Here is a 144179-nt window from a genome sequence, read left to right on the forward strand (position 1 = left end):
GAATTCATACATACGGCACACTCTCGATTTTGGAGAAAATTAAAGGATTTTTTGTGTGGAAATACGTTATACAGAGGAAAAGAATATATATCGTGATATATATCGTTACTGCACATGCTTCAAATTATATCGCGATATGGATTTTAGGCCATATCGCCCAGCCCTACTCAAAAGGTCTCATCAAGTTCCGATTTAATTCGATTTACGCTATGTTATCAGTGTTTGCATTGATAGCATGGCTGTGGTGTCATATCAGTGTATGCTCTCGGTGTTTGCTGATATCAAACTGTGGTATGAGGACCACTGTGGGTTAATCTTTGTAGTGATACTCACTCCTTTTTTTTTTCTTTAGACCTAGTTTAATTCTGGTATAGTTGAATATTTGTATATAATCCCTGCAGCTGTCAGACTCTATAACAGGGGTCACCAGCCTTTCTTAAATAGTTTTAATGGTTTGCCCGTGACACTCACTATTCCCCCCCATCTTTTTGGGCAGCCAAAAGTTGTCAGTTTTCTCCAAGCATGACATCCCAGTGAATTTCAGACCCAGCAACACACTCAGACAGAAACTGGTTCACCCGAAAGACAAAACGTCAAAACACAAACTTAACAACGTGGTTTATGCTGTACAGTGCAGCGAGGAATGCTCAGACCTCTACATTGGAGAGACCAAACAGCCACTTCACAAGCGCATGGCACAACACAGAAGAGCCACTTCCGACTTCACCGAAAAGGTTCAGAAAATTACCCTGGATCCAGATGAAACCATGGTGTCCTTTGATGTAGTCTCTCTCTTCACTTGCATACCCACCACGGAGGCCGTGGAGACCGTCAGAAAACGATTACAAGAAGACAGCTCCTTGGAGGACAGGACCAACTTCACACCCGATCAGATCTGCACACTGTTAGACCTCTGCCTCACCACTACATATTTCAAGTACAACGAAGGCTTTTACAGACAAAAACATGGCTGTGCCATGGGCTCCCCCGTGTCACCTATTGTAGCCAACCTTTACATGGAGGAAGTGGAAAGGAAGGCTCTTGGCTCTTTCAAAGGAAGAGTACCCAGCCACTGGTACAGATATGTGGACGACACCTGGGTCAAAATCAAGACACAAGAAGTGGAATCCTTCACTGCGCACATTAACGCTGTGGATAAAAACATCAAGTTCACCAGGGAAGACACAAAGGACAACTGTTTGCCTTTCCTGGACTGCGCCGTGCACATTGAAGAGAACGGCAAACTCAACATCGAAATTTACCGGAAGCCCACACACACGGACCAGTACCTCCTCTTTGACTCCCATCACCCTCTGGAACACAAACTTGGAGTAATTAGGACCCTACACCACCGGGCAGAACATGTTCCCTCTCAACCTGAAGGAAAAAAGAAGGAACACACACATGTAAAGGAAGCACTCAAAACGTGCGGCTATCCTAAATGGGCGTTTTTAAAGTCAGCAAAGAGGCACAGAAAAGAAGACCAGACACCAGCGAAGGAGGATAAGAAGGACAGACGCAACAACATTGTCATCCCCTATGTAGCCGGTGTATCAGAAAAACTCAGGAGAGTTTTCTCCAAGCATGACATCCCAGTGAATTTCAGACCCAGCAACACACTCAGACAGAAACTGGTTCACCCGAAAGACAAAACGCCAAAACACAAACTTAACAACGTGGTGTATGCTGTACAGTGCAGCGAGGAATGCCCAGACCTCTACATTGGAGAGACCAAACAGTCACTTCACAAGCGCATGGCACAACACAGAAGAGCCACCTCCACAGGACAAGACTCAGCAGTCCATCTGCATCTTAAGGATAAAGGACACTCTTTCGAGGATGCCAATGTTCACATTTTGGACAGAGAGGACAGATGGTTTGAAAGAGGAGTGAAAGAAGCCATCTATGTCCACTGTGAGCGACCATCTTTGAACAGAGGCGGGGGTTTACGACACCAACTCTCTGCCATCTATAATCCAGTTTTGAGATCCCTTCCCAGACGCCTTAACGCCCACTCACATCCTGGGCCATCTGACCTCAGGAATTCGCATGACAAGGTGGGGCCAGGTTTCACAATGAACACACCCGAAACTCTGGCTGATTGGGTCCCACACCCAATTTCACACCTTGGCTCAGGTGATTAGAGGATCATCAGGGGGTCCTTTTGTCCCTCTGTGGGGGATCACTCCCACTAGGTTTATATCTGGGACTCTCCACCATTTGACCTTAGAACTGAAGAAGCTTCTCGGATGAGAGGTGAAACGTCTTCAAGCAACTTAAAGAAGTCCAGACGCTTTTCTTTGCAAGCTCCTTTGACCAAAAGTTGTCAACATCACCACCTTGGAAATGTCACCCAAGGAAATGAGTAAAAGCATCAGTAAGGTGCACTAAGATGAGGTGTGATTCCACAATTCAAAGGTTTAAGCTTATTTTTAGGAAAGGGGAAAAAAACATTTTGAAAACTACACATCCAGCCACAAAGGAAGAGTTTAGAAGGTTAACCACTCCTCAAACAGGTACACACACACACACACACACACACACACACACACACACACACACACACACTAAAATTATTAAGGCCCCATTTAAGCCTGGATAGTGTCCAAATAAAAGCTGCATGCAGCTGAACCAAATAATATCACTGAACCAAACACAAAAACTGAAGCAACACAAAAAAAATCCCACTAAAAATTGGGGGTTGGATACAGGTGCCGATCATGTCTATACTGGGTCCATCAGTCCATGACCATTTCTGGACATCTATATGACGTCCAAACTAGGTCCACAATTTGAATATCCAGCCATGACAACATTTGGACTGGGTAATTTTTTATGGACGGCAATGGGGGCGTCTATGACAGCTGCAGGAAATTTACATGATTAGTAAGTATAATATTTTTTTTACAAATACCAACATTGTTTATGAATATCAATGTTGTTATCAGCATAATACATATGAATACAGATTATTTTAAAAACAATTCCTTTTTAGCCTGTTGAGTTATTCTCAAAATGATTCTGTCAAGGCTCGGCTGTGTGGCAGGCAGGAGGAGGACCCAAAATGCAAAACTCACACACACGGGGATGAACTCAAAAAGCAGCTTTATTGCTGACCAAAGATAATAGGAGATACAAAACTAAACTGGGAAAAACTAACATAAAGCTCACCAGGAAACACGGGGGAATCACACACAGCATGAGGGACGACGTCACGCTGAACAGAGGGAGACGCAGACAGAAATACACAGAGGGTTAACGAGGAAAGTGGGAACACACGGGGAACACAGGTGACACTGATAATCATAACGAGACAGGGCGGGGTGAACTGAACATGACATGTACGGGCGTGAGAGTCACAAGGTAAACAGGAAGTGCACAGAGGTTCAGACAGGAGGAGAGAGAGCACGGGGAAAACACAGACATAACGGGCTGGGGAAACATGAAACAACCACAAAGGGAGACGAGGGCTCATAAATACATAGAGGGCACACAGGGGGAAGAGAGAGCACGGGGAGAACTTAGACATAATGGGCAGGGGAAGCATGGAATAAAACATAAGGAGAGACGAGGGCTCACAGATACACAGAGGGGCACACAGGGGGTAAAAGCCATGAAGGGAAAACACTTAGGGAACAACACAACAGGGCAACTCAGAAAACATGGCCTAAGCAAGGAACAAAATACAAACATACAAGGAAACTAAGAACACTGGGCCAACATGGCCCAGGACCATGACAGATTCTCAGTATTTTTTTTCTAATTTTACATTTTCCTGTTTTTCTTTCACTGGTTTATTCATTTCAATGAATCAATTTATTTGTTTGTAAACAGCTTAAACCTGTCATTTGTTAAATTTTGTTAAAATAATAAAGACACTGAAACCCAGCATTTCTGCCCCAGCCTGCAGCTGCTCACTTTTGTTTTAGCTCAAGAGTCCGCACCATCTTGGAAATGCCTGCTGATCACTCTGCATTCCTTCACACATAGTTTTTACTACCTAGTCTCATTTAAGAAGGTGCCATGCTGTTCATGATCATTTTCCAGTAACTTCATTTGACTGTCTCAGCCGTGCATGATAAATGGAGATGCAGACAAAACTGTAAATAAAGCTCCAGAAAAAATTAACTCAAGGCCTGTAGAAAACATGTTTTCAAACCTCTGGAAACTGGGATTACACAACCTATAGAAGCAGTATAAACACTAGTAGTAGATTGCGTTGTTAAGTAGTACTAATTTCACAACGCAACACAAACAGGAGACGCCACAAGAAAGAGGCTTCTATGTACACAAACAAGTTGGATTAGGCAGACAGATATCCACAGTTCCTATGCAATGGGCAGAACATATATACCACATTAGGGGGCCTGTACATGTCCAGCCTAACAGGCAGCGAGCAGCAAAAGATGTCAGGAAATGCGACCATCAGTGAACATAGAAAGGCAGGTGACCGAGCCTCCTTATATACAGCAACAGTACATTGAAGTAAACCTGTTATCATATTGTAGAGTCTTTTTAAAGATATATTTATGTTATCTGCATATTGAACAGTCATTAAGATATTTAGAAGGTTACTCCATCAAACAAGGAAACATGTCAAAGTTGATCTTCATGGTATTTCCTGTTATCAGTGTCGACCTCATAGTGAGGTCGACCTCATACCAAGCAAAGAAAAACAGTTTGTTGTCAAACAATTTTTCAAGTAACTCACAATTTATGTAGAAAAAGATCAAGTTAAAATGGGCTGTTTTTTTTTCTTGTGTGTTGATTTGTTTTGACCACTTGCAGCACATTTGCTTTCTGTAACCTGAAAGCAGTTTGAATGTGTAACCACATCTGTTTTGACAACTGCCGACAAATGCTTTCAGCAAATGTTTCTGTAGCAAGACTGTGCAGCTGTGAAACTGTGGTCAGCTCAGAGCTAAACTATAACGCCTTCATTTTCCAACTTTATGTAGCATTTATGTAACACAACCACCAGAAAATGGGACATAGACATATGAGAATTATTGTGGCTAACACTGGAAATTTAGCGAGCTACATATGTAAGTTCAAGTGCTTAAATCCAAAAGTAACCAAATTTAATAAAATACATTAACATTTTTAACATGACAGATTTTAAGTTGTGAAACATTGCTTTGAAAGGAAATTGGACTTGAAAAGTTTATGTGTTTACTTTTACACTGCTGTGAAAAGGGGCTGCCCGTGTAGGTCTGTCATAGGTATAAACCACTTCCCTGGTGTTGCATGTGTTTAGAAGGCTCAAGAGTCTGCAATGATTTTCTTTGTGATACTTGCACTGCTGTCCTGCACCGAGACAAGAGGTAAGAGAATAATAGCCAGTTAAGTGTAATTGAAAATACCAAGGTCAACTGCTTTATTTTCATCAAACAGATCAGAACAGGCCAAAGGTACAAAACGCTAGTTTTTGATATTACTTTTTATTCTTTATTCTTTAAATAGACACAATCTTAATATATGTGTTATTTTGTTAGAACAAAATGCAGCGCGTCTACTTGCATGAATTTCCACTGATGTTTGTGTTAGTTGTAAAGCAGGAAAACTAATGAAAATACTGCCCATCCTGTTTGATTACATATTAAAGTAGCACTTTAAAATAATGTCACATTAGTAACCATTAGTAAGGTGTTAGCAATTAGGTAATCATATATCATTACTAAGCCATTTATAAATACAGATATTATTATGACTGTGATTATAACTATGGTTATGATTGTTACTGGCAGTGATGTAGTAGCAGTCATAGCTGAGTATACATTGTCTGTATTTCTGTATCTATATTTGTATGGAATAATGATATACAATATAAAGGATGAATTAAGCACTTACTAATAACTTACTAGTACCTCACTAATGCTTAATGCAGTGGCATTATTATAAAGTGTTACAAAACACGTATAATAAACTAAAGTTTGCAGACGTTGGCAGCTATCAGCTATTTTGAAACAAAAAAAAAGACACTTTTTATCCATAACAGCAAATGAACTATACAACAGAAATGCACATGCTATTTATGGTCTCCTCACAACAATGATAAGAAAAATAAACTGAGCCAATATGCCATGTTTGTTAATACAGGGGTAGGGGAGACCGGGGATAGTTGTAACATTTTGACATTTTTGTCTGTAATTTGGAGCTCGTTTAAGGTAGTGGATTCAAAATGTAATCCAAAGTATTTACATGTCTCGGCTATTAAATAGTGCAGCTATTTTCTTTGCAGCACAATTACCCATTGCATGGTATGGCCTCAAACACAAAGAGTGAAATGTTACAATTAACCCCATAGTCTGGGTTAGTTGTAACATATCCTGGGGTAAAATGTAACACAATGAAATAAGGGTACTAACAAAATATTAACATGTAATCTTTGTTTATTCAACACATGAATGCACTTAGAGCCATTTATGTAGCTGTGTGTGTGTGTGACAGAATGCAGAAATCTAGCTTTTGAACATATTCCAACCCCCCAAAAAAGACAAATTATGGAATTTTCTGCAACTGAATATTTCATTAATTTTCATTGGTCTTCCTTGAGTTTGGCCTCATTGGCTCAGTGGGCATTATAACCTACAGCTCTTGCACCAATTTTGAACATAACAATGAAGCTGAAAAAATGTAGTTGTTCACCAGCATCGCAATTCCATTACTTTTTATCATGGCTTACCTTGGTGTGGTTTGCAAAGTGCTTCAGAAAGATGAGGAAATCTGTTTCTTGCACCCATCCTGATTTATTTCCACCAGTACTTCCTACTGGTCCATCTCTGACACAGTGGTCTGCATAATGTATGTGTGGGAACACAAACAGTGAAGTAATTGTGTTGCCAATGGCATTAACCGCATATACAAAAGCGACTAGTGAACCTCTCTCTGCTGATGTCGCTGCCCCAACTTGTTTAATATAAGTTAAAGTAAAAGTGTGGCAAGTTGTAACATCTGCATTATTGTTACAACTAACTCAGACTGTTGCTGTTACAACTGACCCAGACTCCTATAGCCATGAACTAGCTAACATTACAGCCAACGGCTAAAACATTAGCGCTAAAGACCTACACAGAATATATCCCCATAGACATACAAATAACATAATTTAAGTTTGATGACTTTAACTGCAAAGCAGATAATGCTATTAAACATTGAAATAAAGTAGAAAAACTTACTTTTTGGCATACAAATTACTTTTTTTCATGTTAAATTGTCTGTGTTTGACAAAATGTGCTGATTTTTCACATGTGATAGCAGAACTGAGTTGGGCATGCACAGGATGAGTCACATCATTTGAAACTTAGCCCTGATTGGAGAAATTGGAAGCGTTACAACTGACCCACGTTACAACTATCCCCGGTCTCCCCTACACATGTTAATGTGATCTCTGGTCTCTCAGAGACACAGGTCTCCGAGTGTCCAGCATTCAGACAGCTACCCGAGGACACTCTTCGTGTGAGAGAAAATCTGCTCACACAGATATGTAGAGCCAAGTACTGTCAATAAGGCCTCTGCAATGTTCTGAAGACAGTTAAACTTGTCAGGTATGTCCAGCAGGTGAACATGCAAGCTCCATGAACACGCACAGCTGTGGATTCCAGCTGCTTCGATGTTGCATTAACTGGCATTAACTCAGCCAGTTAATGCGAGACAAATCTAGCTGCTCATTAAAGCTTTCTGGTTTGTTCAGAAAATAAAACATTGGTCCATACGCCTGAAAGTCCCAAAAACGCATTGTGTCTCGAGTCTACGGCTGTATCCATGTATTTCCGTGGTGCTGATGCTGTGCTGAGTGGAAAGCTCCTGAAGCTTTTGAAGTGTCGAAATGTGGAAAGCTAACAACATCACTCTCACCGGTAGGATAAGTTATTTTTAGCCAATTACAAGTTGAATCTGATAGTTGGGGTTGTTAGTTAAAATACCGTCATTAAGAAGCGGCACAACCAATGTGTCTATGCGAGCTACTTTGCAATGTGCACCGCTGGCGCAGCCATTTATTTTTTAATGCACCTTCTCAGATTAATTCACTGCGTGTGGTGCCCAGGGCTGGACTGGGACAAAAAAATCGGCCCGGGCATTTTGACTAGAGACCGGCCCACCAGGTATTATATATGGCTTTTCCTATAGGAAAAAGCCATATAACTGACTGTAAAAAGTCAGCACAACAAAAATAAACTCCACCTAAACTTGGTTTATATCTGACCCAGATAGACTGCAGGTAATAACTTCTTACCTGAAGTTCAGTTCACCTGACACTCGGACCGGCGGCTGCCTCGGGTCTCTCCTCCTGCCTCCCCTTTCCCTCATCCACCTGCCAGCCTCCACCACTTGCTAATGTTACTGAATCTGTGGAAGCTCCGCCATAGCCAATCCACCACCTTTCATTGTTTATACCGTTACAAAAAAAAAAAAGAATTAAAAAAAAGCATGTGCCCGGTATGCCTGATGGCCAGTTCATCTATGGTCGTGCCATCAGTTAACCCTGAGCCCAGGGTTGCCGACCCCTGTTCTAGATATTTTAATAACAGAAGTACTTGGAGAAGAATTGTTCCAACATGTCTCCAAGCACAGTGTGGAAAATATGTTAAAGAAATCTTAAATAACAGTACAGGTCAGCTGAGAGTGAACTCTTTTTCTGACAGCTGAGGCTGTGACCCGCAGTATGGTGAACTTGAAGCAGTACTATTGGATCTTAGTTTAGCATTTGGCAATATTTTTATGTAAGCATGGGCACGTTTTTTTTTTTATTTGTTTGTTTATCAAAGACAAAGCAAATGGAAGATCGTGAAGGACCTCAGCCATCCCAACAACAGACTGTTCTCTCTGTTGAGGTCAGGAAAGCGATTCCGCTCCCTGAAGACCAACACAGAGAGACTGAGGAGGAGCTTCTTCCCGCAGGCGATACGGTCTCTCAATCACACCACCACACAGTACTGACCCACACATATAGTTCTTACACACACACTGGACTTTCTGGACTTTGGTTTTGCACAACACTGGTCACTATATTCTTCATTTCCGGTTAATACTTGTACAGCTGCTGTTATTGTGTATATATTTATTTATATTTAGATTTCTTCATACATTCTTATATAGTTCTATATTGTGTATTGTGTATTTTGTTGTACAGTTATTTTATTTTCAACTTTAATTTATATATTTTATCTTATTCTTCCCAGTTAAATTTACCCTTCATTCTAATTTGTGTTGTACAGTTATTTCATTTTTAACCTTAATTTATATTTTATTCCTTCCTAGTTAAATTTACCCTTTTTAATTTTTCATATTTATTTCCTATCTTATTCATAGCCTTTTCCTTTTTTTGTTTTCTTTAGGTCACGAGCAGTTGTCCAAGCATTTCACTACATATCGTACTGTGTATGACTGTGTATGTGACAAATAAAATTTGAATTTGATTTGAATTTGAATTTGGTATTAACTAAGTGATATTCCACCAAAGATGTCCAAAATGCTTTTAATTGGTTAGATGTTTCTGTCAAATTATAATTGATTCAATTCTGTAAATTTCTAGTTTGTTATAAAAACTGTTTGAATTAATAATTAACTTACTGTCTGTGAAGGTTCTTAGTCATCCAGGTCATGATAGTATAAGGAGCTCGGAAAGAAAAGTGTCCTGACTTCTTTAAGTTGCTTGAAGATGTTTCACGTCTCATCCGAGAAGTTTCTTAAGTTCACACGAGCCAAGGTGTGAAAACGGATGTAGGTCACAATCAGGCAAGGTTTCGGGTAAGCTCATTGTAAAACCTAGCCTCACCTATCATGCGATTTCCTGAGCTGAAATGACCCATGTACACTGTACAGCATACACTACATTGTTAAGTTTGTCTGAGGAATGCCCAGACCTCTCCACCATTTGACCCTAGAACTCAAGAAGATGAACTGATGTCCAGACACTTTTCTTTCCAAGCTCCTTAGACAATTAGCTTACTGCTAAAAAAAAAATTGTTGATCAATTCCCAACAAGCTGATTCTGTTCTTCTGCGTTTTGAGTGAAAGATGTTCAGAATTGACTTTCTGGGATGTTTTTAAAGGGTGATTGATTGATTGATTGATTGATTGATTGATTGATTGATTGATTGATTGATTGATTGATTGATTGATTGATCAAGACATTTTTTTTTCAATCAACTTGTGATCATAACAAAAACACATGCAACCAACAGAAACAATAAACATGGATGTACTTGATTATGATATTATTATAATTATTATTTGTCTTTATTTAGGGCCTGAACATGTGTTCGTGGAGCATGGAAAAGACTTACTTCTGGATATAAAAGGCTCTGTTGCACTCACCCAAGGGGCAGATTTTTTCTGGAGATTTAATATCATTCACATAGTAGCTAAAAGTAATTATCTTAATTCAGTAGTGTTTGGCACATATAAAGGCAGGGCTAAGATTTTTGTACAAAATAATTCTTTGCTGTTGAAGAATGTGCAACACAGTGACAGCGGAGATTATATTGCAATAGTAAGTGGGGAACAAAACCAGAGGGTAGCTGAATACAAGGTCATAGTCCAAGGTAGGTTTCTATTTTTATTATAACTGTTAAATACTCATGCAGCATAGACCAGCTGTAACTCTCTTTGTGCCTGTTGTTGCTCCTCAGATCCAGTTTCTCCAGTTAACCTGACAGTGGACTCTGTGGACAGCAGTTCAAACTCCTGTAACCTCACTGTGACCTGCAGCACAGTGGATTCTCACATCAGCAGCAGGTTTAGATGTGACACCCAAAACTGCTCTCATGTAGAAAATAGAAAAAAAGCCAAGCCCTGTTCTTCCACTCTCATTATTTATTTGCAGCAAGACTTCATCATCTGTAATCACAGCAACCAAGTGAGCTGGAAACACAAGACAGAAAAGATAACATCTTACTGCAAGACACTTTCAGGTAAGAATAAAAGACAATCTCACAAAGGGTAGCTGAATACAAGGTCATAGTCCAAGGTGCATGTTGAGTATTATATAAGCACAGAACCACAACAAGCAGTGCAAAATTAATCATATGAAATCATTTGTCTGCTTCTATTTATCTGAAATAGAATTTAATAGCAAACTGATGTTAAAGACCTGGGTAGATAATGTTGATAATTAATTACTGTTCATTCATAAATTTCTTCCCATTAGTAGTGCTGCTTTTTCAAATGGAATATACCCATTCATTTTTGGGAGAAGTATTTGCATAATATTTTTATCATGCATTGTATTTGATGTAGTGTTTTGTTTTATGTTCTCCACCACAGATATACCACCAAATTTGTCAGTAGCTTCCTAGTGATAAAAAAAAAAGAAAGAAACTGAGAGACTAAACCCACATTAGCAGCACTTTTGAATGTGACACTGAAACTCAGACCTGCTGAGAATCAGCCAAGAAAGTCACAGCCTTTGGTGCTTGATTTCAATTTATAGGTTGGAATTAAACTTAAAGAGTGGGAGCAATTCTTTTTTTAAAATAAAAATTTAGTGTTTCCAATTAAATATGTTCACAAACTTAGAAAAATACAAATAAGTACATGTGGAACATTGGCTCATAAAAATAATAACATAAATCTTGAACCTTTTTGTTAGGCTTACAAGTAGTTTGTTGTTATGTTTGACATGACAAAAAGCAGAAAGTGTTAGGTTTTGTATTGTTGATTGTCATTTATGCTTAGAAATATTTAACCATATATGCTTAGAAGTATATAATCATTTGTAGATTGAAAGAATGTCTCATCCTAGGAGGTCTGTAACAACTCTGTGTAGCATGAAGAGGGGAGTGCGTTCACTCCTCCACAGAGTGTCCTGGAATAGATCACATACCCCCTAGGAGAGGTTTTATCTTTTCTTATTGATATATGGTATAGCAAACACACGTATATCTGTTTGAGTGTAAGAGCCTTTTGTTTAGATGGACCCGTTAGACTCCTGGCACCAGCGGGTCACATCTTGACCTCACACACACACACACACACACACACACACACACACACACACACACACACACACACACACACACACACGCAGTATTCTTTGTTCACATGTATACCTATGTAAGATGTTATATGTTAATGACCCTATGCATATTCATGTAACCACAATAAAAGGAGTGCTGTGGGGAACCTGGCTGAGAGTCTGACGGAGGTCAAGTGGTGGAACGACACTTGACTCCAGGCAGGTCTCCCTCATGCATGAGTAACATGAAGAACTTTGCCTACCCGTGTCTTGCTTTGCTGTGTAATTATATTGTCTTCAACGTTCCAGCGGATAGGTTCAAGCTACAAACCTATCAGAAAGAGTGAAAAATAATTGATTAAATATTGAAAACTTAAAACGTGGTATTGCATAAGGTCTTTCTTTGGAGCCTTTTATGCATGTACTTGCATGTATTTTGAATTAGAGTTCACTAAGTTACAAAGTAAAAAAAAATTGCTATTAAATCTATTTAAATTCAAATTTAGACCTTAGTAGTTTTCTTTTGACCATCTTGTGCTTAATGTCACATTCTGGATCTGAGTTTGTGGTGAAGTCATGGTTTTCTGTGTTGCAGGTTCAGAGACTCCCTCTGATGGCATCTCCATCTGTCTGCTGAAGGCAGTCCTGCTCTCCGTCAGTCTGATCATCATGGTGTTGGCTGTAATCAGTGTCTACCTCATAGCAAAGCATAAGAAGAAAAGATAAAAATGGACCAGACTACAAACGTACATAAATACTTCACAAGAAAATTTCACAGGGCATGTATTAATAATTTTTTAAAAATCTTTTCACTTTGGAAAAATAATGCTTTACTCAATGTTGATTTTTTTTTTTTGAGGATTTGTTCTTTAAAAAAAACATCAGCAAAAACTGTATTTATGGGTCCGATTTCGCCTAACTGTGTGTGTTTCCAGAACACGACCAGAAGAGGGCAGTGGGTTACTGTTGTGTAACGTGGAGTAAGGAGAGATGCACCGTGCCATCACAGCTGATACCCAGCCTTCAGTTCAGTTCAATTTTATTTATATAGCGCCAAGCCCACCAAAACAACTCCCTGATAACGACTGTGTGATGACTATTCTTCCCGCCCCATGAAGGACACCTGGATTGGCTGGAGGACTGTTTACTTAGCCTGATAGGCCGAAGGACACTGTCTCAGCTAAACTATGGACACGCACACACACACACTTACACTGATAAGCACTCACTCATCCCCCTCCCTTTCCAACGCCTTCGATGCTTGTGCCCTACCGGGGATGATAGCAGTCAACTGGACCAGCACAGATGCTGCAGGACCGGATGCGCTGTCTACGCCGGCTCTCTCTTACCCTTTACCCGCCCCTGTTGCTTGTCTCGTGTTTCTATGGTGTATTGATAGTCATGTGCTTTTGTGCTGAGGTGTTTTTTCTTTTATCAAACTGTTCTCCCACTAGGAGCTCAGTCTGAGTGGAGTTTTTTTTTTCTCCTCCTCTTACCTCATGTAGTGTATTTTCGTTGTTTTTTTTCCTATCAGCCTACCTTCTGACATGTCTGCCCAATGTGATGTTTGTGTAAAGTTGGTCAGAAGGTTCCTTTGTGAGTGCGCATGCGCCATTAGCGTGCTGCCTGCTGTAACCCCTAATTTCCCTCGGGATGAATAAAGTATTCTGATTCTGATTCTGAAATCACAACAGCAGTCGCCTCAAGGCGCTTCATATTGTAAGGTACACCCAACAATAATACATACAGAAAACCCCCCAACAATTATGACCCCCTACGAGCAAGCACTTTGGCAACAGAGGGAAGGAAAAACTCCCTTTTAACAGGATGAAACCTCCAGCAGAACCAGGCTCAGGGAGGGGCAGCCATCTGCCACGACCGTTTGGGGTGAGAGAAGGAAGACAGGATGCTGTGGAAGAGAGCCATATGAGGCTTATGTGTTGAAATGGTCACAATGCTAGAAAGACCTTTTCCCATTCTGATAGTAAGTAGATCATCTATAAGGTTTAAGATCAAAGATTGAAGTTTGATCTAAATGTTAACAGAGAGATGCAGTCTGAGTAGTGAAAATGCAAATTCTAATGTTTGTGTGTGTAAACGCGAATCCATCATCGACCTGTTTATTCATGTCGGAGTTTAAGAGGATAAGAACTATGTCACCAACCCATCATTATACTTTTGAACAAGAAAAATAGAGTTAAATGTTGTAAAGGTTAAACACAGAATTATTATTCATATGTGATTTTGCTGATAGTTAATTATGTGCAATACTGGTCAGAACATAATCTGTAAATTTAAAGATGTTTGAGGCTAAAATGATGAATAAGGAAAAGTAAGAAAAGAGAATAATGATTTTAGAGACAGGCCTAACTCAGGCCTAGCTGTAGAAACAGCCTTGAGAGATATGAGTGTGAGTGTGTGAATGAGAGCATGCTAAGAACACTGAATGTCTGACTTTTAAAGTGTATGATTTAGTGAAAAGGGGGATTGCATTGAATATATTGTATTTAATGAATATGAATGACAAATGCAAAAGTTTTAAAGAAACAAGTATCTGTATTAAAAGGAATTATGTGAAGTGAATGTGCTAATGAAATCTCAACTGAATGAAGTCATGAAATGAAATGGCCTTCGCCTTAGTTAAAGTGGGTGAAAGGTCATAAATGGAAAGAATATTGAGGTCTGGCTGAAGATCAGTGAAACTTGTGTAAACATCTGATTGGTTGGCTAGATATTAGAGAGAGATAGGTGGGGCGACTGGGCACTTGATAAAGCATAAATTGCCTGGAGGTCCACTGGGTCAGTCTGCAGCAGTTCAACTCTTTGAACTGCTCATCTCGCAGTTCAAAGGGATTCCAGAAGTTCACCGCTGAAAATTCTAGCAGAGGTCCCAGGGGGAGATTGGCCAGTGGACTGAAATTGCAGACTTGGATTTGGCTCTATTTCTGCTCATCATCATCATCATCATTCACATGTTGAATTATAATTCTGAGAAGGTTTGGACTTCCATTATTTACCAGGTGGATCGCAGAGTCTCAAGACCAGGGTTTGCCCTGTGAATTATAACTTTGAGAAATCCTGCTTTCCTAAACATTTCCATTAACACAGAGCACTGAGGTGGAACACATCTATGGTGCTGGAACTGTCTCACCACCAACCTCTCTCACCCCAAAGATAAGAAAAAATCAACATTAGCTTAGAGTGGGTTAATTAAATGAGTAGAATTGATGTGATTTGATTATACTTCTCTTATTTATTTTGGCTTTTGCTTAGCTCCTGCCAAGCTGCTGTAATAAAATCTGCAATTCAAGTCTAAAATGTGGATATTCTGTTTTTAACCCCTTGTGAAACAATAAAGGCGTATATATGAGTATTAATCAATATTAGTCCAAATAGCATTCAGGACCTTTAGAGGCAAGTGCTGCAGAACAAATAAACGTTAATGGGTAAAGCAACCTTTATGTTTATGTTTTTCTTATCAAGTTGAAATCAGGGTAATTTATGCCTGAGGGACAGCTTCCTAAGTAAATAAGTGAGACCCCCCACATCTAGCTCATCTAAGGGAACACCTTGGTATTCCCAGGGCTACTAGACAGAGGGAATCTCTCTACTGCAACTAATGATTATTTTCATTTTCAACTAATCTGCCTGATTTTTCTTTAATTAGTCAATGATTATTTTAATAATTATTATCTCTGCTTCCTGTGGGCAAACCTCCTGTTCTAGGCTAAAGTACCTCACCTGCTCAAGTCTTCCCACCTGTGAATCACCCTGTTGTCTCATCCCACAGCAAGTTAAAATTATGACCCAGGAAACATGAATTTGAAAATAATCAAATGTAATTTTAACATTACCATCAGGCTAAAAAATGAAATTAATCAAAATATTAGGTAATATAAATTAAAATGCTAGTAGTATTTAAACAAAACAAAAAAAAGTGAAAATAGGAAACTAAAAATGTGTGTGAATGTGTGTGTGAATGGGTGGATGACTGGATATGTAAAGCGCTTTGGGGTCCTTAGGGACTAGTAAAGCGCTATATAAATACAGACCATTTACCATTTAAAAATGGCTAAAATAAATAAAAATAAAGTGCTTAATGCCAATTAAACTGACGTCAAAGCTCAAGGGTGTCGGTGCATTTTAGTTCTCGTGCACTGGAGTAATGCTCCGCTTTGCACAGTCTGCTTTTAATTTTGTGCGTTTTCTGTGAAATGCTTTTACATATTTTAAATTCCCCGCCTCCATTTTTTTCCCTCCTCCTGTTTTGCCGTTTGACTATGTTCTTCCTCGAGTGCAGTTTTGGCAGACGTTATTAGGCGGTACTGCTGCCCCCATAGCTTCCTGTAATGTATTGCAGTTAGAAAAGCGCATTTATTACGTGGTTTTACAATATGACGCATCTTTATAGTTGATGTCATTCATTATGGAGACGAATCGTTGCAGCCCTGCTCTCTTCCCCTGGGCCTGAGCATCCCCAGAACACATGGCACAGGAGTTGCACACAGGGCTTTCTAGTCAGATGATTGAACTACTCAGTTGGCTCCCTAGGTGTGGAGGAGTAGGAGCTATACACTGAGTACCTCCCAAACTATCAAACCCCTCACCCAGTCTCTAAGGAAGAAGCCAACCACCTCTGCTTCCTCAGCGGGATCCTCCTAGTAATCCTTCCACCGCTCAATGTTGGCAGCACACCATCCACACTATGCACCACCAAAGTGCCACTTTCCCCTCTGGCAGTTTCCAGAATCACTTTGACGCTGATGAAAATCCTTTTTTTTCCATTTCCTCGCCAACTCAACTACAACATCAGGTGTTTAAAATAGTAATTCTGGGTAGTCTACAGGTCAATAGTACATCTGCTGCAAAATATTAAGTACTCAGTACAGTTTTTTCTTTAACCTATTCTCAAGTTTATACAGTTCATACACTAAATTCTTCGATAGTATAGGATACACTTTACTACTACACTTCTTTTTAAATGTTTTTTTAAGACAATCTGTTTGAATTCTTATTCAAAGTAAGGCCAACACGTTAAAACTGACAACAGAAGATATCACTTCTGCATGAACTTTTCCTGCTCTTTTGTGTGTTAGCGAGGCGAGACTCAGCTTTTCCTGTGAAAAAACATGCCCTTTTAGATGCATATTGAAGTACTAGTACTTTTTTGTGCACTTACATTTAAAACTGTTTCCTTAACAATTATTTCAGTTCTTTCCAACAATTATTAACTGGTGACAAAGGGCTCTGAGAGGAAATTATAGAGGAGATGTTTTTGTGTTTGTTTTTGCGCTGACAGTCTGTGACAAGGAAACAAAGTTGTGAAAAGAGGTGGGCTTTGTTGGTTCCATCATTGCTGTAAACAGAAGTAACACACTGATGGCTTTGATGGTGTTGCATTAAGCTTAAGACTATACAATGTTTTTCTTGGTGGTACTGGCGCTGCTGTTCTGCACTGAGGCACAAGGTATGAAAAGAGCAATGAGACATGTTTTGTTGCTGGTGTGTTATTTCCTGTTACGTTTTGTTTTATTGTGATCAGCAAACTGAACACCAGGAACAACAGTGGCAAACAGGAAAAGAGCAAACCTTTTATTTTATAGTACCGGTAGTTGTTATTTTTTGATTAGTAATGAATATGTGTCATCTGTAATCATGTAAGATTCTATTAGAGCAGTATGGAAGAAGGGGTTAGTAGCACGAGTGGCTTTGTTTAATATTAAAGTCTTAAAGTACATCGTGATTGCATTCGATGTGCTTCTTTCGGAGTCTGAAGACGATTTGTCAAAGTAGTTAATGGAAGTAAAGGTTCTTACCTGTTACTGCCAACAATAATGCCAAAGTAGTGTGCTATATGAAGCAAGATTAATAGGTCAGTGAGGTGACCCAGAATTTTCAGTTTTAAAAGGTGGTTGTATTTGTTCCTGGATATGTTCACTATGGTCACCTGCTCTCGAGCTCCTTATGTTCTAAGTTTTAGTTTGAAATCCTGGTGAAATGCCGTGTTTTCACTCATTCTAAAAATGTAATTTTTCGTATTCTCTTGGTGTGACGCAATATAGATTACAGATTCTCTACTGGAGTATGTTTTATTCGTGAAACCTCGAGAAACGTATCCTGTTAACGCCACAAAAACAAGCCCTACTATAGTTACCATAGCACAAACAAAAATAATTTATATTAATTTGGTCATAATGAAAATATACTGTATGCCTCTGTCATTTTACACTGTTGGAGCTGGAACCAATATAGCACAGATTATACAAAAGTGATTTAAACACCTCTCATTAGGCTATTGGACAGCTCAATGGATCAAAGTTTCAGAACTCATTGAAGATAAATGGTGTGGTAGAATATATAATATTACTAATAATAACTAATGAATTCTCAAGACTCTCAAATCACAAAGCAGCACTTTTAACAGACAGAATGTAGAAAAAGATCTTTATATTCCGACACATCTCATTAAAAAGTCATTTTTGTTCATGGTTTCATGAACAAAAAGGATTTTTGTGTATTCTCAATTCATTGTGCATGTATTATTTCAAGCCTTTGTTTTCATTTTCATTATTGTATCTGATAAAAGTAAGGAATCACAGGTGAACATGACATGATTCTGACAACACATTTTTGTTTTTCTGTTCTTTTAGGCCTCCAAAACGTGTTTCTCCTTCATGGAAGTGATTTACACCTAGATGTAAAGAAATCTGTTGTACTTGACAAAAAGACTGACTTTTTCTGGAAGTATAATATTACTAATTATGTTGGCAAAATTAGTTATAATAAAGAAGCAATATTGTTTGACAGTTATGAAGGAAGAGCTGAGGTCTTTGGACGGAATTTCTCTTTGGTATTAAAGAATGTAAAACACAGCGACTGTGGAGATTATGCTGCAGTTGTGGTTGGAGGACAAGAGCAAAGTATAGCTGAATACAAGGTCATAGTCCAAGGTACGTTTCTCTTGCCAGTACAGTTTTTAAATGTTGATACATCAGAAACATCCATTCACAGTTTTTTTTATTCCCCAGATCCAGTATCTCGTGCTGAGCTGACAGTGGACCATCTTTCCAGCAGTTCAGACTCCTGTAACCTCACTGTGACCTGCAGCACAGTGGAGTTTAACATCAGCAGCATTTTTAGATGTGATGCCCAAAACTGCCTGCAAGTGGAAGAAAAGAGCTTAAACGTCTCAAAATATTTTTATTCTCTGATTGTTTACTTGCAGCAAGATACCATCTTTTGTAATCATAGCAACAAAGTGAGCTGGAAAGCAAACAAGAAGGTGATCAAGCCGTACTGTGAAAGAAAATCAGGTAAGACCATCAGTAAATTGTCCCCACCCGCAGATATGTCACCAAATGTGTTGGACTAACAACTTACTTTTGATGAACAAAAAGATATTTCTTCTGGTGAGATTATTATTGAAGTCAAAACAAAAATGTAACATCTCACAATAATTGTTGTTGGTCTGAGTAACTTATCTGTTTTCAAATCTGCTATTGCACAAGCTCAGTCACTGAAACTTTGCTATACATTTCCTTTATTTGGAAATAAAAAGTTTGGTCAGTTACAAAGTTCACAAACTGCTATTCACATTTTTTAGAGAAATTAGTGGTTTAGAACTTGGGCTCTGTTGTTGTTCAACGTTTGGATTAGCTGTTTGGATATGCTGTTTTCATTTTGTGAGAAATCTGTCTGTTTTCCTGTGTTGCAGGTTCAGATGGGATCTCCGTCTGTGTGGTGAAGACAGTCGTGTTCTCTGTCGGTCTGATTATCATGGTGATTGCTGTCATCAGTGTGCATCTCATGGAGAAGAAAAAGAAGCAAAAATAAACCTTTCTAATGTATATAAAGCTCAGTCTTATGTAGAAAACTTCTGTGCTTGTTTGTTTTTTCACTTGTAGCAGCTTTGGTTAAAAAATAAATCCCTGTTTCTTTATCTTATACAATGAAAACACAAAGTTGTGCATAAGAAATGTAACAATGCACTCAAGCCAACATCATACGGTACATTTAAAGACAAGAAAACATTCATGATTATTTATTAGTTAAACCCATCATGAAAATGTTTGAGGATTTGCTCCTGGGGCAAATGTGTTTCTTAAACCTCACCAGAAGAGGGCAGTGTGTTACTTTTGAGCTGGTCTGCCCACCTGTCCAACACGATTACCAAGTGATTGAATTCCTCTGTGCAATTTCACAATGCAAGAAATGAAGGCCATCACCTCCCCGTGCAAAGACCAAAACATTAACATATTACCAGCTGACGAAGGGAGGTGCACTGTTGTATTCAGCTCAGCTGATTATCTTCCCACGATTACTACACTCCTCAGTGACAATACCTATGAGACCCCACAAGCATTAACTTGCATAGGATAAAGCCATTGACTGCTCTAAGTATAACCATCTGTACCCAGGGGATGCTATAGCCTGTGTATACGGACTTATAAAGATCCAGAAAGAAGGAGTCCTACTCAGACTCATCATTAGCAGTATAAACTCAGCCACCAACAACATTTCCTAGCACCGCGCCACTATCGGAGCTAGAATGTTTTCCCTCCAATCAGATTTGCTGTTAGAACTCTGCCTTTACACCACTTATTTTAAATACAACAAGGGTTTTCACTGACAAAAGTGCCACTCATTGTAAGTAGCCTTGACACGGAGGAAGTGAAAGTAAATCTTTGGGCTCTTTCACAGTGACAGCACCTAGCCACCGGTACAGATGTGGAGGAAACCTGGGTTAAAACCAAAACCCAAGAAGTAGAAGCCTTCGCTGTTCACATCAACTCAGTGGATAGAAACATGAAATTCACCAGGGAAAATAGAAGGGACAACTGTTTGCCTTTTGATCAGTATGTTAAATGAGTAGTAAAAGAGACTGTTCTAATGTCTGAACTTTGTGTGTCTGTGTGTACATGATCAGGAAAGGACTGAGGCAGCAAACTGAACCACAACTTCTTTGGGGTATACTGTAGTTCTTAACAGCCACAAACTAAACCTTGCGTGAAATGTGATAAATGTGATATATGCATTTAATATTTACTTTCTGAACTATAGTAATAATCTTTTATTCATCTCCTTCAGTTGTAAGGAGTTAGCATGTAGATGTAACAACCAATGTTATGATATACTGCATATACTGTTTCATACAGCATGCAGGGTGTGTTGCATTTACGTTTTACAATCTGTCTTTAAAGGAAGTTCAGTCAAGCAGAGACTTCCTGTCTGCATAAAGTTGGGTTCAAATACACCTACACATCTCTCTGTTTGACGTTTCACTTTGTGCTTGCTGTTGTGCTTGTATGTAGAGTGCAGTACAAATACTTGTTACTCCCGTAACAGTCATTATTGCACATGATTCTGCTTGAAGTCACTACTATGATTTTACAACAATATATCTGTGATAATTTATTGGGTCAAGGTTGCCCTCTCTCACAACGAGTCGATAAATACCAGCCGCACTGCTAACTTTGTCAATTAATCAGAGAGTGCCAGAGGAGGGTTGCTGAGTAGAGTGCTTTTTGTTCTTGAGGAGGCGGAGGAAACAGACATAAAGAGAGTGAACGAAACTTAGTAGAAGGAATCAGCAACAGACTCTGTGTTTGCAGAAAACAACGGTTCCATTTTTAGATCTGATTCTTGAAAATCAAAAAGCCAATCAGGTAAAAAGACTTGAAATGTTTATGAAAATATGAAGTTCTAACTTTACAACAGACAATGACAGAAATCCTTTAAATAAGATGAGTTTTTCTTGTCTTTTTTTGGTACAAGTATATTCTTGTACAAGAGAAATAAAGAGAAACTCAGACTTCATGAAACAACTGACATCAGTATTGTAATTCATCTCAGTTTGGCTGTTAAAAGGCCAAACATGTAATTCCAATATATTTGACAATAAAAACATTATCTTTAAATGATGAACATGGTATTTTTCACCACTAATCAGTTTCAAAATATTTATTTTCAAAATGTTCTTCCGGATAAATTAATTGAAACATTTCTCATAATTTGTTCTTGTAAAACCTCTTCAAAAGCAAAACATGTTTTTTGTTAATGTCTACTTTACATTTGACTTTTACGAAAACAATTTAGTTCCCTGGTACAACAGCTAAATTAAAAAAAAAAAAAACATGAAGGCAATGAAAATCTTTTTTCTGTCTTATGTACTTTTAGCTTTGGGTGTATGTGTGTAATTCACTATGACCTTTGAGGACAAAGGCATTCAGTCTGAGTCGTAAAAAAGGAAGAGATCTGATCTTTTGGACATGTCATCTTTATCAAGAAACCAAATGTACTGATTGGCAGTAGCATGTACTCATGAGGGTAAATATGGGGAAACTCCATTAGACATGTGACATTTGGTCAGAACAACCAGACAGATTCTTATTATATACACTTATTTAGAATTTAATTTTGAAAATTCCAGTAGAAAAATGTTTAAGATTTTTCTGTATACCTCCAGACTTTATTCTTGTTTTGCTGACTTCCCATGCCTTTCTTTCTGTAATAAATATAAATTACAAAGAAAGTTTTTCTGTTGCAGCTGTTCCACAACAAACTTAAGGTGGCTGTTAACTAACAAAGTCTTCCTAATGAGGAATTGATTTAATACATTTCTCCATAAAGTTTAGATCGTGGATTTTGAACACATCTTACAGTGTTGGCCACATCCAGCCCACTTTGATAAGTGTGCCAAACCAATTCATTTTAGTTTATATAACGCCATGGCAAAACAACTGAAATATATTCGACAGTCCAAAATTTATGCCCTCCTTCACATTTTTAAAAGCTCCCAGTGGGCTGGATTGGAGTCTTATATTTCACACCCCTGGTCTAGATCTATAAAAAGAAAACTTGAAATGTATTAACTTTAAGTATTATTTATAGTCTGCAACACATATAAAAAATTACAATAATTATTGATAAAGATTATATGCACTACATTATTCAGGAAAACTTCAAAAAACAAGAAAAAGAAAAAGAGATTCAAGTATATAGCTCTAAAAACAAAATATTGTACTTCACAGTAAGCCATCACCATCTAAAACACAAAAATATTACTACAAAAAAGGATAATGTTTGAAAACATTAAGAAAATATTCAGTTCATTTGTGTTTTAAACAGGTGATAAATGTGATCCAACATGTCCTCTGTGCCAACATTTTAGAAAAAAGAAAAGCAGAGTTCAAGTGTTCATAGTTCATATGTGTTTAGCCTTGTGAATTTATACTACTGATGTTCTCCAGCTCTGTTTGTTGGGCAGTGACTCTGGGCCTGGTGGGTCTGGTAACCTGAGCATACACCGTCTCTGGCTGTGGAATCTTTTTGGACTTCGTGGATTCTGTTTTAGGGTGAAACTCCACGAGGGCATAAGTAGATGTTGGGGAAAGACTCGAGGCATCTCCTGGAACATTCTCATTTCGAGTTTGGCCTGGAGGATGCTCCTAGAAACAAATCCAAAGTGTTTTGTTAAAAAACAAACAAACTGGGTGGAGCAGTGAAGAAAGAAGATGGAGGTTGATTTTGGGCAGGCGCATAAAACTAGTGTGTTAGCTCATTAAACTATTCTGAATTTGAAGTGAATTTAAAATAAAGCTGAATCAGACATTTTCTTTCTTTTTTCTCTTAAGAAAAAGTGTTCACTTACTTGAGCAGCCTCATACAGTTGATTTTCCTGGTTCCTTCGTTTACCTGCAAGCCAGTCACAGTAAATACAGATTTACTTACAGCACATATCTTCCACCAGAACGTCTAAATTCCTCACTGGAAATAACATTGACTCCAGATCAGTTCATGTTAGCTACAGAGAACTAATGCACCCCTGTCCTGTTATCATACAGTGAACTGATCAGTCTGTAAATAAATAAATAAAATCATCGATCTTTATTGGTCAAAATGAATTTCCTTTTTTTTTAAAATAACTTTCACCCTTAGAAAATATATTTACTGTTAATGCTTGGTGCTATTCTAGATGCAGCAGTCTTAATGCCATGTATCTCTCCTATAATATTGGTGAAGAGATGAGGTTTAGTGGGTTTTCATGTATTATAATATTACTCATTACTGTAGTCACGAACAACAAACTGGTTAAGGGCCTGTAGTAACTGTGGTCCCTTCTTTTTCCACAGTTATGTCTCGGACATGTTAATAGAAGGCAGCAATTAACAACCAACAATTAATTATTTAAAAAAATATTTAAACTATTTAATGCTATTTAACCAGGTGGGATTAGCAGTATTATTTTTTTCTTGAGAGAACTGCAGACGCTGCATCGATAAACACAGATGCAAGACAGCAAAAAAAGGGAGCTGTCTGCAGGGGTGTTTTGTTGTTTGTTTTTTAAAAGAGTAGTTTTAATTAATTACTGGTCAAAACTTGTTTCATGCAGTACTTGTATCCAATCCAATGTTCTGATGATGTGGGTGGAGCTCAGACAGCTCCACAACACACAACAACTGGAAACCAGGTGAGATACAGATAATGTGATATTCAAAGCCAACACTTTGAACTGATCCCAGTTGGGTTTTAGGGCAAAAGGCACAAAATATTTTCTGTCACATATTTGTCCAAGCAGAGTTGGCTTGAATGCTGCACTTCACAGAGTAATGTGAATGTTTAAATAAACAGCAGCAACAAAAGTGGCAAAGTGGCTTCACATCTAGGAAAAAATACACTAAAAATCAGAGCTTTTAACTGCTCATTCTTTAGCCGGTACCAAATATTTAGGTAACAGGTCGCATTATTAGATTTCAGTTGTGTCTGTTTTTTTTGTTGTTTTATGTGTATACGTGTGTTTTTGTGGTGGTTTTTCTCTCAGCCAAATTCAAATTTCTTATCCCAGTGGGATTAAATTCAACCCTACAATTCAGTCCAATTACAGTTTTACCCTCCTGTGAACAGTGTTGGGGAGTAACAGAATACATGTAACGGCGTATCGTATTTAAAATATAAAATATGAGTAACTGCATTCCATTGCAGCTACCGCTTATTAGAATACAGTTACTTTGTTGAAATAAATGGATTACACAGCGGTCTTTTCCCGTTTCATATGTTAGGCTATCCCCTCTCTAATCTTGGTAAATCCACACATTGCAGGAAATCCAAACAAAACATGCAATAAGAGGCTCTAATATAAGCGTCCTGTTAATGTTGGTGGTGTCAGTTACATGGTGGACCTGAAGCCAGGAAAACAGAGCCAGCAGTGCACGGGCAGGAATGCATTTCTTACTTGGAAATTTCACTTCACATTTAAAGAAGAATGGGACTGACTCTGTTTGCTATCAGCCAAGCTACTCTCAGCATCAAAAGACTATTAATGAAGGCTGCATTACAACCTGCTAGCTGCAAATAACCATGTGCAGTTCTGAAAGCAGAAAGAAAGAAAACATATTACTGATACAGAAATAGTTTTCTATACAAGATCACTGCAAAAAGTGCAGCCTTACCTAATGTCCACCCTAGTGTTACTCATTTTATATTAAGGTTTAAAAATCTAGTTGGCATTGCTTTCAGAACTGCACATGGTTATTTGCTGCTAACAGGTTGTTAATGCTATCCATCAAATCTAACAGTCTGCGGTCTATGAACTAACCTCAGCTAACGCCAGTTAAAAATGTTAGCTCGGTGGTGATTAACCTTCAGCGATAGTAATAAATCACACAGCTATAGTACATTCATGTAGTTGTAAAAAGCATGATAATATATCAAGTAATCCAAAGTATTCCGAATACGTTACTCTCATTGAGTAACTTAACAGAATACGTTACAAAATACATTTTTGGCCATGTATTCTGTAATCTATAGTGGAATACATTTTAAAAGTAATCTCCCCAGCACTGCCTGTGAATGTGCATTACTTACCTAACATTTTAAAGCAGTTGTATGTTTTAGTTCAAATGTAGCAGCAACTCGGTGCTTTATTTCTAATTTTATCTCCTCCAGCCTATATTGCCTTACTGAGGGACACCATTTTTTTAGACTCATTTTTGCTGTGAGGATCCACGAAGCTTTGAAGACAATTCATTCATGAAAGTAATCTAGACAGGATAATTTGGATACATAGATTTTAAACCTTACAGCTGATTTGATTGCTAATCTTTGCTCATTTGTTCATAAGTGTGAAATTGGGGGAAATTTGAGAACCAATGTGTCACCTAATTGAACACTTTTTGAAGAGGTGAGGTTAACTTAAACAGACATTCTGAATGAAAATTACATTCACATTTAAAAATGCCTTACAAAGCAGATCCATACTATTGTACCAAATTTGGGCTTGACTTTCTTTGTTTTCATGGAGTATTTTTATGTATATTAAAATGGTAAATGGCCTGTACTTGCATAGCGCCCTAAGGACCCTAAAGCACTTTACACAGCCAGTCATCCACCCATTCACACACTGGTGATGGGAGGCTACATTGTAGCCACAGCCACCCTGGGGCACACTGGCAGAGGCAAGGCTGCCGAGCACTGGCGCTGGTGAAGTGTCTTGCCCAAGGACACAACGACCGAGACCGGGGCTCGAACCGGCAACCTTCCGATTACAAGGCGAACTCCCAACTCTTGAGCCACGATCGCCCCATTAAGTGCATACTTACATATTATATTAGATTTCAGTGTACTTAAAGTAGCAACAATTCTTATTTGACTGTTTTTGCTGAAAAAACAAATTGCGACTCACGTTTTGCGACAATGCAAATGATGACAATGATGAAAATGAAACCACAGAGGCCACCAGCAGCTGCGATAATTATGTTTGCACTTGAAACTGTAAAGAAAACAAAATATTACATCACAAACAATCTGACGAGAATCTGTCATTTTAAATTTGCAGTTATTTCAGTAATGGCAGAATCATCACACCAGAAGCACAAACACTTTGTGTTAAATCTCAAAAGGTTTTGGACTACCAATCAAAATTCACCAACCAAAGGTGATTAGATTTAGAAATTTTCATACACTTCTATGACTGTTAATGGAAAGCTGCAAATCCTTTTTAGATCGTCACCTTGGTTAACGGCATGTCTGTGGTGAGAATGACTGGACAGAAACCAGGAATTTACGAACTAGAATGGAACACAGGACACACGGTGAGTGAGAGAGACTGAAACAAGGAACAGAGGGACACTCAGCTGACATAATCACAGATGAATGAGACAAGGGGAGCAAAACTGAACATTTAGCACACAGGAAACAGGACACAGGCTATAAAACAGCAAATGACCAACACTGAGACATGGATTAAGATATACAATACAAAGAAAGGTAAACAAACACAGATTTGGCTGAACTAGACAAAAAAAATACATGGGAAGGAAGACAAATCAGGGATGAAGAAACCAGACTGGTGTTTTCTAGTTTTTGAGAGTTTAATACCTTCTATTTCAACAGAAAAACACGAATAGGCCAATATAAAGCGATGAAGTCTTTAAAGATTGAAAATTAGTTTTACTTCTTTGTTCTGCTGCATAAACTCTTTAAATTGGTATGATTTAAATCAGTCATTCATGTCTTTACGGCCTTTAAACTTACCTGTCCTTGTCTCACAGTAAGGTTTAGTCTTACTGTCTGTCCAGCTGACTTTATTGCTGTGATTACAGATGATGAAGTCTCCATGCAGGTAAACAATTAAAGACGAATAATAATCTGGGGTTTTCAAACTGTTTTCTTCCACCTGAGAGCAGTTTTGGGCATCACATGTGAAAATGCTGCTGATTTGAGAATCCACTGTGCTGCAGGTCACAGTGAGGTTACAGGACTCTGAACTGCCAGACACAGAGTCCACTGTCAGGTCAACTGGAGAAACTGCATCTGAAGAGTAACAGGCATAAAGAGATTTAAAACAGGTCTATGTTGTATCACCATTTCAAAAAGATAATGAAAACAGAAACCTACCTTGGACTATGATCTTGTATTCAGCTACCTCTTGGTCTTCATTGCCAACCATGAATGCAGTATAATCTCCACTGTCACTGTGTTGCACATTCTTTAATAACAACCCATAATTTTGCCTGAAGAGCTCAGCCCTTCCTTCATATTTGTCAAACACAACTGGATCATTATTAAAACCACATTTAGCTACATTGTTAGTTTTATTAAATTTCCAGATCAATTCAGTTTTTTTGTCTAGTACAACAGATCTCTCTACATCCAGGTGTAAGTCCTTTCCACGGAGGAGAAACACATGTCGGAGCCCTAAAAGAAAAACAACAAACCTGATGTCAGAATCATCTTATTAACATGCAACTGGAACTCCTTAAATTAAATACAGTAGATATTTTTTCAGAATTTTTTTCTTAACTATTTTTATTATTTATATTATATTTATATGTTTATAATTAAAATTTTATTCAGCTGTAATAAAACACCCTTACATCAAAGATCTCTCATATTAATATAGATTTGTGTGTAACTGCCAAAATGTTTGATTGTGGTTTTTCCTACTCCCTTCCCCAACCTGACTTGCGATCACATGCAGCACATGCTATGCCAAACATCGTCCTTCAGTCACTGGTTGTCTAGGTTTCAAAACATTTACAACAATAAAATGTGGGCTTTCTCGTGAAAATCCTATTGGAAATTATGGCTTCCACCCAACTTTATATGGTGCACCTCTAATATCTAGAGTTGTCAACATTTATGAAACTAACCAAACTAACCAGATACTTTTTTGTCTCAGGAAGCTTCTCTGCTTCCCTCCATGAGAGGAAGAGGGAAGCTGCAACCCTCAAACCTGTACAGAATATGTCCAGCCAAACCAAAAATCACCAATGAAGGAATCAACCATTAAAAATGAAATGAAGACTGAGATAAAGTTATAAAACATTTTAAATCCTTACTCTTAGCCTTTCAGACCCTAAGTGTCTGCTTGAACATCAAACAGTATTTCTTGAAACGCTCTTTTATCTTATCTTTTTAAAAAATTATTATTTATCATTTGCATTTACAAAAATGAACTAGCGAGCACCGGGGACTTTTTTTCATTAAACTGGAAGTTTACGTGACAGTGCTGTGACTAAATTTAAAGAGGTGATTCAACTGTTATTTCCTTCAACAGACAAAAGCCCCACAGCTACTGAGCTGCTGATTTTCTTACATTTATCATTTGCTTATTTTTGTTTCAGTTCTTGCTGACATCCACAAATGTGTGCATTTTGGGCTTTTTTTTGGTAAGATACAACAAATACCTTTAATAGATTAAATAAAGATTAATGAAACTGAAATATTAGTAGAATTGCAAAATCTATCAATCATGTTCCTTAAGAAAAACAAAAAAGGCTGTGTTCATTCAGTTCACACTTCTTTCACACTTTGATTCCAAACTTTGATCGTTTTGCTTTCTCTCCACATGTCAAAGTAACATTGGCCAGGAAGATCAAATTGTTCTCCCTTTTTTGTCATTTTGTCAACATGTGTACTCAAACTGATCTAAAGGAATAACAGATAATGATAACTAAACTAGTGATGACTTCACAACATGTTTGAAATGGAAACTGCTGTCAAACTTAAAACTGTTCCTGTAGGTATTCATCATTCTATGTTTACAGTTTTATACAGTTTTATACTGTATTACTGTAATATTGTTCACATTTTCTCATTTAGGATCTAAAATTGCAGACCATCCACTGCTTGCATATGTCTGCAGTGATATATATATATATATATATAGTGTCCATCAATTGTTTGTGTGTGTTCTTCTAACTCTGTTTTTTTAAGTTGAATGTTCATCTAAAACATACTTCACTCTCAAAGCATAAATGTTTGTACTCAGAAAGAGGAGGTAATAAAAATATTTTTCTCGGTAGAATAATTTTAGCATCCATGTAGTTCGTGACTGCTGACAGAATTAAATTAGAAAGTGAACACACTGGTGTTTATTTTTAGTTGGAGCTGAAGACATTGGAGTTTATCTCACAGCTATCAGAGTCTCATATGTGCTTCTTCATCTACTTGCAGTCTCACAGCTGTGACCACACACTTAACCACTTCTCAGTTGTAATATCAGCATTATATATTATTATGCAGCATTTCACATTTAACTTTGATCAGTAATCATGCTGTTTCTGTTGATTTTACTTTGTTGTAAGGAGTCATTCAGCATATGTGATCACCCATTTTATGACACACTGCTATATACTGTTGCTTCATACAGAAATAGTATTTTATCTGTTAGTTTTTGTCACAGTAAAACTAACTATAAGAGGAAGTTCAGTCAAGCTTGTACACAGATGACCAAAGAGAAACCCACAGTCTGTCTGCCTGATGTTTGCATTTGTGCTTGTAGCAGTTTGTAAAGCATTGTTGCAGGAGTGCAGTACAAAAACGTGGTACTCATGTAGCCGAGTTAATATTGTAGATGATTCTACTTGCTATGATTACCATAATTTCACAGCAATGAAGCTGCAGAAATGCATTGGTCTAATGTTTCCTTTTTTCAGAGGAAGTAAATAAATACAACTATCAATGTGAAGTTAAGTTCATCAGAGCATATCTGAGAGTACATGACCACTGGAAATTATAGAAACATTAAAGAGAAGACTTGCAAATGGTTTTAAAGCTCTGGGCCACCCCTGCTCCTGTCCTGCCTTTCTCCCCTGACTGCTCTTCCTGGGTCCCCTCTGCTGTCAGTTCTCACAGTTCTGGTGCTCCAGTTTCCTGCTAACTGTCCTCTTTTTGGCTTCCAGTTAAAAAAAGAAAAAGCTTTGTGCCATGATGTCAGATTGTGGTAATCATGACACAGAATTGTATTGTCTTTTAACTTCTGGCTTTGAAATATATATTAAAAATATATATGTTTAATGAAATGTATAATTTGAATCATTTAAAAATATATACATTTGGTAGATTACGACACAGAGGTCTCTACACTGGCCCCTTTCTCCCTGCTCTCAAGCCAAGTAATTTCTTCTGAACTCAGCTGGGTATGGAGACTACAGTAGTTCCAAAGAAGTGGAACAAGCAGGCATTAGCCAGTTATAATGGGGAAGTATAAACAGAAAAGAGTGACGTGACCCTGACCTGGCACTCATGGAAATTTCCCTCTTACAGTCTTTTGTTCTTCAAAATCGTAATGAAAACATTGCATTTAAAAATAAACCTGTTGATCAGGGGTTCTGCCAAATGATGTCCAAATTATTCTAAAATGATTATATAATAAGTGGCTTATTCTAGTTCTAGCTCACAATTGCATATGGATAACACAAAGTTACGGGTGGAAACACAGACAGAGGGAGAGAAGTGATACTGACAAGAGGAAAGAAGAGGAAACCAAATTAAATAGATAGATGTCAGCAACTGACATCTGTGTGTGTGTGTGTGTGTGTGTGTGTGTGTGTGTGTGTGCGTGCGTGCGTGCGTGCGTGCGTGCGTGCGTGCGTGCGTGCGTGCGTGTGTGTGTGTGTTTGTGTGTGTGCGCATTCCTCTGTGTGTGTGTGTGTATGCCTATGTGACAGAGAGACACATTATCTTTTTACAACATGTGAACATGGCTGCTTCAGTTTTCGGTTTAATATCAGACACTTTTTGTGAATTTGTGTTCTACTGGTTTTGAGTGGAGTACAGTACTTCAGCGTTTATCAAAAAAACCATTAAGGGAATTTTGTTTATTTGCACTACATGGTTTGTTGAGTTACTGAAGAAGAAGTGGACTGATCCCTACCAAGACTAGCCTGGGACATGGAACGTCACCTCTCTGGTGAAAAAGGGGCCGGATAAAACTACATTTTAATTCAACTTCAGCCAAATTGATTTGGGAAAAGAATGTAAAAATAACACAAAGAAATCGAGCAGATAGTCAGCACTTACCAGCCCCATGTTACCATTATTCATAGTTCAGAAACATCGATGTTGAAAATCAGTCTGATTTTTCATTTGTTAATATGTCAAAAGCATACTTATTGCAATGTAATTATTGTAATTTCAATACCGATTTTCTTGCCTGGTATTCATTTTTCACTGTATTTATTTGACTTTCTTCCTCCCTGACAATTATTTATTATATGTCATTTGTTGTTTGCCTTTTACAAACAATTTAGTGCTATAGTACAAAACCAGATTCCAAAAAGCAAAGGAGACGAATCACTTTGACATATTAGTGTACAAAATAATACTAATAAAAATATAATGTTAATCAGAGTGTAAAAATAAGTGTTTACCTTGTATTTCAAATGAAAGCAGCAAAAGAACTCCCCAAAATAAAATACGTGCCATCTTCACACCTTCTGTGAAAATCAGGAAGTGCAAACTTCCTCATTCAAGATTTTCAGCAGTGATGCACACAGCCTGTGTGGGTTGTCCCAAGACTAAAACCTCTATGTGACGACAGTGACATAAATACAAAGAATGACTCTCCTCTCTTCTGAGCTTTCTCTTTCATTGTCACTTTTTTGTTTTTTTACATTGTATTCCTACTGTATAAATCTTTTACAGTAAAAGATTATAAATAAATGAAATGTTTCTACGTACCAAAATGTTCAACCTAATATTGGAAATGTTGAGTTTGATTCGGATCAACAGTAGTCTGCTTCACTTACACAGTTTCATATTTGTTAAATTAAGATATAGACTAAGCTGAAATTTGCTCCAGAAAGACTCAATCCCCATAGGTATGGTAAGAAATTTTAACAGTATTAGGATCACTTAAAGCAAAAACTTGAAATTGTGTGGATTATGGGGGGGAAGGAAAAAACATGATAAATTTCCAAGACAAAAATGTGCCAGACAGGCTGGTCTGAGCACTTCATAAACTGATGATCTACTAAGATTTTTCTACACACTTTGAGAAGTTTGATTAGACTGGTTAGTTAAATAGCCATCCTTTACGACCAAGATATGCAAAAGCACATGTCTGAACACACAACACATCAAAACTTGAAGCAGATGGCTTACAGCTGCAGACCACACTGTTTGCCCTTCCTGTCAGCTAAGAACAGGAAACAGAGGCTATAGTTTGCATGTGTTCACCAAAAAAAGATTAAAAATCATTCTAAGAACTGAGACAAAAGGGTCCAACACAGAAATGTCCAAGGTGTATTTAATAAATCGTGTGGTAAACTTGTGGTGACAGGATAATTTCTTTAGCGCATGTAACCATGTAAGTTTTAAAATGTTTTTTTTTTTCACAGACTGTACATGAAATTCACCTTAGTCCACTGACATTACCTGATAAATGATACAAGAGTGTACTTACAGTACTTTTACTTTGAAGTTAAAATATACTGTTGTTGATTTGAGTATAAATAATAATACATTTGTTAGAACTGTAACCTTTTCAATAACAGTTGTTAGTGATAACGTAAAAAGTATTATTAGGTTTACACATGTCATTTCAATGCTACTACATAGGCTGCATTTTCCTGTCCTCCTCCTTTCTTGCTATCTAATGTGTATTCTTGTCCATCAACATCCCAGTGTTTATGACAAATCTATAAATATTTTATAGATATTGAACAAAGAATGTACAGTTTAAAAAAAACAAAGACCTCCCCCCCCAAAGAACAAAACAAGGCAAACAAAACCCAAATAAATAAAAAAACCCAATACATTTTGTTTTGTTTGAACTCATCCATCATCCTTCAGGGCACTCCTGAGAGAATCTGATTACAATATTTGTCCGGTGTGATTTTCTAGAAAAAAATCCAAAATATCATGTTAGATAAATATTATTGTCAAAATAATTTTATCATATATTGTACAATTATGCAAGAATTTTGTGGGCTCCTTTAGGTGGAATAGAATGAATACGAATTCTTGTAGTGGAAGTTACATAAAGTACAAATCAGCAGATGCTTCCGGGTAAGTGAGAAACTTAGTGAGTTACTGAGTGGCTGTATCTTATTATTAATATAGTTTACTTTATAAATAAAATCCATTGTGAACTACACATTACTGACTAAGAAGCCTACAGACACAACACTGTTGTGTCTGTAGGCTTCCGTCAATCTTATATTTTAATTCACAGTTCTTTTCTAGCTGAACACCCTTCTTATCTGTGAACTGTCATATGACTTACAAACACTTAGTTTGTCTGTCACTCCTCTAGCTTGCTCCTCTACAAATAGTTTTTTCAGAATTTCGTAGAACACAGTTCTCCTGTTTTGTGCATTGGTCCTGGAATAACCTTCAAAATGTAACAAAGATTTCTGCAATGGAATAATACAGTTACTTCTCTTAAAGTGGAGATGAAAAACTACATGTATAGAGTCTGTATAAAATGAATAAAGTGTTTAAAGTTTATAGAACATATTTAACGCCATCTTCTGTCAGTACAGAACATTACAGTACAGCATCAGGTTGGTTGGTTGGTTGCGGTCAATAGACTTACATTATTATATGTTACCTTACTAATAACACAACCAATAACTCAGGGCAACATAACGAGACTAAAAATAGAAATCAGTTTAAGGAGGACATTTCTGTACTGCCCCGTGCTGCAACTATGACTTCTGTGTTAACAAATCAAGGATATATTGCTTCTTGATGCATGCTCAATCATCCAGGTAAGGAAAGTCTGCAATAAGTGGGCAGTCTCGTGAGAAACTGAAGACATTACTTGGATGAATGACAAAACATTTCTCCCACATCCAGATGAACAGAATCACCTTTTTGGGAAGGATATACTGCCCATTTTCACTCTTTGTCTCTTTACCAGTAAATACACTGACACGGGAAAACTTGGTGTAAACTAGCATTTATACATGTAGTGTTTCATGCCCACTTAAAGATGATCTTTGCATTATTTTCCTTGTTATTTTAATTCTTTTTTGATTTTTTTTGCAGAATTTTTCTATTTGCTTGTGTTTACTGAAGTTGCACTGCATTTGACTTTCTGGGCCACCACTGTTTCAAGTGACAACTGAATCTGTAAAACCTTATACCAAACAAATTTATACTGCTTTACCAAAACATAATTTCAGCTGCACTATAATCATTCTTATGGCATTGCAGAATCATACAAGGAATGCTTTTGTGCATGAAGTGTATGCTTTAATACAATGCTAGATTTCTGTGTATTTAGTGTAGATTCACTGTTGTTGCTGCTTAAAAACAGACTGGGACTTACATTTTGTGACAATGCAAAGGGCAATGAAGACAGACAAGAGAAAGAGACCAACTGAAGTTGAAATCTGAATTAGGGTGGCTCTACTGTGAACTGTAAAGAAACCAAAACATTGGGTTAGAAACGGTTAGAAACATTGTAATAACTGTACAATTATGTGTTAGGGTAGACTTGCTCTAAAAGCCCAAGCACTCAACTTTTGCAAATGTTGGTTTAAAACCTTTTGAGCTCTGTTAGAGTTTTTCAGTGGCTATTTCAGTGATTGTGATTTTTTTCTAATAACAACTATTAAACAACATATCTACTGCTGTGCCAATTTACTACAACAAATTAGTGTCACAAACATTTGCATACACAAAATGGTATGTTTGCTTCTTCAGAGTGAGGGTAGACCATAATGGTAAATGCATGGTATTCAGGATCAGAACAGAATGTGAAAACTTTTTCAAATTCTTGAAAAATCGGTGGGTTATGGCTCGTGTAAAGGAAACACTATTTTAACTACACTACAGGGAGTGCAGAATTATTAGGCAAGTTGTATTTTTGAGGAATAATTTTATTATTGAACAACAACCATGTTCTCAATGAACCCAAAAAACTCATTAATATCAAAGCTGAATGTTTTTGGAAGTAGTTTTTAGTTTGTTTCTAGTTTTAGCTATTTTAGGGGGATATCTGTGTGTGCAGGTGACTATTACTGTGCATAATTATTAGGCGACTTAACAAAAAACAAATATACCCATTTCAATTATTTATTTTTACCAGTGAAACCAATATAACATCTCCACATTCACAAATATACATTTCTGACATTCAAAAACAAAACAAAAACAAATCAGCGACCAATATAGCCACCTTTCTTTGCAAGGACACTCAAAAGCCTGCCATCCATGGATTCTGTCAGTGTTTTGATCTGTTCACCATCAACATTGCGTGCAGCAGCAACCACAGCCTCCCAGACACTGTTCAGAGAGGTGTACTGTTTTCCCTCCTTGTAAATCTCACATTTGATGATGGACCACAGGTTCTCAATGGGGTTCAGATCAGGTGAACAAGGTGGCCATGTCATTAGTTTTTCTTCTTTTATACCCTTTCTTGCCAGCCACGCTGTGGAGTACTTGGACGCGTGTGATGGAGCATTGTCCTGCATGAAAATCATGTTTTTCTTGAAGGATGCAGACTTCTTCCTGTACCACTGCTTGAAGAAGGTGTCTTCCAGAAACTGGCAGTAGGACTGGGAGTTGAGCTTGACTCCATCCTCAACCCGAAAAGGCCCCACAAGCTCATCTTTGATGATACCAGCCCAAACCAGTACTCCACCTCCACCTTGCTGGCGTCTGAGTTGGACTGGAGCTCTCTGCCCTTTACCAATCCAGCCACGGGCCCATCCATCTGGCCCATCAAGACTCACTCTCATTTCATCAGTCCATAAAACCTTAGAAAAACCAGTCTCGAGATATTTCTTGGCCCAGTCTTGACGTTTCAGCTTGTGTGTCTTGTTCAGTGGTGGTCGTCTTTCAGCCTTTCTTACCTTGGCCATGTCTCTGAGTATTGCACACCTTGTGCTTTTGGGCACTCCAGTGATGTTGCAGCTCTGAAATATGGCCAAACTGGTGGCAAGTGGCATCTTGGCAGCTGCACGCTTGACTTTTCTCAGTTCCATCCATTCCATCCATTCGCTTCTGCTTATCCTTTTCAGGGTCACGGGGGGCACTGGAGCCTATCCCAGCTGTCATAGGGCGAGAGGCAGGGTACACCCTGGACAGGTCGCCAGTCTGTCGCAGGGCCAACACACAGGGACAGACAACCATTCGCACTCACATTCATTCGCACATTCACACCTAGTGACAATTTGGATTATCCAATTAACCTATCCCCACAAGCTGCATGTCTTTGGACGGTGGGAGGAAGCCGGAGTACCCGGAGGGAATCCACGCAAACACGGGGAGAACATGCAAACTCCACACAGAAAGACCCCGGCCTGATGTTGGAATTGAACTCAGGACCTTCTTGCTGTGCGGCAACAGTGCTAACCACCGTGCCACCGTGCTGCCCTTTTCTCAGTTCATGGGCAGTTATTTTGCGCCTTGGTTTTTCCACACGCTTCTTGCGACCCTGTTGACTATTTTGAATGAAACGCTTGATTGTTCGATGATCACGCTTCAGAAGCTTTGCAATTTTGAGACTGCTGCATCCCTCTGCAAGATATCTCACTATTTTTGACTTTTATGAGCCTGTCAAGTCCTTCTTTTGACCCATTTTGCCAAAGGAAAGGACGTTGCCTAATAATTATCCACACCTGATATAGGGTGTTGATGTCATTAGACCACACCCCTTCTCATTACAGAGATGCACATCACCTAATATGCTTAATTGGTAATAGGCTTTCGAGCCTATACAGCTTGGAGTAGGACAACATGCATGAAGAGGATGATGTGGACAAAATACTCATTTGCCTAATAATTCTGCACTCCCTGTAGAATTCTTCACCAAACCAAACATGGGAGGTTTTGAGAATTTAACAGAAACCTTTTGTTTCACCTGGAAACAGATAAAATCCTTAGGATAAAAAAAATGCTTTTAGGTTTACAATTCTTTTTTCACTGAGCTGAATAATATATTAAACTGGATTTATCATTCATATCATCATTGCTCTTATACTTACCTGTAATTGCCTTGCAGTCAAACTTGATCTTATTGTATTCCCAGCTAACTTGGTTGCTGTGATTACACAGGATAAAGTCTTGGTGGCGGTAGACAATGAAAGAGGATGAATAGTTTGTGGGTTTTTCTTTGACCTGAGAGCAGTTTTTGTCATCACATCTAAAAGAATGGTGGATGGATGAATCCACTGTGCTGCAGGTCATAGCAAGGACACAGGACTCTGAGCTGCCAGACACAGAGTCCACTGTCAGGTTAACTGGAGAAACTGCATCTGAAGAGGAACAGACATGAAGAGATTTAAAACAGGTCTATGCCTGACCAATATTTCAAAAAGATTAAAAAAGAAACCTACCTTGGACTATGACCTTGTATTCAGCTACCTTTTGGTCTACATTGCTAACCATGAGTGCAGTGTAATCTCCACTGTCACTGTGTTGTACATTCTTTAATAGCAAAGAGTAATTTTGCCTGAAGAGCTCAGCCCTTCCTTCATATTTGTCAAACACAACTGGATCATTATTAAAAGCACATTTAGCTACATTGTTAGTTTTATTAAATTTCCAGATCAAATCTGTTTTTTTGTCTAGTACAACAGATCTCCCTATATCCAGATGTAAGTCCTTTCCATGCCGCACAAACACATATTGGAACTCTAAAAGAACAGAAATATAAAAAAAAAACAGAATTAAAAAAAGAACAACAACACAAATATCAGAATTATGTGCATAAAGCTACATATGGTCAAATGTAATTTAATGACAGAAGGTGATGTCAACTTAATATCACTAAAATAATGTGAAATAGCATTTAATTCACCTAAAACTATATCAGATTCACTTCTCTATATTCTCCTGCCCAATCTGAGAAGTGAAACGTGGAAAATGCCTCCAGTCAGTTGAGGTGGTGCCAAGCAAATTATATGGGCTTCATAGTAAGAAAACCTGCTCCCACTAAAAGGGATGGTTTCACTTTCACACTATTATACAGAGATGTGCTTAAATGTATTAAACTTCACAAAACATGACTATCCAGAGTTCTGAGCAGCAGGGAAAGATTTAGTCTGTTTGCTATTAGTTATTTAATATTACTTCCACAACTGTTCTGTCACATTGTCTCTCCAAAACCTTCAGTTGTGTTTTTGGGGAACTTCCTCATTATTTTAAATCAAACTTGTCCTGACATTTGGGATAGAAACAAAATATTTAAAATATTCCCAATTTTTATCTGATCACTTTTAAATAGTATTTAAATGTATAATAATGAACTATACAACACTGTGAGGAAAACAAATCTGTACGCGTCCATCTAAAAATACTGAAACTAAATTTAAGGAAGTGATCCCTCTTCTTTTATTTTCGTCTGCGTCATGTACCAACATAATACAGAGCAACTACCTAAACGTCACTCTCTGTCATTTATCTCACTAACAGCACAACAACCTCACTGTATATGATGATGTGTACTGCAGATCCTCTGAAATTAGGATGAGACAAGGAAAATACAACTAAATTGAAGGCAAGCAAGTAACTTAATACTGGAACATCACAGGAACACTGACTTAACATACACACGGAACACAGAAAAGCAGGAAAACTGGGAATTAACTATAAGCAATAAGTGTTCTTGGGGAGACATGAACAAATTATGTCTTTTATGATTAAAACATTATGAAAGAAAAAAACACAACCTAAACAGAAATTAGCTTTATAATGCTGGGAAACAAAACATAAAATACATCTAGAAAACAAAACTCTTGACATATAATACAAAATTAAATTAAAATGTTGAACTTAAAACAAACGCACCCAGGACTGTGACAAAACCACTTTTGTAACGGTTAGCCCAAACTTCCTAGTAGCTTACAGCGCTCTGGACTTTTTTTTCAGAAATGCTCTCTCTCCATTTGATGTATTATGATGTGCCTGTCAGCTTATATAAAACATGTCAATACCTGTTTATTATTTATTTATATTACATTTACTTGACTTTCTTCCTCTCATTCCCTAATGGCTTTATTTGCTGTACAAATTTTACAATATTCATTAGTGCTGAGGTAACACCTAGGTTTAAAGATAAATTGAGTTCATCCAGTTAGTATAAAAGTTGGTTCTTACCATTTACTTCACATGAACACAGCCATAAAAAAGCGCCAAAAAACACAATCCGCTCCATCTTGACACAGTTTCACAGCTTTGGTTTGAGAAAGCAGAAACACTCCCTGCACACGTGACAGTTTGATTCCAGTCAACTGAGTCATTTGCCAGAATGTACTTGTTAAGTTCCTTTTCTAATACCCTATTCTCACATCCGTCACTCGCATCTCTGGTGAAAGGGACTGAGAGGAATCAAGTACGTGCAATTTCGGAAATTACAAAGCAGGTTTGTGTGTTGATGTGGAGAACGGTCGGATCGAGAGAGACTGAAGTTCGGTTCACTTCTCATTACATCTGAGAGAGGGTGAAAAGGCTTAAAGTGCTAAATCATTCTTTTTTTTACTGCCTTACTTTCAGTTAATGTATTTTGTTTTGCACTATGCATATTTTATATGCCATTAGGTCATTTATTGTGAAAATTCTCATGTAGGAACTATTGTACTGCATTTTGGTTCCACTGGTGCACCTGAGGGAGATGCACGCCCATGTTGATATGTGAGCATGGCAAGTTGAAGCAAGAGAAGCCAATTTAATTCAGAGAAAGTTGTTTCTTAAAAGTATCTGTAAAGTGCTCATTTCTGCCTCAAAGCATGGGTCAGCCAGCGAGGTATGTTTGTATGTTATATAGATCATTTTATGTCTTTAATTCACTCGTCTTACTATCTCATTGGATTTTATGTTATGTTTTAGTTCGACGGTGGCGTAGTTTGTGATCAAGGTGAAGCTGTAACAACCCCAAGATCTTACAACTAACATTAAAGCCAACTTCATGCCATCAGTAAAAGAACTCTTTATTGACTTTAAGAAGAGGTAGAAGTGATAGTCGAACTCGGACCTGCATGATTCCCGGCCCCCTGGTGGCAACATCGTGCCAGTGCACCAAGGACCAAGCTGCTGCAAATGTTAATGGACACACAGGTTCACAGTTGCTTCTTCATAAAGATGTCCAGAAGCCAGACATTAAAGTTTATGTTTGGAAAGATGACACAAGGAAGGAGAAACAATAAGGAACTGTGTTAAGCCTGACAACAACAGCATCACAAGTTAGCAAGAAGGGAATTAATGCACCCAAGTTCACAATTCATTACTCAAGTCAAGTTAAAGGGAGATTTTGCATCAACAAATAAATGCATTACAAGAAAAACAAAATGTCAGACACAAATGAGACAGAAATTGAAGCTCCCAGTGCAGAACAAGCTGCAAGGCAAGTGGATGAAACCTCTTTAGAGCAAACAGTGCAAATAGAGCAACGTAGAAGTGAAAGGTCTCGCATGCTCACAGAAAAGGGAAAAGAATTCCATAATCAAAGGTTACAAGGGTTGCAACGTCGCTTTGACAGTATTTATGACAGATGGAAAGCATTAATCAAGGTGGCAAAAAAATCTGTTATAAAAGGAGATCCACCTGACATTCTTGAAGGTCACATGAACGTTGTACAAAGAGAAGCAGCCGAGCTTAATGATATTTATGATGAATACAGAGCAATGGATGGACCACCTCATGATATGCGTTCCAAGCTAGACAAATGCACATCAGTGACTACAGTAGTTTTGCAAAAGATCAAATGTCACATTAAAGGAGAAACTCAAGAGGAGATTGTATGGCCTGATGCAGGCTCTATATTTACATCCTCTAGCTCTGTTAGTGTCTCAGTTCATAGTCCATTTAAAGCCAATACAGTTCTTTCTAATGGTTCCTCCTCCAAAAGACAAGAAGCTGCAGCAGAGTATGAAGCCACAAAGGCTGTGCTTCAGATAATGACAGAACAAGAGAAGTACAGAGAAAGAATGCAAATGCTTGAAGAAGAAGACAAACGCATATTCGCAGAGCAAGCAGCTGCTGCAATGTCACAACGTCTCCTAGAGGAAAAGGAGGAAACTGAGCGCAAGTTACAAAGAGAAAAGGAGAAAGCGGCCCTGATAAAGAGACAACAAGAGGAAAGTGCTGCGAGGAGAAGGTCAGTTGAGGACTTAAGAAGAGAAATTGAAAGATTGGAAAATCTGAAAGGACTCAAGGCAGCACAGGCAAAACTACAAGTTTATGAGGAAGACTACATTTCAGTAAAGCAAGAAAGAGTCACTCTAAACCCTGCAAACTTACAGGTAACAGAGTCCAAGAATACTGCTAATCAACCCTTACAACCACGAAGAGAGTTAAATGTCACTTATGAGAGCACAGGTGAGCTTGTAAAGGTTTTGGCAGAAGCTATGTCAGCTAATAGACTGCCTATTCCAGAGCCCTCGGTATTTAGTGGGGATCCACTTAAGTTTAAGCATTGGAAGGCGTCCTTTCAGACTCTAATAGAGAGAAAGAACATTCCCACTGCCGAAAAGATATTTTTTCTACAGAAGTATGTTGGTGGCTGTGTTAAGGAAGCCTTAGATGGCTATTTTCTGATTGGCTCTGAAGACTCATATGAGGCAGCATGGAATATGCTCAATGAACGTTATGGAGAGCCTTTTGTCATTGCTAAGGCCTTTAGAGACAAGTTACACACCTGGCCAAAGGTCACAGGAAAAGATAGTGCAGAGCTAAGAAAGTTTGTGGACTTTTTACAAAGCTGCCAATCTGCAATGACTAATAATGAGAATCTGAACATTCTCAATGATGGCATTGAGAATCAAAGACTTGCTGCTAAACTACCAGATTGGTTAAGTAACAGGTGGAACCGAAAGGCTACAGAGTACCAGCTGGAGCACAAAAGATTCCCACGTTTCAGTTACTTTGTAACATTCCTGTCAATGGAGGCAAGTATCGCATGTAATCCCATTACATCATACCAAGCCATAAGACAAAGTGACTTTGACCAACCAAAGACAAAACCTCAACCTACACCCATTCCTAAGAGACAAGATACAGTGAAAATCTTCACAACTAACTCTACTGAAAGAAGCATGGTCTCTTGTGTGTTTTGTAAAAGAGCAGGACACGGCTTACACAAGTGTCGTAAGTTCACTGAGAAACCTGTCGCTGAGAGAGTCAAATTCATTCAAGGTGAAAAATTATGTTTTGGCTGTTTAAATAGTGGCCATCTCTCCAAGAACTGCAGCAACAAGATGACATGCAACACATGCTCAAAACGGCATCCTACATGCCTGCATGAAGAAAGACAAAGACAAGAGGCAAAGAAAGAACCACCTAAAGAGCAACAAGTAAGTGAACTGAAGGAAACCCAGCATCAGGTAACACAGTCACAAGACATAGTCAATGAGACCACATCTAATAGAGTGACTCATGAAAGTAAAAACACACAGACATCCGCAATAGTCCCAGTCTACGTATCCACACAAAATGAGCCAAGTAAAGAAGTACTGATCTACGCTCTGCTGGACACACAGAGTGATTCTTCATTTATTCTTAATGAAGTAGCAAATAACTTGGACACAACCAAAACTCAAGTTAAGCTCAATCTATCTACAATGTCATCCAAGAAAACTACTGTACCATGCACAAAACTTGAAGCTCTGCAAATAAGAGGACTGTTTTCCAAGAAGAAACTCACTGTACCAGTTGTTTACACACGAGACTTTATACCCGCTAATCGTAGTCATATTCCTACTCCAGACACTGCAAGGGCATGGTCACATTTGGAGCATCTCACTGAACATATTGCACCCCCTTTGGACTGTGATATAGGACTCCTTTTAGGGTACAACTGCACACAAGCCTTAATGCCCAGAGAGGTCGTATGTGGTGAAGAAAACCAGCCATACGCTCAGAGAACAGATTTGGGTTGGAGCATCATCAGCTACTGTGATTCATGTGATACAGGTAATGATGTAATTGGAGTAAGTCACCGCATCATTGTAAAACAAGTTATACCAGAGACTGAGTCACCCACAAAACTAAAGAATAAGGTTCATTACATCTGCAAGACACAAGTAAAGGAAGTAACATTTCCAGATGTAATCAAAGCACTTGAATCAGACTTTACAGAGAGAGCAGTGGAAGAGACAAGCATTTCGCAAGAAGATGTCCGCTTTATTACAAAGCTACAAGAAGGAATAAAGCAAAAGCTAGATGGACACTATGAAATGCCACTGCCTTTCAAGGGCGACAGGCCAGATCTTCCCAATAACATGCCAAGTGCAATGCAACGTTTAAGTAGTCTCGAACGCAGATTCAAAAGGGACCAAAGGTACTACACAGACTATGCAAATTTTATGGCGAACATGATAGCATGTGGTGACGCAGAGAAAGTGCCGGAGAAAGAACTCTGTAATACACCTGTTTGGTATATCCCCCACCATGGGGTATACCACCCTCAGAAGCCCGGCAAGATACGTGTAGTCTTTGACTGCTCTGCACAATATCAAGACACTTCGCTGAACATGCACCTGCTTACAGGGCCTGACCTCACAAACACTTTGGTGGGAGTGCTCTGTAGGTTCAGGAAGGGCTCCGTTGCTGTAATGTGTGACGTGGAACGCATGTTTCACCAGTTTCATGTAACACCTCAAGACCAGGACTACTTACGCTTCCTGTGGTGGGAGCATGGTGACCTAAGCGTTCCACCCTCAGTCTTTCGAATGAAGGTTCATCTCTTTGGCGCTGCTTCTTCTCCTGGCTGTGCCAACTTTGGGTTAAAACATCTAGCCACGCAAGGTGAGGGAAAGTTCACTCCAAACACTGTAAGGTTCATTCAAAGGAACTTTTATGTAGATGATGGACTTGTTAGTGTTATGTCAGAGTCAGAAGCCATAAAACTAGTCCAAGAGGCAAGAGAACTGTGTAGCACAGGTAAACTAAGATTACACAAGTTCATATCAAACAGTGAAAATGTGATAAAGTCATTGCCGAGAGAAGAGTGTGCAGAAAGTATTAAGGATTTAGATTTGGCACTTGGAGAGCCATTAATGGAAAGGGCTCTTGGTGTTCAGTGGTGCGTTTCTGCTGATGAATTTCAGTTCAGAATAACTGTAAAAGAGCACCCAATGACAAGAAGAGGAATTCTGCGCACAATAGCATCAGTGTATGACCCACTGGGATTTGTGGCACCGTTCATCCTAAGAGGAAAGCAAATCCTGCAACAGTTATGTCAAGAGAAAGTTGGATGGGACGAGCCACTCTCAAATGATCTCAGCACACAGTGGGAATCCTGGCTCCTAGAGCTTCAAAACCTGTCAAAGGTGAAAGTTCAAAGACATGTCTTACCTGCAAACACAGACATTGCACAGTGTGAATTACACCATTTTTCAGACGCTAGTGTGACAGGCTACGGAGAGTGCAGTTATTTAAGAACAGTAACATCAAAGGGTGATGTTCATTGTGCCCTAGTCCTGGGAAAGGCACGTGTAGCCCCAACCAAGGTCACTACTGTCCCTAGACTTGAATTAACGGCTGCAGTAGTTGCCGCAAGAACAAGTGCAATGTTAAGAAATGAACTGGAGATAAGTGATCTTGAAGAACACTTCTGGACAGATTCCAAGGTAGTGTTGGGATACGTGAATAATGATGCAAAGCGATTTCACGTGTTTGTGGCAAATAGGATTCAAAGGATACGGTCACTCACAGACCCACGACAGTGGCATCATGTACCATCTGAAAGTAATCCTGCAGACCATGCATCAAGAGGACTCAGTGTCCAACAGCTACTCAACTCTAACTGGTTTAAAGGTCCAGAGTTTTTGTGGCAAAGCGAGCTACCTGTTGAAAATGGCAAGTTTACGGAAGTCAAGCCCAATGATCCAGAGCTAAAAACAGTACATGTGTTCAACACCAAAGTAGAAGAAAGGAGAACAATACTAGACCGTCTCACCAAATTCTCAGACTGGAGAAGAGCGGTTAAAGCTATTGCTCGTCTACAGAAATTTGTGAAGGATTTTAAAGGACTCACCCAAACAAAGGGTGAAAACACAAGTGTTGAGGACAGACAAAGGGCAGAACTGTTCATAATAAAACTTGCACAAGAAAACACATTCAGCAAAGAAATCAAGGACTTAACTAGAGGAAAGGACATTCAACTGAAGGATAAGACACACAAGCTGTACAGCCTAAGTCCATTTGTTGATGAGCAGGGAGTGCTCAGGGTGGGAGGACGTTTAACAAGAGCAACTCTGCACCCATATATCAAACATCCTGCCATTATTCCCAAATCAAGTCATGTGTCGTCTTTACTTATTAAACACTACCACGAAAAGGTGCAACATCAAGGAAGAGGAATAACTGTCAACGAGCTGCGCTCCAATGGACTATGGATCACAGGATGCAGCAATGCAGTTGCTTCTCACATCTACAAGTGCACAACCTGCAGAAAGTACAGGAGACATACTCAAGATCAACGGATGTCCGATCTGCCAGAGGATAGAATGGAAGCAACACCCCCATTCTCCTACTGTGGCATTGACTGTTTTGGACCTTTTTATGTAAAAGAGGGTAGAAAAGAACTTAAAAGGTATGGTCTTCTTTTTACATGTATGTGTTCTAGGGCAATACATATTGAAATGCTGGATGACCTTACCACTGATGCCTTTATGAATGCATTACGTTGTTTTATTTCTATTCGTGGACATGTAAGACAAATTAGGTGTGACCAAGGTACTAATTTTGTTGGTGCTAAGGGAGAGTTTTTGAATGCACTAAAGGATTTTGACAAAGAACAGTTGAAACAATATGGATGTGAGTTTGTTCTGAACACCCCCTCTTCAAGTCACATGGGAGGTGTTTGGGAGAGGCAAATTAGAACTATTAGAAGTGTTTTAACTTCTATTTTGGATCACACTTCTAAGAGACTTGACAATTCCTCACTCAGAACATTTCTTTATGAAGTCATGGCTATTGTGAATAGCAGGCCATTAACAGTAGAGAACCTAAATGATCCAAATTTAGAGCCTCTTACACCGAATCATATTCTCATGATGAAGTCCAGTGTTATTCTACCTCCTCCTGGTGAATTTGTGAGCCAGGACCTGTACCTAAGAAGGAGATGGCGCCAAGTTCAGTTTTTGGCCAATGAATTCTGGACTAGGTGGAAAAAGGAATACCTTCTCAATCTTCAACAGAGACAAATCTGGCAAAGAGATAAAAGGAATGCAAAGGTGAATGACATTGTTATTCTCCAAGAGGACAATTCTCCAAGGAACAAGTGGAAATTGGCAAGAGTAACAGAGATATATCCAAGTGCAGATGGAAGAATTAGAAAGGTTAAGCTTTTGCTCAGTGATTCAACCTTGGATAAGGATGGCAAAAGGACTGTCAAACCAGTGTACCTTGATAGGCCAGTACACAAAACTGTGTTATTGCTAGAAGCAGAATAAATGCTAAATTGTAAACATGTTCCTATTATAATGTTTAAGTAGAAATCACAATAGTTTTGTGATTTGGTGGGAGTTTTACTGCCTTACTTTCAGTTAATGTATTTTGTTTTGCACTATGCATATTTTATATGCCATTAGGTCATTTATTGTGAAAATTCTCATGTAGGAACTATTGTACTGCATTTTGGTTCCACTGGTGCACCTGAGGGAGATGCACGCCCATGTTGATATGTGAGCATGGCAAGTTGAAGCAAGAGAAGCCAATTTAATTCAGAGAAAGTTGTTTCTTAAAAGTATCTGTAAAGTGCTCATTTCTGCCTCAAAGCATGGGTCAGCCAGCGAGGTATGTTTGTATGTTATATAGATCATTTTATGTCTTTAATTCACTCGTCTTACTATCTCATTGGATTTTATGTTATGTTTTAGTTCGACGGTGGCGTAGTTTGTGATCAAGGTGAAGCTGTAACAACCCCAAGATCTTACAACTAACATTAAAGCCAACTTCATGCCATCAGTAAAAGAACTCTTTATTGACTTTAAGAAGAGGTAGAAGTGATACTTTTCTTTGTGTGTTTTTGCTAGTTGTAACTTTATTCTTTATAATATATAATTGGACATAAAATTGGAAATCAGCTCACAGTTGGAAATTCCAGCAGAGACACCAGACGGATTGATGGCTGCCCAGAAGGTGGACTTACAAAGTGGACTTGGATTCAGCTCCATCTCTGCTCATCATCAGCATTGCCATATTGTCTTATAATTCTGAGAAGGATTTGGACTTCCATGGTTTTCTTTAGTGGATTGCAGCTCACTTTGAGAAGATTTGGGGTCCCTTTGTATTTCAGGAGGACAAGAGTTGGCTACTAAACATAAAAGTGATGTTAAATCATCAACATACGCTCCTCTTCACAAAGCAGGAGTAAGCAGCCACAATGCACAGCTCACTAATTGCAGAGAAGAGTCAGCTACACAAAAAAAGGCCGCACCTACTGTAAGGCAGGAAGCAGACATACAGGGTCAAAATCACAGGAACACAGTCATATATGGGATAATGAAGACAGAATCATATTTACACCCAAAAAAATGTATCATTTTAACATCAACCTTGCACTATACTCGACTCAAAATCACCCACTTAGCCTCTGACATGTGTTTTTAGGTTTTACATATAGGTGTTGGCAGTAAAACTGGTATATTATTATAAATCATAAGCTCTCCCCAATGACAATAAACTTATTAGCTGAAATAGTGAAGCAGTGCTAACAGACTCTGTTCTTACCTGTTACCTGTAACAAAGTAGTTTGTTCTTACATTGGCAGTAATAACACGGTGTCAAGCATGGCTCCGCTTTCCTGATCTAATTAACTCAGAACATAAAATATGAAACAGAGTTTTCACAAAACAAATGTACTTTCCATGAATGCAACATTAGTCCGCTTATAGTCCCTCAGATTTATGTTCTGCAACTATATCATCAGACTGAGCTCTTGATTATAGAGGCAGGGGGGACTGCTAAGCATTCTGATTGGCTAGTGGTTAATCGGAACTATTGGTCCCAGTGTAAATAATGATCAACCCATGCAGGTAATACAAGAGATGATAAGATGGAGTTTTTAAGAACTATGAATGCATAAAGGCATAATAGACATGCTGGTCCAGTGCATCCATTTCACACTTTGTCTCTCCAAAGAATGACATGACATGGACACACATGCAGAACTTCCTGAGCGAACAGGAAAGGGAAATGGATTTTGAAATGAGGAGTGGAATCGCCATTTTAAAAAGCATTTAGAAAATCACTTTATTAAATTGAAATTCAAAAAACGTTTTTGAAATGAAGTTTTTAAAAAGCATTTTGAAAATCAGTTTATTAAACTGGAATTCAAAAAATGAATTTACAAATGCAGAATTCATTCTACAATTCAATATTTAAGCACAGAATTCTTTATTTCGATGCGTGTGACTCTTGTGGTTCTCCATAGAAACGTAAGGTCTGTAATCAGAAACACCCCACAATCTTATATATCCACTCCAAGCAGAGGGAAAGTGTTTCGGTGCAAACTAAAGGAGAAGAAGAACCACCAGATGAAGGTCCTTCGTGTGCTGTTCAAAGCAGTCTCACAAGCATCTCACTGATCACTGCTGCCGTATTGTAGATCAGCTTGTTAGTCTCGGTAAGCGTGGCTGTAGGTATCATCCATAGTGCTGCATTAACATCATCGAGTAGACCTTCTGAGGGTACTTCACGTAATCTTGGTAACCGGCTACGGGGGATCCAGGTTTCAAGCTTTCTGAAGAGATTTTAGGATCTGGGATGAATTTCTACCTGGGCATACAAGCTCTCGGGCAAAGCTTTGCTTCTGGCCTCAGTGGATCTGTTGGGTCCAGAGTGAGGTCTCACAAAGCTATAGGTGGATGTTGGAGAAGTATCACTGATTGGACTCTGTTCCATGGGTGGTGTTGTTCGGATAACCTGGAAAATAAATTATAGATAGCTTCAGACTTAATAGAAAGACTTTATTTGTAAATAGTGCCATTAACATAAGCAGGAATTTTACTGTGATTAACAAAAGATCACCTGTATCCATGACTGCAAAAGAAAATTACAATAATTTTTTTTATCCAAATACATTTTATTAAAATGTGTTCAACACATACTTTTAAGATATTCTTAATCAACAGTGCAATGACCTGCAAGTGCACTTCAGAGGCTAAGAATAATTTACAAGAATTAGGGAGAGTCTTCAACTCAGCACTAGACCTACACTAGCAATTTGTGGCTGAGGTAATTTGGCTCTAAAGCTAAACTCCACCACTGTGTCTTTTTCTCCCACTGTCTGTCTTCCACATAAAGGAATTACTATATCTTAGACCATGCACTATTAGCTGGGAAGATAGCTCTGGAGGACTGGAGGCACTGGATGAAGGGGGCAAGCATCAGACTGGCCACAGGAGTATATCATTCTTGCAAAATCTAATGATTAAACTCCAGGCAGGCTAGATAGTCACTGTTTTGGGGTCATTTTAATTTCGCTAACACTCTGGTTCATGAAACATTCAATCAGATGCTGTCTCAGCAGTTCTCCACCGAATCTAGTTAACCAGCTAAAGAGACCACTTTGTCACTATCTTGTGCGTTGGGAGGTATAAAGTTTGTTTAACCAGATGTTTAATCTATTGAGCCAGATTCCAGCTCAAGCCCATCCTAGCAAACTCTATAGGTCATTCTCAATACACTCATGGATTATCCATTGGGCCCACACTGCCAAGTTCACCTGCCACTTGGTGGACCACTCTAGATAAGGACACCCACAAATATTTTTGCTAGAAATAAAACTGTTTCCTAACCCACCTCAGGTTAGTTACAGTCCTTGCTGACTCACATAACTTCAGACCTTGTCTCCTGCTTACTTTGATCACAAGGCAACAGCGTTATCTTCACTGTAGATTTGTATTCTGAAAAAGATCATTTCAAATCAGGTCCAAACTGAAAGACTAAATTAAGGGTTTGAAGCTGTTTTATACATGGATAGAATATGCACACAATGCTCTAACTTCTGGTGTAGCTGGTCTCTCTTCCTTTCATTCTTTACTTCCATACCAACCTTCTGTTGAAGTAACAGTTGTCTCTGTTTTCAGAAGATTTTCGTCACTCATTTTTTGTGTCACTAAGAACTTTCACCCAGGTATACTGGACCCTTCGGAACGAAGAAAATCATCAATGCAAAAGCTTTTCTTTTAAAACTACCTGCTGCCAAAATTAATACTACATTTCATGTTCTTCCACTGAAAAACTGTCTACAGCTGCCTGGAGGCGAAGGGAAGATGTTGTAATGGTACTGCTGGGTTGGATTTGTGGCCTGTGGGGGGGGTTTTTTTGTTGTTGTTTTTTGTTTTTTTGGCTGTCCTCCCTGTTTAACTTTTAAGTTTCAGATGAAATTGTTAGTTTTGCTTTGTGCTGGTGATTCACCAGTGAGGGGAGTCTTTTTTATTTTTTCCATGTTTTTCCATGCTTCCGACAGCTGAATAGAACAATCAAGTGTGGGTTATTCTAAGGCTGGAGGGTGCCACAGCCTTTTTTTTGGCTGTTTGTTTCAGTTAATAGTTAATAGCCTTTCTGTCCTTCCTCTAGTTGTCCAGTTAGTAAACAAACTATGACATTTGCTTGTGTCACTTGTTCTTATAACTGGATATTTGTCAATGCAATTGGCACTCTATTCTCGACGAGAAGCCTGGGTTCGGGAGAGCCCAAGTGTCCTGGAGGGACGTTCCCTGCTGGATAATCGATGGACGAGTGGCAGAAGTGGCACGTTGTGTGCCTGGTTGGACTGTCTATTGAGGACATTGAAGACATCTACCTGTTCGGAACCGTGATAACGGGGTTCTTGCTGATCGGAGCTGGCTTGGCCCTGGCTTATCGGAAATTGAAGAAAGCGGTGAATGCCTTTCAAAACCCCACAAGGCTGGCCGCTATTATCGAAAATGCGGGAAGAGCTGTGAGTACTCAGACTGTTCTTACTGAACGCAATATGGGAAAGATCTTGGAGGAGCTCACGGTTCTAAAACAGATGATACAACAGGAGACCAGTGATGGACATTAAGAACAACTGTAAAATTGATACAGTTTGTTCATCCCAAAACAACATTTACAACACCCCCACCCCGACGGCGCCAGCTGGACAATGCTTGAAGGTTGATGCCGAGGAGAACAACAACAATTCTTCCCAGAGATACAATACCAAGAACGAACTGACTCTCTTGCCCTATTCCACAAGGCCACCTGCATAGGCTGCGGACTGTTGATTTTCACCTAATAGTCGAAAGGACACTCTCTCAGGCTGAACACAGGATACACATCCCCACACAGACGCACACACGTACACTGATACTGATACGCCCTCACCCAACGCCTCCCATGCTTTCCTCCCATCCGATGTGGACATCGGCTCAGCCGGAGGCGCAATCGCGAGATTGCAGCGTCCCAGATGCAACTGTTCACACTGGAACATCAAAAGATTCAGCAGAGCGACTGAGTTCAAAGCACCTGAGCAAAAACACGTAGTGTGACCAGTAACACAAATATGTGTCAGTTAGAGGCTGCTTGCTTCTACCTAAGTCAAATCTCATTTACCACACTTACCTCAGGAACTGCATACACTGTGTTTTCAATGGTTTCCCTGGTATCTGGTGGTCAGACATGAATAAATAAATATGTAGTGATTTTCTTTAACTTATATTTTTCTTTGCAGGCTTTAACTGACGATTTCTATTATTCTGCATTCCTAAGTCATTTCAGCTGATATTACATTAAATCCAAATTTTATCAAAATAATTGAATTCTCACACATAAACTAGACCTGGCATGGCACTCCAACCTGATATCACGGCAGAGCATGTAATAGACACACCAGTCCACTGCGTCCATTTCAAGCTTCGCCTTTCCAAAGTGTAAAAAAGACACACATGCAGAAGTTTCATTACTTTATGCGAACGCTGCAGTACCAGCAGAATAAGATAAAATATTTAAAGCAACAAAGTCAGTAGTGAGGAAAAAGGTATGATGAAGTACATTCCAGGGTTCTTAATATATGTATACACGTGTAAATGTATTAATAATGTCCATTTAAATGCTTTCAGATAATTATTTTCATGTTGGCTTGAAATAAAATATCTCCCTCTGCTGTTGTTGCAATTTCTACATGCATGTAGATTTCACATTTCAGCAAGGCAAAGCGTGGAATGGAAACAGTGGTCACTCATAGTTGGGATTAGTAAAGTACGTTGGCAAAAGTTTCAGTTTCAATTTTATTTCTATAGCACATTTAAAAGTCTCTGGTACATCAAAGTGCTTCACAGAAAAGCCACATTTGCGGGGTTAATAATAACAAGCAATGTATTTTGCAACAACAAGTATTTTGACGATTTTTTTATTTATTTACTTTTGCAATATCTTGATAAATACTTGCTTGGACTTACTTTTATGTTTCGTTCGATGATGAATATAACCTATAACGAGGATTATGATGATGGCAGCAACAACAACACACACAGTCACGGTGGTATTGTTGGCATCTATGTGGCCTGTAAAGGAAAAACAAAACTGATTACAAAGGCACTGTACAATTCTAAGTTGATATTATTAATACAAAAAATAATAATAATAGATATTTAAGGCAGTTTTTGTTTTTTTTGCTAGAGTAGAAAACTCAATCTTCAAATATTTTTATTTTTAGAGTTTGTATTTCACTAAAGTTCTGTTGCATGACATCTTTAAAAGGATATCTTTTAAATTTTCATTCATTATTTCTTTGGCATCTAATCTTACCTGACTTCGTGTCACATTGAGATTTTAGCACCATCATGCTATTTTTCCAGCTTACTTCATTGCTATGATTACAAAAGACAGTGTCTTGCTGCAGGTAAACAATCAGAGAGGAAAGCATGTCTGTGGTGCTGGGATTTTCTTCCAACAGAGAGCAGTTGTGAGCATCACATCTAAAAGTACGGCTGATGTTCAGGTCCACTATAGTGCAGGTTACAGTCAGGTTACAGGAGTCTGAGCTGCTGGAGGTCAATGTCAGATTAACTGGAGACACTGGATCTGGGAATTAAAAGCAGGTGTGAATAGAATTAACACAGATATATGCTGTGTCAATATTTGAAATGAAAATGACAAAAATAAACCTACCTTGGACTATGACCTTGATTTCACCTACCCTTTGCTCTTTTCCCCCAGTCACTACTGCAGTATAATCTCCACTGTCACTGTGTTTTACATTTTTCAATACCAAAGAGTAATTTTGGCCAAAAAAATCAGCTCTTACTTCATAGCTGCCAAACAATACTGACTCTTTATTATAACTGATTTTACCAACATAATTACTGGTATTAAACTTCCAGAAAAAGTCAGTCTTTTTCTCAAGTTTAACAGGTTTCTCTACATCCAAGTGTAAGTCCTTTCCGTGCAGTACAAACACATGTTGGAGCCCTAAAAGAAAAGAAACCAAAAAGTATCAGAATCATGAACATTCAGCTCCAATTCTGTTAAACCAAACACAACAGTAATACAAAAAAGACCTGACACAAATATTGTTGCAGTGTTGTGGATATTTATTTTGTAGTACTTTTTTCACCAGAGCTTTTCTGCTCTTTGCACACCTCACAAAGCACTTTGGTCAGGTCTTGGTAATCTACTCACACAGGGGCAGGCATGATTGAACGATGGAGACCAGCTGTGTTGGTCAACCTCTCCTGACACCACCCACTGCTCCACCCTATCATTTGATTATTTTCATTATTGTCTAGTCACATGGGCATAGAAAAAAAGTGCTGGTGTGAATGGGTAAATGAGGCAAGTTGTGTAAAGCACTTTGAGTTCTCAGAGTAGAAAAGGGCTATATAAGAACCAGTCCATTTACATCTAACTGCTTGCTGTCTGTGGCACCCACCAAACATTATGGGTTTCACACATCAGATAATCAGTATCAGAATCAGAATACTTTAATCATCCCTAAGGAAATTATGTTTGTGGAAAACCCAAACTTTTATGAGATACAGCTTCAATCTCACTTCAGACAGTGCAACTCTCATGTCTCGAGATATGACCAAATATATTAAACCAATCAAAACATGACCAGGGTTTGGACCAGTAAGCAGAGTCTCACACATCTCTCTGCAGCTTATCTCCTACTGTTATACACTTAAAATTCCCATCACCACAGAGACTCTGTGTGTTGGGATTTTAAGGGTATATTTTAGTGGTGGGTTTTGATAATCGATTTATCGATTAAAATCGATTCTGGCTTGGATAATGTGATATCGATTCATTAAAATCCTGAATGGATTTTTTTAATATTAATTTATTTTGCCCAAAACGCCAGAATCTCAGGTTAAACCTCACAAAATTTCAAGAACCACCAAACAGCTAAAACAGTAAATGAGAGCAGGTACACAGATTCTGCACAAAGATGTAAACACAAAGCTCGGACCTGCCGACGGAACAGAATCAGTGAGATGTCGCCTTTCTCACCCGACGGCACTGACACGGTCGGGGCTGAAAGCCGACAGCTTGCTGATTCCGATGTTTCGGCGGGTCCGAGCTTTGTGTTTATGCCCTTTTTGCGCTGATTCTAAAACTGTTAGTTTTATCTCTCTCCAAACATTATTGACCGAACCAGCAGCAAAAGAAGATCCAAACTACGCTTCACATAAACATCGTCATGGACTCCCTCTTACTTTGCTGTTTTGCTTCCACCACACTTCATGCACAGCTCTCTCTGTATACTTCAAGAACAGTTTCCCGTCTAAAAATCTGTTTTCTGCATTATTCGCTTGCTTGTTACGCACAAGTCTACCGTTGTTACCGCTGTTTTTTTCCCTTTTACTTCCGAAAAGAAAGCCTAATTTCTGCTGTTCAATAGGTTACTGAACAAATGTAAACTTTTTAAAATTATGTAAAATGCAAAACGCTTAGCTGTGTCTGTAATAAAACCACTGTAACTTCAGAGGTAATGTTCATATGTTGATTAATGGTTTTCTTTCGTTTTTGATGTACTGCAGAATATTTTTATAAAATCCCAGGCCAGGAAAACCTTCATGTTTTTCTGTGTTTTATCTTTAGCTACTTTGACACAAAGGCCTCTGCTGTGATGCTTACACCTTTGATAAAGCATTGCGAGTGTCAGCTTCCTTTTTATAGATACAAAAATATGTAAATGTACTGATCTGAATTATAATATTTCTGACTGTCTGAGGCAAAATTTCCCAGATTTAAATCGAATCGAATCTAATTGAATCGAATCGTGGATCGAATCGATTCGGGACCTTGTGAATCGGAATCGAATCGAATCGATTCTAGAAATCAGTGACGATACCCAGCCCTAGTATATTTCTCGGTGATTCCAGATCAGAAATAAGGCAAATAATAAAAAAGTTACCCTTAAAATTAAAAAAAATATATAGTTTATTTGTTTAAACTGCACCAAAAAATGGCCTGTGTTTGTATAGCGTTTTACTAGTCCCTAAGGACCCCAAAGCGCTTTACACAACCAGTCATCCACCCATTCACACACTGGTGATGCCAAGCTACATTGTAGCCACAGCTGCCCTGGGGCGCACTGACAGAGGTGAGGCTGCCGGACACTGGCGCCACCGGCCCTCTGACCACCACCAGTAGGCAACGGGTGAATGACAGAGACTGCTCGAACCCCCAACCTTCCGATTACAAGACGAACTCCCAACTCTTGAGCCACGATCGCCCCGTTATATATGGGCTAATGGGCTCTTCAATGTCTTCTTAGTAAATAACAGCAGCAAAGGAGTTCCAACAATCTTTCACTCTACTTTATATATCAACCAAAGACCAGGTCAGTTAGGGTTACTTTGAAAGTTGCACTCTTGGCCTCCCACGCACTAAAAAAAAAATTGTTATATATTTTTTTTTAGTGCAGGATACTGTGGCTCCTATGAAGATTAAATCAACATCCTAGGGAGGATTCACTCCTCAGCAGGGCTCTAGAGTGCGACGCAACCTAAATTCTCAATGGTGCAACTAAAAAAGTCTGACGTCGCATCGGTGCTACCAGCTGTTCAAGTAAAAAACTAAAGTCTTCATAACTCTGAAAGTCTCCATGTGGTCAACAACAGATACACAACATGCCCATATCATGGTCAAACCAATCAGAGATAGTCAAGGGCAGGACCTCTCTGATTGGCCATGGTACAGATATTCCTTTATTCCTTTAGGCCTACGTGTGTGTACTTTCAAAAGTGCTGACGGACAGAGTAGCCTAGTATCCAGAAAACACACTATATACCAGGATAAATACATTGCCCAAATGTCCCCAAGTCTGAAATAATTCTTCACAAGAAAAATGGCTTAAACGTAAACCCCACATACATTTATTGGTGTCATCACAGACACATTGGGAAAAAAAAGGTGTGTGTGTGGAGGGGGGGGTTGGCCATCTGAGGGGCATGTGACTGCAATGGAGGATCGTCCATAAAATATCCAACTGTTCAGATATTAAGATGTTCAGTTTTAAGCCTTTGAGACACTTTGAGGTCCTTTTAATTTAGATTTACTTTTTATTTAATATATCTTGAGATGTTTTAAGTTTAAATTTCAGCTCGGTGAAACACTTGAAGCACAAGCACTTTTTCAGTAACTTATCTTTCTTGTAGAACTGTGCTCCAAATAAAGAACTTTGTGTTGACAAGATTGATAGTTAACCATTTATAAATCAATATTGTCTGTATGGACAGCAATTTTCAAAAAAAAAAAAAAGGTGAACATGTAAAACTGTGGTGTTCTGCAATGCGTTTGAAATATTTGGGCGCACCTAAGAAAAAAAGTTAAGTGCACTAATGCAACCGAGGCAAAATGTTAGTCTAGAGCCCTGCTCAATGAAATTTACAAACGAGCACCTAAAAAGCAGACCTCTGAAATTACAAAGTACAAATACTTTGTTACATTGTTAGTTCGTACTAGAAAGAAAGTACAAATACTTTGTTACCGTGTTAAGTAGACTTCTTAGGTATCTTTACTTTATTTCAGTATTTACTTTCATGATAGCTTTTTGCTTTTGCTCCATACATTTTAAGAGAAATAGCTTATATTTTAAAAACAGGCTATTACTTTTTTTTACTTTAGGTTTAAAGCACCCGAGGGAGGTTTTTATTTACCAGCATACATGCCTTTAAAAATTAAACTGATTGGAGCATGAATGATGGGCACATAAATTGTAGGATACAAGTTTAAATATTAGTATAAAAACTAGCTATTTACCTTTTGTTTCAGATGAATACATCCACAAAATTGCGCCCCAAAATAAAATGCAACGCATCTTGATATGTGCCTTCAAAATTCTGGTAAAGCTTTCAAAGTTCTTGTAAAGCTTGACTCAGGAAGTTTGAACATCCTGTTTTGTTTTACACTTTCTGTCTGTGTAGGTTTTTTCTCTGACTCGTTCACGCTTCTCAACTGATCTATCGCCACTGATGGTCCCATTTACCCTCCATCTTCGAAAAAGACAGTTTTAAAGTTCCATAATTTATATAAATTTACTATAAATTTCTGAGCTTTGCTGAGAAATTGACAGTTTCTGTCAACAGAAATTAGAAAACTGAAAACACAAACATTACATTTTTAGTAAGAGCTTAATGCAGTGACTGAAACTGAAAACTTTATCATTAAATGTCTGTGAAGGTTCTCAGTCATCCAGGTCATCGTAGTCAAAGGAGCTTGCAAAGAAAAGCGTCTGGACTTCTTTAAGTTACTTGAAGACGTTTCACCTCTCATCCGAGAAGCTTCTTCATTAAACGTTAAATGTTTATCATTAAACATCATCACATCTAAAAGTACCAGAGTATTCAAATGTACAAATTTGCTCTGTATTGTAAATTGACTTGCGTGGTGGTGATGTGCATGCTTTAGTGTGTGTGTTATTTATGGGTTTGAGAAACACTGATGCGTGAGTTTGAGTGGGAGGTGTCTGTGTTCAGCAGTGATGCCTTGAGGAGAAAAAAACAGTTCCTGAGAGTGTTGGTGCTGATTTGGATAGACTGCAGTGCCTCCTAGAGGGCAGTAGGTCAAACAGGTGAGATGTAGAATGGCTGAAGTCTTTTGTAACAACAGTCAATGATCTGCTGCATTTTGTTGACCACTTTTTGGAGCCTCTTATGCAGTATGTAAGTATCCTCTCAATGGCTGAGCAGTGGAGGTTCACCAGTTGGGAACTGAAGAAAATGTAGTGATTTGGATTCCATTAATGATATCACTGAGTGATTGAATTCCTTATCAGTTCTCACTGGCTCTGCTTTGAGAGTCACCGCCATCGCTAAACAGCATATCAAAGACATTACAGTAGTGCTTATGAATTGCATCCTCCGTGGTAATATGGTTGTGCATGTTGGAGGTATGTCTCCTCTTTCCCGTGATCAGTTTGGGGTTGTTACTCAAGAAATGTCATTATTACACATATTACAAAGATGACTTTTCATAAAAGTAATATAGTACACTACTTATTTCTCTCAGGAGAAAATTTTCTACATAAAATGACCAGAAATTAAACATGTCCCATTTAACCATACACACTTCAGGCTACAGTCCCACTCGCCAATTTAAATCCCTATCCTGAGGTTCTCATCATCCTCTATGTGCACAGCCTAGATACAGCAAACTATGATCTCTTGTATCCTCCCTGCTGAACTTTATGTTTTTAGTCACTGAGTTGATGTGAACAGTAAAGGCTTCTAGATCTTGGGTTTTGATTTTGATCCATGTGTAATCCAAGTATCTGTACCTGTGGCTGGGTGCTTTCCCTTTGAAAGTGCCAAGAGCTTTACTTTCCACTTCCTCCATGTAGAGGTTGGCTGCAATGGGTGACACTGATGAGCCCATGACACATTCATGTTTTTGTCTATAGAAACCCGCGTTGTATAGAGTTGGTTCTGTTTTGCAAGTACCTAAAGGGACAAGCCCCACTAGGGTTTAACTACCTGGGACTTTTTATCTGGTTTTGAAGCTGAAGAAGATAAGAGGTGAAACACCTTCATGAAACTGAAAGAAATCCAGTTGGTTTCTTTCCTTAGTTTAAGTTAGGGCTGTGGCTACCTTTACTGTGTGATGTGCAAACCATGTATGTGCGGTCAGTGCCTTTTAAATCATTTTTCATTAAATTATCTGACAAATAATATGGTTTTATTTATACTCAGAGGTTGTGCTTTAGTTTTGGTGAGTGAAATTCTAGTATTTCTTAGTCTATTGACACTGATCTAAGCAGCTACTGAATGTATGTCAGCACTTTGCAACCACATAGATTGTGATTGCAGGTTTCTAGCCAAGCTTGTTTTTAGAGCAAAGGTGGGCAATTAATTTTCTCAGTTTCCCACATGAGAAACTGGGACTGCTGTGGAAACCTTTAGCAAAAAGCTGGACTCACTTTGGCTCTGTATTAATTTTCTCTTTTTCAGCTGCTACTGATGAGAGTAGATATGACAATTAGAAAATGAAAATGCAAAATGTGTATGTGGCGTGAATAAGACACGGCGGGACCACGGAGCAACGTTCAGAGTCATCTTTATTTACATCTCACCACACCACAACACCCCCAAACCCCTGAGTCCCCGTGTTTTTAACTAGGCGGGCGTGATTAAGGATGCCGTGCAGGTGCGTCCGCCCTCCCTGCACGGCACCGCAGACCACGCCCCACCACATACCCCCATCGCCCGATTGAGGCCGGGGAGCCATCCGGCCGAACCTACTCCCCCACCGCCAGTGGGAGAGGGAATCAGCCCGGACAGCTGGCACCCCCAGGCCCCGGCCAAGCGACGGGGAGGTGCGAGTTCAGGCGGCCGCCCGCGAATCCAGCGGCGCAGGCAAAGCTGGTTCGGAAGTCGGACACGTGACAGGTGCACCCGGCGCGGCCGGCACAAGCGTGAGCCCCAGCTCACAGGTGGCTGGGCAGAGGTGTGGCGTGTACAGGCCTCTGGTGGTGGTGAGGCCGGTCTGGCGAGCACGGCGATCTCAAGCGTGGCGCCCGCCTCGCTCGCCAGTTCCACTCGAGCAAGCTCCCCTGGCACTGGGACCTCCACCGCTGTCGCTCCCTGCTGGAGCAGCCCATAGCGCGACTCCTCCGTCACTACTGCTCCCTCCGCCGCCACTCCCGGCTCGAGCAGCCCCTCGTGCAGCTCCTCTTTCTCCAACCGGCGCAGACCCTCGCGCACCTCGTCTGCCGCCTCCGGTTAGAGCGGCTCATCCACCACTCCCGGCAGGAGCAGCCCTTCACCTGGCTGTTTCCCCCTCCTCCGGCAGGCGCAGATCCCCGCGCGCCTCGTCTGCCACCTCCGGCTGCTGAGGTGCCTCACGCGGCTCCTCCACCGCTTCACTGTCCTCGGGACACACCTGTGGGGGTGGCGCCCAGGCCCAGAGCAGCGCCGCCAGCTCCCCAATCCTTTCCAGGTGCCGCTCGGACTGGTCCTGTAGCTCTTCCTGCTGGCGACGCACCTCCGCCGCCTGCTCCCGCTGGGCGGCCGCCATTTCGGCCACTCTCTGGGCCAGCTCCTCCATTCCCTGGCTCCGATATGGACCCGCCGTGCTGCCTCCTGGGTTTCGGCACCAATGTGGCGTGAATAAGACACGGCGGGACCACGGAGCAACGTTCAGAGTCATCTTTATTTACATCTCACCACACCACAACACCCCCAAACCCCTGAGTCCCCGTGTTTTTAACTAGGCGGGCGTGATTAAGGATGCCGTGCAGGTGCGTCCGCCCTCCCTGCACGGCACCGCAGACCACGCCCCACCACAGTGTACAATGAAAACACCAATACTTTATCACTTAAGCGTGACGAAGTGGTCAAAGGGGTTATAAAAATAAATAAATGTAGCCCTGTCTGAAATTATTCAGGCTTACAGGGTAAAGGAAAAAAAGTCTACTGTTATAAAAAAATGGTTAAAATATAAATAGTTGATAAAAGGTTTAAAATCATATGCTTTGGTACAAATGTATTTCATTTACAGTTAAGAGTCCAATAAATAAAAGGGTTTCATGATTTAGAGTTCATTTTCTATGCAGAATCAATATGTTGGGGTGTAACCTAAGTTTATTTACCCATCTAATGTCAGTTATCTCAATGTTGTATTGTCATTGGTTGTTGTGCTGACGAGCCAGTCAATGTCATTCTTCTCTGCTATGGGGGCGGGACGAGTGGTAAGATTTGTGTGAATCTGTGGGAGCGGACACAGAAGCTAAGTCCGAAGAGAGAGATGTTGTAAGGCAAACGTGGTGTGGATTTTGCATCTAAGTGTATCATTGAGGTCGACTACCCGTGGTCCTGATATTACTTATTTGTGATCTGCAAGAGGTAAATGAGACTGTGTGCCTTGACATTTGTACTGTAACTATTCGTTATAGTGGTAAAATGGTGTGATATGTGATGCTAACTAGCGGCTTGCTAATTAGCGCAGCTTACCGCGTTATGTGCTGTGATGCCATGCTGTATGTTTAGCTCTGTTATTTTCAGTCAAAGCATGCTAATGCTAAATCGTTATGTGATAGCATTTGGTATTGTAGCTCAAGTGTTTTAATATGTTTAGAAGCCGATGGACGCTCTGAAAGGAGAGGGAGAGAGAGGTTTCTGCCCGGATGGACCCTGCTGTTTTCTCACCCCTGACTGTTTTCTTACCCCTGACTGTCTTCACTACTGGTGAACTAACTGCCCGTTTCTGATTGCCCCACTAACAAACTCATTGGACTCGTGAGTACTAACTGGAACTAAAGTGCACGTATTTTGTTTATTGCTCAGTTTGAGTGAAGCGGCCATCAGTTTTAGGCCTCACCGCACCCGAACTTCGAATCAGGCCTGCAACAAGCACCGTGCTACAGGTGTAGTGTGGACAGGTTAAAGTGTGTGTGTGTGTGGGCCCACTGTTACAAATTCGGTTTAAATTGAGTAAGTGTGTAGTTTTAATCAAAGTTATTATCAAAGGTTGAAATTCATCCATTTTAAAGGTGTGAGCTGTTGTAACTGAAATAACAGTTGGCACCTAAGAAAGAGGTATTTTGTTTTGATAATCTTTTATTGAAAACCTATGTAGTCACTTTTACAGTAATTTTGTTTGTTTATTTTAATTCAATTCATTTTATAAAAGTAACTGTTTATTTTATTTCTTTTTGTCTAAATAAATACCCGGTGAGGGATAAATTTGTGTAAAATACAGTTGTGGTGGTCCTTATTATAGCAATTAGAGGGTATCAGGTATCATTATTAGTAGCACTATGAACCCAGGCCCAGTCTCATTGTACTATATACTCTAGCTTTACCATAGCTACGTGGGACCTGGGTTACATAAATAAATAAATAAGACAACGACACCTAGGGGAAAATTCACCCCTAAAGAAATCCTAAAGTCTTTTTAGAAACCAGAAAAGCTCACACAGGTTCAAAGATGCACAACTGAGTAGGGCTGGGTATCGTCACTGATTTCCTTCAATTCCAATTCACAAGGTCCCGAATCGATTCGATCCACGATTCGATATGATTCGATTTGAATCTGTTTTGCCTAGGACAGTCAGAAATATTATAATTCTGATCACGTATCAGTTCATATCCATATTTATATATCTATAAAAAGAAAGCTGACAATTATGAGACTTTATCAGAGATGTAAGCATCACAGCAGATGCCTTTATGTCAAAGTAACTGAGGATAAAACACAGAAAAACATGAAGGCGATTTTCCTTGCCTGGGATTTTATAGCAGACGACCTTAAAAATATTCTGCAGTAGATCAAAAATGAAAGAAAACCATTAATCAACATATGAACATTACCTGATGCTGCTGAAGTGAAGCAGAGCAAAGTTACAGAGGTGAGTGGTGCAGCTACCTTTCTTCACAATGGCTGGAATCAAAATAAATCGGCCATTCTACAAACAGGATGAAAAACTTGTCTCTAATAATCAGCTATTTACTATAGGCCTTCAAGCTGGCAGTAGTTACACCATTACTTAAAAAATCATCACTTGAGGTATGTTTTCTCCAATCTTCAAACTTTCTTTTATCTCAAAAATCTTAAGAGTGTAGCTGTAAAAAAAAAAAAAAGAAAAGCTAGCAGATCATCTGCAGAGGAATGGCTTATTTGAAGAGTTTCAGTCAGGTTTCAGAGCTCATCACAGCACAGAAACAGCTTTAGTGAAGGTTACAAATGATCTTCTTATAGCCTCTGACAGTGGACTCACCTCTGTGCTTGTCCTGCTAGACCTCAGTGCAGCGTTCGATACTGGTGACCATAACATTTGATTACAGTGATTAGAGCATGCTTTAGATTTTAAGAAATGCAGTTTCTAGTCAGATGCTTACTATGGATGGCATTACATTGGCCTCCAGTAACACTGTGAAGAGCCTTGGACTCATTTTTGACCAGGATATGTCGTTCAATGTGCATATTAAACAAATATGTAGAACTGCTTTGTTCCATTTTTGCAATATCTCCAAAATTAGAAATGCCCGGTCTCAGAGTGATGATGAAAAACTATTTCATGCATTTATTACTTCAATGCTGGACTACTGTAATTCATTATTACCAGGATGCCTTAAAAACTCCCTGAAAAGCCTTCAGTTAATCAAGCAGAAAGAAAGAGCATATTTCTCCTATATTAGCTTCTCTTCATTGGCTCCCTGATAAATCCTGCTCCTTACATGTAAGGTCTTGAATAATCAGCATGCATTTTTTGGAAAGCTAAATTCAGGTGAACCCAATGGAGAAAAGCTGGAACAGTGCTGAAGGATCCCAGGAGTGACGGGTTGACCAACATTACTCCAAGAGTGCACCAAAGAGATCACAAAAGAACCTAGAACAACATTAAAGAACAGCAGGCTTCACATGTCTCAGTAAAGGTCAGAGTTCATTTTTCAACAATAGAAAGAGACTGTGCAGAAATGAAATCCATGGGACAGTTCAAAGAGAAATCCACAGCTGACCAAAAAGAACACAGAGGGTCGCCTCACATCTGTGAAAAAATAAATCAACTGAAATTGAGAAGTGCACACACACACACACACACACAGGTGCCAGGATCTCCCGGATATGTATGGACGAAGGGGATGGACACTATATATATTGTAGTTAAAAGCGTCTTGTTCTTCTTCCTTTTTGCATGTAAGAGGAATCCACGTACAAGTATTAAAGTCTCTCAAACTGACTTGGTGTTCATCTCTTTATTGTTTCAACCTCTACAGACTATATACTTATGACTACTGTTTTTTCACAACCACATGACATTTTTTCTAAGTCTAGAAAATTGCCATTGATAATTTATTACCGATAGCCTCATTTTTTTAAGGCTTACATGTAGTGTGTTAGTTCATGTACTCTCCTCCTTTTTGGGACCTGTTATTTTTATGTAGCTATGAAAAGTTTCACATTTTCTAGACTGCATAATCTTAGAATATTTTTAAAGTTAAAGAGAACTGCATTAGATTTGTGTGTGATGAAAACAAAGCAGAGTAATAAAGACAGAACACTTCACATGCAGTTTTATTAATGTAATAACAGTACACACTGAAATAGGTACATTGACTCACTGGTTCTCAGCTGACTCTCCTCCCTTTGTTGGCATGTCTGTAAACTCTGTGCCTATTTCATGTTCTCAAAAACAAAACTAGGTCTGTTAATTAGAATAGAATTCAACTTTATTGTCATTGCACATGCACAGGTACAGGGCAACGAAATGCAGTTTGCATCCATCCAGAAGTGCTTTAGTGATATAGATATATTACAATATATATTAGCAATAATATAGATATGTAAGTATATTACAGAAATGGGTCTATTATGGTATGTTATAATGTACACGGTATGAAGTATGTTGTGAATATTCTATAACTATAAGTATGTACAGGCTGTAGTGAGTACAAGTTATGTGCAGGATGTGGACAGGATATAAATATGAAAAACAAATTAATTCAAATTAAGAGAAATATTCAGCTACCTTTAAGCTATACCACAGTATCAATAACTGTGGTCTATCTTTAGACACAATTATTTTGTCTATTTTGACCCCAACCCACGGGCCACGGACCGGTACCGCTCCCTCAGTTGTTTCATGCTGGGCCGCTAGAAATGAGGCTTGAGTGTGAAATTTTTGGTTTTGGGGGGGGGGGGGGGGGTTATAGTTTTTTATCTTTATCTATCATTTATATTGTTAAGTTTCCCTGGGCCTTTTCCCGTGTGTTATGAATAAATCTATTTTTTAGTATCATACTGGTTTTATTTTATTGTATTTATCCACAACACCTTAAAGGTGTAAACCGGTCCGTAGCACGAAAAAGGTTGTGGACCACTGCTCTAAAGTGTCCTACATATGAGTGAACAAACACACATTCTCATTATAATGTTTCTCTCTTGGTCAGAGTAAAATGAAAATCCACATTGTACACACAATAAACACTGTTAATCATTATAAATACAGTTATTGGTTTTCTTCAGTTTTCTTCTGGGTGTTTGTTGTTGGACTGTAGAATTGGACTTTGCAGCTCTGTCACCAGGACCATACACCGTCTCTGGCTGGGGGATGTTTTCAGTCTTAGTGGAAAATTTACCAAAGCATAAGTAGATGTTGGAGAATGACATAAGTCATGTCCTGAGGGAGTCTGATTTTGAGTCTGGACTGGAATGATGTCTTGCAAATAAATCAAAAGTGCTTTGTTAGGGACATGTAATAGTCATGATAATTTATCTTACATGCAAGAAAATATCACAAACAGTGATGTCTAAATCTGACAAGAAGCAGCAATATATATAGTTAAGAGAAGCCTTTATTAGTCTCACATGTGGGACATTTTTGGTCATGGCAGAAAGTACAAGTTTAAGAGCAGTAAAAATTAAGAAAAGAACAGCAGCCATACTATTGTAATGACCACACTGTAACCTCTGCATATTTACAGAATATACACTACATATCAGTTTAACACTGACATTTATCATCTTATATAATATTTGAGTAGTTTGAGGTATATTTATGATATATTTACGGACAACATGCATCTTTAGGTAGATAATAGACCTTTTTCTCCTCTGTCATTCTTCCTTGTGGTCTTTAACTTTTTGTTTTTGTTTTGTTTTCTAAAAAGGGGGGAAGGGAAAACAACAAAATTAATTAATGAATTTCCTTCTGAACACTTCTCCATCTTTGTTTTATAATTTTGATGGCTTTATTGTTATTTGTTTTTACTTGATATTGTTATTCATTTTTAATTGACTTCTTAAATCTCTCACTTCGGAGTGAATGAACACAGTTATAAACACACACACAGAGCATACACAAAATTAGCTCATACCTGCTGTACTAAAGTATATCTTAATCTGGGCTTCCCATGGCATTACCTAATCATAAGAGGAATGTGTATTTGTATAAAGTGTATGCTTAAACGGAAAATATAATTTTTGTGTACTTTATGTATCACCAATTCACTAAAAAAAACATTGGAACTTACATTTCATGATGACACAAAGGTTATGAAGAGAGTCAGCAAGAAGAGAACAGAAGTCGAAGTTGCATTTATGGTGGCTCCACTGGGAGCTGTAATGAAATTAAATTGTTATGTCACAGAAATTTTGGTTAAATACTTGGATTTATTTGCAAAGAACAAAAAATATAATAGCAGTAAATCTTTTACTGATCACTACAATATTACATTTCACACCCCTGGCTGTGGCAGTTTGCTTAAACAAGTTCTTTAAGAAGGCAATACAGATTTTGTTGACAACCACTCACAGTCGGTGGTCAGTTCACACCTACATTCAATTATCAGTTGAGTTAACCCCACAAACTACATGTCTTTGGAGAAGTAGTTCGACATGGGGACAACATGCAAACACCACACAGCAAGGTCTTTAAAATCTGGTTATTTCAGTTTTTCATTCATTATGACCGTTATTCTCACCTGTCTCTGTTTCACAGTAAAATTTGAGCACCTTCATGGTTTGCTTCCAGCTCACTTGGTTGCTGTGATTACAGAAAATGGTGTCTTGCTCCAGGTAAACAATCAGAGAGGAAAATTTTTTTGTGGCCTTCAAATCCTTTTCTTCTGCATGAGAGCAGTTTTTACCATCACATCTAAAACTACTGCTGATGTTAAAGTCCACTGTGCTGCAGGTCACAGTCAGGTCACAGAAGTCTGAGCTGTTGGACACAGGGTCCACTATCAGCTTGGCAGGAGTCACTGGATCTGCGGAACAACAGGTGTGAAAGTATTAAAAACAGGCCTATGATGTGTGAACATTTCAAAATAATGAAAAGAGAAACCTACCTTGAACTATGACCTTGTATTCAGCTACGCTTTGCTCTCGTTCGCCAACCACAACTGCTTTATAATCTCCACTGTCACTGTGTTGTACATTCTTTAATTTCAAAGAGTAATTTGGTCCAAACAACTCAACCTTTTCTGCATATTTGTTATACACGAATGGATCTTTATTAAAAACACATTTAGCTATATTGTTACTGGAATTAACTTTCCAGAACAAATCTGTCTGTTCGTCAAGTGTAACAGGTTCCTTTATATCCAAGTGTAAGTCCTCTCCATGCAGCACAAACACATGTTGAAGACCTAAAAGAAAACAATTAAAAAATAGAATTAAAAAACTTAACAACAATAATAACAACACTAATATCAGAACCGTGTGCATGAAGCTATATATTGTAAAATTTACTAAAATGACAGAAGGTTATGTCAACTTAAGATCACAAAAAATTAATGTGGAATAGTATTTAATTCTCCTGTCCAAAAAACATGTCAGTGCTGACTGTGAGGCAGGCAGAGTCAGACCCAAATGCGGGAGTTGGAAACAAGGGAGGTAAACTAAAAGGCAGTTTTATTGCTAAACTTAAACATAATACAGAATAATGCAGACTGAAAAACAAGGAAAACATAAGTGTGTTGATGCATGTCAATCATCCAGGTAAGGAAATCCCAAAAAGTTCATTCTGATCATCTGGATGCAGCGTTTTTACTGATCCAAGACTGAAGAAGTCACTTGGATGAGTGACAAAATGTTGCTGAAAACGTTATATCCAGATGAACAGAATCAAACTTTTGGGTAAATCTATGAGTCTTCAGGGACGACAGACTGCAAGGAAGGACACAGCAAAGGACAAACGGAGACAGAGACGATACATAACAGAAGGGAATTAACATCATCAATGAACCAAGGACTAGAAGCAAAGATAGCAAACAGAAGAACCAAGAAACAATATCATAATCATTATACAAGGCTCAAACATAGATCACACAGCTACAAGGATCCTGGTGTAGAAAGTAATATTAAATAAATAACAACAGCTCATCAAGCTTAAACGTGCTGCTGCTCCAAATGCTTAACCAGACCGCTGACAGGTCTCGCACAGCCGCTCTATCACGTGACGCATACTGCTCCGACTGCTAAGGTCATGAGCTGGGTTATGCAATGTGCAAGTTTTGTGAGGTGCTTTTGTGATATTTAATGGATCGGATTTCATTTTCCATCCAGTAATTTAGGTCAGTATCGGACCGATACCGATACTGTATATCGGCTCGGTCCATCCCTAATGTAGGCAATGCAATAGATACATTGCTGAAGCTAAACTATTTTTTTAATACTGTAAAATGTCCTGAAAAAACTATCTGAAGTACATTAACTGTGTTTTTCAAAGGGTCCATGAAAATACTGGGTAGTTTAGCACAAAGGTGAAAAGTCTATAACAGTTTACAGTAATACACTATGTTTAACTGGTGGAACAGAAGCTGAGGTGTTCGTAGTCATTATCAGGTTACTTCATGAGTAGCAGAGGTTAATTTAACTTTAAGCGGATGGTGCCGGTTAAGGGCACACTAAATTCCACCTTGATGTTAAACTGTTATACTGCTCGGGAGTTTAATATCCACGAAGAACAGTAAATTATGAAGCAGCAGCACACCTCAGCTGACCACACCCCATACACCCCTTATTTACGCTTATTTCAGAAATAAATTTATTGCTACGTGATTCTTTTCTCCACACTGAACAACTACACTTGAGCATTAGGTTAGCTGCCAAATCCCACTAAAACCCCTGACTATACAGATTATCTTGCAAATCTGCAACAGTTATTTTTTCATTCCCTTTCTTTGTTTTTTTGTTTTTTCTGCTTGTGTTTTAAAAACAGATCTTCAAACTGAGTAAAACAATTATAATTTAGGATGAAATAAAGTTTCTATTCCTACACATATTACAGCTTTAATAACGCTCCACTTTTATTCGTTTATTTATTTATTTATCTGTAGTATGTCTTACGTGTAGTCACCTAGATTTCAAAAATAAATATACAGCTCCAAAAACGTATTAGCATAACTTATTAGTATACAAATTCATCCTTACCTTGTATTTTACATGAACACAGCAATAAAACAGCTCCAAAAAACATTATGCGATCCATTTTGAAATGACTTCAGTCTGGAAAAATGAGCCACTCCCTGTAAAACAGGATGAGGAATTACTGCAACTTAGTCCTTGTTCATCCTCATATCATTCCCCCGCTTTCTTCCGTGGGACGGTCTTTTTTTTTTCTTTTTTTTTTAAAACTTTATTTAACAAACAATGAGTATATAACATACGAACACATGAAGTATACAAAACAACAGAACATGAACACAAAAAGCCAGGGGTAAAAGAAAAAGGTAACAATTATAAGAATACACGCAAAAATTCACATACATATATTGTTTTGAGAGCCTTTTTGTTGGTGGAGTCTGATATTGATTGTATGTACATTTCCACATCCTTAAAATAATGACAGAAATATGGTGTTTTGTTAGTAATTTGACATTTATGGATACAAAATTTAGCTAAAAGTATTAACAAATGTATCATAAAAAAACATTTATCATACTTCTTGGGGAACTTAAAGAAACAGAATAAAACATTTTCCCATCGTAAAGAAAACTCCCTTAAAATATGGACAATAACAAACCTGCTAAATTCCTTCCAGAATCTCTGTGTAAAAGAACAGTACCAAAAAAGATGTGTCACAGTTTCTGGATGATCCCCACAGAAAGTACAATTAGTATTTATGTCCCTTTTAAATTTTACCATGTAGTGACTGGCTGGATAACATTTATGTAGAATTTTAAAAGAGACTTCTTTCACCTTATTTACAATTAAATATTTATGGGGGACCATCCAGACTGTCTTCCACTTGATATCTGGAACATATCGGTTCCAATAAGATATTATATACGGGAGAGAGACAATATCTTCTTCGTGACTCTTACCCCCTGTGTGCCCCTCTGTGTATTTATGAGCCCTCGTCTCTCTTTGTGTTTATTCCATGTTTCCCCTGCCCGTTATGTCTATGTTCTTCCTGTGCTCTCTCTCTCCCCTCCTGTTTGAATCGCCATGTACTTCCTGTTTTACTTTGTGACTCTCGCGCCTGTATACGTCATGTTATGTTCACCCCGCCCTGTCTCGTTATGATTGTCAGTGTCACCTGTGTTCCCCATGTGCTCCCACTTCCCTCGTTAACCCTCTGTGTATTTATGTCTGCATCTCCCTCAGTTCCGTGTCGCGTTCTCCCTCATGCTGTGTGGATCTCCCTGTGTCTCTCTGCGAGTGCTTAGTTTGTTGTTCCCAGTTTAGTTTTGTATTTCCTGCGATCTGCCTCTCCAGCATTAAAGCTGTGATTTTTGAGTTCATCCCCTGAGTCTGTGAGTTTTGCATTTTTGGGTCCTCATCCTGCCTGCCACACAGCGATCCATGACACCATGTTTATGGTTCTGGTTTTATTTTGCCAGGCCCTTGTCCTGTGTGTGTAACAAACCCCTCAGATTTCCTCATTTCCATTTTGTGATCTCCCTCATACCTGTGTCCTCTGTGTGTTCTATTTCCCAGTTATTGTCAGTTTTTGGGGGACTATTATGACAGAGCTACATGGCAGTACTCACTTTATAGTGAGTTCTGATGAATTCTGCTCTGTTCCAATCAAAATCACAGTATTACTGAGGAGCAGAAATAAATGGAGCTCAAATCTAAACATTCGTAATGAGGAATGAGTGAAGAGTTTTAGAATAGATGTTTTGGCACAGCGCTCACAGCTTTGATCCCTGAAAATTGTTCAGAATTTTAGTGTACTGCTCTCTATTTATGAATTCTCCTACCTGCCTTTCCTTAGTTTCCTTGGTCAAGAAAAGGAGATGGGAAGGAGCTGAAAAACTTTTCATGTACTTGTTACTTCTGTGATGGACTATTGCAATTCTTTATCACTTTCTTCTAAAAGCTCCTTGAGAAGCCTTCAATTACTACAAAACATTGCACCAACACAAACTAAAAGGAGAAGTTATATTTTTTCTATATTAGTGTCTCTTCTTTGCCTTCCTCTTAAATCACAAATTTAGTTTAAAATCCTTCTTCTCACACATGAAAAAGCTAAATGATCAGGTCTCATCACATCTTAAAAATGGGGTGGCTGTGGCTCAGGTGGTAGAGCAAATCAGCTACTGAGTGGAAGGTTTGCGGTTTGATTCTTGGTTTCCCCAGTCTGCATGCCAAGTATCCTTGGGCCCTCCAATGTGTTCATTTGTGTGTGAATGTTGGTTAGATTGCATTTAAGTATAGAAGGAAGTGCTTGTATGAATGAGTGAATGAGGCATGTTGTATACAGCGCTTTGAGTACTCTGGGAGAGTAGAAAAGCGTATATGAGGATCAGTCCATTTACTATTTAAAAATCTAATACTACAATATTATCTCAATAAACAACTTCATTCACAAACCATGACTAAGTTATGCTACTACTACTGACTGAAATTACTGGGGGTCTACCCAAAATGCAATAAGCCTTTCTTCATCCACCTTTTACTCCAAATGTGTGTATACTGCATGTCATTAGTATTTGCTTTTTCTCTCCCATAGTTTGTCTTTGGATTCTCTACACTTTAGTTGATCTTTTTTCTTGCTTCTTTTCCCCCTTTACTCAAAATCTGTCAGATAACCTCCCTGGGTTTGGCTCAGCTGGAGGTCTTGTTGTATTTGAAGTATTTTTGAGGGATAACTTTCACTATGACTTTGGATCACTGGCTACGATTGTAGCAGATATTCACACTACTAACTGAACATCTCAATGTAAACTACATTTAACTGCATAATATTGAATTTTATCAGCATCATGACTAAAAATACCAGCATCACTGAAAACATACCATTTTGTATTACCAAAATATTTTTAAAAGCAACAAAACAGTAGTTGTAAAAACAACAGAGCGAGTTCTTACCTTGTACTTCTATTATGTAGAGCAAAGAAAAAGCAAAAAGGACTACACAACAAGACATTCTCCCAACTGAGCAGTTGAAGAAGGAAGTAGAGTAACATTTTGACAAACCACACCTCTGGGACTAGTAAAACTTTTCTTTTCTGCATTGGTTAAATGAACAGTTGTTACTTTTTATTAAAAATGTTTCACAGAGAAATAAATTAAATAGATTTTAAAGAGGCTTGTTAGCCATATTTTTTCAAGATGAGCAAGGTTATGAGTATTTTAATCAATACAAATGTATCTTTGACATGTGTCAGTGTCAGAAATGGCATCAAAGAGAAACAAAGACATCAAACTAGATCCCACCCGTTTATGACTGGACCAAAGACAAATGATCATGTTAGCAAAGCTGCGTTTTGTAGATTTGTTACAAATGTACAGGCATGCTGATAATGTAGTGTTAGAGTTTCAGTAGATGCAGCTGAGGTTAACATAGTATCAGTAAGACTTAAACCTCAATTGCAGTTTCATTTTAAGTCTTACAGTCTAAACAAACAATTCCACATGAGCATAGCTGACTAAGACCTATACACAATCATTTTAGTTATGTACATCAGACACCAGCAATGCTTTTTTTGCTGTATGTATGTGGATTAATCAACTGATTAAAATAAGAGCATATCTGTCACAGCTAAACACATAACTGGCACACTCACAACAGGCTCAGAGACAAAAATGTTTACAGAAAGCAGGAAAGTGCAAAAGCAGACGAGAATTCCTTATGAGCAGCAGAAAGTTCACATAATGTGAGAGTTTTCCTAGAAGAGCGAGTTCTTCCAGAGATCGTTTTCAGGGTGGATGACGAAAAGCAAAGATAAGAATAAATCACTGAGATGGTCTTTAAAGATACTTTACACTCATAATGTAATTCCAAAACAATTATTTTTCATCTTATTCAGATCCATTAAATTCATGGATCACTTCATTTGTAACTATTAATATTCCACATTCTCACATCCCAGCACTTACCTGCATTGTACCCTACTGTTCCACTTTTTTGTCTGTGATTTCTGCAAGTGTTCAAGGAATAGTAGGCTACCGTTTTTTTACATAAAGAAGAGTTCCTTTAATGTTTGTGCATATCTGGACACATTAATATTATTTAAGCTACAGAGACATACAAAAAAAATTACAGTTTGATTTGTTAAAAATTAATCATCTGTTTTTAAAACTAACAATTCAATGATTTTCAGTGTTTGAGTGCTTTTAGTAGACTCAAAATTTAACACACATTCATCTTAACTTTTCAAGGTACAAATTTACTTCACATACATAAAGTGCTATGTTCTGAAGCAGCAACAGCAATCACGCATGACAGAAAACATGAAATACAAACACCATTACCAACATACAGGTCACAAAAAACGATTCAGGTTTGTCTACTTTTCAGTTGTAGTGCTACTAATTGAACTATTACAGTACATGTTTGGGTTTTTACCAGGAAATGAACCAGTCATGATTCTCTCAACTGAGCAATGAAGAAGGTAGCATAATGTTTTGTCAAACCACACTTATTGGTCCTTTCAAGCTTCTCATTTCGGTTCCGTATTGGTTCTGTTTTTTTAACCTCTTTGGTTCATTTTTTGTTTTGTTTGTTTTTTTTCTTTTTGCATGGTGAGCAGATCAAAAAAAGGAAAGAAGAGGGGGGCAAAGAGATAACGTAGAAAGAGTACAGACTTGCTGATTGTGTGACATTACTTCAGTGTCACAGACAGAGGGCAGTAGGTTGTACATCTGTATGTACTGTATGTATAAGCTGAAGCTGCAAGAGGTGTTGAAACATAGACCTATGAAAAAGGAAACGGGTGAACACAGCTACTTAAATAAGTGTCCACTCATTTAAAGCAGTAAAATTAAGTTTTTCTGAGAGAAATTTGAGAGAAAATCAATTCAGAATTTTGAAAACATAAGATAAACCCTGTACTGCATCTTTTTTTTTTTTTTAAATTTTATTTTGAGATAGTGGCACTCTTGTTTTGCACTGAGAGAAAAGGTATGAAAATAACATAATTAAATTGTGGGAAAAGGTCACTCGTGAACAAGACCCCGAGATACTTAAACTCCTTCACTTGGGGCAGGAACTCGTCCCTGACCCGGAGTCGGCACTCCACCCTTTTCCAAAAATTCTATAAATGTTAACCGATGAAAGTCAGACACTGATTTCAACCATGCTCCAAGGGAATTATTTAAAAAATAAATGCATGAAACAGGCCTGGACAAAAATGATGGGACCCCTAGAAAATAATGTGACCAAAGAGACATGGTCATCCAAGGTATGTCCACTAATTAGCATCACAGGTGTCTACAATCTTGTGATCAGTCAGTGGGCCTATATATAGGGCTCCAGGTAATCACTATGTACATGGTATCTACCACACTCAACATGGACCAGAGAAAAAGAAGGAAAGAATTGTCTCAGGAGATTAGAAAGAAAATCATAGACAAGCATGTTAAAGGTAAAGGCTAGAAGACCAATGTACAAGCAGCTCGATATTCCTGTGACTATAGGTACACATGCTATTCCAAAATTTAAGATCCATGGGACTGTAGCCAACCTCCCTGGATGTGGCCACAGGAGGAAAATTGATGACAAATCAAAGAGACGGATAATCTGAATGGTAACAAAAGATTCCAGAAAGACTTCTAAAGAGATCCAAGGTGAACTTCATGCTCAAGAAATATCAGTGTCAAATCGCACCATCCATCGTTGTTTGAGCCAAAGTGGACTACATGGGAGACGACCAAGGAGGTGTTGAGAAATCAGTTTTACCCCGGTTCTTTTATTCGTCGAGGCATCCAGAGACGGCACCGGAACTCAGTAGTTATTTTCACAAAACCTTTATTCATCTTTATTCATCTTCATTTAAGCATGCACTTCTAGAAGGGAAGACGAGGCCGGTGTCCCTCTCCAAAATCTTCACCCCTTTGTTAGTTACAGTCAGCTTTATAGAAGCGACCCCATCATAAAACCCCCTACGGTGTGCTGCAAACTCTGTCTGTGTCTATGTGCACGAGCACATGAATGCCTACATGTGCGCGTTCCCGCGTGTCTATGTGAGTGCTCGTGTGTGACTGTGTATGCATACCTGTGTGTATGTGTGAGTGCACATGAGTGAGTGTGCGTGTGGATGTGTGTGCGTGACAGTTAAAACACTGTGGGTGTAGGTAACTCCCTAGGTCATAAAACCCATCTCCCTTCCAGACCACAGTTATCCAGTTACAAATGTTGAGACCCCCACCCAAACATTCTCTGGGAAATTTCCACTCAGCTCTCTGTTTTACTTTCACAATTCAAGTGGGGGAGGGGTCTCCTACCATCTACTCCTAAGTTCACGACACAGTGAGGCCTTTATTATATTAAGGGCAGTATCTCTACAATAGTTCTACATTCTATGTTAACACATTTCTAAACTCTAAAATAAGCTAAACACTCCTACAGAGGACACCACTGTTGAAAACAAATCATAAAAAAGCCAGACTGGAATATGCCAAACTACATGTTGACAAGCCACAAAGCTTCTGGATGCTGAGATAATGTCCTGTGGACAGATGTGGTGAAAATTTAACTTTTTGCCAAGGTACATCAGCTCTAGGTTCACAGACAGAAAAATGAAGCATATCTAGAAAAGAAAACTGTCCCTACTGTGAAACATGGAGGAGGCTCTATTATGTTCTGTGGCTGCTTTGCTGCATCTGGCACACAGTGTATTGAATATGTGCAGGGTACAAGGAAATCTCAAGACTATCAAGGGATTCTAGAGAGAAATGTGCTGGCCAGTGTCAGAAAGCTTGGTCTCTGTCACAGTCATGGGTCTTGCAACAGGACAATGACCCAAAACACACAGAAACACCCAAGAATGGCTAAGAGGCGCCCTTCAAACCGGAAACAATTGGAGCCGTTTGGTCATGAGGAGTGGGCCAAAATACCTGCTGAGAGGTGCAGAAGTCTCGTTGACAGTTACAGGAATCATTTGATTTCACTGATTGCCTCAAAAGGTTGTGCAACAAAATATTGAATTATGGGTACCATCATTTTTGTCCAGCCCTTTTCCATGCATTTATTTTTTTAAATAATTCTTTTGAAGCATGGTTGAATGTCTGACTTTCATCGGTTAACATTTATAGAATTTTTATTTATTATTACTTTTGTGAGATTAAAGTCATTTCTGTGACCATTATGAGTTGTTGTTTTTTTCATTGACTGAAGGGTACCAACAATTTTGTCCACATCTGTAAATGTAAGTGGTCTCAGTAGAAAAGATGCTATAAAGAAACCATTCTTAAGGTAAGGGAAACTGAGAGAAACTAAGGATCTTGAACTTGGAGGACATGACAAGAGCTAACGCAGAGAACGTGACAACAAACCGGAGAAAACTGAAGACTTAATACACAGACAGGAAAACGAGAGAATGGGGAACAGGTGGGATAAATGTGACATAACAAGACAAAGGGGAGGCAAAACTAAATACAGTGAACACAGGACAAGGACTATCAAAATAAAACAGGAAGCACGACAAATAATGAGATGTGGACGCAGACACACAAGCTTAACACTGAGAACAGGAAGAGAGACAAACATGGGGGATTGACTGATCTGGAAAGACAGAGAGGGAACATGGAACACGGAAACACAAGAAATGTGAAACACAGGGACAGAAACCTAAAAACTAAAAACTATAACATAAGCACAAAACAATTAAGAGAAGTAAAATCACGAATGACACTAAATCAAAGAATATTAACCAAACTCAAAAACACATAAACACTGTGTTACCAGACCCACAACTATGATACTTCATCTAAAGTCATGTCACATGGATGTTACCAGGGTGTAAATTGTAAATGATGAATCCACTTACATCAGGACAATGCTCAAAATATCTAGTATATAGCAATGTGAAAAAGTACACTCTTATTGCCTAAGAATTAAGAGGTTAAGTAGTAGCCAAGTGATGCTAATCAGTTTTTGGAAAACTAAATTCAGTGTCACTAAACACACTCAGGCCTGATTAATGGCAGAACTGGTGATTCACTTAAATAGAACCTGTCTGCCAAACTGAAGCAGGCTAAGATCTCAAAAGGCAACAAACCATGCCACGATCTAAAAAAACCCAAAAAAAACCACACCTGAGAAACAAAGTCACTTGCATCTATTATTTTGTAAAGGGTTACAAACATTTTTTAATACTTTGGGATTAGGTGAACCACAGTGAGAGCCATTATACACACATGGAGAAAAGCTGAAGTTTCCCAAGAATGACCAGCCAGCCAACATTACTCCAAGAGCGCACCAAGAGTAATGTCACAAAAGAACCCAGAACAGCATTAAAGAACTCCAAGCTTCACCTGTCTCAGTGAAGGTCAGAGTTCATGATTTGACAAAACAAAGAGACTGTGGAATAAATAGCATCCATGGGAGAGTTCAAGGAGAAAACCACTGCTGATCAAAAAGAATACAAAGGCTTCTCTGACATCTGTGAAAAAACAAATGAAATTGAGAAGTGTATACACACACACACACACACACACACACACACACACACACACACACACACACACACCTATGCACTTATAATTAGTGTTACATGCCTCTGGTTTCATGTGGTTCATGTGACATATGCTTTCAGGTGCATTTACAGGCATCCAATCGTAAGTGGGAAGCATGTGATCAGTGACCTTTAGAAGATATGGGTTATCATACAGGTGCCAATGTGTATGGACAAAGGGGACAGACACTATATACTGTAGTTAAAAGCGTCTTGATGTTCTTCCTTATTGCATGTAATAGGAATCCATGTACATATGTGAAGGTCTGTCAAACTGACTTGGTGTTCATCTCTTTATTGTTTCAACTGCTACAAAGAAAACACATCATTACTGCAGTCAGTCTGACTAGACAAACAAAAAAATACAGAAAAAATTGCTTTTGTTTTCTCCGTCGCTGCCACAACTGTACACAAGCCCATACAGACTATACACTTATGGCTACTGTTTTTTACAACCACGTGACATTTGTGAAGTTTGAAAAAATGGCCATTGGTAATTTAATACCAAAGTCTATTTATCTGTATGATTAGCTGTGTTGCACAGTGTGATAAAGGGGATGTTAACTAATCTGCCTATAAATGGTTTAAATGCAGTTTAAATGCATTCAAATAGATTGGCATCTCATTTAAGACTTACATGTACTGTGTTAGTTCATGTATTCTCCTCCTCTTTGAGACTTCTGCCATTTTTACCTGGCTATAAATAGTTTCACATTTTCAAGACTGTAGAATATTTTTAAAGTTAAAGAGCACTGCACTGGTTTTATTATACACAAATCCAAAGCAGTTAGAGTACAATTAAACAAAAACAAAACCAACAACAAACAAACAACCTTTATTTGTCACATGCACAATCATACAAGATGCAGTGAAATGCTTGTGCGGACACATTTACTGATGCAACAACCATTATATATGATAAAAAGAAACATATACACGTGTAATGTACTGTTATTAATGTAATAACATTACAAACTAAATATTGCAGATATTTCACAATATTCTGCAGGCACATACACTCATTGGTTCTCAGCTGAGTCTACCCACTTTGTTGGTATGTCTGTAAACTCTGTGTATTTCATTTTCTCAAAAATAAGACTTTGAAAGAATAAAAATTGGGTTAACTAGCTGTGTTAATTCAAATTAAGATAAAAATTGAGCTATCTTTAAGTTAGACCACAATATCATTCAGCAACCAGCCTCTCGTGTGTAAAGTGAGCTACATGTGAGTGAACAGATCCATATGCTTTCTGATTAATATGTTTCTCTCTTGGTCAGAGTAACATGAACATCCACATTTTGCACACATGGTACATCAGTGACCTCTGTTGATCATTATAAATACAGTTATTGGTTTTCTTCAGCTCTGGGTGTTTGTTGTTGGACTGTAGAATTGGGCTTTGCAGCTCTGTCCACCTGAGCATACACCGTCTCTGGCTGGGGGATGTTTTCAGTCTTAGTGGATTTTTGTCCAGTATGAAACTCCACCAAAGCATAAGTAGATGTTGGAGAATTACATGATTCATGTCCTGCGGGAGTCTGATTTTGAGTCTGGCCTGGAATGATGTCCTGGAAATAAACCAAAAGTGCTTTGTTAGGAAAATGTCATAGTCATGATTACTTTATCTTACATGTGTTATACAATAATAAGCCAGGAAGTCTGAATGCAAGAAAATATCACAAACGGTGATGTCTAAATGTGACAAGAACAAGCATAAGGTTGGATCCGCATAAGCAAACTAGATGGAACAGTTGGTGTAGAAAGGAGATGGGGTTGATTTTAGAAAGTAGTTTGTGAAACAGTTTTGTTCATGTGTAGTTGCAGACTTTAGTCCAGTTAAAAATTTAAAGGATTTTGTACAGAAACAAATCTGTTTTCAATAATTTAATTACTCACAATTAAACCATTTGTTCCTACAGTTTGACTAGCAAAGTGGGAGAGGTTCTTCTTCTGTTTTTTTTTTTTTGGTTTGTTTTTCCAAAAAAAGTTTCCGCTTACCTCAGGAACCGCATATATAGTATTTTCCTGGTTCCCTCCTTTACTTTTACCTGTAAGTCAGTCATAGAAAATATAGATTGACTTGCTTGAAATTTAAGTTCTTGCAGGGTAAATTTTATTTCCTTATTAAAGTGTTACATTTACATCTTCTACTAGGTGATTTTTTTAGTACATAAAAAACAATCTCACTGTAGCCAAACAGAAGTGATATATTGGACTAATACAATAATATTTATTCCCGATTTTCTATCTTAACGCATGCTAGTTAAACAGAATTTTTTGATAAAAACCCTGTTCTGTCAGTAGACTGTAAACAGATCAGTCTGCTTTAAAAAAAAAAGTGAGAGAGAAAAATAAACTCATCCCTCTTTGCAGTCAAAGTTAATTTGATATTTTTATAGCTTTCATTAAGTGTGAAAAAACATGCCTATGGAACCTGTCATAGTCCCACACACACACACACACACACACACACACACACACACACACACACACACACACACACACACACACACACACACATACACACACAGACAAGAACAGCAGCCATACTATTGTAATGACAAAACTGTACCCCCACATAGTCACAGAATATACACTACATATCAATTTAACACTGACATTTATCATCTTTTATAATATTTGAGTAGTTTGAGGTATATTTATGATATATTTATAGACAAATTGCATCTTTACATAGATAATGCAAATTTCAATTGTCTTTAATGGGTGGTGGACATCAAGGTTGCCTTTGAATTGTTGTAACCATCATTACACGACCTCCTAAAGCTAACAAAACAATGTTTACTGTTCCAATGTTTTTCAAGTCTATACTTTAACATGTACACTGGTACAGCTAGGGACAAAATTAATTCAAGAATTTCCTTCTGAACACTTCCCCGTCTTTGTTTTATAATTTTAATGGCTTTGTTGTTATTTATTTTTATTTAATATTGTTATTCATTTTTTATTTACAGCTTAAATCTCCCATTCCACAGTGAATCAACACAGTTACAAACACACTCACACAGAACATACACAAAATAGATCTTTACTGCTGTACTAAAGTATATCTTCATCTGGGCTCCTGCCATTACCTAATCATATGAGAAATGTGTATTTGTATAAACTGTGTGCTTAAATGCAAAATATAATTTTTGTGTACTTTACATATTACCTAATATTACCTACATATTACACTAAAAACAAATATTGGAACTTACATTTCATTATTACACAAAGGGTAATGAAGAGAATCAAGAAGACAACAGAAGTCGAAGCTGCAATTATGGTGGCTCCACTGGGAGCTGTAATGAAATTAATTATATCACAGAAATTTTGGTTAAGTACTGGGATTTATTTGCAAAGAAGAAGAAAAAAGTATTATAGCAGTAAATCTTTTACTGATCACTACAATATTACATTTCACATCTCTGGTTGTGGCAGTTTGCTTAAACAAGTTCTTTAAGAAGGCAATACAGATTTTTTGACAACCATTCAGTCGGTGTTTAGATCACACCTACATTCAATCATCAGTTGAGTTAACCCCATAAACTACATGTTTTTTGGAGAAGTAGTTCGACATGGGGACAACATGCAAACATCACACAGCAAGGTCTTTAGAATGTGGTTATTTTAGTTTTTCATTCATTATGACCGTCATTCTCACCTGTCTCTGTTTCACAGTAAGATTTGAGCACCTTCATGGTTTGCTTCCAGCTCACTTGGTTGCTGTGATTACAGAAAATGGTGTCTTGCTGCAGGTAAACACTTAGAGAGGAAAAATTTTTTGTGGCCTTTTCTCCTGCATGAGAGCAGTTTTTACCATCACATCTAAAACTACTGCTGATGTTAAAGTCCACTGTGCTGCAGGTCACAGTCAGGTCACAGGAGTCTGAGCTGTTGGACACAGGGTCCACTGTCAGGTCAGCAGGAGTCACTGAATCTGGGGAACAACGGGTGTGAAAGTATTAAAAACAGGCCTATGATGTGTGAACATTTCAAAATAATGAAAAGAGAAACCTACCTTGAACTATGACCTTGTATTCAGCTACCCTTTGCTCTTGTTCGCTGACCACAACTGCTTTATAATCTCCACTGTCACTGTCTTGAACATTCTTTAATTTCAAAGAGCAATTTGGTCCAAACACCTCAACCTTTCCTGCATATTTGTTATACACGACTGGATCATTATTAAAAACACATTTAGCTATATTGTTATTGGAATTAAATCTCCAGAACAAATCTGTCTGTTTGTCAAGTTTAAAAGGTTTCTCTGTATCCAAGTGTAAGTCGTTTCCATGCAGCACAAACACATGTTGGAGACCTAAAAGAAAACAATTAAAATTTTAATTAAGACTTTAACAACACTAATGTCAGAATTGTGTGCATGAAGCTACATATTGAAAAATTTAATATAATGACAACAAGATCACAAAAAATTTATGTGGTATAGTATTTCATTCTCCTGTCCAGAAAACAAAAAACATGTCAGTGTTGACTGTGAGGCAGGCAGAGTCAGACCCAAATGCAGGATTTGAAAACAAGGGAGGTAAACTAAGGCAGTTTTATTGCTGAACTTAAACATAATACAGAATAATGCAGACTGAAAAACAAGGAAAACATAAGTGTGTTGATGCATGTCAATCATCCAGGTAAGGAAATCCCAAAAAGTTGATTCTATTCATTTGGATGCAGTGTTTTTACTGGAAAAAACATTTCATCACTGATCCAAGACTGAAGAAGTAAGTAAGTAAAATTTATTTATATAGCACATTTCACAGATAAAAATCACAAAGTGCTTTACAATAAGATCAGTCATACAAGTTAAAATTAATTAAAAGCCCGTTTGTATAAAAATGTCTTCAGCTGCTTTTTAAAGGAGTCAGTAGAGTCTAGACAGCGTAAAGACAACGGCAGAGAGTTCCACAGCCTAGGTGCCAGTGCCTGAAAAGCTCGATCCCCACGTGTTTTAAACCTAGTACGTGGGACCACCAGTAGCCTCTGACTTGAAGACCTAAGTGCTCGGGATGAAGCATGAGCATTTTGTCACTTGGATGAGTGACAAAATGCTTCTCTTACTAAAACCTTTATATCCAGATGAACAGAATTAAACTTTTGGGTAAATCTATGAGTCTTCATGGAGAACAGACTGCAAGGAAGGACACAACAAAGGACAAGAGGAGACAGAGACAATACATAACAAGGGAAAACACGACAGGTGGGAAGATAACTGAAACAAATAATTAGACACCGGAAGAAGAACAGAAGACATGAGCCAATTGGTCACCAAAGTAAATAAGGAAATGACTAACACTGACCTGGAAACCTGAACTTGACACAGACAGAAGCCAAAGCATGAAAAGAAGTCTGTTCCAGAAAGGAAGACTGGGACAGACTGAAGACAGAAGGGAATTAATATCGTCTAACAAGGAACCAAGAACTCGAATCAAAGCTAGCAAACAGAAGGATCAAGAAACAATATCGCAAACGTTATACAAGGCTCAAACATAGATCACGCTTTAAAAACCAGAAGAGTATTACCCTGGCAGTACCCTGACAGAACATCGAAATAGTGAGAATACAACAGCAATGCCCCTAAATCAAATGCAGCTTTTTATTATTTATTTGTTTGATTATTTTTATTATTGTTTAGTCAGATCCAACTGCTTGCTGTCTACGATCTCCAGAAAATGGTGTGGGCTTCACACGGCAGATAAACCTGGTTGTTTGGAGTTACAGGTTACATCCCACGGTATGAATGAATATATCAAACCACATGAAACATATCTATGCAGGGTTGAGACCAGGAAGTAGAGAGGCAGTCTTACATATCTCTCAGCTGCTTACGTCCTCATTAAATGCCCACCAAGACCCCATCCCTACAGACACTGTGTTCTCACAGGCCACAGAATATGAACCAGAAAACAAAATACCCTCAAAATTCATAAATAAAAAATATTCAAAATGATTTCCAATACACCAAAGAGGAAAACTGTTATGTATTAGTTAGTGAATATTTGGTCAAAGTTCATGGTGGTGAATGATTTTAATAATCAAGTCTTAGTAACTGCCAAAATCCTCAAACACATCTGAAAACAGAATTTCACTCTAGTTTATACATCAACCAAATACGGAGCCCTGAAAGGGACATGGGAGAAAAAAAATAAAGTTTTGCGAGATCTCGCAAATGTTTTGGCCGCATTCTGGGATAGGTTGGGTTATGAAGGATAAATCGTCATGTCCAAATTCATGGGCTGGCCTTCGCGGTCTATGTGGGCCGGGTCCTCAGAAGGTCAGGCCGGAAGTAAACGGCTGTGAGATTGGACGGTCTAGCCTTCAGATTTGCGTCACCGCTGTGTCGGTGGAGTTTATTAAACTCGACCGTCTGCTCCTTGCTATCTAAAATATAACAGGACACTGGTGTAAATTCTTGACCAATGTTCCCTCTAATGTTTCATGTGTCTGAGCGAACACACAAACTTCTTCTAATTACTTCTTTTAATTAACTGCTTTAGCCCATTTACAATGAAAATTAAAAAAAAAAAAAAAAGCTTGTGTAGTATGTTAACACTATTGGAAGTAAAAATAACTTAAAGTCCAATTTTGAAAACACAACTTTCTATTTTATTTTTTTTATAAAGCTCTGACTTGTATTATGAGTATGAGTCTGTAGTCTGGGAGAGTCCTGTAACTCTCTGTCTGCAAAATACAGTAAATAATGACCAATGTTGGAAAATTAATTATATAGTTACTTCTTCAAAAAAGTTACTGAGTTTTGCAAACAACAAAGTTTTTTGCAGCTGTTTACCTAAAAATGCAGCCAAGGTGTTTTTTTGATTTTTTTTAAATAAACATTTCAAACTATTTACAGAACAATCAGCTGTTCTGCATCAAATTTGATGCCACACAAATTATTTGCGCCACTCCAAAAAATAATTTCTGTCGACTATGCGATAAAGGAGAACATCACAGCCTGATACCTGCAGGCCTGACAACAGGAGATGTATCACTCCTGTAACACCTGTAACATTCAGCAGTCGCCTCATTGTTCTGACACACACAACAAAACTATTGACTACACTACACACTAACTACACAAGATTTGCGCTAAACGTCGCAAATCTGTCACATCTCAAAACACTCCTAAAACTCCCCTTCCTAAACAACTGTTGCCATATCATTTTTTGATTGGTTGACATGGTACATTTTCCGACCAATAGGAAAGGGTGGGGTTTTTTTGGTTTTGGCTTTTCTCACAGCGAGAGCGCTTTCGAGCGTTTCCCTTATAAAACGCCGTTTTTGCTGTTTCTTCCCGCAGTAAATATAAACAACGATAGTATTCAGGAAGAAAACCAAACATTACATATATTTTTATCATAACTCTGGTTTTACGTGGCCTTTAAAAACTGGTATAAAGTCCACAACATGTACAACCACATCTCCAATGGTTGTACATGTTGTCATTAACGTGGCTTCACTCCACATCAGCCACGCCGCTTTGCTAGCTAAAACTCCGGTGTCGGCACATGAGGACGCTGTCATACCCTGTTAACCACGTTGATTAGCTGCGTATATACGAATGTGAATCGCATCATTGGCTGGACTATGGGAAAGGTGGCATCGCTCTAATCCCATACAGGAGCAGCCAGTCACTTAATGACTAACACTGCAAAACTGAATTGTTAAAGTTTTAATTTTAATTTCAATTCAGGTTAGTTTTTTTTTTTCGTGCGCAACGCAGATTTTCTGTGCGCAGAGACCGTGCCAGCAGTGCGCAATTGCGCACGCGCGCAGCTTAGAGGGAACTGCATCAAGGATTCTCCTTCATACAATTTAGAAGGAATAACCTAAAAAGGAAGTGGCTTTCCAGCAATGTGGAAGACTGTTGTCTGAAAAAAATAATAAAGTAATCATTAATATTCAGGTGGAAAAATAAGAAATAGTCACACATTTCTTTTCAACACTGTACCTTGCTGGCAAAGACTGAGAGCTCTGTTAAGCCTTGTGCTACTTATTATAAAAAATAATTAATCACAGCCTTCCCATATTTATTAACTTCGGATATATTTCTAGACTGCTTCTCTCTCATTGATCTCCCTCAGCTATAACCTCAGTAATTGCTGTTTGTTGGACCTGTTCACATAAGTCTTGCCATTAATTATTGCTTTAGTTTGGGGGTTTTTTTGTTTTGCTCTGTTGTTGTTGTTGTGTTTTTTTGGGGGGGGATATGATAAATTGATTATATTCTATTTTTTATTTATCACAGGCGTTTAAGATGGCTGCAAATAAACTCATAAAAGTCCCATTCTCAAAGCCTTGGCTACTTATGGATAAGTGTCATCTTCCTTTAAGAAAATACATAAATAACAAGTTGTTGTAAAAGAGCTATGTGAGCATTTGCAGAGATTCATTATAACACAAAATGGCACTAATGAATGATTCTTTGGCCTCTGTGCTTGTCCTGTTAGACCTCACTGCAGCATGTGATACGGCCGATCCCAACATCTTACCAGAGCAGGGCTCTAGAGTGCAACCAATTTTGTCGCAAATGGGACCTAAATTCTCAATGGTGCGAATAAAAACAAAATCATAGGTCGCACTGGTGCAACCAGCCATTCCAGTTTAAAAAAAAAAAGTTTCTGCAACTCTCAAAGTCTCTGTTTGGCCAACAGCAGACAACTTGACCATTTCGTGGCCTAAACCAATTATGAAGGTGCTGCTTAGATTAGCTGAATGAGCCGCTGAAGCGTCGCAGCACCGAATCCGTGCTGCACTGTTCGATCAATTTGTGTGTCACACGTGTCTCTGCACAGATGCGCAGAAAGAGGAAATGACGTAGGCAATTGCCACAACAATCCAAAAGCACGCAACAACAGCTGCACATTCCACCAATGTGCCAATGTTCTACCAAAAAAATCCTAGGTCGCACCACTCTGAAAGTCTCTGTGTGGTCAACAACAGACACACATCATGCCCATATCGTGGCCTAAATTAATCATAGATAGCCAAGGGCAGAACTTCTCAGATGCCCATGACCCATGATAAGATGTTCAGTTCGAAGGCTTTGAAGCATTTTTAATTCTGACTTTCTTTTTATTTTATATATCTTGAGATTTAAGTTTAAATTTCAGCTCAATGAAGCACTTAAAGCACAAGAGTTTTTTAGTACCGTATTTTTTGACAATAAGGCGCACTTGAAATCATTAAATTTTCTCAAAAGGACGCCTTATGTATCAGTTCTGGTTGTGCTTACTGATCACAAAGTGATTTTATATGGTACACGATGCTCAATAATCTGTCAAAATGTTTTAGTACGACTTTGGTAAGCTGCGAAGCCGCACCGCTTGACGGATTGTCGGAGCAACATGGCTACCGCAGTCAGGAGCCTCTCGGAGCCGTGCTTCCACATAATATTACCGTATTCTATGTTCATAAGGACCCCAAAATGGCAGCTGTTAAGAGACATGCTTACGAAGCGGATTTCAAACTCTATCAGTCACGCAGTAGAACATGGGAATAGAAGAGCTGTGAGAGAATTCAACATTAATGAATCAATGGTACGGAAGTGGAGGAAGCAAGAAGAATGAGTTGAGTAAAGTTTTGTTTCGCTTAATGCGTCTTATAATCCAGTGCGCCTTGTGGTCCGAAAAATACGGTAACTTATCTGTCCTGTAGAACTGTGCTCCAAATAAAGAACTTTGTGTTGACAAGATTGTTAGTTAATCATTCACAAATCAATATTGTCTGTATAGACAGCAATTTTGTTTTAAAGTGAACATGTAAAACTGCGGTGTTAAGAGATGTAGTTGAATAATTTGGGTGCACCTAACTTCTGTGCTGGCGCACCTAAGAGAAAAAGTTAGGTGCACCAGTGCAACTGTGGCAAAAAGTTAGTCTAGAGACCTGTACTACAGATATCAAAATATAGCAATAGAATACCTACTGCACTGGGTTCATATTTATTTTATATATGAAACACTGGATTTATTTTTATTGTTATGAAGATGATACCCATTTATTGTTAATCGGTGAAAGCAGATCATATCCCTAGCCCTATATGAATGGGGTTACTGTGGTCTCCAGTAACCCAGTATTGCACTCATTAAAAAAAAAAAACTTAGGACTGCCTTATTTCATCTATGCAATATTGCTAAAATAAGAAACTTCTTGGGTCATTTCAAATAGTCCATTTTGCTTAAGAAGGTCCCTAAATGACTCAAGTGACCTATCTGAGTATCTGTGTGGTGGACATATTAAGAATTGTTTGCTCTGTTCAGTTCCAAAGGAAAAGAAGCTTCAGTGCTTCCTTTATTAATTTATTACTTTAGCAAAGGATGCACTGTGATCATACTTTATGAAATAAGAGGAGAAAATGCAGTCCCATAATTGATAATGTCAGACCAGCTGAGCATTCATGAAAACAAATGATTGGACGGTGGCGCAAAGTAGCACAGATTATTCAAACATTAACTATAACTCCATATTCAAATTCCTTCCATAACGTGCTAAATGATATAAAAATTTTAAAAACAATATGTTAAATTAATGCTGCTGTAATAAAAGCTGCTTGTTGTCAAGTTGTTGTCTTGCATTAACAAGATTGATGTAAGATTTCTAAAATAAGATTAAGATATTTATTAACTGATCAAAGTGTGTTTAAGGCTCAGTATAATACAGTTTGTATCCTCATAAATGCATTTTTGCCTCAGATTAGCTGAGATAAGAGATAAATTTTTCATTCATTATGACCGTTATTCTCACCTGTCTTTGTTTCACAGTAAGATTTGAGCACCTTCATGGTTTGATTCCAGCTCACTTGGTTGCTGTGATTACAGAAAATGGTGTCTTGCTCCAGGTAAACAATCAGAGAGGAAAAATTTTTTGTGGCCTTCAAATCCTTTTCTTCTGCATGAGAGCAGATTTTACCATCACATCTAAAACTACTGCTGATGTTAAAGTCCACTGTGCTGCAGGTCACAGTCAGGTTACAGGAGTCTGAGCTGTTGGACACAGACTCCACTGTCAGGTCAGCAGGAGTCACTCGATCTGGGGAACAACGGGTGTGAAAGTATTAAAAACAGGCCTATGATGTATCAACATTTCAAAATAACAGTGAAAAGAGAAATCTACCTTGAACTATGACCTTGTATTCAGCTACCCTTTGCACTTGTTCGCCGATCACAACTGCAGTATAATCTCCACTGTCATTGTGTTGAACATTCTTTAATATCAAAGAGTAATTTTGTCCAAACAACTCAGCCCTTGCTGCATATTTCTTATACACGATTGGATCTTTATTAAAAACACATCTAGCTATATTGTTATTGGAATTAAATGTCCAGAAGAATTGTGTCTCTTCGTCAAGTGTAACAGGTTTCTCTATATCCAAGTGTAAGTCCTTTCCATGCAGCACAAACACATGTTGGAGACCTAAAAGAAAACAATTAAAAAGTAGAATTAAAAAAAATTAACAACAACAATAACAACACTGATGTCAGAATTATGTGCATGACGCTATATATAGAAAATTTACTATAATGACAGAAGGTTATGTCAACTTAAGATCACAAAAAATTAATGTGGAATAGTATTTAATTCTCCTGTCCAAAAAACATGTCAGTGCTGACTGTGAGGCAGGCAGAGTCAGACCCAAATGAAGGAGTTGGAAACAAAGGAGGTAAACTACAAGGCAGTTTTATTGCTGAACTTAAACATAATACAGAATAATGCAGGCTGAAAAACAAGGAAAACAATCTATAAGTGTGTTGATGCATGTCAATCATTCAGGTAAGGAAATCCCAAAAAGTTGATTCTGTTCATCTGGGTGCAGCGTTTTTACTGGGAGAAACATTTCATCACTGATCCAAGACTGAAGAAGTCACTTGGATGAGTGACAAAATATTTCTCTTACTAAAAAAATTATATCCAGATGAACAGAATCAAACTTTTGGGTAAATCTGTGAGTCTTCAGGGAGAACAGACTGCAAGGAAGGACACAACAAAGGACAAAAGGAGACAGAGACAATACATAACAAGGGAAAACACAACAGGTGGGAAGACAACTGAAACAAATCAGAGATAATTAGATAGGGGGAGTAGAACTGAATATATATTTCAAAATATACAAAAAATGACCAATAATATATTAATAATATATATGCTAAAATACATTTCAAAATATGTTATAAATATATTTGAAAATGTATTTTAGCACATATATTTTTTGGCCATTTTTGGTATATTTTGAAATATATCTCAAAATATATTTCAAAATATAATAATTCTGTCATTAAGGTTCTTTTTTCTGGTTGATATGAGAGGTTTGTGATCAGTTTCTGCTGTAAAGGTTGGTAATGCATTAAACATAGCTGTGAAATTTTCCACACCCAAGCACTAAGCCCGAAGTCTCTTTTTCAATTTTAGCGTAGTGTTGTTCAGTTTCTGTCATTGATCGGGACGCATATATGCGACAGGTTGCCACTTTTGTTGGATCAAAGAATGTCAGGACTGGCTCTGTCGTTACAGTCTCCTTTAATTTTTTTCACTCTTTCTCATGTCACGCCGTCCACTCGAACACTGTGTTGTGCTGTAGCAGCTTACTGAGGCATGCTGTCTTGGAGGTAAGATTAGGAATGAACTTACCCAGAAAGTTGATCATTCCCATGGCTCACAAGACACCTTTTTTGTCTGTGGGTGCAGGCATATCCAATATGGCTTGTACTTTTGACTGATGAAGTTCCACCTTGTCTCCCAAGAAGGTCATCTCTGAAACACCAAAGAGGCACTTGTCTCTATTCAGTTTAAGTCCATTCGTTTCCACTCTCCATAAAAGTTTCTCCAGCCTTTCATCATGTTGTTGTCTTGTATTTCCCCAGACTACGAGGTCATCCATGTAGACTCTGGTGCCTTCCAGCCCTTCTATTAAGGACTCCATTGCTCTGTGGAAGATCTCTGGTGCTGACTCAATTCCAAATGGGAGCCTCAAGAAACAGTAATGCCCAAATGGTGTGTTGAAGGTAGTGTACCTGCTGCTTTCTGGGTCTAGCCTCAGCTGCCAAAATCCATGAGATGCATCCAGTTTACTAAAAAACTTAGTTCCTACCATTTCACTCATTATTTCCTCTCTCTTGGGGATCTAATAATGCTGTCTTTTAATATTTTCATTTAGATCTGGGATCAGGGCAGACTCTTAAAGCACCTGTATTCTTTATCTTGACACATGTGACTTCACCCAGTCTGTGGGCTCTTCCACTCGTTCACCATTTGAGTCATTCTTTCAAGCTCTTTTTTTCAAACTTGCCCGTAGTGGAGCAGGCACTCTCCTTGGGGCATGCACCACAGGCACGGCATCATCCTTGAGCTGGATTTTGTAGGTGTAAGGTAATGTTCCATGTCCTTTGAAGACTGAAGAAAGTTTACTGATAATGCCTGAACTTCCTTCATCCTCTTGGTGTTCCAGTCTTTTGCCTTGTTTGGCTGCTTTCATGCCATCAGTATTAATCTGATAGATCCTCTTTACTAGTCCTAGGTCCTCAGATGTTTTATCTCCTAAAAGCGACTTGTGTCCATCAGGCACAATGGTGAACAAAATGTTATGCTGTTTGCCTTTTGCTGTCACTTTAAGTCTGCATCCATCTTTTGTTTGTATTGGCTGGTTTTTGCAGGCCTTCAGCGGCGTGAATTTTTCTGTAAATCTTTTAGGCTTCTCACTCAGTGCCTTGAAATCCTTCTCATTGATCAAGTTAGCTTTGGCCCCTGTGTCAATTTTAAATGTTGAAAGTGTCCCGTTGACTAACAGTGGAGCAGTGGAGCAGTTTCATCTGTGACTGAACCTACAATTTGGCCATTGTTAATTCTTGAAGATTGACATCTTCTTCATGTGACACCATCTTAATGAAAAATGTTTCACTTAGATCATCGCTGTCGTCTGTGTCTTCCTGCACAGTGTGTACTTCTTGTGCCTTCTTCTTGGAGAGACACATTTTTGCATAATGGTTTTGTCCTTTACATTCTGCACATTTTTTTCCATATGCGGGACATTGTTTTGGTCTGTGTTTCTCTCCACCTCTCTTGCAAGTAAACATTTCTTTGTCATACATTTTGTTTTTGTTGTCGTTGTTTTTGAATTTACTCCATGGCTTTCTTTTTATTGACACTGCATTCGGTGTGTCATTTTCTTGTGCTGCTCCTTAAACAAGCTCTTTAAAAGTCAGTACATATTGTCGTGCTAGCTCACTGGCTTGACTTATCTTTATAGCACTTTCCAGTGTTAGTTCTGTTCTCAACAGTTTCTCTCTGAGCTTCTTATCATTAGTTCCAAACACTATTTCATCTCTTATCACAGAGTCTCTGAGATCACCAAAATTACAGGACTGAGCTTTAATCTTGAGGTCTGTGAGAAAAGTATCAAATGACTCACCCTGGTGTTGTAAACGTGAGCGAAAGACATATCTCTCGTACGTTTCATTTTTCTTTGACAAACCGTGCTCGTCAAATTTCTTCATGACTTCATCAAAGTTATCTTTGTCCTCGGGCTGAGCAAACACAAAAGTGGGGAAGACCTTTATTGCTTCTGTGCCGGCGATGGTGAGCAGCATGGCATCTGCCCGTTGATCCACTGCGACAGCCGCAATATACAGTTTGAACTGCTGTTTGAAAGTCCTCCAGCTTGCATCCACATTTCCAGTCAGTTTCAAGGGACTTGGTGGTTTTATTGCATCCATCTTGTTGTGTTGCTTCTTATTCTTGACCCCACTCCTGGTACCATGTAATGTTCTTACTCCTCTATGACTAAAACATCAAGAATTGCTCCTTGTGCTAGCTTCAGCTAGCTGTTTATTTTTTACTTGCGTTCACTTTCTTCTGCTAATAATTCTTGTTAATTCCAGAGCGCCCCCTTTGGGTAGCTTCCTCAATAGCAAATATCATTACATATCGGACCAATACCGATACTGTATATCAGATCGGTCCACCCCTAATGTAGACAATACAATAGGTACATTGCTGAAGCTAAACTCTTTTTTTCAATACTGTAAAATGTCCTGAAAAACTATCGGAAGTACATTAACTGTGTTTTTCACAGGGTCCATGAAAATACTGGCCCCACCCCATACACGAGCTTGACTTACGCTTAATACAGAAATAAATCGGATTTGTGATTCTTTTCTCCACACTGAACCACTGTAGTTGAGCATTAGGTTAGCTGCCAAATCCCACTAAAACCTCTGACTGTACAGATTTTCTTGCAAATCTGCAACAGCTATTTTTTCATTCCCTTTCTTTGTTTTTGTTTTGTTTTTTCCGCTTATGTTTTACAAAACAGATCTTCAAATTGAGTAAAACAATTAGAATTTAGAATGAAATAAAGTTTCTATTCTATGAATTACATATTACTAAGTTATGGGGTTCGGTTTCGTTTCAGCTTTAATAACTCTCCACTTTTATTTATTTATCTGTAGTATGTCTTACATGTAGTCATCTAGATTTCAAAACAAAGATAAAGCTCCAAAACGTATTAGCATAACTTAGTAGTATAAAAATTCATCCGTACCTTGTATTTTACATGAACACAAGCATAAAACAGCTCCAAAAAACACTATGCGATCCATTTTGCGATGACTTCAGTTTGGAAAAATGAGCCCCTCCCTGTAAAACAGGATGAGGAATTATTGCAACTTCGTCCTCGTTCGTTCTCATATCGTTCCCCCGCTTTCTTCACCATACAGGCATTGGGGCGGACTAAGAGAGGAGTCAAGAAAAGAGTAATCCAGGATGGGCGTCCACGTTATTTCCCGATGTCTCCATCAGATGTCATGGTGGGGCTAATAATTCTAAACAGTTAAAACGTTAGAGGGAAAGGGGAGTTTCTGTGGGTCGCGAAATAGAAGCTTCAATAAGGAAGCTCTGTAATCATTCATCCGCCTGCTTTCCTGGCTGTTCGGCTGATAGTCTGTTCTTTATTTCATTACCTGTTTTCCACGCTGTCAAACTCGGTACTGTCATCATTACTGTAATGCAATCACATTCACAAAATGTGAGAGTTTATAGAATAAAATAATAGAATGTGGGTATAACCATTCATATCACAAAAGTTATCTTCTAATTCTCAGTTAAATTACAATGAAAAACAATAATAGTAATAATACACTCAATTTGTAAACCAAATGTTTTAATGCAGCTGTAAGAATGTTTTTGTCATTTTAAATTGTTTTAAATGTTTTCTAATAACAAATAACAACAAAAAATAGTTTTTTTCTATAAAAACCAGGTTTAAAAGAAAGAAATTTGTATTATTTTGTATTATTACATATTTTGGAAACAAAAGATAAAGCCTCTACTGTATCATCTTTTTTTCAGATAGTGGCACTGTTGTTTTGCTCTGAAGGGAAAGGTATGAAAATAACATAATTAAATTGTAGGACAACTTAGGATGGAAGGTTGTATAATTTGAGTTTGTTGTTCATTTCCAGCCCAGTCGTTGTACCTGAACCTTTTCAGAGGAAAGCCTTTCATTTCTTTTTGTTTTAAATGTACTACGTAAAACTGATTTGTGAATCATTCAATAATATAAAAGGCATCTTATTCGAGGGATGAACAAGTATTGTCTTGAAAACTGAAAACCAGGCACAAGCCAGGAACAAAAACACAATCTTTTCATATCTCTTTAGTCTCTATGAAAAATAATGATGAGCATCGATTTGTATTTTTGAACCAATATGGGGATTACCTGAGAATCGATAGCCAGAAACCTGAGATATTTCAGCATAGTGTGGAGTTTCGCCTTAAAAGATTTGAAGGACAAAAGAAGTGTCAGGCCTAAAAACTATCTACAGCAGATGCACAGTATCTGAAAGCAATGTCCTTAAGAAATGGGTACAGCAAAGACCTGACACAAGACCTGAGAGATGCAACTGGCCTTTCAGATAATCCATCTACTGTTCTCTGAAGCTTCAACTGAAGTGGTGTCAGTAGAAAAGATGTTCTAAAGAAGCCATTCATAGGCTAAGGGAAACAAGAATGTGATCAGTGACCTTTAGGGAATATGGGTTATCATACAGGTGCCAATATGTAGGGACAAAAAGGCCTCTTTCTAGAGGCCGGCCCCTGAGAGGAAAGATCTGTGGGACGTGGACACTATATATACCGTAGTTAAAAGAGTCTTTTTGTTTTTCCTTTTTGCATGTGAGAGGAATCCACGTACATGTATTAAAGTCTCTCAAACTGACTTAGTGTTCATCTCTTTATTGTTTCAACCTCTACAAAGAAAATACATCATTACTGCAGTCAGTCTGACTAGACACAAAGAAAAACAGAAGACTTTCCTTTTCTGTTTTCTCCATCACTGCCACAACTGCACACAAGCCCATACTGACTGCACACTTATGGCTACCATTTTTTACAACCATGTGACATTTTTTCACAAGTCTGGAAAATTGGCCATTGGTAGTTTATTAGAACAGTCTGTTTATCTGTATGATTAGGTGTGCTGCACAGTGTGATAAAAGTGATGTTACCATATCTGCCTTTGAATGGTTTCAAGTTTAATGCATCCAAATAAATTGGCATCTCATTTTTTAAGACTTACATGTACTGTGTTAGTTCATGTATTCTCCTCCTGTTTGAGACCTCTGCCATTTTTACCTAGCTATAAATAGTTTCACATTTTCAAGACTGTATCATCTTAGAATATTATATTTTTATTATATTACAAAGTTAAAGAGTACTGCACTGGATTTGTGTATAATAAAAACAATGCAGTTAGAGTACAATTACTAATGCAACAATCATTATCTATGACAAGTTAGTAAAAAGATTAAAGAGAAAACATATATTAGTATGATTTTTAGTGAAATAACAGAACACACTAAATATTGCAGATATTGCACAATAGTCTGCAGGTACATACACTCATTGGTTCTTAGCTGACTCTACCTTTTTTGGTGGTATGTCTGTAAACTCTGTGCCTATTTCATGTTCTCAAAAACAAGACATTTCTGTGACCATTATCAGTTTTTCTTTCATTGACTGAAGGGTACCAACAATTTTGTCCACGTCTGTAAATGTAAGTGGTCTCAGTAGAAAAGATGCTATAAAGAAACCATTCTTAAGGTAAGGGAAACTGAGCGAAACTAGGATCCTGAACTTGGAAGACATGACAAGAGCTAAGGTGGAGAACGTGACAACAAACAGGAGAAAACTGAAGACTTAAATACACAGGCAGGAAAACGAGAGAATGTGGAACAGGTGGGAACACAGCTGGGACAAATGTGACATAAGGAGACAAAGGGGAGGCAAAACTAAATACACTGAACACAGGACAAGGACTATCAAAATAAAACAGGAAGCACAACAAATAAGGAGATGTGGACTCAGACACAAGCTTAACACTGAGAACAGGGAGAGAGACAAACATGGGGGATAGACTGATCTGGAAAGACAGAGAGGGAACATGGAACACGGAAACACAATGTGAAATGTGAAACACAGGGACAGAAACCTAAAAGCGAAAAGTAAAATAATAATAAGTAAAATCACGAATGACCAGACCCATGACTATGATACTTCCTCCATCTAAAGTCATGTCACATGGATGTTACCAGGGTGTAAATTGTAAATGATGAATTCACTTACATCAGGACAATGCTCAAAATATCAAGTATATATTCATGAGAAAAAGTACACTCTTATTGCCTAAGAATTAAGATGTTAAGTAGTAGCCAAGTGATGCTAATCAGTTTTTGGAAAGCTAAATTCAGTGTCACTAAACACACTCAGGCCTGATTAATGGTAGACCTGTTGATTCACTTAAATAGAAGCTGTCTGCCAAACTGAAGCAGGCTAAGATCTCAAAAAGCAACAAACCATGCCACGATCTAAAAAAAAAAAACACCTGAGAAACAAAGTCACTTGCATCTATTATTTTGTAAAGGGTTACAAACAATTTTTAATACTTTAAGAACCACAGTGAGAGCCATTATACACACATGGAGAAAAGCTGAAGTTTCCCAAGAATGACCGGCCGACCAACGTTACTCCAAGAGCGCAGCAAGCGTAATGAACAACGTTAAAGAACTCCAAGCTTCACATGTCTCAGTGAAGGTCAGAGATCATGATTTGAAAAAAAAAGAGACTGGAAAATAAATGGCATCCATGGGAGAGTTCAAGGAGAAAACCACTGCTGATCAAAAAGAACACAGAGGCTTTTCTCACATCTTTGAAAAAACAAATGAAATTGAGAAGTACACACACGCACACCTATGCACTTATAATTAGTGTTACATGCATCTGGTTTCATGTGGTTCATGTGACATATGCTTTCGGGAGTACTTACAGTGACCTTTAGGAGATATGGGTTGTCATACTGGTGCCAATATGTATGGACAAAGGGGACAGACACTATATACTGTAGTTAAAAGCGTCTTGATGTTCATGCTAATTGCATGTGTAGCCGGATGGGCTACTCGCCTTTCTTTCTCTCTCTCACTCTCTCTCCTGCGCTCGTAGTCTTCGCTGCGCAACTAGGTTAATTGGGAACCCACCTGCATATTGTTTGCAGGGTGGCGTTAGCCAGTATAAAGCTAAGCCGGTGTTTTTCTGGATCATTCTTCCCGTGCATTCGGCGCAAAGCAGCAGTAAATACTGGCACACTGCGACTGATTGATCAGCAAGAGTAGATCATATGACAGCTACAGCGCGGCAATTTCTGTTTTATTTCAGCGTTGCGGAGAGAGGTGCTCGTGTTATCCCCACCAGTGAGAGTATAGCGCCTCCGGTCCTGGGGGTTTGATCGCTGCCTTCACCTTCGTGGCAACTCGCCCAACCTTAATTGGAGAATCAAGACGCCTGCCTAGCCGCTGTTGTGATGGCGCCTCCTCGGTGGAGCCTACTGTCTTGTCTACTTTGTCTTATCCTGTTTTATCTTGTCGTGAGACTGTTTTTATTAAGTAGGCCTACCCTTTCCTGGTTCGCTTGGTTTTATTCTATTTTATTCTGGACTGTGGCTTGTACCCACGCTTCTGTGATCGGGCCGAAGCGATCCTCTGCCCGAGTGTCGTGCCGGGAGTTTTAAATCGCCTCCTTTGCTGGTCTCAGCCTGTGGGGAGCCAGACCAGCTTGCGATTGAGGCATGGACAACTACTACCAGCACGAGTGATAGTTCGACCAGTGGGGCATAAGCTTGTGTGTGCGTGTGTTTTTATTAAAGTGTGTGTGGTTTTTTTGTTTGAGAGAGATAGAGAGAGATAGATATATAGATAGATATAGATAGATATAGATAGATAGATAGATAGATAGATAGATAGATAGATAGATAGATAGATAGATAGATAGATATATATAGAGATATATATATATATATATATATAGATATATATATATATATATATATATATATATATATATAGATATATATATATATAGATATATATAGATATATATAGATATATTTATTATTATATTTTTTTTTTTTTTTTTTTTTAAATTAAAGATTTGTAGCGAGCCTGATGCTCAGTGTCCTCTTATTCCTTTAACGTATTTTTCTGCGTTTTATTTCAGTGAACGGAGGACGTGCCAGTGGCCCTGGGACCTCAGGTGGTGGGTCGTTTTCACACTTTCTTTTGTACAGCACCGGGTTTTTTGTGTGTGGTTGGTTTTTTTTTGTTTTGTTTTTTCTTTTGGGTCCACGGCTGCTGGTAAGTCAAAGTTCCATCATTGTTTTATTGTACTTTTAGGACACTGTTAACAAAGACGCTACATTTTGTTCTCCTAATATTTTATTCTTTATTTCTTTTACTATAAATAAAATTGTTTTAATATTGGAGCCAACCTGCCTCAGTGTGTATCCTTGAATCTGTGCGGCCTCTTTTTATTGTTTTTATCTATTTTCTTTTCTTAAACATATATTTCCTGGGGGTAGAATTCCCCTAGGTGGCGTTGTCATTTTGTCATTTCTTTCAGAACCCCACCGACCACTTGGTCACACATGTAAGAGGAATCCACGTACATGTGTTAAAGTCTCTTAAACTGACTTGGTGCTAATCTCTTTGTTTCAACCTCTACAAAGAAAACACATCATTACAGCAGTCAATCTAACCAGACACAAAAATACAGGAAAAAATTGCTTTTCTGTTTTCTTCATCACTGCCACAACTGTGCACGAGCCCGTACAGACTACACACTTATGGCTACTGTTTTTTCACAACTACGTGACATTTGTGAAGTTTGGGGAAAAAATGACCATTAGTAATGTATTACCAAAGTCTATTTATGTGTATGATTAGCTGTGTTGCACAGTGTGATAAAAGGATGTTACCTTATCTGCCTATAAATGGTTTCAAGTTTAAATGCGTCCAAATAAATTGGCATCTCATTTAAGACTTGCATGTACTGTGTTAGTTCCTGTATTCTCCTCTGCATCATCTTAGAATATTTTTTAAAGTTCAAGAGCACTGCATTGGATTTGTGTATAATAAAACCAAAGCAGTTAGAGTACAATTAAACAAGCAACAAACTACCTTTATTTGTTCCATGCAGAGTCAATCATACAGAGTACAACATACAGTGAAATGCTTGTGCGGACACAATTACTGATGCAACAACCATTATCTATGATAAAAATAAAAACATATACACATGTAATTTAATGTTATTAATGTAATAACATTACAAACTAAATATTGCAGATATTTCACAATATTCTGCAGGCACATACACTCATTGGTTCTCAGCTGACTCTACCCACTTTGTTGGTATGTCTGTAAACTCTGTGTACATTTCATTTTCTCAAAAATAAGACTTTGAAAGAATAAAAATTGGGCTAACTAGCTCAGTTAATTCAAATTAAGATAAAAATCGATCTATCTTTAAGTCAGCTCATAATATCATTCAGCAACCAGCCTGTGAACAGATCCATATGCCTTCTGATTAACATGTTTCTGTCTTGGTCAGAGTAACATGAACATCCACATTTTGCACATATGGTACATCAGTGAACTCTGTTGATCATTATAAATACAGTTACTGGTTTTTTTCAGGTTTGGGTGTTTGTTGTTGGACAGTAGAATTGGGCTTTGCAGCTCTGTCCACCTGAGCATACACCGTCTCTGGCTGAGGGATGTTTTCAGTCTTAGTGGATTTTTGTCCAGTGTGAAACTCCACCAAAGCGTAAGTAGATGTTGGAGAATTACATGATTCATGTCCTGAGGGAAACTGACTTTGAGTCTGGCCTGGAATGATGTCCTGGAAATAAAAGTGCTTTGTTAGGAAAATGTCATAGTCATGATCATTTATCTTACATGTGTTATACAATAATAAGCCAGGAATTCTAAATGCAAGAAAATATCACAAACAGTGATGTCTAAATGTGACAAGAACAAGCATAAGGTTGGATCCGCATAAGCAAACTAGATGGAACAGTTGGTGTAGAAAGGAGATGGTGTTGATTTTAGAAAGTAGTTTGTGAAACAGTTTTGCTCATGTGTAGTTGTAGACTTGAGTCCAGTTTAAAATTTAAAGGGTTTTGTACAGAAACAAATCTGTTTTCAATAATCTAATTACTCAAAATTAAACCATTTGTTCCTACAGTTTGACTAGCAAAGTGGGAGAGGTTCTTCTTCTGGTTTTTTTTTTTTGTTGGTTTGTTTGTTTGTTTTTCAAAAAAGGTTTCCGCTTACCTCAGGAACCGCATAGATAGTATTTTCTTGGTTCCCTCCTTTACTTTTACCTGTAAGTCAGTCATAGAAAATATAGATTGACTTGCTTGAAATTTAGATTTTGCACGAAAAATTTTATTTCCTTATTAAAGTGTTATATTTACAACGTGAGAGAAAAAAAACTCATCCCTCTTTGCAGTCAAAGTGATTTTTATATTTTTATAGCTTTCATTAAGTGTGAAAAAACATGCCTATGGAAGCTGTCATAGTCACACACGCACACACACACAAACAAGAACAGCAGCCATACTATTGTAATGACCACACTGTAACCCCCACATATTTACAGAATATACACTACATATCAGTTTAACACTGACATTTATCATCTTATATAATATTTGAGTAGTTTGAGGTATATTTATGATATATTTACGGACAACGTGCATCTTTACATAGATAATGCAAATTTCAATTGTCTCTAATGGGTGGTGGACATCAAGATTTCCTATGAATTGTTGTAACCATCATTACACGACCTCCTAAAGCTAACAAAACAATGTTTTCTGTTCCAATGTTTTCCAAGTCTATACTTTAACATGTACACTGGCACAGCTATGGACCTTTTTCTCCTCTGTCATTCTTCCATGTGCTCTTTAACTTTTTGTTTTGTTTTTTTAAAAAAAGGGGGGAAGGGAAAAGAACAAAATTAATTCAAGAATTTCCTTCTGACCACTTCCCGATCTTTGTTTTATAATTTCAATGGCTTTTTTATTATTTATTTTTACTTGATATTGTTATTCATTTTTAATTTACATCTGAAACACACAGTTATAAACACATTCACACAGAACATACACAAAGTAGATCTTTACTGCTATACTAAAGTATATCTTCATCTGGGCTTCTCATGGCATTACATAATCATATGAGGAATGTGTATTTGTATAAAGTGTATGCTTGAATGCAAAATATAATTTTTGTGTACTTTATGTATCACCAATTCACTAAAAAACATTGGCACTTACATTTCATGATGACACAAGGGGTAATGAAGAGAATCAAGAAGATTAGAACAACAATCGGAGCTGCAATTTTGATGGCTCGACTGGACACTGTAATGAAATCAAATTATTATATCAAAAAAATTCTGACCAAGTTCAGTATAAGGATTGATTTGCCATCCGTCTTCTCCTTCTTCAGGATTTATTTGCAAAAAAAAAAAAAAAGAGTATTATTGCAGTAAATCTTTTAATGATCACTACAGTATTACATTACAAGTTCTTTAAGAAGGCAATACAGATTTTTTTTGACAACCACTCACAGTCGGTGGTCACTTCACACCTACATCCAATTATCAGTTGAGTTAACCCCACAAACTACATGTCTTTGGACATGTAGTTAGGCATGGGGACAACATGCAAACACCACACAGCAAGGCCTTTAAAATGTGGTTATTTCAGTTTTTCATTCATTATGACCGTTATTCTCACCTGTCTTTGTTTCACAGTAAGATTTGAGCACCTTCATGGTTTGATTCCAGCTCACTTGGTTGCTGTGATTACAGAAAATGGTGTCTTGCTCCAGGTAAACAATCAGAGAGGAAATTTTTTTTGTGGCCTTCAAATCCTTTTCTTCTGCATGAGAGCAGATTTTACCATCACATCTAAAACTACTGCTGATGTTAAAGTCCACTGTGCTGCAGGTCACAGTCAGGTTACAGGAGTCTGAGCTGTTGGACACTGACTCCACTGTCAGTTTGGCAGGAGTCACTCGATCTGGGGAACAACGGGTGTGAAAGTATTAAAAACAGGCCTATGATGTATCAACATTTCAAAATAACAGTGAAAAGAGAAATCTACCTTGAACTATGACCTTGTATTCAGCTACCCTTTGCACTTGTTCGCCGATCACAACTGCAGTATAATCTCCACTGTCATTGTGTTGAACATTCTTTAATATCAAAGAGTAATTTTGTCCAAACAACTCAGCCCTTGCTGCATATTTCTTATACACGAATGGAACTTTATTAAAAACACATCTAGCTATATTGTTATTGGAATTAAATGTCCAGAAGAATTGTGTCTCTTCGTCAAGTGTAACAGGTTTCTCTATATCCAAGTGTAAGTCCTTTCCATGCAGCACAAACACATGTTGGAGACCTAAAAGAAAACAATTAAAAAGTAGAATTAAAAAAATTAACAACAACAATAACAACACTGATGTCAGAATTATGTGCATGACGCTATATATAGAAAATTTACTATAATGACAGAAGGTTATGTCAGCTTAAGATCACAAAAAATTAATGTGGAATAGTATTTAATTCTCCTGTCCAAAAAACAAAAACATGTCAGTGTTGACTTTGTGGCAGGCAGAGTCAGACCCAAATTCAGGATTTGGAAACAAGGGAGGTAAACTAAGGCAGTTTTATTGCTGAACTTAAACATAATACAGAATAATGCAGGCTGAAAAACAATCTATAAGTGTGTTGATGCATGCTCAATCATCCAGGCAGGGAACTCCCAAAAAGTTGATTCTGTTCATCTGGATGCAGCGTTTTTACTGATCCAAGACTGAAGAAGTCACTTGGATGAGTGACAAAATATTTCTCTTACTAAAAAAATTATATCCAGATGAACAGAATCAAACTTTTGGGTAAATCTGTGAGTCTTCAGGGAGAACAGACTGCAAGGAAGGACACAACAAAGGACAAAAGGAGACAGAGACAATACATAACAAGGGAAAACACAACAGGTGCCAACTGAAACAAATCAGAGATAATTAGACACCAGAGGAAGAACTGAAGACAACAGACAAGAGGTCACCAAAGTAAAGAAGGAAATGACTAACACTTACCTGGAAACCTGAACTTGACACAGACAGAAGCCAAAGCATGAAAAGAAGTCTGTTCCAGAAAGGAAGACTGGGACAGACTGAAGACAGAAGGGAATTAAAATCGTCTAACAAGGAACCAAGGACTAGAATCAAAGCTCGCAAACAGAAGGACCAAGAAACAATATTGCAAACATTATACAAGGCTCAAACATAGATCACGCTTTAAAAACCAAAAGAATATTACCCTGGCAGTACCCTGACAGAACATCGAAATAGTGAGAATACAACAGCAATGCCCCTAAATCAAATGCAGCTTTTTATTATTTATTTGTTTGATTTTTTTTATTATTATTTAGTCACATCTAACTGCTTGCTGTCTACGATGTCCAGAAAATGGTGTGGGCTTCACACGGCAGATAAACCTGGTTGTTTGGAGTTACAGGTTACATCCCACGGTGGTGGTGCACCCTTAATAGCTAGAGATATGAATGAATATATCACCCAAAACATATCTATGCAGCGTTGAGACCAGGAAGCAGAGAGGCAGTCTTACATATCTCTCATCTGCTTACGTCCTCATTAAATGCCCACCAAGACCCCATCCCTACAGACACTGTGTTCTCACAGGCCACAGAAAATGAACCAGAAAACAAAATACCCTCAAAATTCATAAAAAAAAATATTCAAAATGATTTCAGATAGACCAAAGAGGAAAACTGTTATGTATTAGTTAGTGAATATTTGGTCAAAGTTCATGGTGGTGAATGATTTTAATAATCAAGTCTTATTAACTGCCAAAATCCTCAAACACATCTGGAAAACAGAATTTCACTCTAGTTTATACATCAACCAAATACGGAGCCCTGCAAGGGACATGGGAGAAAAAAAAATATAAAACTGAAGTTTTGCGAGATCTCGCAAATGTTTTGGCCGCATTCTGGGATAGGTTGGGTTACAAAGGATATGTCGTCATGTCCAAATTCATGGTCTGCATCCTCCTGAGGACCCAGCCTTCGCAGTCTACGTGGCCTGGGTCCTCAGAAGGTCGGGTAGGCCGGAGGTGAGCGGCTGTGAAATGGGAGGTCTAGCCTTCAGATTTGCGTCACCGCTGTGTCGGTGGAGTTTAATAAACTCGACCGTCTGCTCCTTGCTATCTAAAATAGAACAGGACACTGGTGTAAATTCTCGACCATCTCACACTTCTGTTTAATCAGTTTTCTGTTTGACGTTTATTCAGCTGTGTGAAAACCCCGGAGGAACCCACCCGGGGGATTAATAAAGTTGAAAGCTCTGTTAAGCCTTGTGTTACTTTTGAAATAAATTCGTGAATATCTTTATAAATAAAATGCTACTTATTATAAAAAATAATTAATCACACCCTTCCCAGATTTATTAACTTCTGATGTATTTCTAGACTGCTTCTCTCTCATTGATCTGACCTCAGCTATAACCTCAGTAATTGCTGTTTGTTGGACTTGATCCCTGCAAACCTGTTCACATAGGTCTTGCCATTAATTATTGCTTTAGTTTTGGGGGGGGGGGGGGGGGTGTCTTGCTTTGTTTTGGTTGTTGTTGTTTTTGGGGGGGATATGATAAATTGATTGTATTCTATTTTTTATTTATCACAGGTGTTTAAGATGGCTGCAAATAAACTCATAAAAGTCCTTTTCTCAAAGCCTTGGCTACTTATGGATAAGTGTCATCTTCCTTTAAGAAAATACATAAATAACAAGTTGTTGTAAAACAGCTATGTGAGCATTTGCAGAGATTCATTATAACATTAAGTGAATGATTCTTTGGCCTTTGTGCTTGTCTTGTTGACCTCACTACAGCATGTGATACGGCCGATCCCAACATCTTACCAGAGCAGGGCTCTAGAGTGCAACCAATTTTGTGTAAATGGGACCTAAATTCTCAATGGTGCGAATAAAAAAAGAAATCTTAAGTCGCACCGGTGCGGCCAGCCATTCCAGTTAAAAAAAAAAAAAAAAAAAGTCTCTGCAACTCTCAAAGTCTCTGATTGGCCAACAGCAGATAACTTGACCATTTCGTGGCCTAAACCAATTATGAAGGTGCTGCTTAGATTAGCTGAACGAGCCGCTGAAGCGCCGCAGCACCGAATCCGTGCTGCACACTGATTTGTGTGTCACGCTTGTCTCTGCACAGACGCGCAGAAAGAGGAAATGACGTAGGGAATTCCCATAACAATCCAAAAGCATGTGACAACAGCTGCACATTCCACCAATGTGCCAATGTTCTGCCAAAAAAATCCTAAGTCGCACCAGTGCGTCTCCTCAACTCTGAAAGTCTCTGTCATATCGTGGCCTAAACCAATCATAGATAGCCAAGGGCGGAAGCTCTCAGATGCCCATGCCCAAGCAACACATTGGGGTCGCCCGCCCAAGGTAAGATGTTCAGATAGAGATGTTCAGTTCGAAGCCTTTGAGGCACTTTTAATTTTGACTTTCTTTTTATGTTATATATCCTGAGATATTTTCTGCTTAAATTTCAGCTCAATGAAGCACTTAAAGCACAAGAGTTTTTTAGTACCGTATTTTTTGACAATAAGGCGCACTTGAAATCATTAAATTTTCTCAAAAGGACGCCTTATGTATCAGTTCTGGTTGTGCTTACTGATCACAAAGTGATTTTATATGGTACACGATGCTCAATAATCTGTCAAAATGTTTTAGTACGACTTTGGTAAGCTACGAAGCCGCACCGCTTGACGGATTGTCGAAGCAACATGGCTACCACAGTCAGGAGCCTCTCGGAGCCGTGCTTCAACATAATATTACAGTATTCTATGTTCATAAGGACCCCAAAATGGCAGCTGTTAAGAGATATGCTTACGAAGCGGATTTCAAACTCTATCAGTCACGCAGTAGAACATGGGAATAGAAGAGCTGTGAGAGAATTCAACATTAATGAATCAATTGTACGAAAGTGGAGGAAGCATGAAGGAGTTGAGTAAAGTTTTGTTTTGCTTAATGCGCCTTATAATCCGGTGCGCCTTGTGGTAAATACGGTAACTTATCTGTCCTGTAGAACTGTGCTCCAAATAAAGAACTTTGTGTTGACAAGATTGTTAGTTAATCATTCACAAATCAATATTGTCTGTATAGACAGCAATTTTGTTTTAAAGTGAACATGTAAAACTGCGGTGTTAAGCGATGTAGTTGAATAATTTGGGTGCACCTAACTTTGGTGCTGGCGCACCTAAGAGAAAAAGTTAGGTGCACCAGGTGCACCACAAAAGTTAGTCTAGAGACCTGTACTACAAATATCAAAATATAGCAATAGAATACCTACTGCACTGGGTTCATATTTATTTTATATATGAAACACTGGATTTATTTTTATTGTTATGAAGATGATACCCATTTATTGTTAATCGGTGAAAGCAGATCATATCCCTAGCCCTATATGAATGGGGTTACTGTGGTCTCCAGTAACCCAGTATTGCACTCATTAAAAAAAAAACTTAGGACTGCCTTATTTCATCTATGCAATATTGCTAAAATAAGAAACTTCTTGGGTCATTTCAAATAGTTGATTTTGCTTAAGAAGTTTTCCTAAATGACTCAAGTGACCTGAGTATCTGTGTGGTGGACAAATTAAGAATTGTTTGATCTGTTCAGTTCCTAAGGAAAGGAAGCTTGAGTGCTTCCTTTATTAATTTATTACTTTAGCAAAGAATGCACTGTGATCATACTTTATGAAATAAGAGGAGAAAATGCAGTCCCATAATTGATAATGTCAGACCAGCTGAGCATTCATGAAAACAAATGATTGGACGGTGGCGCAAAGTAGCACAGATTATTCAAACATTAACTATAACTCCATATTCAAATTCCTTCCATAACGTGCTAAATGATATAAAAATTTTAAAAACAATATGTTAAATTAATGCTGCCGTAATAAAAGCTGCCTGTTGTCAAGTTGTTGTCTTGCATTAACAAGATTGATGTAAGATTTCTAAAATAAGATTAAGATATTTATTAACTGATCAAAGTGTGTTTAAGGCTCAGTATAATACAGTTTGTATCCTCATAAATGCATTTTTGCCTCAGATTAGCTGAGATAAGAGATAAATCAAGAGAAGTTTGAGACAGTGAGGTAAATTACTGTGATGCTAAAGTCACAGGGTGATACTAACTTTGAGCCATAATTTAAGGAGAAATAAAATCCAGCCTGTACACGTCAGTAATAACCAGCATTCTGGCATTAGCAGCAAAAATTACTGAATAAAACTCCAGCAGACCCGATAAAGATACGGAAGAGAAAGCGCTCTCTCTGTCTCTCTCAGTGAGGTAATTCAGATCAAGATAGAATCGTTATGTTTTTAATAGAGAAGTAAACCCTTCTCATACAAACTGCTGGGCACTGAGACTCTGGTCGAGCTCAAGATTTGTTACGAGGGGAGCAGCATTATTACAAACTAAGCCACCAAATAAACCTTACAGGCTGACCTGTGCAAAGTGTAGAAGAGGACCAAAAAATTTTTAGCGTCAGCTCATGAGTCTGCTGTTTGTTAATGAAGAAATTTATACTGTGCCTGTCTGACTGGTTATGAATTGGTGCTATAAAAATTAAAAGAACATCTTATGACAGTCATGCCAGCAAACGTACAGCTGGTTCCACTCAAATGTGTAACAATTCTGAATATTTTTTCAAACAGGGCAAAGGAAATACCGAAATGTGCAGAAGAAAAAAAAATTTTTCCAACTCGTTGGGTTTTTGCTGTGCAGCAGCAGAAATTCATTTGACACAGAGACAAATATAATATACATATAATATGCACAACATACAGCCAGACATACAGATACTGATATGAAACAGAAAAGATTATTTTATTTTTCATTTTTTCATAAAGTTTATATTTGTAGTATTTCCAGTATCTAGTGTACAGAGTTATGATTCATTTGTGTTTCTACGTCATATTTTAAGTACATACTACATTTGAACGACTGTATTATTTCAAAGCAATGTTGATAATATTGAGTAGATTATCCTAGTAAGGCAGTATTGATATGTTATTGTTCCCCCCATGCCCCAACAACAAATGTGAGCAGATATTCACACTACTAAATCAACATCTCAGTAGAAACTAAATTTACTGTATCATTTTGAATTTTATTAGCATCATGACTAAAATAAAGGCATTACTGAAAACAGCATTTTTGTTATTTGATTTGTATTGTGTAAAGTTCTTTAAAAATAACAACACAGTAGCTGTGAAAAAAGAACAAGTTCTTACCTTGTACTTCTATTATGTAGAACAAAAGTAGCGTAAACAAGACTACACCACGAGTCATGATTCTCTCAAATGATCAATGAGGAAGCAGCATAACGTTTTGACAAACCAGACTTCCTGTCAGCTTTTCTTTCCTTTTTTGGGTTGGTTTAATGTTTATTTGTTTTTAGTTTTTATTAAAAAAGTTTCAGTGAGAAATAAATAGTTTAAAGAGGCTTTTCCATTATAATTGTTAACAAGATGAGCAATGAAAGGGTTATTTTCAGTGTTGTAAGCAATACAAATGTATATTTGGCACGTGTCAGTGCTTGAAATGACATCAAAGAGAGACAAAGACATCCAACTAGACACCCACCCCCTTTATGACTGAACCAAAGAAAAATGATCATGTCAAGCTGCGTTTGGTAGATGTGTTACAAATCTGTAAACATGCTGATAAATTTATGTTAGGGTTTCAGTAGGATGCAGCTGGGGTTAACATAGTATCAGTAAGACTTAAACCTCAATTGCAGTTTCATTTGAAGTCTTCCAGTCTAAACAGATGGTTCCACATGAGCATAGCTGACTAAGACCTATACACAATCATTTTAATTATGTATATCAGAGGCAAGAAACGCTGTTTAGTAGTATGTGGATTAATAAACTGACTAAAATAAGAGCATATCTGTCACAGCTAATCATATAACTGGAAGACTCACAACAGGCTCAGAGATAAAAATGTTTACAAAAGGCAGGAAAGTACAAAATGAGATGAGAATTCCCTGACAAGCAGCGGAAAGTCCACATGGTGCGAGATGTTTCCTAGAAGAGTGAGAGTCTTCCAGAGATAGTTTCCAGGGTGGTACAAGTTCAAGTGGGTCAAGTGGTGTACAAGAGGAGGATGAAGAAAACCAAAGATAAGATTAAGTCACTAAGCTGGTCTTTAAAGACACTTTACACTCATAATGTGAAGGAAGTATTACAAAACATGTATTTTTCATCCTATTCAGATCCATTAAGCTCATGGATCACTTCATTTCTAACTATTACTATTCCACATTCTCACATCCCAGCACTCCCCTGTGATGTATCCTACTGTTCCACTTTTTGTGTGATTTGTACACTAAAAAAAATAAGGGGATCCAACAAAGTGATCACAGAAGTGTTCAAGGAATAGTAGGCTACTGCTTTTTACATAAAGGAGAGTTCCTTTAATGTTTGTGCATATCTGGACATATTAATATTATTAAAGCTACAGAGACATTCAAAAAACTGTTACAGTCTGATTTGTTAAAAAAACATTAATCATTTGTTTTTTAAAACTAACAATTCAATCATTTTCAGTGTTTGAGTGCTTTTAGTAGACTCAAAATTTAACACACATTCACCTTAACCTTTCAAGATGCAAATTTACATCACATACATAAAGTGCTATGTTCTGAAGCAGCAACAGCAGTCACGCATGACAGAAATCATGAAATACAAATACCATTACCAACATACAGGTCATACTGAACACAAAACGTATCAGCTTTGTCTACTTTTCAGTTGTAGTGCTACATTTAATTGAACTATTACAGTACATGTTTGGGTTTTTACCAGGAAATATAAAATATATTACTCATTTAGAGGAAATCGGGGGTAGGGAGGGGTTGCAGGAGGCAGAAAAACTGCTTTTACTCCTGTTTTACTGCAAAAACTCAGAGTCATATGACCTTTGTACATAAATGTTTACATGTAACAGGGTATGTATTTTAAACACACATTTGCATACATTTTAGGCGTATTATACACGGTTCAGTGCTTCTACTTAAGTGGGCGGGTGTTTCCATCTCACTTCGTCATAATAACGTCTCCAAACCCACTCTTTATTCTGCTCTACTTTGGAAAAAATGAAAATTAAACACCACTGTCTCACACCTTTTTGTAACTTGGTTAGTGCCCACTGAGATTTCCATCTTCTTTACTTGATTTTTGTATCATTTGTATTTTAGTTTTTTGAGTTAAAACTGTATGTAGTGTATGTGAAGTGAATGGACTTGTGCCGTGATCAGATGTAAAGAGCTGTAGTTATGACGTTATTTCTTCATATGAATACAGTCAAGTGAGTGTATCTATATATATCATACCCAGCAAGCATATGACAATAACATACTCCACATGTTCATACAGTAGTCAGCATTAATCTGTTCTGTTCATCGATATGATGTTTCACTGATTTGTTATTTACACTGAACTTGGCGACGTCTCCTGTTGCTTTTTAAACCTTCTGGTTTATACTCTTCACACGTTGCTGATGCGAACACTCAGAGGAGCGTCCCTGACCCGACCTCGGTCCTCTCCTCGTTGTTCCCTGTAGCTCTGCTCCAGACGAATCTTCTCTGGATCAGTCACCTCAGGTACAGTCCCCCCTCCATTGCTCTGGTACCCGTGCTGGGGGCTGGATGGCTTAAAAATGGGGGCGGTCTTGGTCTTGGCCACTTTGTCGAAGAAGGCAAAGTCTGCTACATATTTCCCTGAGGGAGACAGGGAAACTACAGGGGGAAACTCGTAGCCCCAGAGGATCTCATCTGGCAGGTAGGAGGTGCGAACCTGACAGGTGGCGGAGGTTGGCTCCACGGTGGCGCTCATGATCACCAGCAACTCAAAGTCAGCCAATTCTGGGTCAGTCCAGCCACCACCTGAAGAAGGTACATACAATGGAAAGAAATGTCACATTAAAGTTAAAGACCAAGAATATCCTTAGGACAAAATGGATGAAAGAAAGTTATAAGAATATTTCACTTAAAGACTTACAGTAAAGGGTTTTCAACCACTAGTAGTGCTCTTAATTTGTGTTATTATGAGCATTTTGTGTGTATCTTCTTTTAATTGGAGATCGTGTATCGGAATTTCAGGAGCAGGACCACGCCTCTAAAAACGCTCCTTCTGGTTGTCATCTCTATGGGTTCCCCCAGTTCTGCAAGCTGTTCATTCTCGTTTACGTGCCCCACCCTCCCTCCCTCCTTGTTTTCGATTCTTAACTTCTTCACTTCTATTTAGTACATGGAGATCTGCCAGGCCCGGGAGCCGTCGGCAGTCCCCTTCGAGGCCTTCCCCAAACCGCAGCTCAATTCATGTCCAAGCATCACCTTTACCTACTAAAACGCTGTCAAACCTAAAATGAGGACGTTGGCCCAGCTAGGGAATCTTTATGCAGATGAAAACTCACGTCAAAAACAAGTGTCCATGCAGATAAAGAAGTAATGGAGACAGAACTGTCATCAGCTTTACAGCCATTTAATTACTGGAAGGACATCACCCATGGTCTGGTTGGGAATCAGAGACCATGTTGTTTCATTTCACATTTCTTTTTTTCAGATGAAGAACTGAGACAGTTTTGTTGCGTTTTCAGTGAAACAAAACTATGTCTCTGCTGGAAGTACTGTTAAAATTCTCCAAATGATCATCTGTTTTTAAAAAGCTGGTTTTATTTAGGCTCTATTTAATAGGTGATCAATAAATAACTATAATGTGGCTCATGAACTAAAATGAGTGTGAGACCCCTGAAGAATGTGACATAGTTACTACATTAACAAATACAGCATCAAGCAACATGTAAAACATTAAGCTAGTGGCTTCATTTTTTAAAGTCTTTTTTTAATCTTTTGACTTCACAACCAAAAAGAGGAAATTTATTTCTGCATGAATTCAGTTTTTGTAAACCTAGTCATGACATTTCTCAGAAACTGAAGCTATTTTTAACAGTTCATTACTAGGCTTATTAACTAACTACAATTTGTGGAAAGCAGGCCTATTGTTAAATTCTCCACCTACACCAGAAAGGGAGGAATGAGGGATGATGTTTTTCTCTATAACACAAGTGTTGCTGAAAGCATTTGCCTTTTCCTACCAGCACCTTGGAAGGAGGTAAAATTGTGCTAGAAACCTTCAGGGTCAGATGTTTGTATGACAGAGGAATGAGACACAAAGGTCAAAGAAATCATTCTGATGCAGTTTGTGACACCATCCGCCGAGTCTACTGCTCTCATCGCTAAACTTACCCTTGGCTGCCCAAGCTCTCAAGGGACTGTTGTCATCGATGACATGGTAGAAGGTAAGGGGCAGGATGAGGAAGGGGCTGTCACTGGAAGTGTCCACTTGAAAGGGGACATTTCTCTGATCCAGACGAACCGTCTCCCCTTCCTTGGTCAGAGACGTCTGGAGCAGTTTTCCAGTCACCTGATAGGAATATTGTGCACATGTTGCTTTAGTTCAACTGGTTCCCAGTTTGACACATTTCTCATTCACACTAATCTATGACCTCTAAACCTATTTTTATTGTCTAGTCTTTACAAGTATGGAGTGTGTTACGGCTGTCTTCGTGGGCTGGGGTTCTGACATATAAATGTGACTGTGCCGGTGTGCCTCCAGGAGTGGTGGATCCTGAAGATGGTGTGCCTGGATTGGATGATGATCTGGAGGCGGGGTATAAGATGACGCGGTTGAGGATGGCAATCCATCCATCCTCGGTTTTACCCTCAACCAGCTGGGGTTGCGACATGCCCTGTGTTGTTTTGTGAATCCAGCAGGAAGTAGGGGTGGACCGCCTTTGCAGTTGGGCACAGTTTTCTCATGTTTTGTTAGTCAGCGAAGTAAGTGATTGTTGTTTGGTCATGTTTCTTTGGGGCTAGGCAAGCAGTCGCTCCTCTGAGTTAGTTTCCTTTTGTTTGCTATTTTGGCGTGGGTCCACCCCGAAGCCTGAGTGTCTCCTGTGAAACCCATTTTTGTTTTGTTCTTGTAAATAAACCATCTCTTATTTTAACTTATGGTGTGATGTGCTGCTTGGGGTCGAACTGGGGGTGAATCATTCCTCTTGTTGTGGTCGGGTCCGCTAGACCTGCCGTAACAAGTGGAACTTTTCTCAGCTACTGTATACTTAAAGTATCTGCATGCATACTTGCCTGACACCCAATCAGGAGACTTTTGCGCATGTTGGCCACCCGGATCATGAGGCAGGGGCGGCCCTCGTGGGCGGACACCACAGCATGTTGGCTAAACTTCACTGTCTCACCGCGCTTCTTTGGCCGGGCAACCTGATCAGGAGGAACTTGGTCAGAGTCATCTTTGTTAATGATTATTAAGTAAACCTGCAGCTCACATGTACACTGCAGTGTTGTTTTAGTCAAGACAACTTCTGCTTTTTTTTTTAAAAAAAAATGTTTTCAAAACACAAATTAAGACCTGCACGGCTTTGTTGATACAAGGCACTTGTCTCTTTTCATTGCATCTTACATGGATATTTCATTTGTTGGCTACCTTGGCCAGAAAGGTACCGGTGATGAAGATTTCCATGAGCATGGTGATAACCAGTTGAACTATAAGAAGGATTATGGCAGCTGGACATTCCTCAGTGATGCAGCGAAAACCGTATCCAATGGTTGTTTGGGACTCCAGGGAGAAGAGGAAAGCCCCCGTTAGCGTCTGCATCTGCATCACACAGGGCGTGTGGTTTGATGGAGGGTCAAACTCTGGAGGAAAATGTTTAAAAAAGCATCAAAAGCTCTTTTAAGTCATTTTAAAATATAAAAATAAACACTTTTGTTATTATTTGCTTTTTAGTTTTATACACATTATTATGGAACAACAGACCAGAATATTTAAAGTCTGGCTAAAAAAGGGATTTTGCTATTAAACACACTGTCTGCTGAGACACGAGTAACATCAGCGGAAGAGGGGGAGAGGCGTGTGTTAACGAAAACTAAGATAGAATAAAGATATGATATAGTTGCCAGATTATAGCTAAAACTTCACTTTAACCACAAGATAAGTTCAGTAAAAAAAAAGAAACAACAGCCTCTGCATCTCTTTACAAGCCTCCTATAACATTCAACCTCACTGCATATGCATCCTGGTTAGCACAAAAAGTAAGGAAATTAGTTAGTTATTTTTTTTGTTTAACAATGCTTCTTGGCAATAGATCTGTTAGATTTGTAAGTAAAATGCATTATTAAATGCATGATTAAATTTAAATTCAAACAAATAACAAAATATAGAGCAATTAAACTGAATAGCACTGGCAGCTTTAAGACAGGAGAAGGCATGATCACATCACTCCTGTCCTAGCTAACTTACACTGGCTCCCCGTTAAATACCGTATTGATTTTAAAATACTTTTGCTTACTCTTAAAACTCTAAATAACCTGGCGCCTAGCTACCTAACTGGTCTCTTCGACTTGTATAACCCTAAGACAGTACTATGATCGTCTAGCCAACTGTTATTAGTGCAACCAAGGTCACGATTAAAGACCAGAGGTGACCCTGCCTTTGCTATTGCCGACCCTAGACTCTGGAACAATCTCCCAGTCGATGTCCGCACAGCTGAGTCCATTCAATTGTTCGCCAAAAAAACCCAGTTGTTTAACTTGGCTTTTGAAGCAAATTAGTTTGACTTTGACCCGTTGCATTGCACTATGTAATTGTATTGTTCGTACCTTGTTTTACCTGTCATGCTCTGCCCCTAATTTTATCTGCACTGCGGTACAATTGTGAAACAGTTTGATGTACTCCGGTCTTTTAAAATGTGCTATAGAAATAAATTTGATTTCATTTAGTTTGAACAGGAGATCTTGTTGGCTCCACTTTCCCTTATAGTCACTTCTTTAGTCAAGGTTATATTCACTATTATGGTTGTTTTCACACTTGTCTGTAGTCTCTTTGTTTTGGTGTGAAGAAGGCAATGAGATCTGTTTCACACTTCTTCTTGCATTGCTCAGTTGCACATACATTGAGGTTGAGTGTCCTAAACAGACATGACTGAGGTTTTGCAAGAAGTCATGACGTGTAAAGCGCAATGAACACCTGAAGTCTGGGAAGCTTCTTAGCAAACACTCCTGTTTCAGTTTATGCAATGACTGTGTGCATTCGGTTTGAATGGATTTGAATTCACACACACAGCACAACGGTTTTTCACTTTTTAAAAGAAGTCAGCAGGAAGTCTAAGTATTAAACTGTCAGTGGTTGACAACTGAAACACTTGAATAGTTAGATATTTTTGCACTGACCTGCAGGTTTTAGTGTTTCTCAAATGTATAAATAATTTGGGGTTTTAAAGTCAGCACTGACATTTTTTCAGACATTTCCTGTATTCGACCCATAATAAACCACAAACCTGCGCAGGAAGATTAGGTACTTTTTGTGCAGATGACTTGAAGTCAAAACTGGAAACTTTCTGTATGATTCAGTTACTAATTATGTAACTGAAAAACACTTTTCAGGTGTAATAGTGAATGATTGTTAATGTCAGTTGAAACTTTTAACTGAAAACCCGCTTGTAGATCACTTAGAATGACTCCATGTGCCAAACTCAAGGCCGGTGAGGCGTGTCAGTGTGAACCTATGACCTGATCTTTGCTCTTTTAAATTTCTCCCTGCTTTCTCACCAAGAAGGTCTCCATGGACCAGTGCGACCAGGTACCACAGCACCCCGAACACGAACCAGGTCCCTGCAAAAGTGGCAGTGAACAGGAAGAACTTGTAGCGCCACTGCATGTCCAGAAATGTTGTCCAGAGGTCACGCATGTACAGAGCACTCCGTCCGCTGACATGCTCGATGCGCACGTTGCTTCGCCCGTCTTTGGACAGGACACGTCTCCTCTTCCTCAGAGACCCTCCCCCACTAGATATGCCACCACCAAGTAAAGGTTTTAAGACATCTGTCTGTGTCTGCGAGTGGCAAACTTTATGTGGAGAGGAGCTACGAGAGGAAGGAGGTGTGGCAGATGTCATCTGGGAAATAGAAAAAAATGGAATACAATGTTTTTATTGGTCATTTGTCTGACACAAAGTACACATTCTCATCCTGGAGTGCAAAATATGTTATGCTTTAAAATATACAGGATCTGCACAATCCTTGTTAGGGGTCTGCAGGTATAAGCTGTGGTGTAAGCTGCAGGAAACCTTTGCATTTTGTGGTTTTGTGCTTTTTACTTTTAGGTGTAGGCACAAAGTTAATTGGTTGGATTTCAAAAAAAGCTCATGATTTGAGCTCCTTCAGAACAGTAAGCCTGCTAGCTGAAAAGAGGCAAGCTGAGTGTGACATCCGACACATGTTAGAGGAACTTTAGTTTCATATTTAAGCAGAGCCAATCTGATAACAGTGGCTTCCTGTGTACAGACTTTACACTCTTCCCACTATGACTAACTGCAGCTGTTAGTAACTTCCCTGCAGATATCTGCTCTCTCATTAACACATTTAAACTACGTGTCTAATATGTGTTTGTTTCAGCCTGGTAATAATTTTAATAACAGAATAACAAAGATGAAAGGTCATGCAGACCCACACATGTTGTTGTGGGAAATTCTTTAGCTGGTGAAACTGTTCTGGGAGTTCACTCAGACAGGAATCCTCTCTGGTCATGAGTCACTCTCCAACAGAAACTGATTGAATGTAATAATAGTTTGAGGAATTTACTAAAATTCACTGTGTTAATATTAGAACACCACATATTCAGTGAGTAGTTCTGACAGAAGAATGAATAAATACACATATTAACATGTACCATATATTTCATTTCCAATATCATGGCTCAAGGAAAGTTTTCTGAAGCATGAATATTTTAGCAGCAATGAGAAGTGCCACCCTGCCAACAGTTTAGAGGCAGCAAATCAAGGATTATGAGAAGGCAAGGCCAGTGCCATATGGCTGTTCTTATAGTATGGATGAGTTAGACTGTGTAAACCCTAAAAATATAAAACAGATAACACCATTAAAAAAATGTGAGAAATAAAAGAAGAAACCCTTAGAGGGCAAGTTAACACTAACACATTTTAAATGTCTGTACCCTGCCCATTATTTCCGTAAATAGGCATTCTTGGTGTTTGGAAATTTACTGAAATATAGTCATGAAGAAGTGACATATGCCGTCACTGTGTGGCCCAAAAGGGGTGCTTTGTTCTTCTTTTGATTGCGATCTTTGAAACTAAAACCTGAAACAGGAAGAACAAACATTTCTTCACGTTTCAAAACTTATGTGTTGTGTCACATAGAAGATAGAGAACTCTCCTCTTGTGTAAATCATTTCTTTAGAATAGTCTGTACATGTTTTTCAGGTAAGGTGGGCTGCTTGGTGCTTTTTATGGTGGTTAAACGGTAGAGTGAGTCATTAAAATGTGGTTTCAAAAAGTAAATTTCAGTGACTAAGTATAGTTACGCATGGAAGTCATACATTTTCTCACCATGTCGTGCCTGTGACTCACTAGCTGTAAACTACTAACCAAAAAAGCTAACTAACAAATATGTGACCAGTGATGGAAAGATAAACTATGATATATTCTGACTCATAGATGCTAACTCCTTTAGCATGTTCTTTGAAATGCATGCATTTCTTCAGACTGACAGCATCTCCATTACTGTCAGCTGTCAGCTCCACTTTGTGTCAGTTAACATGATGGTGAATGCTAAAGAGGAGAGACTTGGTATTAGAGGAAGTACAAGCTCACACATCTGTTAGTGTGGTTAGATCTTTCTTAAGACCAGGTTTGGGCGATGTATACTTGATGTGAAAAACAGGAAGAGAAACAGCTGCTAATCAATGTTTAGTCCCATATTTGGACTAACCCTCATCTAAAACAAAAGACCTGTCTATTTCTGTCTTTAGAAAGACAAACTGAATTTCAAATGTCCCCGTGATCTGATAGCAAGTATTTCAGTTTTTCAGTTTTTACATTTTGGTATGTTTGCATGAATATGTAGATGAAAGAATATTTAGATACAGGTCATGTCAGACAGCTAGCTCCTGCATAATTTGACATGCTCACTTACGTTCAACAAATGATGGAGGTCAAGTGAGAGAATAGCCCACAAAACAGGGAGATAAGGAAGAGGAAGGTGAAAAGAAAGAAAGAAAGAAGACAGTAATTAGGATGCATTCATTGACGCAACAGACAACCCACACAGAGACTCATTTGTGATCCAAAGGACAGAGAAGAAACTTGAAAGAGTCAATTAAGGTCAAAATCTTTGTTGGAAACTCAGACGTTTATCAAGATAACGTTTATTTAAAAAGCTTACTGTTGATTCTGATCAGGGAGACCTTTAGTGGACAAAGAGTGAACTTCTGACTGGAAACCAGAGACAGCAAGAGACAGTGAGAGATGGATAGGGAAAGGGCCAGTTCAGCTTTCTGTGTGCTTTGGCCTTGTTCAGGCTGAGACTTGACTCCTGTAAAGTCTTTTCTCGGGTGTTTTACACTCTGGATCCTCAGAAGATCACTCCGTGAGAACTTCTCACGCTCATTAAAGCAGAATGTAAAATTCTCCTTTTCATGTAAAAGGATATAAAAGCTCTCTGGTCTTCATGGTCCTCTCAGGCCAAAAAGTAAGTGGCCACCTGTTAACATGATAATTTGTGATTACTGGGAATCTTATTTCAGCTTCCTGATTGTTGATAAAATTTTGGAGCCTGGCTTCAGGGATTTGATCCCACTCAATGACAGAAGCATCGGTGAGCTCCAAACGTATATTAGTGGTGGAAGTAATACTCAGATGTATAAGTAAGAAGAAGTCCTGCAATGCAACTGAAATCTTTTGTAATAAAATTGTGTTTATTATATTCTGCATATAATGATCAGTGTGACAGACATATTACTAAAAACACTGTGAATTTGTGGCTTAACGGCATTTTATTCTTGCAGCTAGTCAAACTGACACTATTTTCAGCTGCATTTACACTGTTTTTCTAAAGCAGTTGTTTATTTCTGACAGACTAGCTTCCTCCAAAAATGACAATGTAAATTACTCGTGCAAGCATAAGTTGGGCAAGCTTCAGCTGTCTTGCAAATGAGGTCTGGTGTAATCACCATCACATCACACAAACAACAAGGCAAAGTTTTGAGGGGTTTTCTCCATAAAAGGAATTGATGGCAAGAGTGCCAAACAGAATCTGAAAGCAAAACTTTAAACCTAATTCAAGATTCTCACCCTTCATAATGCCGCTGTGCTGGGGACTGTTTTTCTGTCTCCTATGTTTCACTTTAGAGGCACTTACATGTGTCATCTTCATAGCATAAACGAAAATTATCATTTACTTGGATTCTCAGCCTAGAGTTTGGACCCTACTTGGATGTTCACAATAAAAACAAAGATGTGTAAAAGGTATAGGAGAGAAAAACAAACAGCTCTTACTTTCTCTCCTTTTTCTAAATAACAGATTTTGCCCCTAGAAAATTTGAGCGAAATAAAATTAATTCATATAAACAGTTCAGAGATGAAAAATCGCTTTGCTGAAATTTGTAACAATTCACATCTGCAACAAGACAACAGGCCCAGAGATGCTTTTGAGGAAGTTTGCACGCAAACGAGTTTAGAAACACTTTTCTTACTCGTCTGCAATGTCAAATAAATTTCCGGTGAACTGCATGTAAGTGCGGTAAAGGACTTAATTATTATACACTGTCACGGTCCAGCCTGCAGCCAGCATCTGTGCCAAAGGCATTAGATAGGGCTGAGGTCAGGGTTTTTGATAAATTCTAAACTGCAAAAAATTTTTTACTTTTTTGCACAGATGTGAAAATATTATTTCCTCATTCTCATCTCTAGACCAGGTGTGTCCATATACTTTTGCCTCGTAGCATAAATCAAAAATAGCTCCTTTGCTGATTGTGGATTACATAACCGATCAGCTTTAATTACATCACACTTTTGTGAGCCATTCAAAGGCTTTGCACTTACAATGGATCAATTGAAAACTTCACTCTTTCAACTCTGCATCACCCTCTTACCCAGCCCTGTCCCTGTCAGCCGCACACACACGAATACGCTCGCAAATTCCACTACAGCCATGTATCAGATAACTAATAGAGTAAATGAGAGGGAAACTATTAACGAACCTCTCCAGCAGGATGTATTCCATCTCCATGGCAGCGCTACAACTTTACTGTACCTGCAGCCTCAGTGAGACGAATCCAAGAACTCAATCAAAACTTTTGTCTGACAAAAAGAGCAGTGGATGTTTTCCTGATCTCCCTCTTTCTCTTTTCCTCTCTCTTCTTCTCCTTTCCTCTTTCTCTCGCCTTCCTTCCTTCCTTCTCTCTATCTCTCTCCCCTCTGTGTACACAGGAATGCTTTGTTGCGAGCTCAGATAAAAGAAACAAAAGGCGCCATTGACAAATACGACTCTGTGCCCATCCATGTGTGTGCGTGTGCGAGAGTGTGTGTGATTATGTGAGAGTAGGATTGAAATTACATGTGTCTTTTATGTGATCGTAGGTGTGTCATTTTGTATGCATGTAAATACAAGTGCACAGCTATGCATGTGTGCCAGTCATGTTGTGTCAGTATAAATACGTCTTCACATTGTGAGGACTCAACGTTTCACTGATGGAAGAAAAGCAAGTCGTCACAACGTAAACACAAATCAGTGCATTTTGGTTGAATTAGGCTTGTAGGTAGGGAAGCTTATATTAAAGTTTTTTGAGTGAATGAATGAATGAGTGAAAGTCCTGAATGTCCTGTGAAGTGGTGTGTGTGTGTGTGTGTGTGTGTGTGTGTGTGTGTGTGTGTGTGTGTGTGTGTGTGTGTGTGTGTGTGTGTGTGTGTGTGTGTGTGTGTGTGTGTGTGTGTGAAAATGAAAGAGAGGGAGAAATGAGTAAAGTGGAAAATGAGAGCACACAGACAGAAGGGGAAAGAGAGAAAGATCTGTGACAAAAGGCCCTCATTAGTATTCTGGAGTGAGGAGTAATCCCCCTCCCTCCCCTCCAGACACACTCACACACACTTTTCTCCCCCTTCTTATTTTATTTGTTATTTTGTTTTTTTCCTTCTGTCAAAAAATTCATTAAGATTCATTAAGAAATAAAAACTTTTTTCTCATCCTCTAAGCGTCTTTTTACTGACGATCTAAAGTTCATTTATTGGACGTGTTCTCCCTCTTTAAAGATCAGATTTGGGGAAATATAATCGACAATATCATGCTATAGTTTCATTGCGATGGAGATGCGGGGAAGTGTAAACTTCTTCAAGTGTTGAGCAGATCTTCACCAAAAACTGTTGATTTACCTCTTTTGAGGCAGCATTGAACCTTTTTTTAAGGTAAACTGAAATAATAAACTGGAGCAAATATGCACAATAATAAACCTTCTGCCTGGTTTACACTGTGAAATAAACTGAACTCGATTTGTATCCACAGCTTTCAAAGCATTTTTAAGTTTGTTTTATATGGTATGTTTTACAGAGATGGAAAGAACAAACTGATCATTGCTGACAAGCTGATTGCTGATAAAATGTCCATCTATCTATCATCTTCCGGAAACCAAGATATTAAGAGAAACACTTTAAGGAACTGTGAAACTTTACTTCAAAATGCAGCACAAAAAGACAAGTCCCCTTTATTAACTTTTTATTTTGTAAATGATATATTCAAGATCGTTTATGCTACTGTCATGGATTTTTGTGTTTTGCAACCTCTGATTGTGCAAGGCAATGCTCTCATGATCTAATTTGCAGTGTGTCAGCATTTTCTGAAATATTGTTTAGGTTCAACAATACATGCAGTAAAAAATCAAATCAATTTAATAAGCTCAAATATATAATTACACACATCTACACAATCGCTTTGTCCTGGAGAATTAATTCCATGGAGAATTATTACTTTACGAGTCTAATGATCATCGGGTCCAACTCTGATTTATTCTTTCGTATTTCCAGCGCACTTTGTTGAGAATTCATTTGCTTACCTTTTCAGCGCAGGCTGCAATCTAATTGACCCGTACAGAGAGGAGTTAGGAGCCTGGAGCCTCAGCCTTTCGTCCACATGGCTGCTTTGTTGTCATGCTCACAGGACACAATTGGGACTGTAACTCTGCAGGAGTAACTTCAACACCCTGCGTCCCACGACACTGATACACTGCTGAGGAGAATTATGGAGACAGTCACTGGCTCATCGGGCTCTTGTTTCGGACCCAAAGCCCGCTCTCACTGGCTACAAATTCTTCCCAAAGTGACAGGACTTGGCTTTATAACAGGCCCCTCTCTCACTGTTCCCCCTGAGCTCTCTCATTCCTGAATCCCTGTTGCGTCCTGAAAGTCTGTGTAATTGGTGTAATAATTGATCGCCACTCCCCACAGTCTCCCTTTTTCCTTTTGTTTTTATTAAAATGACACAAAGGGCCATGAATACATCATACAGGCAGCACACCAGATTCACGCAGAGAGAAATAAACACACATGTTCAGTGCCTCGCGTGCACATTCTGCACAAACGCACACAAGGACATGTGCACGCGCCAACAAATGGCCCTAACAAACCACCCCCTGCAGCAAACCTACACACACACAAGTACACACACAAACACTCTTTTAGGGGAAACCACAGAGCACCCTATTCATTTCTTCTGTGCCCGGCGTTTGCTGTGTCCAAGAGCGTCTGTACGGAGCATCCTGTTAAGCTCCGCCACATAAAGAGGGGCATCCGTGAGGTGAATACAACCCCATGGTTTGGCTCAGGAGAGGGTGACAAAGCATTATTTAATAGAAAGAGGACCATTGGTCAATGAGGACCATTGGTCACATGTGCAGAAGAGTCCACTTTGAACAAAGTGCAGGATCAGCCCTGAACTTTATTTTTGTGTTGTTATTGTTGCCATCAAGATGTTCTATTTTAAAGCAACACTGGAGCCTTTCTGTATTACCCCCGACCGCCAAAAAAACAAGACACATATATGAAGAGGAAGTCAGTATCGTGGAAACGAAATAACCACTGTGAAACTGTGTAAAAGTTTTCTGTGTATTCAAAAGAAACGGAAAATATGTGTGATCGTGGCAATGCAAGCGTGTGGCCTTTGAAGAGGAAGGAAAAAGATAAGATTAAACCACGCTGTCTGAACTTTTCTTACGCAGTCAGTTTTTGCATGCACATCTATAAAGCTGCAGGAGCAAGAATCCTAAAATCAAAGCATAGGCTGAAGCAGCATGAACGTTTATTCTTCTCATTTGTGGCAGTTAGTTGGTTATTTGTTCCTGCATTTTGCAGGGCATCTCCACGCAAGGTGCTTGTACTTCAACATTAGTGTATGAGCGCAAGAATTATAAAGTGTGTGTTAGTTTATAAAGTTTAAAGTAAAAGTAGAAGTAATAGTTTTCTTCAAGGGTTGTTTTGTGGTCACAGTGACAATCAAGCTCTAAGTAATTTAGCCTGAAAATCCAGTTATTACAACACTTTGTTAAAATAATGCATGCTAACCTGCACGTGCATTAATAGCCCCGCAGTCTAGAGTTTATCTGTTTTTGGCAGGTATATTATGTGCGGAAACTACCTTTATTAACTATGTAACTATGTGAGAAAAGTATCTGTCCAAATAAAGTTGCTGTACTGCACACTAATTATATGTAAGTTTGTGCACTGAACGTAAAGTCGACCCTCAGTGCTAATTTTACCCCAACCTGTATGAGCATCACTCAACCCACATTCAATTTCCTCCACAGTTCTTGTAAATTACAGTCAGTACTTCTGACTTGACTAGGAAGTTGGACCAAGCAAGGGGGAACGATAAAAATATGGCTTCCCTTTTACTTTAAAACTTTATCTTTATTATACCACTTACTGATGGGTTTTTTTCTCACTTAGTTAAAAAGTATTAGTATCAACATATTCTAATTGAAGATATGTCATCAAATATGGTACCTGCAAAAAAAGTAATGATCTCACCATCTTCTCTTTTTGAGCATGACTTTGATCATTTAAAACCTCAAGGTGCTGAAGTACTCGAGACATCGAGACATACATGCGTGCATGCATGTGATTCAGTTTCAGTATGGAGAGCTGTTAAAAAAATCAGCTGTTTACCGTTTTTTCTCTTCATGCGCATGCTAGGGAAAAAAAGTAGGGGTGTGTGTGTGTGTGTGTGTGTGTGTGTGTGTGTGTGGTGGGGTCAGTCAGTGCTCTTGGCTCGTTAGTGGTGGTGTTGGTGAACTTGCCTCCGTTCTTTAGAAACTCTTTTTCTCACCCTCCTTTTTCTCTCTGCAGCCTTTTATCTGATTCTCTCTGCACATTTAGTTGCTGTTTTGCTGTTTTTCCCACTTCCTTCCGGTTCTTACTTCTGCTTGGTGAATTCACTAAGGTGAAAACACAGACATCAGGTTACAGAGAGTTTAAAAAAAACTTGTTGCCAATATTCATGACAGACTTACAAATTCAGGGTTTATTTAAAATGTAGACTTGGTTCATTCATTCATTATGTTTAGCATCCAGCATTATGTAATTATGATGCCGCAATAATAACAATAAAAATACATAATATCATACTATGTTTCATTCAATATCTGTCAGCTTCAGATGAGCTTTAGGCAATAGACAAATGGATGGATGGATGTTTGATGTTTTGTTTAAAAAATAGTAGCTGTGCAAGACCAATTACAGAAGTTTGACTTTTGCTGCAATTCCAGGTTTAGTCAGCAGAGGGAAACATATGACAGTATTTCCTACTATTGATCATTTGAGGAATGAGCTCCCTTTTAAGATAAAAAAAAAACAAGTCATTATAGTATAACTCACTGTGGTTTAGGTAACGGTGAGGGTTGAGAAGTGTGTGTGTGTGCGTGTGTGTGCGTGTGTGTGAGTGAGTGTTTGCGTGTGTGTGTGTGGTACACGTATTACTCATTTTCAGATGACCTTTATTTCTTCACACAGCCACATCACAGGGACCTGTTTCCCTTGCAAGGAAAAAACAGCAAGTTTCCATAAGATAAAGTTAAGGTGAAAATGTGCTTAACAGGAACAGGAAGTTTGGGTAATGACCTCAATATCTAAGGTACTATATGTGAGTTTACAGCAGACATTCAGGCCACCAGTTGCTATGCTCTTTGCAGGCCCAATCACTCACACCTGATAGTATTTCATCTCCTCAACAACACTTTAGATACATTGCAGAAATATATATGTATATACAGACATATATATTACTACAATGTATCTTAGATGCAAGATTATTGTACAGGGAGTGCAGAATTATTAGGCAAATGAGTATTTTGTCCACATCATCCTCTTCATGCATGTTGTCTTACTCCAAGCTGTATAGGCTCGAAAGCCTACTACCAATTAAGCATATTAGGTGATGTGCATCTCTGTAATGAGAAGGGGTGTGGTCTAATGACATCAACACCCTATATCAGGTGTGCATAATTATTAGGCAACATCCTTTCCTTTGGCAAAATGGGTCAGAAGAAGGACTTGACAGGCTCAGAAAAGTCAAAAATAGTGAGATATCTTGCAGAGGGATGCAGCAGTCTCAAAATTGCAAAGCTTCTGAAGCGTGATCATCGAACAATCAAGCGTTTCATTCAAAATAGTCAACAGGGTCGCAAGAAGCGTGTGGAAAAACCAAGGTGCAAAATAACTGCCCATGAACTGAGAAAAGTCAAGCGTGCAGCTGCCAAGATGCCACTTGCCACCAGTTTGGCCATATTTCAGAGCTGCAACATCACTGGAGTGCCCAAAAGCACAAGGTGTGCAATACTCAGAGACATGGCCAAGGTAAGAAAGGCTGAAAGACGACCACCACTGAACAAGACACACAAGCTGAAACGTCAAGACTGGGCCAAGAAATATCTCAAGACTGGTTTTTCTAAGGTTTTATGGACTGATGAAATGAGAGGGAGTCTTGATGGGCCAGATGGATGGGCCCGTGGCTGGATTGGTAAAGGGCAGAGAGCTCCAGTCCGACTCAGACGCCAGCAAGGTGGAGTACTGGTTTGGGCTGGTATCATCAAAGATGAGCTTGTGGGGCCTTTTCGGGTTGAGGATGGAGTCAAGCTCAACTCCCAGTCCTACTGCCAGTTTCTGGAAGACACCTTCTTCAAGCAGTGGTACAGGAAGAAGTCTGCATCCTTCAAGAAAAACATGATTTTCATGCAGGACAATGCTCCATCACACAAGTACTCCACAGCGTGGCTGGCAAGAAAGGGTATAAAAGAAGAAAAACTAATGACATGGCCTCCTTGTTCACCTGATCTGAACCCCATTGAGAACCTGTGGTCCATCATCAAATGTGAGATTTACAAGGAGGGAAAACAGTACACCTCTCTGAACAGTGTCTGGGAGGCTGTGGTTGCTGCTGCACGCAATGTTGATGGTGAACAGATCAAAACACTGACAGAATCCATGGATGGCAGGCTTTTGAGTGTCCTTGCAAAGAAAGGTGGCTATATTGGTCGCTGATTTGTTTTTGTTTTGTTTTTGAATGTCAGAAATGTATATTTGTGAATGTGGAGATGTTATATTGGTTTCACTGGTAAAAATAAATAATTGAAATGGGTATATATTTGTTTTTTGTTAAGTTGCCTAATAATTATGCACAGTAATAGTCACCTGCACACACAGATATCCCCCTAAAATAGCTAAAACTAAAAACTACTTTCAAGAACATTCAGCTTTGATATTAATGAGTTTTTTGGTTTCATTGAGAACATGGTTGTTGTTCAATAATAAAATTATTCCTCAAAAATACAACTTGCCTAATAATTCTGCACTCCCTGTATGAATAAGTCCAAGAGCAAGGAATTTTAAGAAAGTCCTCATGAAAACTTATCTGATCTGGTGTCCAGACAACACTTATAATACCTCTGGCACTGCTGCTAGAACCACAGTTGCTCAGTATGAGAATTTTTCTTTGAATTCCAAATCATTACCTAGTGAAGTATCAGCGTCCCCTACTGAATCAGCAGCTTTTAAGACTGGAGCGCCCCCTACTGGTGGCCAAAGGCACCAACCCTCAATTTATGCTCGTTGGTGTGTGACTTCATTGTTAAAGTTTCATGAAAAATAATGAAAGCAACTATAATAACCACTTTATTCCACGACGACTCCAGTCTTTAGGGATGGATATGATACTACTTATTATTTTCTTTATTTTGACAAAATAACAAGTTGATTATCTAACTATTCAAAACTGCCATCATTAGTGATATGATGCTTTTAACCCCAATGTTGTGTTAGGTCAAATTTGACAACTTTAAAAGTTTTACCTCCAAAAAATGTAGTTGACTTATCAGACTGACCTAAGATTCCATGTCTTTGTCCACAAAGAAGATTTCCTGAAAAGAAAAAAGCAAAGGTTGTGGTTCTGGAGCTTGATTGGAGGTCTCGGGGACATAAGATGATAATTTCTTCATCTTGTGCGGTCTTGGTCAGGAACTGTGTCAGAAGCAAGTGTAGTTTTGGGATACTTTCCTCGGTGCACAAATAAAACATTCACTTTTGACCAGGAACACAACAGGTTACATTATGTGACTGTATAAAACTTTTAAATGTTTCAAAACAAAAGTTCATTATAATATTGACCCAGAGTAGTCTCTAATACACAGTTTACCGTTTGATCCGATTATTTCTTATAATCAATATAAGACAGAAATTGTGTTTCTATAAGAACTCAAATTCAAGACATATAAGATCAGATTAATGAGATTAATAAAGTGGGAACACAAAATTGTTTGACGCAAAATGAACACAACATGAGGGCTAAAGTCAGCTCATAGGTCTGTAGTCAGAACACAAAAAATGACCCAGTTTCTTTCATTGTTAAGAAATGCATGTTACAGAATAAGCATTGCATCCAGTAGGACATGCTCCCCTTCAAAGACACACTGAAACACATAAATGTGCGTTAAAGGCAAAAGTTTCTTCAGCTTCACAGTTCAGCCTCATTCGTCCTTTATCAGAGGGCTGTGGCGACCCCTACAGGAAACAACAGAAAGCAAAAGAAGATCAAGTTTGTTTTATCCTTTTCCTTGGTATCGTGGTTTGGAAGTTTATCTGTAAAAGAACAGAAAGTAGAAAGTTACTCAACCAAAATGTTAAATTGTCTAAGAGGCTGATTGGTGAGCCACAGCTGAACCAGTCGTCCTTGTGCAGACAGTTTTACTTGACAACTCTCAGCCTTCGCGTAGCGACTTTGACTTTCCTGCTTCTGGAAAAAAGGGTTTTAGTGCAGAACAATACTTTGTTCCAGGATCCAACACTCAAATAAACAAATCATAGCTCTGGTTCACTAAATTAAGTTGTTAATATTGATTTTTTTTTAATTTATTCATTCATTCAGCATTCTGTTGACTGTGTTTCTATATATAATATATCCACATGCGCATGGATGCCTCACTACTGCAGCTCAAATCTAACTGGTTAGCTTGGTTAGGTTTGAGGCCTACAAACAACAGGAAATAACATGAATGTGTTCAACATTCAACTGAATTCAATTCAAGATGAAGGGTTGAGGTTGTGGATGTTGTGGAGGAAGTAAAAGGGGGAAAAAAGAGTAAAATAAAGTATGCATGTAACAACTTTCATTAAGGCCGTGCCTAAATAATAAACTCCAATTTTATCTGGAATTCTGGTTAATTAATTGTGAACCTGTTGCTCCTTAAAAGGACGTCAAAGGACAATTAACCTACAATTAAACAGTAGCTCGAATCTGCTTTGGGTTATCAAAGCAAAATTCTTGCACTTGTGACCTGTTACTAATTTATATTCAGAGTGAGAGCAGCGGGCTTTGGCTTGCACGTCAGGAAGCCGTGTGAATGCAAATCAGCAGTTACATAATAGTATGTAACAGAACACTGGCTGCTCTGTACAGCTCCCAAAGCAGGTATATAACACAGGACACACTGTGATATAGTGAACACATAAACTCTGGCATGCATACATTACACGTGTATGAACCTGTCATTTTAAAACCATCTGGTTTTAAAACTCTTTATTCACTAAAGCTACTGTTATGTTCACATGCATACAAATGGGCTGCCATTTAATTTGTACTTGAAGGACTATTCCTGATTATTTTGTGTTCGGCCTTCCTTTTGTAAAAACATCAATTTAGGATTTTTACTTAGTCAACACTTTAAAGAATGACTGGTGCTTAAACAGTGCTCACTAGATTTTGGTGAAATTTGGGGCAACACTTGCAATGATCTTTAGGAGTTTAGACCCAATGTTTGTGGTAAAACCCATGGAAAATATTCACTAAATCCCAAAAGCAACATATCCTTCATTTTGGAACATATACTTTTCTTCTAGTTCCACCAACATCTGCAGTATGTCTCCTCTGAAGTGTAGTATTTCATTATGTAAGAGCCCAAGGGCAGATTTAGTGCTGAACTCCTCGCTACCAATGAAATGAAACGTTTTAATGTTAAAGACGCCCAGCCCTTTTACCCAAGTGTCCCCTCATGCCTGAGGAGAAGTGCATGTTCAGCCATGAGCAGAGGAAGGGTCCCCAGTCCTGACAGTTCATTTCTGTAAGCAGCAACAGCTGTAGGAAAATAGCAGACTGACAAAATAATCTGAAGAGGCTGAAAAATGTTTTTTCAGCTCTTGAAAAACTTACACTCATCTTATAAATACACGGCATTAAAAAGGGTACATCAGGACGCAATTAAAAATAATTCTCAGCACGTTCTAAAATTATTTAAGAACAACCTCAGATGATTGATGGTACATGATTTATTACAGTGTTATTATATATTAAAGAGAAATTCAGCAAAATGCTGAAGCAGTGAGTGAAAAACTAATTACAATCCAGCATTCAACCATTCAGTTTACTGCAGTGCTTGGGATCATTAACTGTAGAATACTTTGGTATACAGTGTAGATCATGGTCAGCTCATTAACCGCGAGGAGTCCAGGTCTTGTGTTTATAAAACAAATCCAAATGCACCACCCCCTGTGCTTGACAGATGACTCTTTTTTTTTTTAAATGTCCTGATAAATATAAAGATAAAACCTTAGAACTGAAAGTGGGCTTACTTTTCTTTTTCTTTTAAATGACTGTATCTTTAGAAAACAATTGCAAGCTGTTGCTTTAAAAAAAAAAAAACTTTTTTTTCTTTCATAATAACTTTATTAAAAGCGTAAAATTTGCACACAGAACCCAGGATAGCTCACACTGCTAAGTAGTGCCACATGGGAATGTACAACCTTGAGACTTGATCCACAATCGCCTTCTCACTATCTCAACACAGCTTAAAATCTTCTGAGTTCGTTTTCCTGTGAATCAGTTCATCCCTCCAAACACAGATCGATGATAAACTAGAATTTTTCATTGTTTCAAGTACATGAAGAAATGCCTACTCTTACCACGTGTGGCTAAGTTACTCTGGAAAGTTGATTTGCCTTTCCCCATCATTTGTCAACAAAGTCTGTATGCGGTAAGCTTTTTGAGCTGTGACAATTTATTCCTTCTAATATTTCTAGTAAATACTAGAAGAAATTAAAATATGCCGGATATTATGTAGCCTATGGTCCTTTTTGTATCACGTGCAGGGCGATTGCATCAGCACCAAAACCTGCACAACCACGTTCTTGAATGGGGTTCGGTGCTGCCTTCAAGTCCTGTGGGAAATTCGACCAAAGTTTTGATGCTTGTTCAAAAAGCTAAAGAATAACTCCCAACATCTTACCTTCAATCTCCTTTTCAAATAGTATAACAATAATATCCCTCAGAAACATTTGCTTGTCTTTGATCCCGTTATTAAAAATGTTGTTGTTCTTTATCTATCCCAAAGTGGGTATATTCTTGTGTGCGCAGCAGTTTTATTTGGGTGTAAAACACGCTAAATAAAAGCTCGAGAAAGTTAAGAAAGCGAGGTAATATAGAATATATGAGCTAAGTAAGTAAATTTAAATGGTTTATAATAAAAGGCTAACAAGGTTAACTCATCTTAAGGGAATATTATATATAATTAATAAAGAATGTTTTACAGTTGGTATATTTGGACAAATGCGTATTAATAATTCGTAGTTATTTTTTCAGTTTCATTCTTAAGTATTAGAGGTGTATTTCAGTCAAAGTGGGAGCAGTCTCACTAATTTCCTTTTGTAACAAAAACAGAGGACGGATCCCGGCTCCTCAAGAGGCTGCCTCGTGTGGATTTTTGTCTTAATTCCACACACATCCTTCCTTATGTCGACGCGCTGTATCCTGAACGCAGCACCGATTGCTATGACTACTTGTGTTAACCAGTGCATCAGAGGCACACGCCTGTGGGTGGACCAATCAGAGCCTCCGATGTCATGCTATGCCAGCAGTGACATAGAAGGGTGGGGGTGTGAATCTAAAACCGGTCCCACATCAGGAAACCCGAATAATACCGACAGGACTCACTCTAACACAGAACAACCTGCTGACTCCATCTGAATCACATTCCATCATGTCTGAGTTTATCTCTGGGTGAGTGAACTATTCATACCTTCCTTTTGTATTCGTATTAAAGACTAAAGACATCTGTGTGTGATTAGAACTACTCGTGTAGGCAGACTCTATTTATGATGTATTAATCCCTCAAATACCAAATACTTGCACCTCTAGCATACGTTTTCTGTGTGGAGGCTGGATTAACTTTGTGTAGTCCATCACCGGGTTTCTATTCTGTTGAATGTGTATAGCTGCTTCTGTCGAACATCAATAAGGAAACAAATATCCTCAAACTGCTTAATTACGGTGGTCCTGATTTAAAGAATAAAAAAAATAGATAAATAAATAAACTGCCTGGGGCTTTAACATCTCTCCGCTCCGCTGGCAGTTTTCCTGAGTTCTTCCGCAGTCTTTGAACGCGCAATTACGCGCGGAAGAGCTACAACGTGCCCACCGGCACTGATGGATGGGGCGGAAAAACCCCACACGAGATCCTCCGTGACGTCACTGAACCCGCTGTCCCATTACTGGCACAGGAAGGTGGTTTATTCACAGTGAACACACACTGTAATCTCCTCGTTGCCGTAATGCTTCTTTCATGTCGCAGTTTGTTTCATTTGACCACATGTGGGCCCAATGAGGTGTCCGTGAGTCAGCTACAGCCTGCACCACCATCACATAAAAGTGTGGGCTGGGTTAGTGACGGAGCGCACGTACCACTTTGAAAGAGGAAAAGAATGAAAACATTGGAAACGATTGAACAGAAAGATTAGAACATGATTTTTGTTTGTTTTATTCTGTTTTTAAATGTTGAGCGCGTAAAAAAGAACAGATCTTCACTTTCCCTCGATTTATTATCGGGTTTTTTTATCCTTATATAAAATAAGCATATACTGCCATTATTATAATGCTTTTTTAGTACACATTTCACTGTACTCAGAACTATGTATGTGACAAATAAAGGATCTTGGATCTTGAATCTTGTCCTGCTTAAAACACCTGATCGAAGTAGCATCATTAATAGACCCATTCTACCACCTGGATTTTTCCAACTACCGTGAAGCTTCTTTCTGAACGAAAAAGAAGGTCTTTAAAGGGGCTTTAGGGGGTTCAAAGGGCGGGATTAACTCCTCCAGAGTCTTCAGTTATTCTTGTGGTAATTACACTGTGGTGATTTTAATTACAATAGCTCCACTTGGGTGGGTGAGTGGGGGAAGGGTTGGGATGTTTTGTACCACTAATGAAATGATTTAAAACACATGTGATTTTTAAAACTACATGTGATATTTCCATTGGTGATAGGCATCCACTCTACAAATCAGTGCCTTACCATATGTGGTTAAGGCCTCTGCATCTACTGCATAGGATGAGGGAGGTGGCCAGAGGGCAAGCATGCAGTGAAGCTAATTTGGCAATACGTGGTGTGTAACAAGCAGAATAAACAAGTTCTCTGATGCTATCTTGCTGAGCCCCTTTTTATGCTAATATTCAGCTTTAATAAGACACTTCCCCAGTCTTTGTTAATGGCTTATATATCGGATGAGCCTGTTAACAGCTCACTTTGATCCGGTTAAAGAGAAAGTGTTTGTAGAAAAGAGCACAGACAGGTTAAACAATATTTAGTTTGCTTTTGATTAAACTATTTGCTTTTGGGGTTGTTTTTAAGGTTTTATGTTATCTCATTGGTTCTATTTCATGTGGAACAACCTAGTGGCTGTAATCAAGTGGCTTTACAACATTTTATTATTTATATAGTTTAAAAAAACGTAGCCATCCTCAGGAAATTAACAGGGTTATAAGTAAAGTTAAAGAGCCGTGCTGGTGGTGATCAGAGCACAGAAGGCAGAAAACCGTCAGTGTTGATGTGAGAATTGACTCCTCAAATGTACAGACAAACAAAACTGAACAATAAAAGGTGCATCGATGTTTGGTTGAGAAACATTTCATTCTGTTTACATCACACAGGCATTTCACTCAACCACCTGACCGTGACACACTGTATGTTTGCACAATAACAGGATATTAAGTGTGTTTGTACATGTCTGTTCAAGACATTCATTTCAGCTCAGGAACTGTACAGGATACTCCTCCTTACAAATTGCATCGGCTGAAATGGCAAATCACTGTTATTTCCTGGTAAAGGAATGCTGTATGCAGTATGAATTTGTGTGTAAGAAGACTAAAGCCTCTATGTCAGACCTTTGAGATAAATACTATAAATAAAAACTGACTTTGTTTGTGTGTCCTCACATGTTAGGCCACGTTCTGCTTTGAAACACTGCATAACTTCATGTTTTCATATATGTTTCTCTTGCTTTCCAGCGTCAGCTATGAAGAATGCAAGACCACAGCTGATTGGCTGCTGTCGAACACACAGGTGCGGCCGATTGTGGGAATCGTGTGCGGTTCAGGCCTGGGAGGTCTGGCTGAAATGATCAAGGACCCGCAGATTTTCAAATACAGCGATATTCCCAATTTCCCCCGGAGTACAGGTATCCACAACCTCCAGCAGTTTGGGAAACACAACTGTTTGTTTGTTTGTTTGTTTGTTTGTTTGTTTGTTTGTTTGTTTGTTTGTTTGTGTGTGTGTGTGTGTGTGTGTGTGTGCGCGCGCACGCGCATGCTTGTGACCTTGATTCGACACAGTCCCACGGCACTTTATGAAACAGTCTTAAGATTTAATCTGCTGATTTTTTTATTCTTGGACATGAATTGTCATTACACTGCTCTTAAAAAGGGTGAGTTGAACCATATAAACTGTTCAGTTAGAATTAGGAAGTACAAATACTGTCTTAGGTGTAGAAAAAGATCATGTTTTGGGTTAAAATATAATAGTTGCCACTTTTCCTACTTTTAGAGCTTCATCTTCTTCATTGTCAAATCCAGCTTTTCAACTGTGCTGACTCATGACTACTTCACACTTTGCCATAAGATTGGGCTGTGTTGTGAATTGCACTGGGGTCTAACAGTGTGTGTTTGTGTGTGTTGCAGTGCATGGTCATGCTGGCCGGCTCGTGTTTGGAACACTAAAAGGGAAGCCATGTGTATGCATGCAGGGCAGGTTCCACCTGTACGAGGGCTACCCCATCCAGAAGGTGAGTAGAGACAAAAAGCTAACACAGGCAATAAAAGCTTGTCGTTTTTTTGCTATCAGAGTCTTCTGGACTAGAGCAGGTTCTTCCATTTAGAGGACATTCCATAGATTCTCACAGGGTCAATAAGTTGTATTCAGTCAGAGGACAAAAGGAAACCTGAGGCAGTGGTGGGGAGAGGAAGTACACAGTCATTTCTGGATGGCTGAACATTGTAAATGTTCTGTATCGATACTATACACCCAATTTTAGCTTTGTGGTTTGTGAGTGTTAGCAGCACATAAGTCCCAGTACTTTAAACCCCTGTAGTCCGTATCATAAAATGCTAAATTAAAGGATTGTATCCCTCAGACAACACAGCAGATGTTTATTCGAATGTATGTTTTACCTAATTGAACAATACAGAAGATTTTAGAGAGATTTACTCATAATATACTTCCAATCATAGAGATACAAAATGTGGATGAATAAAAGCCAAAAAGCTTTTAATAAAAACATTTTAAAAACTCAGCAGGAACTTTTTCCCCTCAGACACTGGTCAGGATTATGCAGGGTTATCCACAGGCTTTTCTGTCCAGTGTTTACAGTGGAATAGTTTATCTAGTAGAAAGTTATTCCCACAAAAAGTGCCAGCTCGGAGCTTTGAAGACACAAACAGCTGCTGAGCATCTCAAATGTAAATCTCAGGTTTCTAAGGCTTCTGGAAGATTACTCACTCCCAGACTTTTGCTGTGGAGCGCATGGAGACTAAACAATGAGAAAATTAGCGTTCTCTCTGACTTGGATGGCTCCTTAAATGTAACGTTGATCTAAGCTTGTTATGTCGACTGCTCTCGGGAGAAGACAACTGTATTCAGGTTATCAGTGTAGGGAATTTCTTTGTGTCTATTGTTACATCAGTGTGTTAATAAATAAAGGTGAATTTCCTAAATCGATAACTGAGAGCAGTTTTCTTCCACACATTTCATGTCTCTTGTGTTATTCAATGTTCGCTTTGCATGAGTTTTGCTTGTTTGTCTTATAACGTTAACACACGTTTTTTTTGTGTGTGTTTTATATTCACTTATTTATACTAGATCACATTGCCCATGCGCGTCTTCAAGCTGATGGGCGTAGAGACGATGATAATGACCAATGCAGCCGGAGGCCTCAACCAGGACTACAAAGTGGGGGACATCATGGTCATCAAGGACCACATCAACATGCCAGGGTTTGCTGGGGTCAACCCGCTGTCTGGACCCAATGATGACAGGTAGGTGGAGGTGAGGGAGGGGTAGAAGCAGATATTGAAGATAGCATTTTTTGGTTTGAAGCTTTTCTAGCTAATTTTTTTCTCAGTACATTAAGCATTAAATTTTGCTGTTCCAGTCATTGTTAACATTTCCCTGTAGCTATGAAAGTCGACCAGTCCACTATCAGTCTAAGGGCTTCTGTTGTTATAAATAAAGCAGGCTGAATGTGAACCTGTGTAACAAGAAGCGTTGGAGAAGATTTCCTCTGAATTAAAAACAAACTGTTATGAATGAGCCGTTGTTTCGCTCAGTATAAACATTTAGACAGACCGACCGCTAAAATCATTAACAAGACCTTGGAAAATGCCTCACCCTGGTGCCACCCGATGCTACACTCTCAGCGTACACATGGTTGAATTTTACTCACAGTTAAAGTAGCCCTGGGGCCACAAGAGAGGCACCTTTCGGACTTAAGTTTGTACCAAGGTTAAACCTGAACAAACACATTTACATGAATGTTAGAAAGGATGCGCTGCAGTAACAGAATTTGCTCATTCTGCTACTTATTTTATCATAACTGACTGCTGTCCTCCTAAAGATCGCAAATTTTATGTTTGTAAGCAACTCGTGGTCCCCAAAACATTTGGTTAAATATTTCAAGCGAGGGCTACACCGTCACTGTGCAAACAATTGAGCTGTTCTAAGTTCCCTCCTCCACCATGACAAATGTGCATTGTTGGGCCCTCCTACACAAAACTGTGACTCTTCAGACCTTTAACAATAATAGGCATTTGATTTTTAGGGTCAGCAAGTATGCCTGTTGTTTAGGGTGGCTTCACACTGGAGGCTTTGCATGACACTTATTTAATGCTGGCCACAGAGCCAGGTTGAGACATTAACAACTGCCAAGTGGGGATGTTGTGGTTTATTTAAAATTATGACCAGCTTATGTTGGTCTGTTATAATGAACATAGCACATTCTTATCTCTGTAAGAGATGCTGAAAGATAAGACAATTTGGCTGATGAAAAATATCCTTTGTGAGCTTTTTATCTTCTCATGATCACATTAAAAAACTCTGAGTATCTATTTGTTGGGTAACTTCAGTATTGAGTCATAGCTGTGTAGATTCCTGTCTTTTGTTGTGTAGATTCTTTTGCGTCAACACTCCTGTTCTCCCTTCAGGTTTGGCTTGCGTTTCCCCTGCATGTCTGATGCCTACGATCGCAAGCTCCGGCAGCTGGCGCACGATGTGGCCGCAGACCTGGGCTTTAGTGAATTTGTGCGTGAAGGCGTGTACTGCGTTCTCGGAGGCCCCTCCTTCGAAACCATTGCCGAGTGCCGCATGCTGCACATGCTAGGCGCTGATGCTGTCGGTGAGTTTTAAATGTTGCTCTCTCACACAAAAACACATCGACTTCTGTTTTAATATTCCTACGCGCCTCACATTGTCCCAATCCCGAATCATCACAACTACAAGCAGATATCTTTTTGAATGAATGGAGATCTTATCTGATCCAAAATGGATTTCTTGCTCTAGGATGGATATTAGTTGCTTATTTAGGAGAAGAATTCAGATAATAGGCTTGTTCAGGATGGAGGGTGAAGTAGAGTTCAAAAGTAAAGCAGTCAGTTTACTGGTTGATCGAGGTTCCTACTCTCATCTGTCTCTGCAAACTGTGTGTCGTGGCTGAAAGAATAAAATCACAGATCCATGTTTACCCTGAGAGATAAGGTGAAGAGCTCTGTTACTCATGGGGAGCTCAGGATCGGTGCTTGGGCTTTTAGGAGGCCTGTTGAAAGTCTTATCAGATTAATTTACTTCTTAAAGGAGCTGCTTTAATCGATCAAGCAGTCTCTTTTATAATATGATATGCAGAATAGGCCTTTTTCAGATGTAAGGCAAAGGAAAATTCTTGTTAGGGACTGCAAAACACAAACAAGGCATTTAATGGATAAAATAATAATCAACATATCAGCATACCTCACACAGACGAAATGTGTCATCCCTCTATAGAAAAAGATTGCCCAAATACACTAATATACCCAAAACTACATCCATATGTACAATACTAAATAAAATCTGACAGTTAAATAATTTCATATTTGTTCTTCTAGTTTAAGAATAAGCTTTATGCCATTTAATTAAGGAAGTATATTGAGAACGTCAGTGTTATAACTTACCTTTTCAATTTTTAATGCAGGGATGAGCACAGTACACGAGGTGATCGTCGCCCGCCACGCTGGGATGCGCTGCTTCGCCTTGTCTCTGATCAGCAACCGCGCAGTGATGGACTACGACAGCCACGAGAAGGCCAACCACGAAGAGGTCCTGGAGACGGGCAGGCTGAGGGCCGAGCAGATGGAGAAGCTCGTGTCCACCATTGTGGCTCAGCTGGAGCATAACATCAATAACTGATAGATGACCTGGTGGCCACCGTCACTGCACTTGATCTCTGCATCACAGCTAGAGGATTTCTATCAAAACGCTTAGCTGAAAGCAATTTTTAAAGCACAATGCTTGTAGAATGATGAACTACTTTCTTAGCGAAACTTTTTAGTCTTATGAGCTTGGAAACTAGTCCACATAATAAGCTTTGTTTACATTTACACTGCACAGATACTGTGTTAGGACAAACGTTCTCTTGACTATTTCCTGCTGTAGTATACTGTACTGTGTCCAGCTGCAAAGGGATTCAGTGAAAAAGTATCGTGTTATAAAACCTAAATTATTAACCTATTTATTTCTCATTCTCTTACATTCCCTCACATCAACTATTCGCTAATATGAAAAACAAATGATGTTCACATTTTTTTTTATTTAAGAGGACCAACTCATTCAGCATACGTTCCTGTCAATTTGACTAAAGTGGTAATAATGTTCCTTTTTTTTTTGTAGAGAAAATGTAAATTATAAACTATTTATAGAAAATGTTTTTAAGTAGGTTTTTTGTATTTGTTTTTTTTAATGTATAGACTACATTGAAGAAAGAGACATGGCACAGTTATGAAAGAAAGTAGATTACATTAAAAATGTCTTGCCATTTCCTGTCACTGTGTAAACTAACAGGCCGGCTGTGCGTCAGCCTGTGCTTTTAGTGGTACTTTACTAAGATCTGTAACAACTATAGCTCAGCTTTTACAATAAATTACTCTGTTGGAAAACTAAAGTGGTTTTTGTGTGCTGCGTTTGAAACTGTGGGGCTGAATGTTTCTGTGATCAATCACAGGATGTCTCTCTCCAGTCATCTTGAAATGATTTAAATCAATCTTCATTTTCATGCTAAAGCATTAAGAGACTCAAAATTAAAGTAATGTTCTTTTGTTATTCGTGTGCAAACATTTCCTGACTGTTCTCACCTTTTTATTTGTGAAGTTAGTGTCTTTCATTCAAGTATTTTTGTACCCCTTTGGTTTATTTATTACCTTGTAAACGTGCCACTAAAGCAAAGACAATCTGATCAGCTTAATTTAAATAACTCCAAAATTTTTAATGTTATTTTTAATATTCGGCTTCACCTAAAGGACAAAGAAAAATACTGTTGGACCAAAAAAGGTGAAGAAATCCAAACTGTGTCCACACATAAAGGAGCCTGTTAGAAGAAAACCTTCAATTAAAGCACAACCTGCTAGCTCAGTGTAAGCTTCCCTGAGTAAGAATTTAGTAGGTACTCAGTTTGTTTCTCATTTTATCTGCAGTCCTTATCCTCCTTTCTTATCACTGACAGCCTCCCCTAACTTTCCCATGCATTTTCTACTCTGCATGCCACCTCTGGTCACTTTCTTACCCAAATATCACCCACTGCCATTTGCTCCCTTCCTCCTCCCATGAAAAGAAAAAAAATTCCATGACGCTCAGGCACTGCTGTTTATAGCCAAACAAGGTTGTGAGAATTTTACAAGCTGTCTGTAATCCAGCATCCAAAAGAGGGCGATCAGGTGTCTGCACAAAATGTGCTGAATAAATACACAGAAACAAAGAATCATCCTGTGGGTGTGAAGGCTAGATTTATGGAAAAGTACGCACATAAACCTTTGTGAGTCCTCAGTGTACTGTGAGTAATTTGCTTGCTGTTCATAAAAATATGTTGAACGCAAAGCGGTTGACATATTTTCACTTCTGGTTCCTCCTTCGAACAAGAAAGTTAAAGGTACTGATCTGCACTATTTGACTTGAACACACTTTATATATAAGCTTTGAATCGCCACAGATAACACGTTCTACAACTTGCAGCTGAGGTAAAAGACAGAAGACAGATTCTGCTGAAATGTGAGTGGAAATATATACAGGATTACTAATAAGGCCATAGGAATAGATCGCACCTCTGATCTCTGAATGTACTCGAAGCAGTCTGGCCATTCTCCTCTGACCTCTGGCCTCAACAAAGCATTTTAACCTAGAGAAGTGAAGTTCACTAGATTTGTTCTCTTTTTCAGACCTATTTTCTGTAAACTCTGTCACCAGTTTAACTTAGATGTTGAAATGCATTGAGTTGCAGTCATGATCAGATATTTACACAAGACAAACAGCTGAACAATAGTCGAAAACGCACACACAAATAAAGTGTCCGCATGTGTGCAAGTTATTAGTTAAGAGACAAAGGTTTAGACATTTCCGCTTCAGCTCTGTGTGTTATTATTTAGAGGGGACACGATTACTGTCATCGCAGCTATAAAACTAAGAACACAGAAGCCCCGCCCACCTACTGTTTAATCCTTGTGAGAGGCATCCAGCTGACAGAAAGTTGGCTCAAAGGTAGGTGAAGTGAGCTAAAACAGGATGTTTTACACAGAGGATAAACTGAGGGGTTGTATTAAAATGGCCCATTATTGGACAAATAAGCCTTTGAAAACTTCCTCCACTTACATCAAAAAAGTCTCACAAATATGACAGCTGTTCTCGAAAGATAATGTAGAAGAAAAAGGAAGTGTTTTTCACACGCCATCTACCGGGGCACACTGCACCCGGGCAGTTTTTTGTTGTACTTTACAACCTCCCAATAAAAAGCCACATTAAAACTGTGTATTTAATCCTGCCCACAAAGATAAACTTTAAATTTAACCAACAAGATTTTCCATATTAGTTCTGTGCACGTGCTCTTACCAAAAACTCTGACAGGTTTTGAACAAGGCCAAGAGTCTGGAGCCTTGAAAACGGGATAGAGAAGTAATAACAATAATGATAATACATTTTATTTTAGGCGCCTTTCAAAACACTCAAGGTCACCTTACACAGAAGACTGACGTCACAGTGTTGATCTGTTGATGATGATGATATTGAAAAGTCCATGTTAACCAAGGTTAATATTTAACATTATAGCATAATAATCATTCTTTAGCATGTTATATTTCCAACATTTATTAATAGAACAAACCCAGAGTAAGGCCATATTTGGTAGTAAAATTGGGATATTGACTCGATGAAAGCAAATAAAAAAAAATAAAATAGTATTTCAGGTATGCCAGCATTATTTTTCTAAGAATGAATGTGTTATTTCATGGATCTGTTGTCTGGAAACCATAGAAGTAAATTTCGCAGTAATCCACTGCTGTTTAGAGATTTCAGTATAAACCAAGTGAGCTGGCATTACAATCCAAAAGGCTTATCTTATAAACAACAGGAAGCAGTTTTATCCAAATGATCTCAGGCCTGTTACAGCCTGTGTACGACTCAATCTACTGTCTCAGTGTTACAGGGTTTCTCCTCTTTGAGAGCCTGACAGTCCAAGCGAAAACAGCGAGTGAAGAACACAAAGCATGAAGAGGTGGAATAACGCAAAGAGACAGAGACAAGTGCTCTAGAGGCTGATGTGCCTGTCGCAGGACTGTCCTGAGAGCAGTTTATGTAAGAGGCTGTAAAATACATGAAGTTCACAGGCAGGTGGTTGCTGTTAGTTCCTGTAATAAACATCAAATTGTGAACTCCCTGTTCCTGTTCAGGCAGCAGCATAGTTCCCTTTTTGCACAGTCACCCTGGATGAGTTACAACGCCCTCTGCTGACATCTCATCTAATGGACTGACTACAAATCTGATGAGTGCATGGCATGCTGCAGTAGTGTCTGTCTGCAATTTCAGTCTGTTGTTCGGTGGTCGGCAGGCGAGTTTTGTAGATATAAATCAGGTTATTGATTTATGTAACGCCAGATCCCAACAGTCGCCTCAAGGCGCTTTATGCCTAAGTTAAAGAGGCCACAATAATAGAGACGTTTAATTGTCGTGCAATTAAAATGCTATGATGCTTATATAAAATGATAAGTGTATAAATGCTAAAAAAAAAAGGGTCATTTTCACATGTCGGTGGGTGTTTGTTAGGTAAAATAAAATTTAATCTAGATAAGGTTTAAAATTAGTTGCCATGACTATTGCTGAAGTCTTGTAGTTTGCAGAGAAGCAGACAGAAATTTGGTGGATTACAGTAGGATGCTATAATCTGAGCATCATCTGATTGCTGACCGAGTAAATTAATTATAAAATGTTCCTATTAAATATCTTGTTTGTGTTACAAAATCAAATCTTAAAATCAAAGGCTTGTTTTTTTTCGTGTCTTTCACGTAATTGGTTTTTGGACCATTGTTGTTCAAGACAAAAAGTTAAAGCTGTGGTTTTAACCTTTTTGTTTTAAGGGAAAAATCCCCAAAGGTTTTACTAATGCTAAAATTCAGCTTGTATCCGTTTCTATTGTTAATGACTCACAAAATGGTGAATTACTTAATGGTCAACGTGACAAGAGTTAAATAACATTAATCAGTCATATATCTTTTGAAAGTTAATGGATTAAAATAATATTTGCAGCCTAATTTTGAATGATAGTGAACTCAGGCAAGTAGTTTGAGGAACTCTATGTCAGCAGGGAGTGGTTTCCTGGTTCAGGTGTATGAAGGAGAGCTGGAGCGGTGTGATGGGAGCACTGCCAGCTGAGGAGAGGCACAGCTGTCTCGCATAGCTAATTGACCTCGCAGTCAGAGTTTTCAGAACAGCCAGCGCTCCACGGCCGGGCACGTGAAGTGGAGCAAACAGAAGTGTGTACCTGTGAGTTATAGTCACATAACTGTGAGTACAAACCACAACATGACATTCATTTTTACTACGCGAGTAGCTGCACCCAAGAGCTCGAAGTTTGTCGTTGAAAAAGTGTGACGTCCAAAACCAGAAACACTGACAAAACCCTCTATCCCTTCATCCATCTAAAGGTCTGAATTTAATTCTTTCATGTGAGTATAACAGCAAAAAAATGCATCTGTTGGTTTTGATAACAGTTTTAATATAAAGCATAACAAAGAGCAAAGGGTTTATGGGAAGAGTTTCATGGAAAATCTAACAGAGAGGACGAGTCAGGCAGGCTTCGAACGTCTGACATTAAAGCACAAACCTGAGAAAAGTTTGAATGAATTTGAATGAAAAACCTTTGTCAGAGTGAATGGGGGTAATGAGCATCTTGTGCTTGTAAGGTTTCAGTACTGAGATGACACGAACCCCAGTTCGACATGAGAAGCAAAAACAAACAGGAAGTCAGAGCA

At 38.5% G+C, this 144179-nt stretch overlaps 10 protein-coding genes and 2 long non-coding RNA genes across 23 annotated transcripts in view; 5 read left to right on the forward strand and 7 right to left on the reverse strand.

The window, feature by feature from the left end:
* The first annotated feature begins 7828 nt into the window (after positions 1–7828).
* Positions 7829–13636, forward strand: LOC113011285 (uncharacterized). The gene is made up of 4 exons (XM_080293026.1): positions 7829–7859; positions 10251–10547; positions 10635–10916; positions 12555–13636. Exons 1-4 carry the CDS (start codon positions 7829–7831, stop codon positions 12683–12685), a joined length of 741 nt encoding a protein of 246 aa, XP_080149152.1. The 3' UTR covers positions 12686–13636.
* A 3659-nt stretch (positions 13637–17295) lies between these two features.
* Positions 17296–20353, forward strand: LOC113010764 (uncharacterized). The gene is made up of 4 exons (XM_026149971.2): positions 17296–17426; positions 18610–18909; positions 18988–19272; positions 19674–20353. The coding sequence occupies exons 1-4, from the start codon at positions 17378–17380 to the stop codon at positions 19790–19792; spliced, it is 753 nt and encodes a 250-aa protein (XP_026005756.2). The 5' UTR covers positions 17296–17377; the 3' UTR covers positions 19793–20353.
* Positions 20354–21620: 1267 nt separating this feature from the next.
* On the reverse strand, positions 21621–39953 carry LOC113011287 (uncharacterized). 2 transcript variants are annotated; one of them, XM_026150762.2, is made up of 6 exons: positions 39794–39953; positions 38032–38331; positions 27491–27769; positions 26640–26726; positions 23610–23653; positions 21621–23406 (listed from the first exon to the last, which is right to left on the reverse strand). In XM_026150762.2, exons 1-6 carry the CDS (start codon positions 39849–39851, stop codon positions 23173–23175), a joined length of 1002 nt encoding a protein of 333 aa, XP_026006547.2. In that variant the 5' UTR covers positions 39852–39953; the 3' UTR covers positions 21621–23172. The 2 variants fall into 2 exon arrangements, with proteins under 2 accessions (XP_026006547.2, XP_026006548.2); XM_026150763.2 differs by lacking the exons at positions 38032–38331; positions 39794–39953 and adding exons at positions 27854–28153; positions 32113–32270.
* Positions 39954–39965: 12 nt separating this feature from the next.
* LOC145421737 (uncharacterized) lies at positions 39966–40610 on the forward strand. Its single transcript, XR_013903105.1, has 2 exons — positions 39966–40439; positions 40523–40610. It is a non-coding gene; the product is annotated as an uncharacterized LOC145421737 (long non-coding RNA).
* Positions 40611–48863: 8253 nt separating this feature from the next.
* Positions 48864–58008, reverse strand: LOC113009876 (SLAM family member 5-like). Of its 6 annotated transcripts, none has more exons than XR_013903295.1 (8): positions 57875–58008; positions 53777–54076; positions 53414–53689; positions 53065–53169; positions 52229–52272; positions 50694–52132; positions 50441–50544; positions 49422–49561 (listed from the first exon to the last, which is right to left on the reverse strand). XR_013903295.1 is itself a non-coding variant. In XM_026148444.2 (6 exons), exons 1-6 carry the CDS (start codon positions 57930–57932, stop codon positions 49391–49393), a joined length of 954 nt encoding a protein of 317 aa, XP_026004229.1. In that variant the 5' UTR covers positions 57933–58008; the 3' UTR covers positions 48864–49390. The 6 variants fall into 6 exon arrangements, 2 of the variants coding, with proteins under 2 accessions (XP_026004229.1, XP_080149036.1); XR_013903297.1 differs by having other exon boundaries at positions 49424–49561; positions 50472–50544; XR_013903294.1 differs by having other exon boundaries at positions 50441–52132.
* Positions 58009–61810: 3802 nt separating this feature from the next.
* Positions 61811–62804, forward strand: LOC145422026 (uncharacterized). The gene is made up of 2 exons (XR_013903398.1): positions 61811–61953; positions 62186–62804. It is a non-coding gene; the product is annotated as an uncharacterized LOC145422026 (long non-coding RNA).
* Positions 62805–65095: 2291 nt separating this feature from the next.
* Positions 65096–70130, reverse strand: LOC145421695 (uncharacterized). Of its 4 annotated transcripts, none has more exons than XR_013903050.1 (6): positions 69986–70130; positions 67900–68199; positions 67534–67818; positions 67084–67169; positions 66654–66712; positions 65096–66269 (listed from the first exon to the last, which is right to left on the reverse strand). XR_013903050.1 is itself a non-coding variant. In XM_080292280.1 (6 exons), the coding sequence occupies exons 1-4, from the start codon at positions 70041–70043 to the stop codon at positions 67087–67089; spliced, it is 726 nt and encodes a 241-aa protein (XP_080148406.1). In that variant the 5' UTR covers positions 70044–70130; the 3' UTR covers positions 65096–66712; positions 66928–66973; positions 67084–67086. The 4 variants fall into 4 exon arrangements, 3 of the variants coding, with proteins under 3 accessions (XP_080148406.1, XP_080148407.1, XP_080148405.1); XM_080292280.1 differs by adding an exon at positions 66928–66973 and having other exon boundaries at positions 65096–66712; XM_080292281.1 differs by lacking the exon at positions 66654–66712.
* Positions 70131–79278: 9148 nt separating this feature from the next.
* LOC113010766 (uncharacterized) lies at positions 79279–89927 on the reverse strand (the record flags this gene model as incomplete). The annotated part of the gene is made up of 7 exons (XM_080293027.1): positions 79279–80028; positions 80459–80508; positions 81682–81765; positions 82128–82403; positions 82485–82784; positions 89222–89506; positions 89591–89927. Coding segments are annotated over 7 exons (1554 nt in total), but the record flags the coding sequence as incomplete, so codon positions are not given.
* Positions 89928–100375: 10448 nt separating this feature from the next.
* Positions 100376–109414, reverse strand: LOC145421696 (uncharacterized). Its single transcript, XM_080292283.1, has 6 exons — positions 109208–109414; positions 102972–103271; positions 102603–102887; positions 102138–102224; positions 101131–101180; positions 100376–100696 (listed from the first exon to the last, which is right to left on the reverse strand). Exons 1-6 carry the CDS (start codon positions 109263–109265, stop codon positions 100475–100477), a joined length of 1002 nt encoding a protein of 333 aa, XP_080148409.1. The 5' UTR covers positions 109266–109414; the 3' UTR covers positions 100376–100474.
* Positions 109415–110997: 1583 nt separating this feature from the next.
* Positions 110998–123037, reverse strand: LOC113010453 (potassium inwardly rectifying channel subfamily J member 10). 3 transcript variants are annotated; one of them, XM_026149501.2, is made up of 6 exons: positions 122896–123037; positions 116605–116950; positions 114482–114693; positions 114127–114258; positions 113227–113404; positions 110998–111864 (listed from the first exon to the last, which is right to left on the reverse strand). In XM_026149501.2, the coding sequence occupies exons 2-6, from the start codon at positions 116948–116950 to the stop codon at positions 111467–111469; spliced, it is 1266 nt and encodes a 421-aa protein (XP_026005286.1). In that variant the 5' UTR covers positions 122896–123037; the 3' UTR covers positions 110998–111466. The 3 variants fall into 3 exon arrangements, with proteins under 3 accessions (XP_026005286.1, XP_026005287.1, XP_080148408.1); XM_026149502.2 differs by lacking the exon at positions 122896–123037 and adding an exon at positions 121051–121194 and having other exon boundaries at positions 116605–116918; XM_080292282.1 differs by lacking the exon at positions 122896–123037 and adding an exon at positions 121051–121192.
* A 9186-nt stretch (positions 123038–132223) lies between these two features.
* pnp5b (purine nucleoside phosphorylase 5b) lies at positions 132224–139831 on the forward strand. Its single transcript, XM_026150569.2, has 6 exons — positions 132224–132374; positions 134661–134830; positions 135330–135433; positions 136507–136682; positions 137847–138037; positions 138866–139831. Exons 1-6 carry the CDS (start codon positions 132355–132357, stop codon positions 139078–139080), a joined length of 876 nt encoding a protein of 291 aa, XP_026006354.1. The 5' UTR covers positions 132224–132354; the 3' UTR covers positions 139081–139831.
* Positions 139832–143902: 4071 nt separating this feature from the next.
* LOC145422020 (uncharacterized) overlaps positions 143903–144179 on the reverse strand; it is a 4864-nt gene continuing 4587 nt past the window's right edge. Inside the window, exon 4 of the mRNA XM_080293162.1 lies at positions 143903–144179. This exon is cut by the window's right edge and continues 1752 nt beyond it. The gene's annotated coding sequence lies outside the window, so the exon portion shown is untranslated.

This window comes from Astatotilapia calliptera, chromosome 18 (genome assembly GCF_964374335.1).
Source record: "Astatotilapia calliptera chromosome 18, fAstCal68.1, whole genome shotgun sequence".
NCBI classification, from domain to species: Eukaryota; Metazoa; Chordata; class Actinopteri; order Cichliformes; family Cichlidae; genus Astatotilapia; species Astatotilapia calliptera.

Coding starts and splice junctions, on each gene's coding strand:
- LOC113010453 (XM_026149501.2), bottom strand. CDS start 116,950: ATGACATCTGCCACACCTCCTTCCTCTCGTAGCTCCTCTCCACATAAA. Junction 113,405..114,126: donor GTCTCCTGATTGGGTGTCAG/GCAAGTATGCAT, acceptor TATTCCTATCAG/GTGACTGGAAAACTGCTCCA. Junction 111,865..113,226: donor GAGAGCTTGGGCAGCCAAGG/GTAAGTTTAGCG, acceptor TACCTTCTTCAG/GTGGTGGCTGGACTGACCCA.
- LOC145421695 (XM_080292281.1), bottom strand. CDS start 70,043: ATGGATCGCATAATGTTTTTTGGAGCTGTTTTATTGCTGTGTTCATGT. Junction 68,200..69,985: donor GTGTTCATGTAAAATACAAG/GTAAGGATGAAT, acceptor GTTTTCTTTTAG/GTCTTCAACATGTGTTTGTG. Junction 67,170..67,533: donor TTACTGTGAAACAGAGACAG/GTGAGAATAACG, acceptor ATTTCATTACAG/CTCCCAGTGGAGCCACCATA.
- LOC113010764 (XM_026149971.2), top strand. CDS start 17,378: ATGTTTTTCTTGGTGGTACTGGCGCTGCTGTTCTGCACTGAGGCACAA. Junction 17,427..18,609: donor GTTCTGCACTGAGGCACAAG/GTATGAAAAGAG, acceptor CTGTTCTTTTAG/GCCTCCAAAACGTGTTTCTC. Junction 19,273..19,673: donor GTACTGTGAAAGAAAATCAG/GTAAGACCATCA, acceptor CCTGTGTTGCAG/GTTCAGATGGGATCTCCGTC.
- pnp5b (XM_026150569.2), top strand. CDS start 132,355: ATGTCTGAGTTTATCTCTGG. Junction 132,375..134,660: donor ATGTCTGAGTTTATCTCTGG/GTGAGTGAACTA, acceptor CTTGCTTTCCAG/CGTCAGCTATGAAGAATGCA. Junction 135,434..136,506: donor AGGGCTACCCCATCCAGAAG/GTGAGTAGAGAC, acceptor TATTTATACTAG/ATCACATTGCCCATGCGCGT.
- LOC145421696 (XM_080292283.1), bottom strand. CDS start 109,265: ATGACTCGTGGTGTAGTCTTGTTTACGCTACTTTTGTTCTACATAATA. Junction 102,888..102,971: donor ATACAAGGTCATAGTTCAAG/GTAGATTTCTCT, acceptor GTTGTTCCCCAG/ATCGAGTGACTCCTGCCAAA. Junction 101,181..102,137: donor CCCTTGTGTCATCATGAAAT/GTAAGTGCCAAT, acceptor ACTGACTTACAG/GTAAAAGTAAAGGAGGGAAC.
- LOC113011285 (XM_080293026.1), top strand. CDS start 7,829: ATGTGGAAAGCTAACAACATCACTCTCACCG. Junction 10,548..10,634: donor ATACAAGGTCATAGTCCAAG/GTAGGTTTCTAT, acceptor GTTGCTCCTCAG/ATCCAGTTTCTCCAGTTAAC. Junction 10,917..12,554: donor TTACTGCAAGACACTTTCAG/GTAAGAATAAAA, acceptor TCTGTGTTGCAG/GTTCAGAGACTCCCTCTGAT.
- LOC113011287 (XM_026150762.2), bottom strand. CDS start 39,851: ATGGAGCGGATTGTGTTTTTTGGCGCTTTTTTATGGCTGTGTTCATGT. Junction 23,654..26,639: donor CATTTGCATTGTCGCAAAAC/GTGAGTCGCAAT, acceptor ACTGGCTTGCAG/GTAAACGAAGGAACCAGGAA. Junction 23,407..23,609: donor AACTGTATGAGGCTGCTCAA/GTAAGTGAACAC, acceptor ATTTGTTTCTAG/GAGCATCCTCCAGGCCAAAC.
- LOC113009876 (XM_026148444.2), bottom strand. CDS start 57,932: ATGCGTTGCATTTTATTTTGGGGCGCAATTTTGTGGATGTATTCATCT. Junction 53,170..53,413: donor TCAATGTGACACGAAGTCAG/GTAAGATTAGAT, acceptor TTTCCTTTACAG/GCCACATAGATGCCAACAAT. Junction 52,273..53,064: donor TCATCGAACGAAACATAAAA/GTAAGTCCAAGC, acceptor TCTGACCACCAG/ATACCAGGGAAACCATTGAA.